General features: G+C 52.3%; 1 protein-coding gene across 2 annotated transcripts; it reads right to left on the minus strand.

Annotated features, from left to right (window-relative positions):
• Positions 1 to 31,809: 31,809 nt before the first annotated feature.
• Positions 31,810 to 99,797, minus strand: RAPGEF3 (Rap guanine nucleotide exchange factor 3). Of its 2 annotated transcripts, none has more exons than XM_050925807.1 (28): positions 99,492 to 99,797; positions 99,123 to 99,329; positions 58,614 to 58,667; positions 58,154 to 58,260; positions 57,290 to 57,411; positions 55,947 to 56,115; positions 55,331 to 55,415; positions 54,541 to 54,601; positions 53,781 to 53,857; positions 52,987 to 53,133; positions 50,739 to 50,854; positions 50,181 to 50,269; positions 49,047 to 49,125; positions 47,646 to 47,796; positions 47,352 to 47,434; positions 46,674 to 46,713; positions 46,325 to 46,406; positions 42,540 to 42,686; positions 39,479 to 39,576; positions 38,878 to 39,003; positions 38,568 to 38,749; positions 38,313 to 38,403; positions 37,528 to 37,578; positions 36,778 to 36,865; positions 35,960 to 36,024; positions 35,216 to 35,270; positions 33,756 to 33,827; positions 31,810 to 32,292 (listed from the first exon to the last, which is right to left on the minus strand). In XM_050925807.1, the coding sequence occupies exons 1-28, from the start codon at positions 99,495 to 99,497 to the stop codon at positions 32,174 to 32,176; spliced, it is 2,769 nt and encodes a 922-aa protein (XP_050781764.1). In that variant the 5' UTR covers positions 99,498 to 99,797; the 3' UTR covers positions 31,810 to 32,173. The 2 variants fall into 2 exon arrangements, with proteins under 2 accessions (XP_050781764.1, XP_050781763.1); XM_050925806.1 differs by having other exon boundaries at positions 53,781 to 53,896.
• Between the last annotated feature and the right edge of the window lie 26,881 nt (positions 99,798 to 126,678).

The raw sequence follows: 126,678 nt of genomic DNA on the forward strand, positions 1-126,678 counted from the left end.
TGCACTAGGAAAGTGAACAATCTGGAACCGACCCAAGCCAGTGCTCCCACCCCAGCCACATTGGATCAGTTCAAGAACCATTGCAGTTTTGTGTCACATCTGCACTAGTTGTTGCATTATCAACACTCCCTGGATACCTATCCCACAATTACTATCTCAGCTCTCAGATGCAGTGCTTTATGGGAGATTTTGAAAGGCCACTGGTGTGTTGTTGGACAGTAGCAGAATGGCTAGTTGAACTCTTTTAGTTTGTCCCTGTTCACACTGGTACTAAAAAAGTCCAGACCAAAGCTGATTAGCCTGAATCTGTCCTTTAGACCTGCTAAAAGTCTCATCTACTTCAGCCAGTTCTTAGGGTGCTTGGAGCACTCTCAGTCAGGAAGCTAGTTCACTAAAAGTAGTGTATCAGAGGGGTAGCCGTGTTAGTCTGGATCTGTAAAAGCAGCAAAGAATCCTGTGGCACCTTATAGACTAACAGACGTTTTGGAGCATGAGCTTTCGTGGGTGAATACCCACTTCTTCAGATGCATGTGGTGGAAATTTCCAGGGGCAGGTATATATATGCTAGCAAGCAAGCTAGAGATAACGAGGTCAGTTCAATCAGGGAGGATGAGGCCCTGTTCTAGCAACTGAGGTGTGAAAACCAAGAGAGGAGAAACTGGTTCTGTAGTTGGCAAGCCATTCACAGTCTTTGTTCAATCCTGAGCTGATGGTGTCAAAACTGCTGAGCTTCAGTTCATCTGCAAATTTGACACCATCAGCTCAGGATTGAACAAAGACTGTGAATGGCTTGCCAACTACAGAACCAGTTTCTCCTCTCTTGGTTTTCACACCTCAACTGCTAGAACAGGACCTCATCCTCCCTGATTGAACTGACCTCGTTATCTCTAGCTTGCTTGCTAGCATATATATACCTGCCCCTGGAAATTTCCACCACATGCATCTGAAGAAGTGGGTATTCACCCACGAAAGCTCATGCTCCAAAACGTCTGTTAGTCTATAAGGTGCCACAGGATTCTTTGCTGCTTTCACTAAAAGTAGGTCATGCTGCCTTAAACAGCCTGGAGGCTGGTCTGTACTACAGCACTCACAGGGTCAAAAACCAGTTTAGCAGCGCCGTTTTTAAAACCAGTTAAAAGTTTCTTCAGCATAGACAGACCCTTAAACTCCAGGCCCTGACATAGAATCATAGAACCATAGAGTTAGAAGGGACCACAAGGGTCATCTTGTCTAACCCCCTGCCAAGATGCAGAATTTAGATCCATCTGCAAATGGTGGGGTTGGGCAGGCTTCATCTTAGACTACAAAGAACTAAAATATTCACTCTTAAGTAGAACTGGTAAAAAAAAAATGATGGAACCGTTTTCCTTTGGAATATGGTGCTTTGACAAAAGCAAAATGTTTCACAGGAACATGTCAATTTCAGCATATTTTCCAACAGAAGAGTTTTGAAACTATGCAAAATGAAAATAGGATGTTTTGTTTTGTTCTGACTTTTTCATTTAATCTTGTCTTTTATAATATATTAAATATATTATTAAAGTTAATATATTATAATAAATTTATGTATATATTTAATATATTCAATATTTTATATCAATGTTCAGACATTCTCAGATAAAAATGTGTAGATAGGATGCTTTGATGTTTCAAAGCAAAAATATTTCAGAATTTCCATTCTGCTAGATATTTCAACTTTTTGTTCCAATGCAGGACAAAAAAGTAAATTTCAAGATGTCAGAATTTCCCATAGGATGGAAAGTGTGTGCTCTGTTCGACTCTTATTACAAATTACAAATACCCTGGCACCTAATGCTGATGCTCCCAGATGAATGGCAGTGTAGCTGTCATAACCAGGCAACTACATATTTGGTTCATTTTAAATTGGTGCCTGTCAACACAGTATCTGAGGGTCAAGTATCTGAGTGTTATTTTTCCTGTTCGAAGGCAATCTCTTTTCCCTGTTAGCAAGAACTAGACTTTAAAAAAAAATTAATATAAAGGTGCATGGGTGTTGGTGTTTACACTAGAAAGTTGTACTGCTTGAGCTTTATTAGTATAGTTAAAGCACTACAAAGCAGACACAGATCAGTTTAAAGGTGCTTTATACCACTAGTATAGCAATTCCAGTACCGGGAGGAGAATAAGCTATATTGGTGTAAAGCATTTTTATAAAAAATAACTGCGTCTGCAATAGAAGTTGTGCCAGGACAACTATTTCAATAAAAATAAATAAATAAACACACTCGTAACCAAAATAGTTATGTAAAAAACTGTATATAGACCAGGCCTTTAAATGTTAGAAAACATCATAGTGAAGGTTGCTTGTACTGTTACCCTGAAAACAGAATTTAGGTACCCCCAGAATAACTCACCTATTGCCCCCTCCTGGGTTTACCAGGGGTTCCCTCCAAACAGTTCACCTGTTAACCAATCAGAGCCAGCTCCAGACAAAAGCGCAGGAAGCAGGTGCTTGGGGTGGCCCATGGAAAGGGGTGGCACATCTGGGTCTTCAGCGACAATTCAGCGGTGGGTCCCTCAGTCCAGGTGCAGCTCCAGGCACCAGTGCAGCAAGTGCATGCCTGGGGTGGCAAGCCGTGGGGAGCGGCCTGCCAGTTGCTGTGAGGGCAGCAGGCAGGCAGCCTTTGGCAGCATTTCTGCAGTTCTATGGGAAGTCTGCCAATTTGCCACCGAATCCGCATAACCAGCGGACCTCCTGCAGAAACGCCGCAGAAGGCTGCCTAACTACTGTGCTTGGGGTAGCAAAAAGCATAGAGCCACCCCTGCCACAGTCCCTCTCGGAGCGAAGGACCCGCCACTGAATTGCTGCCGAACAATGAAGCAGCACAGTAGAGCTGCTGCAGAACTGCCGCCGATCACAGATTTATCTTTTTTTTTCGTCCTTTCGCTTCGCTGCTTCGGGAGGCAAAAAAGCTGGAGCTGGCCCTGTTACCAATCTGTTCTCATTAGGTATGGGTCTCCAGGGTGGCCAAGGAATATCTTGGGCTGGCCAGGGGGGTCTCTGTTTCAAAAACTCTCCAGAACAGCTTGAACTTGTTACCCACAGAGGACGTGGATACGGCCTTCCAATTAGTGATTGACACAAGCAGTGTTCTTTCCAAAACAAAGTACCTTTTATTGGTGCAAACAACAACCCCTGACACATTAATAATCTGAAACACAAATCCCTCACAAGTTAAAGAGCACCCTAAACCATATTGCCTTACAGTTTGAAGAAATGCTAAGTGATGAACCCAGTCTTCCACGGGTCACTGACAGCAGTTATAAGGTGTTCTTTAGGTCTTACATATATAAATTCCTCTTGCAATCAACACAGCACATACATTCATCTTTATTAACCCCCCCACACATATACACCAACACTATACTGTATCTGTATCTGTATCTGTGTAGCTATAACTGGAACTTTCTCTGACTGTGACTATGCTGCACTGTCTCTCCTACGTGCTCTCTCAGAATCTTCGTTCATCTCAGCTGCCCCTTTCAGACCGGCCTCCTCAGCTGTCAGCTATCAACTGACACACTGACTTTTATACCTTTTTCATTTCTATTTTTAGACACATGACATCCTCCTACTTCTTTACCTTCTTTTGCTAACTATCAATTCTGTTTTTAAACTTGCAACGGTTATTTACCTCACGATGTTACTATCTGCTGAGTCGTTGTTTACCACCTTTGCCCCACCAATTCTATGTTTAGTGCTATAAGACCTGCAGCTTCCATCTAATGGTGGAGTGACTCTTGCTTATTCAAAATGGAAGCCAGAAATATAAAATGAAGTCTGGGGACTTCAAAATGGACTTTCAACCTTAGTGCAGTTCCATTGTGCATATGTATTATGATACAGGCTCACATGTGAGGCCTTTGGGTCAATCCCCTTCCCCTCACAGCATCAGTTTCCTCCTCCAGAAAACCTACCCTGCGGAAAGGGAACATAAGCCCCCACAACCCCCTGTGGGTGTTTGGCCCAGAGAGCATAAACCATTTGGGTCATCTGCCCCATCACCAAAACCATTCTGTCTTTTCCTCACAGGGCCTCTTCCTGTGAGTTCATTGTGGCTCTTTCCTGGCCCTTAACAGATTGGACCAAGGCTGAGCTCCCTGGGATCTCAGTCCAGCCTCAGCACAAGCTGTCCTTATATCTCCCAGAAAGTCTGGTTCCTAGTTACATGCTGCCCCTTGTCATGTGAGCCCTACACTCCTTCTCTCTTCTTTGAGAGGTGGCTAAACCTGGCATAGGTGCAGCTAAGCCCCACCTCCGTAAAGGGCCACCTCACTCTGTGACAATCTGAAATTGAGACCTGTTGGTTTAACATACATTGTTTGCAATCAGAAGTGCTCAGGACACAATGGAAGAGGAAATCCTTTTACTGTATTTAAATTATTCCAACTGCAAGTGAATGACAGAAAATATGTCCAGAATTCTTTCAATAGTAGCAGAAAAATGCCTAGATGCATAGATTTTAAGTCCAGAAAGGATGATTATGACCATCTAGTCTGACCTCCTGTATAATACAGGCCATAGAATGCCACCAAGTGGTTCCTCCATCAAGCCCATAACTTCTGAGTGAGGCAGAGCACATCTTTTGGACAGACATCCACAGGCATTAGAGCCAATTTGGATAACAGAAAATCTTTCATGGAATTAAGGGAAATAGAGATAAAGAAAAACCTATAGAGAGGCTGTGACTGACGTTCAAAAAAAAAAAGGCCAGGATAACAAGAGCAAGGGCCCAGGACTGGCTATTAGGAAGACCTGCCATTTTCTATTTCTGGCTTTGATATTGAGTCACTGTGACCACAGATAAGTCACTTCACTGTCTGCCTTAGTTTCCCCAACGAGCAAATGGAGTTCAATGAGATGGATCTTTTATGTCAGTTTTACAGGGTGGGAAAATGAGACAGAGATGTAGGCTCTGTCTACACTACAGACCTGTAGTATGTTTGTAAGCAGATGGCCTCTCTCTCACATTTGGTTCATACTCCAGCTGACATGGTTCCTTAGGATGTGTGTGTCCCTTACTTCTCCCCATGTAAGAGCAGGGCTAGACACCCTTTTCTGGGTGTGCAGGAGGGAACAGGTACTTGGTGCCTCGGGTCTGAACAAGCTCTCAAAAACTACCTGTGATGTTATCTGATTAAAATATGACCAGATACATCATTGTTGCAACCACTGTTATATATTTGTAGCAAATATTGTACAAAGATTGTTGAGTGAGGTATCTATGAAAAAGTTACAATTTGCTGGTTATGATTATACTATCTCTACGTATGTATCATTTTTGTATGTGAAGTTATAAGTATTGGCTCTATACTTGGATTTCAAATGTTTGCTCCTGGTATAACGCCCACAAGGTAATGCCCAGCAGATCTCAGAGGGACTATTCAAATCAAGTGGCTCATCAAGAAACACTTGGTTGACAATGGCCCATGGGAGACGCCCATCTACACTGAGTGGACTGTCATGTAAACGTGCTGTCTGGAGTGTAGGTAATAGCTTCCTGCAATGACTGAGGGAAATTGGGCATGAGAATGTGACTTGCCCATGTGACTCCAAACTCCATCTTTTTGCTGTAATTTTCCACAATAAAAACAAAGGGATGCCCTCCACATGGCAAAAGCTATACAAGGCCCTGGAAACACCTCCATTTGGTCTTCAATTCTGCTTCTTATCTCTGGAGGAACTTTGCTACAAGCTGAAGGTCTAAACAAAGGACTGAATGACCCATCCGAGCTGTGGATGTACTCCAGAGACTCGACTTAAGCCAGCAGTTTATTCCATCACTGCTACAAGCCTGAACCAAGAGCTTTGCCATTACTGTATATAATTAATTCCTTTAACCAATTTTAACTCTCACCTTTCTTTCTTTTTTTAATGAATAAACCTTTAGATTTCAGATACTAAAGGATTGGCACCAGCATGGATTTTGTGTAAGATCTAAGTTATATATTGACCTGGGTGTGTGGATGGTACTTTTGGGATCAGAAGAACCTATTATTTGGTGATACTGGTTGTAAAGAACCACTCAACTCTGAATACAGGATTTTTGGTGGTAAAATAAGAACTGGAGTGTCTGAGGAAACTGCCTTTATGTTTTCTTGTTAGCCAGTGTGGTGAAACAGTTAACTTTTGTGCCTGGTTTGGTATATCTTATAAAAGAATAACCACTAGTTTGGGGATGTATTTGCCTATTTCTCAGTAGTTCATCCTGAATTTGGCATCCTTAGTTGTGACCCACTAAGGCACGGTTACACTAACATTTTATTCAATAAACTGGAAGTAAGTATAAATCATTGCTGATAACATTTGTGGATGGAACACAGTCGGGCAAAGTGATAAATAATGTTGAGGACAGGCAGTGATGCAGAGTGATCTTAGATCACTTGATAAGCTGGACCAATTCAAACACAAGTTTTAACAGAGCCACATGCAAGGTCATTTACCTAGCAACAAAGCATTCAGGCCACACCTATAGAATGGGGGACTGTATCCAGGAAAGCAGTAACTCTGAAAAGATTTAGGGGTCATATTGGGCAAGTCACTCAACATGTGCTCCCACTGAGATGCTGTGGTGAACAGGGCTAAAGCCATCATTAGATGTATGAGCAGAGTCATGAGTAAGGTAGGGAGGAGATACAGTATCGGCAAGACTGAGATTGGAATAATGCAGCCCAGGGATTTCCCTAGACTCCCCTACTCCCCCTGAATTTCCCCAACACTCTCCCCCCACACCCCAGTTACATGCAGTGCTGCCAATTTAGTTGTTAGTTGGAAATTGAAACTGAAACATTAATACACATTTTGAAAGCATATACAGTATATGAGAAAATACTTGTACCTGAGAAAGCATAATGACTTTGGAAAGTATGACCAGATACTAGCCTCCTCATACAGCTGTTATTTATGACAATGTTGGCACATTTGTTTTGGCTGTATTGCCTACCTAATAATTTCAAATTATGATTTGTAAGCAAGGTCTGAATGAGCTCTCCCCTGACAGCTAGTGATGAGCCAGGGGTGGGGGGAAAGGCTTCAGGACCAGACTGTGTTTATGTGAACTCACCTAGGTATCCAGTAGACAGAGCTGTGCTGCCCAAGTGATCAATTTTGGCTGGCGTTGAGTCACAAATCACTTAAGTATTAAATGTAGGGGTCATGAAATGTTGTTCTCCTTATTGTATGAGTAAAGGGCAGCAGAACTGTGCTTACCCTGACTGAATGAGGGGGTCTTCCTCAGTGCTAGGGCTTGCCAGGGCTGAGCCCCGGCACCTCTAGGCTTGGCAGTTCACAGCCCTGGGGCCTCTGGGCTTGTCACATCAGTTATGAAAGTAACAAACTTGCTTGAGCCATAGCACCACTTTCATTACATATTAAGCACTGGTCAGCCGTCACTGAACTTCACTCCCTAAGCAGGAGGTTTGCATGCCATATCCCAGTGAAGAGAGAGAGGGTGGGGCATGGGTGTTTTGCTTGGTGGTGTGGATTCTGCCTAAGTCACAGGCACTATTTGACCTGCCCCTTTCTCCTGTTTAGAGAGAGAGCTGATTAGGTTCCATAGAGAGTCTTTTGGTTTGTTAAATGACCACTGGACTGAAATCACTGATAATCAGGTCTAAGTGCTTAGACCTGCTGTAGAACAGTGTTTCTGTGGAAGGGACAGCCCAGCCTGCACTGACAGCAAGGTTCCCCCACTGAGAGCTGAAATCACTGAGAGCTGGGTGGAAGCTCGAGAGACTGTCTCGTAGAGGTCACAGTGGCAGGTGGCAGCAGAAGGTGACAGTGCAGGGCCATTGGGGATGGAGCAGTAGAGTGAACATTGGCATGACAGAAAACAGCGGCTAGAGCATTGGACTATGTTTTAGTGACTTCACTCCAGAATGCTAGATTTGTGACTGGGAAACTTATATAAATATACGTTTTCTCGTAGGACAAGATTTTTAAAATGCATTATTTGCTAACGTCATTATCTCACATCATCACTATCTAAAGAGGTCATTATCTTGGGGAATTTCTGTACTAAAAGTTTTTATTATTATAATTATTTTTGTGTAAGAACAGCCATATTGGGTCAGACCAATGGTCCATCTGTCCCAGTATCCTGTCTTCCAACAGTGACTATTCCAGGTGCTTCAGAGGGAATGAACAGAACAGGGAATCATCGAGTGATCCATCCCCTGTTGTCCACTCTCAGCTTCTGGTGAACAGAAGCTAGGGACATTCAGAGCATGGGGTTGCATCCCTGCCCATCCTGGCTAATAAATATTGGTGGACCTAACCTCCATGAACTTATCTGGTTCTTTTTTGAATCGTGTTATAATTTTGACCTTCACAACATCCCTGGCAAAAAGTTCCATGGGTAACTGTGCACTGTGTGCAGAAATACTTCCTTTTGTTTGCTTTAAACTTGCTGTCTATTAATTTTATTGAGTGACTCCTGGTTCTTGTGTTAAGTGAAGGAGTAAATAACACTTGCTTATTCATTTTCTCCACATCAGTCAAGATTTTATAAGCCTCTATCATATCCCTTCTTAGTCATCTCTTTTCCAAGGTGAAAAGTCCCAGTCTTTTAAATCACTCCTCATATGGAATCTCTTCCATACTCCTAATCATTTTTGTTGCCCTCCTCTGTATCTTTTCCAATTCCAAAATATCTTTTCTCAGAGGGGGTGACCAGAACTGCACACAGCATTGAAAATATGGGCATATCATGGATTTATATAGTAAAAGTGGAGAAGCTTGGTTTGCCACACTGATCAGCTGAGCCAATACTGACAACCTATATGAAAAGGCTGCAAAACACCATGCCTCTGTACTGCATCAACATGCAGAAAGCCTTATAAGCCAGTCACTGTCAAAGCCAATTTTAGAAGAACTTAATGAGGCTGTTAAGAATACTGGAGACACAACTCAGTTTATGTGACCCAACATGACTGTTGCATCATACTTTCTATTTAAGCAAGTGATACCACACACTACAAACTGGAGGCCAATGTTAAGTGCATTGTCACTTGTTAATCCTGAAGTTGGACACTGGTTTCAAACAAGACTGGCAAATGCTCGCTATCTTTCTGAAAAAATCAACAGAGTCCTGTGGCACCTTATAGACTAACAGATGTGTTGGAGCATAAGCTTTCGTGGGTGAATACCCACTTCATCAGACACATGTGTGCATTTGATGGACCTGCTGACTTTCTCATGAGCGATTCTTGGCTGTTGTCTTAAAATTACTGCAACCATTATTAATGGCTTTGGAAAGTATCCATCAAGATAGGACAGATCTAAGTACTGAGGCTGGTGGACTACTTTTGTTATTAAGTTGAGAGAAGACTATCGCCATTCTCTCTCATAAGTTTTGTCATGGAGTGTGGGGGAGTCCGGGCCCTGCACCCCCCCACTTCCTGTGATTCACCGTGACTCTCAGCCAGCCAGTAAAACAGAAGGTTTATTAGATGACAGGAACACATTCCCAAGCAGGGCTTGTAGGCACAACCAGGACCTCTCAGTCTGGGCCCTCTGGGAGGCAAGGATCTTAGACCCCAGACTTGGGGTTCCCTGCCTCTTCCCAGCCAGCCCAAAACTGAAACTAAAAACCTCTTCAGCAGGCTTTCTTCCTTTGTCCAGCTTCTCCGGCAAAGGTGTTGACTCTCTCCATCCCCCTGCCTGGCTCAGGTTACAGGCTCAGGTCCTGTCCCTCACCTACAGTCATCACCTGCTCTCCCATCCGCCACACAGACAGTCTCTACTGCATCACATCTCTCCCCCTTTCAAGACTGAACTGCGCAGGGTCACTTTGACCAGTGACCTGGGGAAGTTCAGGGCCCCCTCTCCGGGACAACGCGTCAGCTATCATATTGGCACTTCCCCTCACATGGACCACTTCCATGTCGTAGTCCTGCAGGAGCAGGCTCCACCTCAGGAGCTTGGCGTTGGCTCCTTTCATCTGGTGCAGCCAGGTCAGGGCAGAGTGGTCGGTGTACAAGGTGAAGTGTCGCCCAAAGAGATATGGCTCTAGCTTCTTAAGGGCCCACACCATGGCCAGGCATTCCTTCTCGATGGCCGCGTAGTTCTGCTCCCAGGGTAGCAACTTGCTCAGGTACACGATGCGGTGTCTCTTCCCATTTTCATCCTCCTGCATTAGTACTGCCCCCAGTCCCGTGTCTGAGGCGTCGGTGAACACCATAAAGGGCTTGTCAAAGTCTAGGTTTTCCAGATCTGATCCACTGAACAGAGCCTCCTTCAGCGCCCGGAGAGCCTCCTGGCACTCCTTGGTCCAGACCATCTTGTCTGGCATCCCCTTCTTGCACAGATCAGTGATGGGGGTGGCTTCGGCACTAAAGTGGGGCACGAACCTTCAATAATACCCCACCATCCCAATAAAGGCTTGAACCTGCTATTTAGTTTGGGGAACGGGCCAGTCTCTGATCATCTCCACATTGGCTGGTTCTGGCTTTAGGCAGCCACTCCCCACCCGATGGCCCAGGTAAGATACTTCAGCCATCTCCACCTTGCACTTCTCAGCCTTTACGGTTAACCCAGCCTCTCAGAGTCAGTCCAGCACTTGTTTAACCTGGGACAAGTCTGGCTAAAGACACAGATGTTGTCAGTATACGCCACAGTAAAACTCTCCATCCCCCTCAGCAGCTGATCCACCAGGCACTGGAAGGTGGCCGGTGCTCCCTTGAGGCCGAAAGGCAGGGTCAGAAACTCGTAGAGCTGCAGAGGGGTGACAAAGGCTGATTTCAGCCTGGCATCTGCATCCAATGGCACTTGCCAGTAGCCCTTGGTAAGATCCATGGTGGTGGATCTTACCAAGTGCATCCCCGCTTGTCTAGGAGTTTGTCAGGCCTGGGCATGGGGTAGGCATCAGATACGGTGATGGCATTAAGCTTTTGATAGCCCACACAGAACCGGATCGACCCATCCTTTTTGGGGACCAGCACCACAGGCGAGGCCCAAGGGCTGGAAGATGGCTGAATCACCCCCAAAGCCAGCATGTCCCTGACCTCTCTTTCCAGGTCCTGAGCAGTTTTCCCTGTGACTCGGAAAGGGGAGCATCTTACAGGAGGATGTGACCCGGTCTCCACCCAGTGGACAGTCAAATTAGTGCATCCAGGCTGATTGGAAAACAGCTGTGGGTACAGATGCAGCACCCCTCTGATCTCAGCCTGCTGGGTTGGGTTCAGCTGATCAGAGAGGGGAATTGCTTCCAGGGGGGAACCAGGTTTTGTCCCAGAGAATAGATCTACTAAAGGGTCATCTCCCTGCTCCTCCCAATGTCCACACACGGCCAACACCACATTCCCCCTGTCGTAATATGGCTTCATCATATTGACATGATACACTCTGTGGTGGTGTGCCCGGTTCGACAGCTCCACCACATAGTTTACCTCATTTAGCTGCTTGACAACCTTGAAGGGACCTTCCTAGGCAGCCTGGAGTTTGTTTTTCCTCATGGGAATGAGAACCATCACCTGATCCTCACTGGCATAGGAGCAGGCCCGTGCCGTGCGGTCATACCAGGCTTTCTGCTTCCTTTGGGCTCGGATCAGATTCTCCCTGGCCAGGCCCATGAACTCGGCAAGTCTTTCCCAGAAGGTCAGGACATACTCCACCACTGACTCTCCATCAGGAGTGGCCTTCCCCTCCCATTCTTTTCTCATCAGGTCTAGGGCCCCCCTCACCCACCTGCCGTATAACAGTTCGAAAGGCTAAAACCCAGTAGACTCTTGGGGTACTTCCCTATACGCGAACACCAGGTGAGGTAAGTACTTGTCCCAGTCCTGCAGGTGCTGGCTCATAAAGGTTTTCAGCATCATCTTTAGCGTCCCGTTGAACCTCTCCATCAGCCCATTGGACTGGGGGTGGTATGCTGAGGCCCAGATGTGCCGGACCCCACATTTCTCCCACAAGCACCGGAGCAGGCTGACATGAAGTTGGACCCTTGGTCTGTCAAGCCTTCCTTGGGGAACCCTACTTGGCTGAAGATGGTTAGCAGCACATCTGCCACAGTGTCTGCTTCAATGGAAGCTAAGGGCACTGCCTTGGGGTATTGGGTGGCAAAATCCACCACCATCAAAATGTATTTCTTCCCTGACCGGGTTGTCTTACCGAGAGGTCCCACTATGTCCATAGCCACCTTCTGGAAATGTTCTTCTGTGATGGGCAAAGGCCTCAAAGCCACCTTCTGCTTGTCCTGGGCCTTCCCCACCCTCTGGCAGGGGTCACAGGAGCAGCAATAGCGTTGGACCGTAGTAAAGACCCCAGGCCAGTAAAAGTTCTATAGCAGCCTCTGCCTGGTGCGCTGGATTCCCTGGTGCCCTGTGAGGGGGATGTCATGGGCCAGCTACAGTAGCCTGCGGCCAAACTTCTGGGGGACCACCAGCTGCCTTCTGCTTCCACATGACTCCATTTTCCCTGGGGGAGCCCATTCTCAGTACAGGAACCCCTTCTCCCACAGGAACCTCTCCATGCAACCTCTCCTCATGGTCTGTACCGCACTTCAAGGAGAGATCTTTCTGCAACCCAGCCTGAAACTCAGCAGCTGGCGTAGGGATGGGGATTGGCCCCCTCTCGCCTGCAGGCTCTGAAGCCTTAGCCTCCCTGAACCATGTCCCTGGGCACCCCCTCCCTGCCAAGGTAGGGTCCTGCACCTCAGGCAAGGTACTCCCCATGCGGTCAGGGTGTAGTGCCCCTTGCCGGCTCTGGCTATGGGTCATGACCAGGGCACCCTGAGGGTTCCCTGGCCAGTCCTCTAGGTTTCCCTCCCCATTAACACCTCAGTGGGCAAATGATGGTGCACCCCCACTTCCTTGGGGCCCTCCTTGGCCCTCCATTTCAAGCGTACCCTCCCCACAGGCACCTTGAATGGGGTCCCACCCACCCCCATCAGGGTCAAGTAGGTGTTGGGCATCACCCGATCTGAGGCCACCACCTCGGGCCGGGCCATCATCACCTCAGCGCCCATATCCCAGGATCCACTGACCTTCCTCCCATCCACCTCCAGGGGAACAAGGCACTTGCTCTGCAGGGACAGCCTCGCTCCCACCCTGCAAACTGAGAACCAACCCCCCAGAGGAGCTGGCCAGTGGCCCTCCTCTCTCCTGAGCATTTGACAAGCTGCCAGCCCCACTTGGCTGGGAAGCCTGCCCCTCATCCGGCTGGGACTCTACCAAGTTAACCCGGTGTGGGTTTGGTCTGCTCAGTCTGTTCTTGAGTTTGGGGCACTAGGACTGTATGTGGCCTCTCTGGCCACAGTAATAGCAGCCCATGTCCCGTGGGTCTCCTCGAGCCGGTCGGTTGTCCCTGACGCTGGGTGTTCCTCTTGGGAGGGAGTTCTCCATATTCCCCCTTTGGGAGGTCCCAAGATGACTCTCTCCCTGCATTGGAGAAAGCCTGTTCCTTTGGGACTCCTCCCTGCCACCCCCTGACCAGCTTTTCACAAACTCATCAGCCAGCTGCCCTGTATGTCGCGGGTTCTCTGACTTTTGGTCCCTCAACCACAACCTCAGGTCGGGTGGGCACCGCTCAGACAGTTGCTCCAGTACCGGCAGTTTAACCAGGTCCCCCTTTGTCTGGGCCCCATCTGCCCACTTGCTGGTGTAACCCTCCATGCGGATGGCTAGTTGCAAATATGAGACCTCAGGGGTTTTATACTGACCCCGGAACCTTTCCCGGTACATCTCAGGAGTCAGCCCAAACTCTCGCAGCAGGGCCTGCTTGAATAGTTCGTAGTCCCCTTTCTCTGCCCCTCCCAGTTGATGGTACAATGCCACGGCTTTGGGGTCCAGTAAGGGGGTGAGAACCCAGAGCCTGTCTGCCGGAGCTACCTGGTGCAGCTTGCAGGCCGTCTCAAAGGCATCCAGTAAGTTATCCATGTCCTCCGCCTCTGTACACTGGGCCAGGATGCTCTTATCAAAGCTCTGCGCAGTCCTGGGCCCCCCCTCACTCACCACAGCCGGGGGCCCGCTGCGCCTCAGCCTTGCCAGCTCTAGTTCATGCTCCCTCTGTCTCTCTTCACGCTCCCTCTGTCTCTCTTTCTCCTCCCAGTCATGTTGCCTCTGTTTCTCACAATCCTCCATCTCTCTCAGTTTTAGCTCTCTCTCCCATTTTAGCTGCTTCCGCTCCGCGGATGCCGAGCGTCGCCAGGATGATCTCCTTCTGGCCAGCAAGCTTCGCCGGGAAAATCTTCTGCTGCCCGGGGTGTCACTGTGCCCTCGGTATTCGCTGGGCTCCTCCCTGCCCTTACCCTAGGCATAGGAAGGGGGGTCTTGGGAAACCCTCAGCAGCCTGCTGACCACTCCCAGCTGGGACAGACACTGGTGCCTGCGCTGCAACTGCCAGGCTGCTTCCCTCTGAGACAGGGATCAGTTTATTCAAGCAATCTCCCTTCTCCAGCTGGGCAATCAGCTGGTCTTTGGTGAGCATCCCACTGAGCAGCCCCCTCTGCTTGCACAGTTCCACCAGGTCGCCCTTAAGCCGCTTGGCATACATCTTCCTGCTGGCCACTCACAGGCCGGGGTGCTCACTGCTCCCCACGGTTTCCAGGGAGACCCCTAGTGTGCCAGTCCTTGAGGTCACCACATCTCTGCCAGGGTCGAGTGGCAGACTCCTCCGCCCCTGGGACCACTCGCTTCAATCCCCCGGGGGACCCTGTTATTGCAAAAGTCCTTCTCTCTGGTCACACACTCCCAGGGGTTAATCATCCCCTGAAACCATCTCTCTCTGACTCTTCAGCACGCCTGGTCTCCGTCAATCCCCCTTCGTTTTACTGCTCCCCTGTCACTTACTGCAGGAAGCGCTGTCCACAGGGTGCAGTAGGTCCCACCTCTGCCACCAGTTGTCACGGAGTGTGGGGGAGTCCAGGCCCTGCACCCCCCACTTCCTGTGATTCACCGTGACTCTCAGCCAGCCAGTAAAACAGAAGGTTTATTAGACGACAGGAACACATTCCCAAGCAGGGCTTGTAGGTACAACCAGGACCCCTCAGTCAGGTCCCTCTGGGGGGCAAGGACCTTAGACCCCAGACTTGGAGTTCCCTGCCTCTTCCCAGCCAGCCCAAAACCGAAACCATAAACCTCTTCAGCAGGCTTTCTTCCTTTGTCCAGCTTCCCAGGCAAAGGTGTTGACTCTCCCCACCCCCTGCCTGGCTCAGGTTACAGGCTCAGGTCCTGTCCCTCACCTAAAGTCATCCCCGACTCTCCCATCCCCCATGCAGACAGTCCCTACTGCGTCACAATGTTATTATTGAAACCACTTGGGTCATTGAACAATGTCATCCAGGCATCTTGCTACAACAGTAGTAGATCTTTGTCCAGCAATAGAAGCTGCCCTTGGATCAATCCGAGATCTCCATTAAAAAGGTACTGGAAGAAGCAAAGACTTCAGTTCAGATGTTGACTAATGACGGTACTTATATCGACTCCTTAAGTGAAGAGGACAAGAAATGTTTGTTAAGCCAGCTGAAGAAGTACACAGACTTGATTCTTACAAATCTACAATAGAGATTTCTGGATTCTACTCAATCTCTACGTAGCTTTTACAGATGCCTGTCTTATAAAACACTTGCAGTTGAGTGGAGTGAGGCACCATCAGCAACAGGGTTGCTATGTGATCAGGACAGAATAGAGAATTTTGAACACAGAGTGGAATATTATACAATGAATGAATGAAGATTTAATTTCAACTTCTTTATCATCGTTAGTTGTTTGACCCAATCTTTGTGCTACGTTTTCTGGGATGAAAGAAGTAGGAATTCATCTCTTGCTACTCCCAGTCACAATAACTACTGCTGAGCATTCTTTTTCTTCACTGAATAGAAAATTGTGTTCTGAAAGAAGTCGCTTCTGCCTGATCATGAGCATATCACGAAGGACTGGAAGTAATGGACACACACAAAGACACCAAAGAGTGCAAAGTTACAACAAGAAACCAAGAAGAATGTAGATGTAATGCTTCATAGTAGGTTTCAATAACTTTAATTTTTGTGATGGTTTTAAAACATGAGTTAAATCTAATGTAATGGTTGTGAAACATTTTTCAGTTTTTACTATGGTGCCATACAGCTCACCTTTGCCTTCATGGTCTCATTGGCCCTCACCCCCCCAAATATTCCAACACCCCCCCCAATTTCAATTCCTGGGGCAAACACTGTTGCAGCCAGTTTTGATGTCCACATTTTTAAAAGATGTTGAAAAAAATGGAGATAGTGCAGAAAGAGACATAAAATGTTTTGCGCACTGGAGAAAAATTCCTTCTGGTGAGCCACTCAAACAGTTCAGTCTGTTTAACTTATAAAAAAGAAGATTTAGAGGTGACTTGATTGAAGTGTTTAAGTGCCTTCATGAAGAGAAAATATCAGGCATCAATTGTATCTTTAATCTAGTAAAGAAAGGCATAACAAGACCCAGTGGCTGGAAGTTGAAAACAGACAAATTCATATTAGAAATAATGCACAAATATTTAACAGTGAGGATGATTCAACCCTGGAACAAATTACCAAGGGAAGTGATGGATTCTCCGTCTCTTGATGTCTTCTAATGAAGACTACATGTCTTTCTGGACTGTGCTTTGCTCAAAAACTAACTACTCTGCTATATAGGAGGCCTGTGATATGCAACAGGTCAGATTAGATGATCTAATGGTCTTTTCTTGCCTTAAAGTCTACAGGTCTATACAAAACTGAGTGTGGCATGAGAAGCAGCCTTTGATGTTTTACTGTGTAGCCTGCTTGATCCTCAGAACCAACAATGAGTGAGGGGGGTGATTCATAGGGAGCAGCTCAAACATCCAGAGGGGCTGGCCAGGGGCAGGACATTAGCCCTGCAGGGGAGGGGTGGGTGTGGCAATATCACAAGGGCCTTGGCAGGACCTCAACTTACTGGTCAAAGGTGGTGAGGAGATGGTGACCTCACAGAAAAACCCTGATGTCAGTCAGGTAGGACAGGCATGCAGAGTAGGAGCAACCGTAAAAACTCCTTTGGCTTTGCTGCAGCAAGTCTCTTTCTCAAGGTCTTTCCTTGAGGACTGAGAGAGAATTCAGGTTCACATATGAGACCATGAGGAGAAGCCTCTTTGGAGTTTTCTCCGTTTCTATAACTGATTTTGCTGGAACGCAGATGCTTCTGTTCAGAAGGTAAGAGCCTCAGATGCCGGCCGAATTCTAGGCATGGAAAACACTAGGTTTTTTTTCCCCACCTGGGCCTTAGCCCTTTAGAATCACTGGGACTATTGGGGTTTGTCTTTTTTTGTTTCCCTTTTCCTCCTTCACTCCCTCTTTTCTCTTCTTCTCTAGCTTCTTTCCCCCCTTTTCCCTGCTTTCCCCTCTCCACTAGCGAGGAGGGGGTTGCTCTCCAGCCCTCACCGTGGGAGGCCCTCACAAAGAGGTGGGGGTTGGATAGTGCTCTGACAGTGATCCCCACAGGACAGGCCATCCTTTGGGTCATCTGGTGAGAACCCTCGATGCTGATTGGCTGAGCTGGGGACTATTGCCAGGGAGGAAACTCAGGACCTTTTGTTCTCTTTCAAGACTAAGCAAATAAGCCATGATCAAGCATATGTTTGATTAATTTCGCTGCTTCTCTCCATTAGCTGTCTCTAAGCAGTTCATCATTCTCTCTAATGTTCTAATTCTTCTAAAATAATTGCTGAATAATTACTATGAACAGTTGTTGGTCTGTAGCTCATTTGAGAGCACTTCATTCTGATCATTCAATGTATGAAATTCAATATGTGATGGTTATTCTGACACTCAGGACTCTTGTGTCCTATTTCCAACTCTACCACTGACTGTCTGTGTGACCTAAGACAAGTCACTTCACCTTCCTCAGGCCACGTCTACACTTCCGACTAAATCAGCATTGCTGCAATTGATGCAGTGGTGTGCATTTAGTGGGTCTAGTGAAGACAAGCTAAGTCAGTGGCAGAGCACTCTCCCGTTGACATCTGTACTCCACCTCCCCAAGAGGCGAGAGATAAGTCAGCAGGACAGCATATCCCTCTAACACAGCATGGTGTAGTCACTGCTGCAAGTCAACCTAAGTTACATCCACCTCAGTTTCTCCCTCTGTCAATTAGGGATAACAATCCTCTCCTCCCTACCTCATGGCAGGTAGAGGTTGGGGAGCTGAGAAGATCCGTTTGAGAATGTCACTAGAGCAGTGCATAATATGAGGAATTCTATCACGCCAAGTCATATCAGATTTTGACATAATATAATAGCTGAAATAGTCTATTTGTATTTTATTATTTTTAAATCACTAAAAGCAGCAACTACTTAGCACAGACTGAAGCATCTTATTTAATTTTTTTTATCAAAGTTCCTCCACTTTGTGTGCAATGAGGCAATTTAACACTTTGTGACAAACAGAAGATGCTTTCGTTTTGCAAAAAAAAAATTCTGCAAAGAATTTTAATCCAAATCAATACAATTTCAAGAAACAAAGTGGTTTAGTCTTAATGGGATTTTCCGATAGAAAACTGTTTCAATTAAAATTTTCCCACCATCTCAATTCCTGGGTTCCATCCCTGCCTCGGGGGGGTTTGCTATATATTGGTTAGAGCAGGAGTCAAGACTGGTGGTGTCTCTTTCTGGCTCTGCCATTGTCACGCTGTGTGATCTTGAATAGGTCACTTTTCTTCTCTGTACCTCAGTATCCATATCTGTCCAGTGGGAATGGGACACTTCTCTAACTCCTGGCAGTAGTGAGCCTTGGTGAGATAATAGGTGCTAAAGCCCTTTGTGGAGGAGGAAGGATTGTTTCATGGAGTTGAGTGCCAAGGAATTCTAAAATTTGCTAAAATGTCAAAAGAAACCAGAAATTGTTGGGGCCAAATTTTAACCATTATTTTTCTTAAAGCCCATTCATGGATGTGATTTCCGCTATTTTAGTCACCTGGGGTTCTTTGCCAGGGGAAGAGAAGAGGTTCCTGGCTCAGATTTTATGGTCTTAACAAACCAGATGCTATACACTAGTTCTCTTCTGAGAGCCTAGAAAAAGAATTTCTTCACATCCATTAACAAAATAGTACCTCTTTTGAAAAAGGGGAACAAAAAGGACCCAGGGACTTACAGACTAGACAGCCTCACTTCGATACCTGGAAAGATGCTGGAACAAATTATTAAACAGTTTGTCAGCATTTAATATTATAAGTTCTGGTAAGCATGGATTTGTCAAGAACAAATCATTCCAAATCAACTGTTTCCTTCTTTGAGAGGGTTCTGGTCCAGCGGATGCGGGGAAGCAATAAAAGTGATATATCTTGGTGTTAATAAGGCTTTTGATGATGCAGTCCCACATGACCGTCGCATAGGCAAACTAGGAAAATGTGGCCTACATGAAAATACTATAAGGTGGATGCACAAGTGGTTGAAAAACCCATACTCAAAGAGTAATTATCAATATTTGGCTGTCAAACTGAGAGAGTATCTAGTGGGTTTCTGCAAGGGTCAGACCAGGATCTGGTGATATTCAATATAATGGATAATGGAGTGGAGAGTATGCTTATAAAATTTGCAGATCAAATCAAGCACTTTGGAGCACAGTATTAAAATTCAAAATGCCCTTGTTATATTGGAGAATTGGTCTGAAATCAACACGATGGAATTCAATAAAGACACGTGCAAAGTACTACACTTAGGAAGGCAAAGTCAAATGCAGAACTACAATATGGGCACTAACTGTCTAAGTGGCAGCAGTGCTGAAAAAGATCTTGGGTTCTAGTGGATGACAAACTGAATATGAGTCAACAATGGGATGCAGTTGCAAAAAAGGCTAATATAATTCTGGAGTTTATTAACAGAAGTGTTCTATATAAGCCATGGGAGGTAGTTGTCCTGCTCTACTCAGCATTGGGGCAGCCTTAGTTGGAGTACTGTATCCAATCCTGGGTGCCACTCTTTAGGAAAGATGTGGTCAAATTGCAGAGCCCAGTGAAGAGCAACACAAATGATCAAAGGTTTAGAAAACCTAGCCTCTGAGGAAAGTTTAAAAAACAGAATATTTAGTCCTGAGAAAAGAAAACTGAAGGGGCACCTGATAGTCTTCAAATATGTTAGGGGCTTTACAATTGTTCTCCATGTTCACTGATGGAAGGACAAGAAGTAATGGGCTTAATCTGCAGCAAAGGAGAATTAGGTGGGATGTTAAGAAAAACTTCCTAAATGACAGGGCAGTTAAGAACTGGAATAGTCTTTAAGGGAGGCTGTGGAAACCCCAACACTGAAGGTGTTTCAGAACAGGGTGGACTAATACCAGTCAATGATGGTCTAGGTTTACTTGATCCTATTTCAGTGCAGGGAGATGGACTTGATGAGCTCATGAGATCCCTTCCAGCCCAACATCTCTATGATTCTATAAGATAGCTGTGGGTGGAGGGTTGCCTTCCTTTTGAAAGGATACTTTTACTGGTGTTGAGTGTTTGCTTTTTAACCAAACATTTCCCAAGATCACACTCAACAATAGCTTCACCTTCAATTCACAATGAAAAGCTCCTACCAAACATGATACCAGAAACAATTTATAATAAGCTAAATTGAAATATCTCTTTTTAACATTACATCAAACAAACTATAGAATATTGCAGCAACATACAAGACAAGCCATTCAAAAAACACCATTTTGGAGTCTGCCATTGGTCCTAGACAGAATAATTACAGATTGATGGGCAGAAGGAGATGCTGTGCCTGTCACTTATAGGGAGAAAGCAAAGAGTTCCTAGGAGTTTCTTTAACTGGCTGGAACAGTTCATTTACGAAAACAAGCAACTCAGCCCATACATCTATAAACTATTATTCTCCAGGCTCCACATATAGGAAAATAATTATGAGTATTTCTTCAGATTTAGTAAAGGCTCAACCAATCTTGTAATGACCTAGCACCAGAAACAATTATAATAATTGCATGACTAACCACTTCTGCATCTAGAGTGAGGTTTTTGCCCTTCCCCCTTTGAGCTGAGAAGGACAATGGAGGATTGTTGTTTGGGGCAAGAATCCATACTAATTTCCTGCCAAAAGGCAATAACATATCTGGGTTGGGAATCAAGGGATGGAAATTCCTAGTGACCTTCTCCTTCCTTGCATTGTCTCCTGGATTTAGATGCTCAGATGCTAACAGGATTGGAAGTTGTTACAATTTCCTGGTGTCTTGGTGAGGAGGGTCTGAGTCTAGCCTCCTAGGCCCAGAATCCTAGACAATGGAGTGGGAAAAGCCTGTTAGCTCATCTCTCTGCCCAGGATGGGCTGATCCAGGGCCACTCAGAGGATTCAGGGAGCCTGGGGTCTTTGGCGGCAGGGAGCCCCCACTGCCGAATTGCCGCCAAAGACCTGGCACTTTGGTGGCGGATCCCAGGGTGGAAGGACCCCCCACCACGGGTCTTTGGGGGCACTTCAGAGGTGGGTCCTGGAGCAGAAGGATCACCCACTGCCAAATTGCCGCCAAAGACCCAGAGTGGCAGAAGCTCCAGGGGTCCAGGCCCCACGAGAGTTTTCCGGGGCCCCCGGAGCAAGTGAAGGACCCCACACCAGGGACCCCAAGAAACTTTCATGGGGACCCCTGCGGGGCCCAGGGCTTATTGCCCCACTTGCCCCTGCCCCGGGCAGCCCTGGGCTGATTCTCCTTGATCCAAACTTCATGACTGGGCCATATCTATATACTGGGCTGAATTGAAACTCCAGAGCCAAAACATTCCTCGTTCTGGCCAGTGTGTTCTGAGCTTCAGTGGTCCAGTTCTGCTTAGCACTGACAGTGCAGCTTTTCCTGACTGACTCTCCCAGCATTTTACAATAGCAGTTAAGTACTAAATCCCCATTTAACTGCTGGGGACTGAACCATTCAAAGGGGAGGAACTTGCCCAAAGTCACACAGGTCAATAGGAAACCCAGCAATGGAACCCAGGAGACCTGACTCCCAATCCCCTGGTCCAGTCATTACAGCAGAACACACTCCCTGTCAAAGGCCTGGGGACTGGACATGAGGGCCTGGTTGTAACTGCCAGATATGGGAGGGAGTGTTCCTCAGTGGTTAGTGAAGAGGCCTGGAAATGAGGACTGCTGGGTCCTATCCATGGCTCTGATACTCCATGTGACTCTGGTAGCTTCCCCTCCCCAGACCCATTTCCCATTAATAGGGTTGAGTCCCAGTCCCTACAGCCCAGGGGGTTGAGAGGCTTCATGAATGTGTGTAAAGTTCTGGGATGTCAGGGAAGGCATTGTCATCCTCGCACCAGGGCAGTGTTCTGGACCCCTGGCTGCTGGCTGAGTTTCTCTGTCCCTTGGCAATAAGACAGACTCTTGTTTTCACAGCCGGTCGATTGCCCAGTGTTAGAGTCCCATGTGGGACTATTTTTTTAATCCCCCTCCTGCATTGTTTCTTGCATTTTTATAGATCCAACCACAAAAACTTTAGATCCCACAAATCCCACAAGAGAGACAGATTCCCCCCAAACGCCTTTAAAAAAAGGGTCAGTTAATATATTATATATATAAATGGAATCCAGACACAGTTTTTCCTTGGTAAACTGATGAGAGATTTAGTGTTTTCCCACAGATTACCACACTCTGTTTTTTGCCCACCCAATCTTGCGCACAACAAAGTACGTTTTACCTAGTCCCACTATTATGTCAGCAGGTCCTGCACGACCCATGGGATCCCAGTCCCGCTGCAGGGCTCTGCCCTGTATCAAGACCTTGTCTACTGGCTGGGCAGGATAACGCCCCGGGCACGACACACTCCAGCCTGCCTTGGGCTTGGAAAGTGAGGAGGAGGGCGAGGGACAGTTGATGAAAATGAAAATCCACCATCCATTGCTCCATCATCTAGATGAGCAGGGCAGTGGCATTTGGGTTTTCTCTGTGGCTTCCCCTTTCTGTCTGCAAGGCTCTGGGCTGCTGGGCAGCTGGCACAGCACTGCCATCTTTCCTGGGGACCTTTACATCTGTCTGTGACATACCAGGGTACAATCTGGACTAATGAACAGCTGGACCACCTTTGCCCTGCTACCTTGGGTGCCTTACGATGCCTGTCTGAAGGAATTCCCACCTGAACTGCTCACAAACAGCCTCCCAGCATGCTGGTCACACCCAGAGTGTCTGTGTGTAACTGCAACCTGCCGGCCAACCTGGGTTAACTGGCTCTCACCAGCCTCAGGTATACTGCAGGGTGACCTAACACACCCCCAGGCTCAGATTTTTGCCCCCAGAAGTGCGTGACCTGTACTGCCCACCCCTCTCCTGGCCAATAAAAGTTTATATGGAGTCTTATTTCTTAACTAGAAACAATATGCACATAACTTGCCACTGCAAATGGAGTTTCCCAAACACTTCAATTCAAACACATGGGATTAGATAAAACCAGTTAACTAACTACAAAGAGATTTTAAGTGAGCACAGGTAATGAGACATAAAAGTCAGAAACGGTTACAAGAAAAACAAAGATAAAATGATATTTAACTTAATAAATTGTTAAATTCAAAGCAAAGTTTTCTCACAACATGCTTTCAGCAGCTTTACTGACCAAACTTCTTAACTCAGGAACCCCTTCTCCCAGAATCCAATACTTACTTCCTTTGTTGCTTCCTTTGTTGCTATGAATGTGATGGATAGAAAGAGTTGTTGTCAGGTGTTTGTCCCTCCTTTTTATAGTTTCAGTCTCCTTCCTGAAAAACATTTCCAGCTGAGAACCAGGAGAAAAAAATCTATGGGGAAGGATGTTCCCTGCTGCTTTTTCCTCACCTGTTCGAGATTCCTTTGTTTCCCTTCTTACTTGACTTTATCTACTGCTTAAATGCAAATTAAGCAGAACACACATTCCTTTGTTTAGGACAGATCTGTTTGCCATTCTCTGTTTGGAACACGTGTTAATAATACCATACAGTGAAATCTTATAACTTCCCATACAATGTTGCCACTCATATTTTATCAGGAAGATACAGATCACCAAGATGCCTCACATGGCATACTTTGCACAAAGATTATTACAGTAGTGTGCAGGGTGCGACTACAGAGGTACAACCTGTCATACTGTCCTACAATGTGTTTGGCCCATGGTCTCTGTTAAGCTGCTCTGTTCAGGGCCTTAGAATTCCTGCAACTGGAAAAGGCCTGCAGAAGGAAGGGCAATACCCTGTCTAAGACTTGTCACTAATGATGCTGTCTCTGGATAGTCTTCTCCATACAAACGTCTAGTCCCTCCCTGACTTTTCCCAAGCTTTTGGCCTAAGTGATGTCTGGGGCAGGGAGTTCCACAGTCCCATTATTGCACGTTGCATGGAACAGTATTTCCTCTTGTTGGTTTTGAATTCCCCACCTTTTAGTGTAAACAAACAGCCCCTTGTTGTGCTGAGGGACAGAGAGGACAGAAACCCCAGTTCTATGAGGCAGGAGGAGCAGAAGCTCCACTCTCCTAGCTGTAGACCAGTCCTGACCTTCTAGACATTTATCCTGTCCCCTCTTGGTGGTCTCCTTTCTCAGGTACAACCTCAATTCCAGCTCGCTGCAAGGAAAAGCTGGAGTGCACGTGCCCTTTCACGGGGCATGTCTCGCTCCCTCACTACTCTCGCCACATGCTGCCTGGCGCTCTGCATCCAGAGGCCTCAAAGAGAAGCACTGAGCTTGGTGAGGATCACCACCCCCTTCCTAGTCCTCCCTTTCCTGCGGGGAGGGATATCTCAGTGGTCTGAGCATTGGCCTGCTAAACTCAGGGTTGTGAGTTCAATCCTCAAGGGGGCCACTTAGGGATCTGAGGCAAAAATCAGTCCTTGGTCCTGCTGGTGAAGGTAGGGGGCTAGACTCAATGAACTTTCAAGGTCCTTTCCAGTTCTAGGAGATTGGTATACTTCCTATCATTATAGTCAGGTGAAAACTGAGACACAGGAGCAGTGACAATGTCAGTGGCAGAGGGACCATTGTCCCTGGCTGGGGGGCTGGCCCTAGCACCATCCACCATGCTGGGTTGGGGGATGTAGAACAGTGCAGCCAGTTTAAGGGAGATCCTGCTCGCCAGCTCTGAGGCTGCACCTGGGAGAGCTCCCACTCTGCTGTGGGCTAAAGCCTCTGTCTTTCCCTTGGCAGGCTGTGCCATGGACCCCACCTACCAATCCGCTATCCTCGTTGGGATCCAGCTGCTACTGCTGTCTGCTCTGGTACTGCAGGTGCTGGATGAACCTGGCCGAGAGAGCCCCTCATGCCCACAGTGCCTGGCAACCAGGAGTTCAGTATTTATAGGGCTAGAAGTTGTGCCTCTAGCACTGCTCAATGGTGCCTGATGCTTGCTCAAAAGCCTCTGGAAGGGGACACTTGCTGCCAGGGCTGGCCTTAGGGAAAATGGTGACTTGGGCAAACTTGTATTTTGGTGCCCCTGGCCCTCAGGGGCTCCCCAGACTCCCCACCCCCTAACTCCTGCACTATGCTCCCTTCACCCCTAATTCCTACACCCCACTCCTGTGCCCACATGGGGAAATTGCCCTGGATGCATGGAGCAGCTGGCATTGCTGCTTGTCCCTCCCATGAACACTGCTCCTCCATGCCCACCCTAGGGGGCTGTGAGAGGGGGAGCAAGGATTGACATCAGGGCTCCCCACATCCAGGTCACTTTCCCTACCTGGCTGCATAAGGGGTGAGCAGGGCAGGAGAACAGCAACTGATGATGCTTACCTCACAGCACAGCCCATGTGGGGAAAGTGACCTGGATAGATTGAGTGCTTGGTGCTGCTCCTTGCTCCCACCCTCACAGCTCCCTGAGGTGGGCATGGGAGGAACATGGCGGGGGGCAAGCAGTGTCTGTGCATCACCACCACCCCCCCATGTTCCTCCACCAGGGCATCTGGGCACACACACCCCATGCGGTGCTCCCCTGCCAGCTAGGAGCAGCTTCTGACTCTACACTGGCAGCATGCACCTCTGCACTGCCACACAGCATCCCCTTGACCTTGGCACCCCTGGGTGGTTGTCCAGGTAGCCCACCCCTAAGGTTGGCCCTGGTTGCTGCTATTGTATATGGATGGGACGGAGCCAAAGCCCTGCTCCAGGACTCCCTGAACATTGGGGATGTCTATGGGGGGGTGGCATGTTTCCAGCTTCTGCCTGGCCCAACACCTCACTGATACCAGGTTGTAGGTGCTGGCCTGGCCTCTCCTGCTGCTTGGCCACAATGGGAGGGAAAAAAGGGGCTGAATGTTGACGGAAGCGACTGAGTTTGCTTGTATCCTGAACGTGGCTGTGGGGGGAGGAACTGGTGCCCAGCCTGAGCCTGTGAACTTGACATGAGTGGGGGGGCTTCTCCTGGCCTAAGAATGGGTAAAGACATTCCTCTGGTAGCCTAAGTGCAGCTTCTTAAAAAGGTGCCTTTGTATTTACCCCTCAGGCTGAAAACATCCCTGTGCAGGGAGCCTGCTGGCCACTGGAAAGCCTCTCTGCACTCCTTCCTGCCTACAAAGATACTGATCGGGGCTGAACATGTGATGACCCACAGTCCCTATGGGCTGCCAGCAGGGTTTGCACCTGAGACCTTCCATGTCAAAGCACAGGCTGTTTCACTTAAACTAGATGGGAAACTCTGTTTGGTGGTAGCAGTAGTAGGTTGTTATCCTCTGTGGATCAGACACTAGAGGGTGATGTCAGACACACGTCACATCAGGAATCATAACATTCAAAAACCAGTGGGAGAACACTTCAACCTCTCTAACCACTCAGTGACAGACTTGAAGGTGGCAATTTTGCAGCAAAAAAACTTCAAAAACAGACTCCAAAGAGAGACTGCTGAACTCGAATTAATATGCAAATTAGATACAATTAACTCAGGCCTAAACAGAGACTGGGAATGGTTGGGTCATTACACTAATTGAATCTATTTCCCTATGTTAAGTTCTCCTCACACCTTCTATGGATCATCTTAATTATCACTTCAAAGGTTTTTTTTCTCCTGCTGATGATAGCTCATCTCAATTGATTAGACTCTTCCTGTTGGTATGCATACTTCCACCTTTTCATGTTCTCTGTATGTATAAATATCTCCTGTCTGTGTGTTCTATTCTGTGCATCTGAAGAAGTGAGCTGTAGCTCACGAAAGCTCATGCTGAAATAAATTTGTTAGTCTCTAAGGTGCCACACGTACTCCTGTTCTTTTTGCAGATACAGACTAACACGGCTGCTACTCTGAAACCTTTAACAGTCAGGGAGGCTTGTCACTGTGAAGAAGAACGAGGGAAAGGCATGATAACGGATTTCAAAAGGTTGACATAAAAGGTTGTTACAAGGAGGAGAGAGAAGAATTGTTCTTCTTAACCTCTGAGGATAGGACAAGAAGCAATGGGCTTAAATTGCAGCAAGGGAGGTTTAGGTCAGACATTAGGAAAAATTTCCTATCAGGGTGGTTAAGTGCTGGAATAAATTGCCTAGGAAGGCTGTAGAATCTCCATAGTTGGCGATTTTTTAAGAAGACATTAGACAAACAGAGATGGTCTAGATAATGCTTAGTCCTGCCATGAGTGCAGGGGACTAGACTAGATGACCTCTCGAGGTCCCTTCCAGTCCTGTGATTCTATGATTCTATGAGGTGTAGTGTAGGATGTCTCTAGTCAAGGCCCTGCCCCTCTCTAACAGGGCTCTGAGACATCTGTTCTGTAGAGGGGCCTTCCCACTCTCAAAGGGAGGGCCAGGGTTGTAGCCTTCTCTGACCTGTTTGTGAATGACTCTCGGGGTGCACTAGGTCTTATGTCTAGCAGCCCTGCTCTTTGGAGAAACCTGCCCTGGACTCCTGGGAGTGAGGGAGCAGCTCCCTGCCCTAAGCCTTAAGGCTGAGCCTGCCAGACCCCAGCAGCGAGATGGGTCCCCAAGCCAGCTCCTGGGTTGTCTGCTAGCTGCTCGGGGATGGCGCAAGGGCACCTGTCCCTGGTGTTTCGTCCCAATGGAGTGGAATCATGTGTTGTCCATGCCGCATGTGGGACTCCACCCTCGGGGCAAGAGCACTCAAGGCAATCTGGGCCCTAGGTGTACCTCAGCCCTGTTCCCACACAGTGGCCCCACCTCCATGCAGGAGTGATGGTAATGGGCCCCCCTCCTCACAGCAGCCTCCCAGTATTCACCACCAGCTGACAGGGGTGTCTTTCATGGGGAGGTGGTCCCCAAGCCTCAGTCTGACCCTTCTGGGGCTGCATTTCTGCTGGGCCTTGGATAGGCACCACAGCTCACTAGCAGGAACCATGGTGTGTTGTCAGCCCCCAGTGATGGCCCCTCTAGCCCCCAGCTGCCTGGAGAGCTCTGCTGCACGTCACCGTAGGGACCCAGCCCTGCACTTTCAAACAGGGCTTCTGCCCCAGGGGCTGGACACTTGGTGCCTCTGAAAACCGGCCAGCTTTTCTCTGGGTGCTTACGTATGGCTTCTTGAGGCACCTGTGCTTCATGTTTGAAGAATGCCCAGGCCCAGCATTGGGCCAGCTGTCCAGGATGGAGCACCGACTGGGGGTGCCTTGGCTAAGGAACTCCTCAGTGAGCTCCTCTGCCACTGACTCCTGGATGTGCCCAGCCAGGTACACGGCATTCATGGCATCCCCCATGCTCTACATGGTGCATATAGATCCGCCTGCTCCCAGAGCGATCGCAGCAGAGCTGCTGGAGGAGTTACTACAACACTAGGGTCTAGCTCCCATTCTCAGCATGTATCTGACACATCCAGGATGTCTGGAGATGGTGCCCGCCAGGCTGGGGGTATCCAGCTGTGGGCCGCTCCTGTTTCCAGTGGCTGTGTTAACAGGTTGGGTCCAGGGATTACTTCGTTGCTGCTAAACCGGAGTCTCTCTCTGTACCAGACAGAAGTGCTTCAGGAGCCACCAGGGAAAGTCCCTTCAGTTCAAGGCACTGACCAGAGACCAGGCCATGCCTGTGCACAGCCTCAGCTTTGTCCTCTCTGGCCAAGCCAGCGCACGACAGAACCCACCAGCCTACTGCTTCAGTCAGACACCTTGCAAGCTGTCCCACCAGTCTGCACTGGTGAGCTGGCTCTCCCCCGTGCAGGGAGCTGGGGCACTGAGTCAGGGACTGAGCCAATGGCAGGGCAACGTGAGGAGTGGGACGAGAGCTCCACACTGCGCTACAAGGGCAGCTCCGCACTGGAGGAGCCTGACCGCACTCAGTTCCTCCCATATGGCAAGCTCTGTTTCTCCTGGAGGAGCAGTGTGGACATGGATGGTTGGCTGGTTCCTGCAGACTCGCTTACTTTGGAGTCTCCCATCCTTCCAAGCCACTCAAGGGGCCCTGTGCTGGCCATGCAGCCGAGGCGCTGTACGGGGTTGGGAGCATGCTGCCGTCCTGGAGCTCATCCCCCATGACCAACATTTTGACACCACCTTGTAGGCAGCTCCAGTGGCAGATCTGCCCAGTCCCAGTGCGCAGGGTGGGTCGGTCCCTGTGCTGGGCGCTTGCCCTGGGCTGAGCGTGGACACCAGCTATCCCAGTGCCCAGTCCCCGATGCCTCTCCCCTGTGCAACCAGTCTGCTCTGGTTTATCTCCCTGAGAAGTGAGTCCATCTGTGGGGGATCCTGGCCTGAAGAAGAGCAGGAGACCATGTGCCATGAGCCACCCAGGAGGGATTCTGGGCTTGAGGGAATCACACTGCCCCTGGGGAAGAGTCCCAAGAGCACTGGCTCCCCAAAGGTGGCTGCGGCCCCAGGAGATCCCAGAGGCTTAGATGGAGCAGGCTGTGAGTGTGCTCGGGGACAGCTGGCAAGGCCAGCACTGCCAGAGGATGGTCTGGGGAGATAGGGTGCAGCTGGGGCTGCCGAGATGGTCTCCTGTGCCGCGGCAGCGCTGGGGCTGACCCCAGGACACTGTGCAAACATGAGAAGTCTGTGGCAGAAGTTCAAAAAGAGGCCGCTCATTGGGATCAGTTAAGGGAGGTTCACACCTCTGCCTGGAGACTGAGCTCGCGTGTCACTTGCTCTGGGTGGGGAAAGGGGTGCTGGCTTTCACCAGGCTGGAGGGTGGAAGTGTCCGTGAAACACATCATTGTCACAGCTCACCCAGCATGGTGCCCTTCCTGCAGACCAGTGCTGTCTCCGTAGCTATTCGTGGAGTCCTGAATCTTGTGGCAGCAGCTGGCTAGCACAGGCCACCAGGTGGTGCAGCCTGGCTGGTTTTTAATAAATATTTTTAAATGGCCAGCCCCTTGCACCCCCCTTGAACTGTCACCAGCAGGCTTGGGGATCAGGTGCCAACAGCACTGCCTTTAGTGAGTGCCCAGGTCAGAGGGGCTCCTCAGCTGCTCCCAGCCTGCTGCTGCCCTGAGCCCAGCTCTGCTCACCCGTAAGAGCCTCCCGGCAGCTGCTGCCCCATTCTCACTCTGTGGCTGAGCTCAGGTCCTGCTTGCTGCAGGATGCCTGGGCCTTAACTCCACCCTGCTCCCATCACCAGCAGAGCTGAAGGACAAACCTCCTCTCTGGCAATGCCTAAGTCCCAGCCAACTGGCCAGGACCCAGGGGAGGACTAGGTCATGCAGAGACAGGCTCTCCCCGAGCCTTCAGGCTGCTGGCTGATGAGCTAGGCGGCCCAGGGCCTTGCTCCCAGCTGGGAGCCTTGACCTCACACAGCCAGCGAGGACCATGTTATCTGTAGGCAGCCTGCTGCCTATGTACCGGGAGCTGCAGGGCAACAGAGCTGAGTCAGGAGTTATAAGCCAAGAACCATCCCCCCTACAGCAGGTGCACAGGCCACGTCCTGGTGTCTCTGGCCCAGAGCGTGCTTGACTGCAGAGTCCAGCTACCCAGCAGGATGCCATTCCTCCTACATGCTACCCCCAGCACAGGCTGTGTTGGGAGGGAATGGTGTCAGCACATGCCCAGGGACCCCTGGGGGAGAGGGAGGCATTCAACTTATGTCATGGAGAGGCTGGTGCAGTTGAGTTCTTTCCCCTCTTGCTCTCTGGGGCATTGGCTGCTCTGTCCAGACCTCCCAGAGCCTTGGGCTGAGCCTCCTGTCAGGTACTAACTTAAGGAGGTGACTGAACATTTGGCTGAGGCCTTGGCCAGCCCCCTCAGCACTGGGCCCCCAGAACCTTGCACCCCTGTGCCCCACTGAGCCACAGTGCTGAGCTGGAGCGCCACGCCTGGGGCCCGCCCTGGCTGGCAGTGAGCTGTGTGGCCAGAAATCCTGCCTCTTCTCTCTGCAGCAGCTGGGGGGGAGGGAGATTTTTATTCCCTGCTCCTGGAACTCGAACGAAGTTTCAATCCATCTTGGCAGTGGAGCACCAGCCGCCACCCCATGTGGAGCAGTCAGCACAGGCTCTCCAGCTCCTGCTTCCAATGGGCCCTCTTCTGAAGCCACCACTTGCTAGTCACTAGTGGGCACAGTTGAGCAGGGCCTGGTAACCATGCTGCCGGCACATGCCATTTACCCCCGTCTACACTAGCATTTAGAGCCAGGCTAGTCGTTCTCCAGCATGGGCTAAGCTGGGCCAGGGAAGCCTGGGCCTGAAGGTATTCTACCTCCTCCAGTTTAGCCGGGGCTGGAGTGCCCGCTGCCTTGTCTGCAGGAGGACTCTGGTACTCTGGCTGGCACAACTTAACCCGCCCCAGCTTCGCCCAGACAGGTCCAGCAGTGGATGCTGTAGCTAGCGCCCACGCTCTCACGTGCCTGGGGGCTGTCCCCCTCCGCAATGGTGCTGGGGGTGCGGGAGGCTCTTGAGCAGAAAAGCCGCATTCCCTCCTCCCCCCTTGCTGGCAGCTCCATGCTGGAGATGCTGCTGCAGGACCAGGAAGGAAAACATCCCGTGTACAAAAAATACTTCTATTGTCGGCGGTGGGTAAAGCCAGAGCGTCCAGCCTTTCTTCCCTCGGCCCTGCCCCTCCGTGTCTCTCTTCATATCATCATTGGGGCTGGCCCGTTACTGCTCCAGGCTCTAGCCAGCTGGCTCCAAGTCTGAGAGGAATGGTGCGGCCCGAATGGTCCCCGGTCCTGACTGGGCAGGCGGTCTGGCACATGGGCTACAGTGGGGTCCCTCTGCACTGGGGACAGTCGGAATGCATGGCCAGCCCTCTCACAGGAAGTGGAGGGCATGCACAACTGCCCCGTTGCAGCCAGGCAGGGGCAATGTGCTGGTTGGCTGAGGAGCGCTCCCCTTGGAGGTTCTAGCCTGGCCTCTCCTGCTCCATCCCTCGTCCCAAGCATCAGGACTCGAGGTCCCGGGAAAGCCGTGACAGCTCCTTCTGGTTGTCGATCACTTTCAGGTGCTGGAGGTAGGCCCGGGTGGAGGCAGGACTCCGCCCGCCCAGGGACTGCTCAGAGCCTGCAAGGAAACAGCCCCAGATCAGAGCAGGGGATGGGGTGGGACATTCTTGGCTAATGCCCACAGCTCAGCACAGGCAGCTGTTCCCTCACTGCCCCACACCTTGACACTAGCCCTAGGGCTGCAGTGTTAGCCCAGTGCGGAGTAAGGAAAAGTAAGGGCAGGGACAGCTGGCAGTGCAGCTCATGCCTGGCTCTGTTGGGCTGTGCAAAGAGGGGATTCAAAGCCAGGCCTGCAGGCACATTCCCACAAGTGGGAAAGGCAGGTGGCGGTGCAGCCTCTGTACCCTCTAGGCAGGAACGTGCACAGGACTGGGAGCCAGGAGATCCTGTGTTTGATTCCCACCTGACAGACTGGTGCCAGGACAGTCCCAAAGTCCCAGGGTGAGTCAGTGGCAGAAGCAGCACCTGACTACCTGGCCCATGCGTAACCCCTCCGAACCCAGCAGGGAGAGGAGTGAGTGCAGGAGGGGACTGGGAGGCTGAGGCTGAATGACTGCCAGGCTCCAGCGGCTGCTCCTGTCCCTCTTGGGGCTGTGTCAGGTGGGTAAGTGGGGAGCTGGGCTGCAGTCAAGAAGCCAGCAGAATCGCAGTCAAGCAGAATAGGGCCCTACATGCACAGGGACTGAGCCCTCAGAACAGGAAGGGAGGGAGCCTCGGGCTATGCCCCCCGAGCTGCCCTGGAGACATCTGTTCATGCCCACCAGGCAGGACTGGCATCCTCCTTTACTCCATCCCTTTCACCCTGGGATCTGCGAGTGAGCCAGTGTGGAGTGGGGCTGCTCCTGGGCAAGCAGAGAGGGGTCATTCCCTGAGCAGGAGGGCAGGTGCCCTGGGAGCAGGTGCTGAAGGGGAAGCTGCCAGCTGTGAGTGGGATCACTGCTCTCCCTATTCCCAAGGGAGCACCGAGAATGAGTGTGATGGTGCCACGACTCAGCAGAAGGGTGCCATTCCATGGCACAGTGGCAGACACAGCTCCCGCTGGCACAGGGAAGCCGGCCTTTGACTGATGCTGCAGAAGATCCTAGGGTCATTAGTGCAGGGACAACGAGGTCGGGGTGAGGGACTAACGTGAATGGAGAATGAGGGAACCCTGGCTGGAGAGGATGAAAGCAACCAGCCCAGCTCAGGGGCTGGCCAGGTCCCCCATCTATGGCCAGAGGCAGGAGCACCCCGGAATCTCCCCACAACTGCTGTGGGTGGGCTGTGGGTGGGCCTCCGCTTACACTCACTCCCTTGGCCTGACGTGCTCTCATTAGCACAGATGTGAGGTGGGAGCCCCACTGAGGGACAGCCAGTGGACATGGCCTGCCCACACAAGGCCCCTGGTACAGCTGGACCGGATAGTGGAGCTGTATGACAGGCCATGAATGGGGAAGGGGCAGCACCCCCCCACCCCATGCTCCTACTCATCCCTCCCAGCAGGCTGCCATCGCGAGGGGTAAGGAAGGTGGGGCTCCGTACAGGTGGAGATCCGCAGGGCCTGGGGGTCCTCCAGCAGCTGGGGGGCACGACTCCGCAGCGGGGAGATGGGAGCTAGGAGGGGAGAACAGAACAGGATGTTAGGCACTCACAGCACATGCTTCCTGCCCCCATAAGCCCCCTGCTCCCCTAAACCCTCCTCCCCCAACCTTGCCCTAACGCATTTCCTACACATCTGTGACCCAACTGGCAGAGGGCACGGGGCTGCAGAGGGTTACAGAGCTCCCCGGTCTGATCTCTGCAGAGGGTGTCATGGGAGGCCTTACTGAAAGCCAGTGTCACATTGGTCATTGCAATCAGTGCAGAATGTATGTACAGGTCCTACGCCAGGAGCTATGCGTCTGTGCGGCATATTATGCTCTTCAGGTCTGTGAGCTGGGGCTGGGCACCAGAAGATGGTATGTTTCTGCCAGGCAGGAGACGCCTGTCAGGCTGTATGTAAAGTGAGCACTGTACACTTCACAACGAACACCTACTTCCAGTCCAAGCAAAATGATAATCAAGTGCTTGCAAAGTCTCCAGGGGAGAGTCTAGCCCAGAAACACAAGCAGCAGGGAGGGGAGTACCCTGTTTACAAGTGAAGAAAATGGATGGTTGGAACAGTATCTGAGGGCGCAGAGGTCCCCCAGGGGCAAGCTACCAGCATGTGTGTCCTATGAAGGGAGGATCCCTGTTAAACTTTGGGTGAGCAGGAGGCAGGAGAAGGCCGTTTGAGTTATTTTATATGTAACCCTTTGTTTCCATTAATTCCACACCCTTCTCTGATCTCCGTTAAATTAACTCTGACTCGTTTGTACTACAAGCAATCTCAGTGCTGTGAGCTGGCGAGCGATGCCCCCGGGGTGAAAGGGGTAAGTTGGGGGGAAGTTCTGGGAGTGTCCCATGGACTCAGAGGGCCGGGGAGTTGGAGCGTGTCTGTCACTAACCTGCAGGGGGCAGTGGGGCCTGTGTGGGCCGAGGGGGTCATGCCTGTGCTGCCTGTGGCTGGTGGAACCAGGGAGTTGAGCCCAGCAGGCACAGACCTGGCTTCCAACACTAGGGCAGGCAGTGGCAAGGTGCCTAACAGCTCTGGGCACTCCCCTCCTTGTCCCCCAACACCCTCTGCCCTCCTACTCCAATGCCCCCCATCTTCCCTATACGGTGCCTCCCTACCCCCCTCCATGCCTCTGTACCCTCTTCTCTTAAATCCCACTCTACTGGCAGTGCCTACTGGGCTGTTTTGGTAGAACCCCCACCCTGGCTGTACCCCTGCAGGGCAGACCACAGTGCTGGGGGTGGGTGGCAAAGTGCCTGCTCCCACGAGAGCCAGAACTCGACCCACAGGAGGCGCGACCTGCCATGGCCCCCATGCCCCAACTCGCTGCCTGCATGATGCTGGCTGGCAGGTGACCTTCCCCAGGGCTGGGTGCTGGCCCTGCTCACAGGCCCTGGCGCGCACTCACCGTACGTGTGGCTCTGGCAGTGGTGGATGATACGTACGGCCTTGGCCATCATTCGCTGCAGGCAAGGCACAGGGTTACTCACTGGCCAGGCAGTGTGGCCCGGTGCGCACACCGTCTCCCTCCCAGGCCAGGTAAAGCTCTTCCCCCTCCCACGACTTCGGAAGCCAAGTGCCTGTGAGGGATGTGGGGCACAGCTGCCTCGTCTAGCACATGCCCTCTGCCAAGAGCCTGTCCCTCAGCCAGGCAACACCAGCAAAGCGCCATGGGGAACAGGGGCAAAATGTGCACAGCAGCCACAACCCCATAGGCTCAGGGATGGGGCACCATGGCGGGGCATCCCCTCTGCTCGGCTGGGGCAGCATTGCAGGATGGGCAAGTGGGGCCAGCCACACCCTGCTGAGGAGCTGCAGTGGGGCGGAGGAGCCCGTGGGCTGGGAGTGAGTGAAGGAGCTGGTCTCAGCCAGCCCCGTCCAGCCCTTGTGCACAGGCACTCTCAGCACTGTTGTCAGCCGAAGCCCCTCTTCCAGACAGGCCTGTCAGAGCACGAGGCCAGGAGCTAGAACACCTGGGTTCTCACTGTGCCTCAGCTTCCTCCCTGGAAAAACGGGGCTCAAGAGCATGAGCCGCCTGCTGGGGGAGCCCCAAATGCATTAGTGTCTGTGCAGCACTTCACTTCGCCAGACCCCCCCAGCCGCCGGGGAAGCGGGGCCAGCCGGGAGGGGTGACAGGTTCTGCCTGGCTCACCATCTTCTCAAAGTTGATGAGGTTCTCTGCCAGCGTGCGGTTGCCCTCGTGGATGAAGGTCATGTCTGCAAGGGGAAGCCTCAAAGTCAGAGCCCACCTCGTGTGGCTCCTTCCACAGGCACCAGCTAACACCTCAGACCATCAACAGAGATGGGGGTTCTCTGTGGCGGGGAGGCTGCTGCCACTGAACCCGTGCTTGGCCCATCCTTCCAATGCTGCTCCGTCCGGCAGGGCTCCCGTAGGGACTCCCGCACCTTCCACACCCCAGGGTTGGTAATAGAGGTGTGGATTCAGAGCACCCCCAAGGAGCAGCCCGACAACAGCAGCCAAACCCAGTGTCCACTGGAGGCGTGGCCCCATGGCCAAAGAGATCAGGAGCTTGGGGGGCTGGAGCCAATTGCACACGATTGAATTCCTCAGTCCCTCCTCTCTGTGGCGTGGAGCCCCGGTCCCCCTGACCTATGAGATGGAGCCCTGGTCCCCCAACCCCACAGGATGGAGCCCCGGTCCCGCGGGATGGGCTCTGTGTCACTGTGAGGCAGTGCAACACTGTCCCCTTCAGTAGCCATACTGCCCTGCCAAGTGAGGAGTCTCCGGAGCTTCTCCAGGGCGTGTGCCTGGACTCAGTAGCGCCCCACTGCCTGCCCTCTCTGGAATGCTAGTGCCCAGGGGAACTGGCCTCCCTGGGAAGAAGGGGACCCAGTCTCTGCAAAACCACTGTGGGAGGGGGTCACTTCTGGAAACAGAGTTACTGCCCGGCCCTCTCAATTTCAGCTCCTTCGCCCTCCCAGGCTGGAATCCCTGAGCTGTTCCTGTACCTTTGAGAAGGAGGGGCACGAAGGGGATAATAGGCGGGGTCAGTTTGGCGATGGCCAGTCTGTAGACTCTGTGATTCCAGGAGGGGTCCTGAAAGGAGAAAGGGATTTCAGAGCAGGAGCCATTTCCTGGCCCCCAAGCAGTGCCTTCACAAGGCCATGGCTGCAGGCTAGGCCTCCAGCAGGCCAGAGCTCAGCTCCCGCAGCCATAAGCGGCTCGTGACTCTCCAGGCCAGTGCAGCCCCTCTCAGCCTGAGGGAGCCCCTCTGCCGGAGGGTCACCTTGCCACCGCTGGGGTGCAGCACAGCCGCTATTTAGCTGTAGCTCTGGGCTGGAAGGGCAGGGGGCCGCTGCAGCCAATTGACGCTGCGGGGGATTTAAGGAGGCAGAAAGTCCTCACCCAGATGACGCTAGGGCCAGCACCTCAGCTCACACCCAGTGTACCTAGGATGATTCGTGACCAGGGGGCTTAGCACAGCTCCTCCTGCAGTGCTCTGACACCACAGAGCAAGGGCCTGAGATGGGCATGTGGGCTGCATGCAGCATGGAAAGGGGGAGGGGTTCCCCTTCCTGCATCAGCTGCACCACTTCCTGCCCCCAAAGGACCCCTCCCCCAGGCACTGCCCCAGCCCCGCATGGCTTAGCTCCCACAGCTGGGTGGGCTGGGCTATGGGAACCTGCCTGGGGGTATCTCCACCATCTGCAAGAATCACGTGGGGAGGTGAAGGTGCTGGCAAAGGGAGCCAAACTTACCAGCATACGCTCCAGCGCCGCGTGCAGCTTCCTGGTTTTGTGCGGCAGCCTCTGTGTGTGAGACAGAGTAGGTGAGAGCGTCCCCCGAACCCCAGGTGGATCCTCCAGCACCCTGCACCGGGACCCTCTCCTGCTCCTCACACAGGTGCCACGTCTCCTCCCTCATCATAAATCACAACAGCACGCATTCTCAGAGCCTCTGCCATGCTGGGGGCTGCATGGAGACTTGACCCCTCGACTGCCCCTCCACAGCCAGGCCCTGGGCACCCAGAACTGCCTCCATTCCTGTGGGAGTTCCGAGTGTGAAGAAGGCAGGCCCCAGCCCAGAAACTAGACACAAGGATTGTTTCAGCCAGCACTGAGCTGCAGCCACATTTGGGGTGGAACACAGGGCATAGGGAAGGGAGTGAAGAAGGACTCTGTATCTCAATGGGAGGGAGCTGAGCAGGGTGAGCAGCAGTTGGATTTTGGCCAGGACACTCGCATTAACTGAGTCTGGGTCTCTGGTTCGGCCCATCGCCCAGCAAGAAGTGAACTCTGCCTACGCTATTAGGAGCTGAGGGCCATGCTATCATTTCCCACATCCTAGGGCTTGGGTGGACGTCTCAGTCCAACGGCCTGGTGAGCTGGACATGCCAAATGGCCTTTTTCCTGGGACAGGCTCCTCCTCTGCCTGTCAGGGTCCAGCAGGGAGATGCTGATTTACCACTGGAGTTGGTCCCCTGGGGGAAGTTTCCCAGGCTGGATCTGACCTGGAGCAGCAGGGCCTGTGCCTTGGTCTGTACCTCCCAGGTCTTGGCGAGGCGACTCACAGCCGTGTTGCTCAGACCAAACATCACCGCGAAGAAAGAATTCAGGTTCTTCTGCTCCTTGAGGCTGAAATGGAAGATACAGTTACTCAGGGGCTGGGGGCTAGCTCTCGGCCTGGATGACAGAGCTAGCAGAGCAGGACCCAGCACCAGGCTGCCTCCATGGAGTGGGCTGGCTTGGGTGCAGCTGGGACTCCTGGAGGACGAGTTCCCTGCCTGCAAGTCACTCACTGTGCAGCCAGCTTAATGAACTTCCTGAGCAGCTGGGCTCGCTTGCCCGGCTCCACACAGAGGCAGAGCTCAGTGGCGATCCAGTACTGCAGCTCGTTGAAGCGCCGCATGACGCGCTCCAGGTTCGCCGTGGTCGCGCTGGGAAACGTCTGCTGCCCAAAGATGTAATAGATCAGCTCAACCTTCAAAACACAAGGGCCAGAGCTCAGGGCTGGGACTGGACCCGCATCTCCTGAGAGCCAGCCCAGCGCCTGGCCCACAGCCCCTCTGCTCCGACCCCAGGCTTATTGCTCCAGACATTGCCCATTACCTGGTGGACACTGCTGAAGAGGTTCCAGTCGTAATCCGTCAGCTGATTGGCCAAGTCCTTGGAGCTGATGAGGTCCAGGGTCTCTGAGGAGCCAATGGTGGGCCCCAGCTGCTCAGGATGAGGGGTCTGGATAGAGGGGGAGCGAGAATGTCACACGCCCCCATTTCCTTAGCCCTGCGTGCTCTGCACGGCCTGTGGGTGAGCCAGGCAGCTCTGGGCCAGAGCCCTGCTCAGCTCAGCGGGGAGCCGGTAGATCTTTGCTGGCTGTGAATGCCCAGGCAGCCAGGCAGACCAGCCACAGAGGCCAGACCTCAAACCATCTACCCCAGGTCAAGGTGCGGCTTCTGCCGCTGGGCAGTCCCTGGGGGACACGCACTGCTGCCCAGGGCCTGTGTGCTGCAGTGCTGGGCCTGGGGTCTCCACGCCCTGTAACAACCAGTTCCCAGCCCTGAGTGTCTCTGATGACGAGCAGCAGCCCCCAGGTGGTGTGTGTGCTGGACCAGAGCTCGTGGGATGGAGTCTCCAGCCCTGGGCAAAGAGAGGGGCACAAGGCTCGCCTGGCCCCCAGCCTAGAACCCTGCTCCCCCCGCCCAGCCCTCACCAGGGTGTGCAGCTCCTGGACGTTCACAACAAAGAGTCTCTCATTCAGGCCCAGGGATGTGTACACGCCGATGGTGTCCATCTGCAGCCCCACTTTATCTGTCGGAGAGAGAGAGCGAGCCTGTTGGAGAGCAACTCCCGCAGTGGCCACCAGGCGGCGGTGTTTGCACGCACACCAGCCAGCAGGGACCAGCATGTTCCCGGAGGGGGGCAGCCAGCCTCACTGCCCTGGGGCACAGGGGAGACATGGGGCAATCCAAGCCTAGGCAAGACTGGTTCCTCCGGCATCCCCCTTGTCCCCAAGTGAATTCACAGGCCTGTGAGGAGGGCATGCCAACCCCACACACCCGTAGAGCCGGCACTGGGCTGCGGCAGGCGGTGCCACACAATGACAGTGCACCAGGGACCACACTGGCTGCTGCATGGGGCACCCCACTCCCTGCAGCTCGAGAGGGGACAGGCTCGGGGTGTAGGATTGGGAGGTCTCTGGAGGACATGGATCAGCCATGCAGCCTGAGTCTCAGCCCAGCTCTGTCCCCTGAGATGCAGTGTGGTGTCTGGGCCAGGCGGGAGCAGGAGTAGCTCTAGAAAAGCGTCACCCCCTCTGGGTCAGTATGGGCAGGGCGAGCCTCAAGGAAATCCTCGCAGCCTGAGGGGTAGCGGAGAGGGGCAGCTGCAGCATGGGGAGAGGGGCCAGGTGTCGCTGCTGCAGAAAAGGGGTTGGGCAGGTGAACAGGCCTCCAGATGCTTGGCAGACCCAGACACTGCCTAAAGTGAATGCATCCCACTCTCCCAGCCCCATTACTGCCCCCTCTTCACTCCAGCTGCTTCAGGGACACTCTAGCGGAGCAAGGACATGGTGCCCCAGAGCAGATGGGGGGGTGAGGGGTGGATGTACTGCCCCATTGCAGCTGGAGGGGGAGGGGTGAGGACATGCTGCCTGAGTGCAGCGGGTAGGGGAGGCTGAGGGAGGACGTGATTCCCCCGTGCAGCTGGAGGGAGGAGGGGAGGACATGCTACCCCAGTGCAGCTGGCGGTGGAGGGAAGGGGAGGACATGCTGCCCCAGTGCAGCTGGCAGGGGGAAGTACAGGGAGAATGTGCTGGCCCAGTGCAGCTGGTGGGGAAGGTGGGGGGAGGATGTGCTGCACCAGTGCAGCTAGCGGAGAGAGGAGGTAGGATGTGCTGCTCCTGTGCAGCTGGAAGCAGGAGGTGGGGGGAGGATGTGCTGCCCCAGTGCAGCTGGCAGGGGGAGTGGGGAGGATGTGCTGCCCCAGTGCAGCTGGCGGGGGGGGGAAGTGGGAGGGATGATGTGCTGCCCCAGTGCAGCTGGCGGAGGGGAGTGGGGGGGAGGATGTGCTGCCCCAGTGCAGCTGGAGGCAGGACGTGGGGGGAGGACGTGTTTCCCCAGTGCAGCTGGTGCGGGGAGGGGGAATGACATGCTCCCCCAGCGCAGCTGGAGGGGAGAGATAGGGGGAAGATGTGCAGCTGGTGGAGGGAGGGGACAATATCGGGGGAGGACATGATGTCTGAATCATTCCCCTCTATTCAGCACTGGTGAGGCCTCATCTGGAGCACAGTGTCCAGGTTTGGGCCCCACACAAGAAGGATGTGGAAAAACTGGAAAGAGTCCAGCGGAGGGCAACAAAAATGATTAGGGGGCTGGAGCACATGACCTACGAGGAGAGGCTGAGGGAACTGAGATTGTTTAGTCTGCTGAAGAGAAGAATGAGGGGGGATTTGATAGCTGCTTTCAACTATCTGAAGGGGGTTTCCAAAGAGGATGGAGCTCAGTGGTAGCAGATGACAGAACAAGGAGTAATGGTCTAAAGTTGCAGTGGGGAGGTGTAGGTTGGATATTAGGAAAACTTTTTCACTAGGAGGGTGGTGAAGCACTGGAATGGGTTACCTAGGGAGGTGGTGGAATCTCCATCGTTAGGAGGTTTTCAAGGACCAGCTTGACAAAGCCCAGGCTGGGATGATTTAGTTGGGGTTGGTCCTGCTTTGAGCAGGGGGTTGGGCTAGATGACCTCCTGAGGTCCCTTCCAACCCTGATATTCTTTGATTCTATGATGTGCTGCCCAAGTGCAGTTGGTGGGAGGAGGCAGGGGGAGGACATGCTGCCCCAGTGCAGCTGATGGGGGGGACATGGGGAGAGGACATGCTGCCCCACTGCAGCTGGTGGGGGAGGGTGACGATATGCTGCCCCAGTGCAGCTGGCAGAGGAGGTCGGGGGAGGATGTGCTGCCCCAGTGCAGCTGGCAGGGGAGGTCGGAGGAGGATGTGCTGCCCCAGTGCAGCTGGCAGGGGAGGTCGGGGGAGGATGTGCTGCCCCAGTGCCAGTGACAGAGGAGGTCGGGGGAGGACGTGCTGCCCCAGTGCTGGTGACAGGGGAGGTTGGGGGAGGACGTGCTGTCCCAGTGCAGCTGGCAGGGGGAGGAGGAAGAACGTGCTGCCCCAGTGCAGGTGACGGGAGGTTGGGGGAGGACGTGCTGCCCCAGTGCAGCTGGCAGGGGAGGTCGAGGGAGGATGTGCTGCCCCAGTGCAGCTGGCAGGGGAGGTCGGGGGAGGATGTGCTGCCCCAGTGCAGCTGGCAGGGGAGGTCGGGGGAGGATGTGCTGCCCCAGTGCAGCTGGCAGGGGAGGTCGGGGGAGGATGTGCTGCCCCAGTGCAGCTGGCAGGGGAGGTCGGGGGAGGATGTGTAGCCCCAGTGCTGGTGACAGGGGAGGTCGGGGGAGGACGTGCTGCCCCAGTGCAGCTAGCAGTGGGAGGGGGAAGAATGTGCTGCCCCAGTGAAGGTGACGGGAGGTCGGAGGAGGACGTGCTGCTTCAGTGCAGCTGGCAGGGGAGGTCGGGGGAGGACGTGCTGCCCCAGTGCTGGTGACAGGGGAGTTCGGGGGAAGACATGCTGCCCCAGTGCAGCTAGCAGGGGGAGGGGAAGAATGTGCTGCCCCAGTGCAGGTGACGAGAGGTCGGGGGAGGACGTGCTGTCCCAGTGCAGCTGGTGGAGGGAAGGGGGAGAATGCACTTCCCAGCTCCCCCCTGCACCATGCCACTCACTCACCCCCTGCTGAGTTGACCTTGACCAACATGCACTCGCCATGCATGCCCTCCTGGCAGGCGAGGGACTGGAGCACGTCGCGCACGGAGGCGTTCACTGGCAGCACCACGGTGAGGCAGGAATGGTCAGCTCTGTAGATGTCATAGGGCACTGGGGAAGGCAGGGGGAATGTTAGTGAGATCCCCCTGGCCAGGATCCAGCCAGCCAAGGGCACAGGTGACCCAGGATCCTAGGGCAGGGAGCCCCATTTGGGGGCAGGTTTGAGCTGTGAACTCTGTGGGAGACAGACTGGGGCCCCAGGGCACAAGCCCTGCCTCTAGGGTGTGGGGGCCACCGTGTCAGGGAGTCTGCACCCCACACACCTCCCAGGGTGACTGTGTCTAAAGGGAGGTGTGACACTACCCCAAAGCAACACCCCGGCACCCCCATATCTACCATGGTGATATAATTATGATGTGTTTTGTAAAAGGTCTGCCTTGCGAGGTGCTATTTTAAAAGTCTTGATCTGTTAAGCATTAATATCCTGTTGGATTGTCTGTGGTTTCGTTGTATACGAAGTTTTGCTATGTGTGTGTTATTGAAATATGTAGTGAGTTTGGGAACTCCCACAAGCAGCCTTTCAGGTACAACAATGGAGAAGCCAGACAGTGTTGATGGCTCAGTAAAGGGAATCCACTAGAGTTGCCAGTCTGCATTCCAGAGAACAGGAAAAACTTTTGTCCTCCCCGCGACATGTGTCCAGGATTCATGGCAGACAGAGCAGCCTCTGAGGCCTGGGAAATGCCAGGGCACCGCTGGTGCAGCTGCTATTTAAGGGGCCGCCTAACATCAGTGCCTCCTGGAGCCCCCGCAAACCGCTCCAGCCAGAGCCACCCAAAGCCTGCACCCTGACCCCCCTCCCACGCCCCAACTCCTTGCCCCAGCTCAGAGCCCCCTCACACACCCAAACTCCCTCCCAGAGCCTGCACCCTGCATCCCTCCCGCACCTGAACTCCTGCCCAGAGTCCACATCTCCCTCCCACACTCCTGGATCTTCCTCTTGCACCCTGAACCCCTCATCCCCGGCCCCACCCCAGAGCCCGCACCCCCAGCCAGAGCGCCCACACCCCACATCCCAGCCTTCTGCCCAGCCCGGTTTAAGTAAGCGAGGGTGGGGGAGAGTGAGCAACAGAGAAGGGGGGGGCGGGACGGGGGGAAAGGAGGCAGGGCAAGGGTGTCCAGTTTTCTGAAATTGGAAAGTTGGCAACCCTAGAATCCACATTATCATTAGCTGTGTACAATGAAGCCTTCTCAAAGGGGGCAGGTAAACAATGGACACTTTTTGATTCACATCATAGCAAAAGATCTTTCCAGCAAGCTGGAAACCTATAAATGGGGGAAGTGACATCACATCACTTGTCCTCACTCCCCCCACAACGCAACACTTGGAAACAGGTCTGAAGAAAAAGACTGAACGGAGGAGGTGGTTCCAGGCTGAAGGGATTTCTTGCCCGTGCATGGAAGATCTGTGACCTGCTTGTATTTTCTGTCAGGGTGAAACATTGCTTGATTCAAATCCTGTCTAGTTAATAGAACTCAGATTGCGACTTTGTTTTATTTCTCAGGCCAGGTCCACACTACAGCGTTAAATCGATTTAAACAGCATTAAATCGATTTAACGCTGTACCTGTCCACACTACAAGGCACTTAAAATCGATTTTAAGGGGTCTTAAAATCGATTTCTGTACTCCAGCTAAACGAAAGGAGTAACCCTAAAATAGATATTACTATATCGATTTAGGGTTAGTGTGGACGGAAATCGAAGTTATTGGTCCCATTCTTTTACTGAGCTACCCAGAGTGCACCGCTCCGGAAATCGATAGTAGCCTGGGACCATGGACGCACACCACCGAAGTAATGTGCCCTAGTGTGGAAGCGTAAAATCGATTTTATAAAACCTGTTTTATAAAATCGATTTTATTAATTTCGATTTTACTCTGTAGTGTGGACGTGGCCTCAGGTAACTAACTTTGATCTGTACACTCACTACTTATAATCACTTTAAATCTATCTGCAGTTAATAAATCTGTTTTATATTTTTTTACCTAAAACAGTGTGTTGTTTGAAGTGTCAAGTGAAACATGCACAGGAGCAAGGACAGGTGCACATCCTCTCCACACTGAGGGAGGGACAGACTGGGTAATACACTTACACCGGTCAGGCTTCTGAGCAGGGCAAGACGGTACATTCTGGCATTCTAGGCTAGGGAGCGGGCAGAATTTACCAGAGTCTCTCTGTTGTTGGTTCATGGGTGGCCTATGAAAGCATTCATGTAACTCAGCTGGATGTGTCCCTGCTTGTGAATGTCTGTGTGAGTGCAGGACCTGGAGGGGTTTGCAGCTTGTCACATAATCACAGTGTGAGAGGGAGCCCAAGTTGGCAAGACAGAGGTCTCAGTAGTACCCTAATTCTGGTTGCACCCTTGAGAACGCATCACAGAAGCGCAACATCCCACATACCTACAAGGTGACTGTTTCTAAGGGGAGGGGCTACACCTCACACATCTACAGGCGAGATGTTGCCTCTGCGGATGCCTGAGAAGTCACAGGAGTTTACCTGTAGATCTAGGACCCTAGGTGTGTGTGTGCATCTGTGAAGGGGCAGAAACAGTCTGTGTGGGTGGGAGGGGGCAGAAGAAATCCGTGTGTGTATGTTGTGTGTGAGGGGGCAGAAGCAGTCTTGTGTGTGGTATGGTGAGCAGGCGGAAGTAGTCTGTGTGTGTTTTGTGTGTGTGAGAGGGGACAGAAGCAGTCTCTGTGTGTTGTGTGCGTGAGAGAGAAAGAGGGGGCAGAAGCCGTCTGTGTGTGCGGATGTGAGGGGACGGAACCAGTGTGTGTGTGTATCTGTGTGTGGGAGAGGAGTCTTTGTATGTGGTGTGTGTGAGAGGGGGTCAAAGCAGTGTGTGTGTGGGGGGGAGACAGCCTTGTGTGTGAGGGGGCGGAAGCTCTGTGTGTGTGTGTGACTGTGTGTGTGACTGTGTGTGTGTGTGTGACTGTGTGTGTGACTGTGTGTGTGTGTGTGACTGTGTGTGTGACTGTGTGTGTGTGGTGGGGGGATGAAAGCGTGAAAGCAGTGTGTGTGTGTGTGGGGGGAAGACAGCCTTGTGTGTGAGGGGGCGGAAGCTGTGTGTGTGTGTGGTGGGGGGATGAAAGCGTGAAAGCAGTGTGTGTGTGTGTGTAAGGGGTGGAAGCAATGTGTGTGTGAGAGAAGGGGCAGAAGCAGTCTGTGCGTGTAGGGTGAGTGAAAGCAGTGGGGGAGACAGAAGCAATCGTGTGTGTGTGTGTGTGTGTGTGTGTGTGTGTGTGTGTGTGTGTGTGTGTGTGAAGTGGTGGAAGCAGTCTGTGCATGTGTATGTGTGTGTGAGAGAGAGAGAGAGAGAGGGGAGGTGGAAGCAGTCTGTGCGTGTGTGTGTGTGTAAGAGGTGGAAGCAGTGTGTGTGTGTGTGTGTGTGTGTGTGTGTGTGAGAGAGAGAGAGAGAGAGAGAGAAGGGGCAGAAGAGGTCTGCGGGGGGAGTGAAAGCAGTGGGGGAGGCAGAAGAAATCATGTGTGTGTGTGTGTGTGTGTGTGTGTGTGAAGTGGTGGAAGCAGTCTGTGCGTGTGTGTGTGTGAAAGAGAGAGAGAGGGGAGGTGGAAGCAGTCTGTGTGGATGTGAGTGTGCTGCGCATGTGTGTGGGTGAGGGCGCAGAAGCAGTCTCTTTGTGCGGTGTGTGCACACCCATGTGTGTGACGGGCGGACGCAGAGCTGCTACCTTTGTCCTGGGCTCCAATGGCATAGCTGTTATTCAGCGTGGTATCCTCCAGGCTGGCAATCCAGTTCCCTGTACTCCGAACCTGGGATGGGGGAATGAAGAAGCGTCCGCATGGGCTGCTGAATGGCAGACACTGGCATCTGCCATGCTCACAGCCCAAGGGCACAGCACTTCCATGGAGACTCACAGGGCAGCTCAGGTGAGCCAAGCCCACAAAGCCCTACACAATTGCCCTCAGCCTGTGTCAGGGCCACTCCCCTTCAGGGCGTTTCCTTGGCTCCCTGCCCACCCATCATGCCCTTTGGAGAAGGGCGGCAGGTGCCCCGCGACGCTGCTGGGCTGTCGGTACCTTCAGCTGTGGAGATGCGCTTCCGCCACCGTTCTCCAGTCTGCAAAGAGGAGAAACACACAGGGGTGAGAGCCCTAGAGCCAGCCCCTCCCGGGTGTGAATCAGCTCCCTGCAGTCACAGCACCCAGGGGGCACCACGTCACCCGGAGCAGAGCCGGCAGCTGTGAGATCACTTGGGGAGTTCAGCTTGGGGCTCCTCCACCAGAGCACTGAGCCCCAGAGCTTCCTGTGTGTTTAAACCTCTCCTTCTCAGCTGGGAGCCCAGATACCTGGAGGGGGAGAGGGTCCAAATGATACTGACTAGTTTCCTCCTCCACAGAGCGTGTCCTCCTGGCACGTCCCAGAGCCCTTAGCCTCCCAAGTCCATCCTGCCCAGCCACGTGAGTTAGCAGCGGGGCTGGGTAGAAGGCAGACCTCTTGACTTCCCACCACTACTCTAACCCCACACACCTGCACATCCATCCTAGGAGCCAGGAGTCCAGCGCTCCAGTCACAGCCGCACGGGTTACACCACAGCCTCTCCAGCGTGGCCAAGGCCACATCGCTGGGACTTAGGCCCGCGTGAAGCACAGGCATGGCTCCGGTTACGGCAGAGCTGCCGTGAGAGATGTCCATCTAGGCACAGATAGGGCCTCAGGGGGGTTGGATGTAAGGAGGTGGGGCGGGGCGGTGACTCACGTTCTGTTCCTCCGACGATCCTGTGTCGAGTCCCGGAGCAGGTTGCACAGGCGTGGATCCCGGCTCACAAAATCCGAGAGGTGCTGCAGGACAAAGGGTCTGGAATCACGTCCTCATGGGCTGCATCCCCACTGGCAAGGGACGTGCAAGGAACGGTGGCCATGGGTGGCAGGGGACAGAGCTCAGCAGCTCTGAGGTTATTCCCTTGGATGTCAGCCCCCTTGAGCCCGCTGCTTGCCACACTCCCCCACCCATACGCTGCTTAGCTCCTCCCCTGCCACCTCCCCGCAGTACCTGCAGCAGGTTTATGGCACTGTGGTCGGCCTGCAGCAGGGGTCCATAGAGCAGCACCCACTGGCTGACCAGCCTCAAGATCTTCTGCCGCTTGCTGAGGGAGTAGACAGCCTTCTCCTGCTCCGAGCCCTCAGACGGCTCCGCATGGAAAGTGGGGGCCAGTCAAGGAAGCCTCTAGGTCAGTGTATGCTGGGAGCAGTAATGAGGTCAGGCAGCAAGTCTGCAGGGCATGCCCAGGGGCAAGCGGCCCCACTGCAGAGAGGGGCGAGCCCTGCAGTGTGCACCCAGAGAACAGCAGAAGCAATCAGCACCACAGCACAGGCATGTGGGAAGTGTGCACGGCAGAAGGCCATTGGACCCATGGCATGGGCAGCGGGGGGGACCAGGACGCCCACATTGCTGGCTCTAACAGCACTGCCCTTTTGCTGACAGTCACCCCATTCCAGATACACACACACACACACCCCCATGTGTAAGCAGCTCTGTCTAGTCTGTAGCTCGGCTGCTGGGATGCCTTTGCTCTCTGCATACGGCCCCTGTGCAGTGCGCAGCTCGGTGCAGACTGGCCCCAGGCAGCAGGTGCTTTAAGCCAGAGGGATGCAGACTATGGCCATGCTAGAACGCTCAGAGCCAGTGTAAGCTGCTCTATGCAGATGGGAGAGATTTCTCCCATCGACTTCATCACTCCACCCCAACGAGTGGCAGCAGCTACACCCCACCTACGCAGCCTGTCCACACCAGCGCTTAGGTCAGTGTAACTTACATCACTCAAGGGGGTGGTTTATTCACACCCCTTGGCACTGCAGACATAGCCTTAGACTGAGACCAGCAGGGCCACCCAGGATGGGGGAGCAAGTGGGGCAATTTGCCCCATGCCCCGGGCCCCACAGGGCCCTGCGAGCCGCTCCAGGTTTTCGGCAGCGGGTGCCACCTGGTGAGTACAAGCGCCTCAAGTGGTGGGAAAAAAAAAAGAAAAAAAGCCGCTATCAGCGGCACTTAGGCTGCTCTACCGCCACTGCTTCATTCTTTGGTGGCAATCCGGCGGCAGGTCCTTCCCTCCGAGAGGGATCCGCCGCCGAAGACCCGGCCCTGCCCCAGGCCCCCTGAATCCTCTGGGCAGCCCTGGAGACCAGCAAAATGAGCCAGGAGTGAGTGTGGATGGGGTGGCACCACTGGGCCAGTGAGCCCTGAGAATGGGTCTGTCTCTTCAGACAGTGGAGCCCAAGTGCAGAACACACAGGCTGCAGAGCTACAGACCCCCCCACCCCAGTGGTTCTCTGGCGTGCTCCTCACAGATTCTTTCTGTTTCTCTGTCTTTTGTGGTCAGGAGGAAACCCCCATGACCCACCCCCTCCCCGGCTGCCCTGCAAGGTGCTGGTCCTTGCAGCCCTAACAGGATATTGGTGCAGCAGGGCTCTGCAGAGCTGGGTGGTCGGCATGAACACATTGTAGGTCAGCAGGAAATCCCCAACCAAGGTATCTGAAAAACACCAGCCCAGCACGCGTTAAAGGGTCCTCGCCCCAGGCAGGACCCACTGGTTCTGAGCCCAGCAGCAATCCCAGGGCAGGGGGCTCTGAGCCCAGCAGACTCCCACTGTCCCCTCAACCATCCAAGTCCCCTGCCCCCAAACCACCTCAGCCACCTGTACTCCTACCCCCAACCATCTCAGCTCCCTCAAACTATCCCAGCCCCCATGTCCTACAAGCCCCCAGCCATCCCAGCCCCCTGCGCTCCCACCATGCCCCCAGCCATCCCAGCCCTCTGCGTTGCCTTCAGAGCTGGACGGCTAGAGAGCAGCTGCCACTCTCCGGCTGCCCAGCTCTGAAGGCAGCGCCACAGCCGGCAGCAGCACAGAAGTGAGGGTGGCCTGGTATGGTATTGCCACCCTTACTTCTGTGCTGCTGTTGACGGTGGTGCTATCTTCAGAGCTGGGTGCCTAGCCAGCAGCCACGGCTCTCCAGCTGCCCAGTTCTGAAAGCAGCGCAGAAGGAAGGATGGCAATAGCCTTGCAACTCCCTTTTGGGTTGAGACCCCCAGTTTGAGAAATGGTGACTTAAGGGCTTTATATGTTTGTAGTTTTAAATACACAGTCACGCTTTGTCACAACACTGACATTTAAGATTTAAATATCTTGAAACCATTTTTAAAATATTACGATCATGAAATACTACAATCATGAAATATACCAAACTGGACCATAAATTTGGTAAGGCCCTAACTATGGGCGTTGTGTGGAGGATGTAAGACAGTCTCTGCTCTATGAACTGCCTGAGCGCAGCACTTCCCTTTAATGCTGGAGGAGCCTGGCACCATGTCCCAGCTCAGAGAAGCTCTGCATGTGCACGTGTGTCCATGAGCGTGTATCTGTGTACATGTGTATCAATGCACATGTTCGTGCACATGTGTATCTCTGCGCACGGGCATGTCTGTGCCTGTGTATCTGTGTGTGTCTGTGCACACATATCCGTGGGAGCGTGTATCTGGGATGCTTGTCTGGGCACGTGGTGAGCCCAGCCCAGCAAACCCACACATACCCAGGGGATCTGAGAACGTCGCATCCAGCCTCATGGCTTCCAACAAATGCTCCAAGATCTTGTCAGGGGTCCCAGCCATCACCGAGTACCTGGAGGACAGAGCACATCCAGGTATGTCAGATTCCCACAGGGTCATAAGCCTCATCCCCTAGACTTGTGGCTGAGCCATAGCCCACACAGGCTCAGCAGAGCCACCAGGTGGCCAACTACAGAGATGCCTCTACCTGCCCCACACACGCTCCCAATCTGGCAGCTGGGGCCCACAGCTCAGATGTGTCCCAGCATCCTTTGCAACAAGCACCACGGCTCCTTTGAAATGTTGCAGCTGCCTCCCACAATGGATTCTGGGAGGCCAAGGGGAGCGGAAGCAACAGCTCCCCACCCTGATGCATCAGACAGCAGGACCCTATCAGAGGGAGGCGATGGGGTGAGAGTGGGAGCTGCATGGGGCAGCCTGGTGTTGCAGTGAGGTCTCCCTGGGAACAACCCAATCTGTCTCAGTGCCGCCTGGGCCCAGGCCTGGCAAGGTTTTGGCCGCAGGAGTAGAAGCCGCTGTACCTACTGCTCCCCGCAGACGGTGACTGGTTGCTGGAGCTGCTCCCCTGCAGGTTCTTCTCCAGCACTAGCACCACCTTCCCGTGCTCCTTCAGGCGCATGGTATTGGCCTCGACATCCTAGAGAATCCAACGTCAGTGCTGCTGCTGAACTGTCCCAGTGAGATGGGTCAGCAGGGGTGGGGTGGGGCAGTGCAAGAACTGGGGCAGGGGAAGGGTTGGGGCACAGCAAGGACTGGGGTGGGGCAAGGGTAAGGCAGAGTAAGGACAAAGGCGGGGTTGGAGACACTACAAGGACTGGGGCAGGGCAAGGGGCAGGACAATGACTGGGGCGGGCGTAGGGCACTGCAAGGACTGAGGCAGGGGCAGGAGCAGGGCAGAGCAAGGGCCAGAGCAAGGACTGGGGCCGGAATAGGGCACTGCAAGGACTGGGGCAGAGGTAAGGATTGGGACAGGGGCAGGGCTGGGGGCAGAGCAAGGACTGGGGTAAGGCCAGGATGGGGCCAGAGGCAGAGAAAGGGCTAAAGCAGGCCAAGGGACAGGGCAAGGATTGGAGCAGAATGGGGGTGGGGGCAGAAAGTCCACCCCCTTCCTAGGCACCAGGCACCTAGATGCACCAGGTCCCTCCCGTTTCCCCAGTGATTGTTGGTCCCTGCATTGGGATCTGCTCACGCTGGTGGCTGCCCTGCCCTGGGACTTGGCTTTTGCAGACTCGTCTCGAGGCAGGTGTCTCCCAGGGCAGAGTGGGGCGGTGGGCGACAGCAGCACAGTGGCTGGAGAACGAAGTGCCTGGGTACCAGGAAGCCCCAGGCGGAAAGGCACCGAGTCCCGTTCTCTGGTTGTTTCTCAGCTGGCCGGCAGAGGGTCCTGGTGACACCCTCATCATGCCCAGGAGCTCCCTGGATGTGAGTGCTGGGCCAGAGACAGCCCCAGCCAGCGGAAACCAGACCATGAGATAGAGATGCCTGACAGCACAATGTTGATAATAGAGCAGATGCAGGTGGTTTCCAAGGGGCCTGTGGCTGGAAACGGCTCATCCCAGCCCGGAGGAGAATATCAGCGATGATGGACAGAGCCAAGGAAGTGGGGTCACAGGCAATTAGGCAGGCTCCCTGGAGGGCACCATGCATCAGTCCCCATGTGTGACAGAGTGGGAATTTTTCAGAATATTTTGGATGATTGTGTGTGCCTCAGTTTCCCCTACATGTGCATGGTTAACTAAATGGGAGGAAAGATTCGGGTGTGGCTATCTGGGGCCTGGGATGAGAAGGTAATGACCATTCCAATTGCCCAGGACATTTGGTACCTAGCAACTAACGACCATGGACAGCAGACCCCTCCGCAGGAATCCAGCTAGGTGAGACCAGCTGGAGTACAAAGGGCTCGGAGGAGGCCAGGTGACACTATTGGCTTGGGAACACGGACTAAAGGCCTGAGGAGGGGTCAGGCAGTGGTGTTAAGTGTGGGTTGTTGGAGGGGGAGAAGCTCCTGGCCTAGAACTAAAGAGGGGTTGGAGAGGGCTCTGGCTCTGGTCTGACCCAGCTGGACTTTGCTGTAACTTTCTGTTCTCTGTGTTAACTAAGGACTTTCTACACCAGACCGCTACTAAACCCTCCTGCATTCACACTGCTGGCTGAGTCACTCCAGATTAAGAAAGTTGGGGGTGCCTTGCTCCCTTTGGGTGTGAAAGTCTCCCTCCATGCCCAATCCAGCTGCAGGGAGCTCATGGTGTGAGGCTCCAAAGTTCAGACCCAGGAGGTGGTGAAGCCAAGGAGCTCACCCCAGTGAGAGGGTGTGACCCTAATGGGGCTGATACACTGAAGGGTGCCTCCCAGGGACCCGTTCCAGGGCGGTACAAGAGGATCCATGACACCACGGCACCAGGCCCAGGGCACAAGGGCCACACAGCAGGAAACGGACACAGCCTCCTTGCAGCTGGGGCTGCACTGCGGATGTGCCTGCAGCGCGGACTCAGCGGGACAGTACAGAGCTCAGGGGGTCGCCATGTGTCAGCCAGCCCCGCACCTCCCAACAAACCTTCCTGCTACACAGTGTCCCCAGCCCTATCCCCAGCCTGGTACACCATGGACACAGGGCCATGTGGGTCTGGTGATGTGAGATGACCCACAGACCAAAGAGGCAGCAGCAGTCCCGGTGCCCACAGCCTGCTTGGCAGGGGCAGCAGGAAGGGGAACACAGGAGAACTGCCCTCCAGGGGTGGCTGGGCCCCGTGGCTCAGGGTCTGGGCCCACCTTGAGGATGCGGTTGAAGTCTCGCTTGTCCACGCGCAGGAAATGGCAGTTGTCCTCCCGCAGGATGATGGTGGCGGCTCGGGGGGCATCGTTCACCAGCGCCAGCTGTCCGAAGTCATCACCCTCATGCAGGGTGGTCACCAGGCCCTGGGGGTGGCAGCTGGGTGAGAAACCAGAGACCTCCACACCATCACCCGCCGGCTGGGGAGCAGGGGATCCGGGAGGCGCTGGGATATAGGGGGAGCACCATGCTGGCCCAGGGGGCACAGGCCCTTCAGCTCCCACCTCCACTAGTTGCTCTCAAGGGGCGTAGCCGAAAGGTCCTGGTTCCGTCCCAGCAGTGGGGCCCAGCTAAAGTGACCAGATATCCCGATATTAGGGGCTTTGTCTTACACAGGCAACTATACCCTCCCCCGTCCTGATTTTTCACACACACTATCTGGTAACCCTAGGCCCAGTGGGCTGCAGGGGGAGGAGCCTGGAGATCCTGGTTCTGTCCCAGCAGTAGAGCCCAGTGGGCCTGCAGCAGGAGGACTCTGTGGTCCTGGTTCTGTCCCAGCAGTAGAGCCCAGTGGGCCTGCAGCAGGAGGAGACTGGAGATCCTGGTTCTGTCCCAGAAGTGGGGCCCAGTGGGATTGCAGGGGGAGGAACCTGGAGGTCCTGGTTCTGTGCCAGCAGTGAAGCCCAGTGGGATTGTAGGGGCAGGGCAGCATGGAGGTCCTGGTTCCATCCCAGCAGTGGGTCCCAGTGGGATTGTAGGGGCAGGGCAGCGTGGAGGGCGGGGAAGCACATACCTTGCCATGGGTGACCACGTTCACTGAGCCCTTCCAGATAATGTACCACGAGGTGCCTTTGTCTCCTTGGCTGAACACTGCAAAGAAGCCGTGGTTTGTCCAGGGAGCCCAAGTGACTGCAGATGGGGCAGCTCTTGTCAAGGCTCTAGACCGCACATCCCAGCCTCGCAGAGGCTCTGCGTTCCAGGGGAGCTGCCCTGCCCAGCCCAGCCCTGCCCTGGGGGGCACGGAGATCTGGGGAGCCCGGGATGAGTACTCTCAGGGCTGGTGCTTTGGCTGGCTCCGTCCCCTAAGCCGTGAGGACCTGTGGGGCAGCACAGCGGGGTCGGGATGTGCCAAACGCTGAATGCCACCGTTTCCAGCCTTTCCCACGCTGACCGCCCAGGAACTCAGAGAGCGCAGGGCTCAGGTCCTGCACCCCAGCAAACAGCCCCGGGGCTCCTTCCTTCCCTTTCTGCAGGGCCTGGTGGGCACAAGGGTCCCTGGGATCAGAGCCCTGCGGTGGGTGCCAGGGGAGGTCACTGCCCTCTCTGGTGCTGGTCAGTCTGCTGTGCGGTGCCAGGCAATGGCACACCATGGAGCAGTGCCTGGTGCTGCATCTCCAAGGTATAACTTCCTGGTCAGAGGATGCCAGGCAGCAGGCTGGGTACAGTGGTGCCCCAGGAACCAGGCTGGCAGAGTGCAGGACACCCCTCTCTGGGCCCAGGCTGGGAGGAGCATGTGCACAGAGTCACTGGCTGGGGCAGGCTGTGATACTCACACACGGTGCCCGCTTTGGGGTGTGATTCAAACAGTAGCACAGAGGCCAGCTCCCGCTTCACCTGCAATGAGAGACACCCCTTAGCGCTGCCCTGGCACAGGGTGAGGGTCGTGGGATGGAGGGGCGGGCGCTGGATGGCACGAGGCCTGGGCTGAATGAGATGAGCATGTTGGGGCAGGGTGTCAGTGGGAGGGAGGGTGCGCTGCTGGGCCGGACTTGCCTGGCAGAACTTGGCAGGAGCAACAGCAGGGGCCCAGTGGGTCTCAGTGAGATGCCTGGGGAGTTGGGTAGGGGAACTCCATGGGAACAAGGGGGCGAAGAGTGCTGGGGGGTCAGGATGGACAGTCTAGGATACACAGAGGGCAAGAGGTGCTCGTCAGGGGGTGCTCCATGGCTGGAAGGAGGCTGGAGCTGGGTAAAGGCAGTGGGGGTATAGGTGGAGCAGGACTGTAGGTGGGGTGGAAGGCAGCAGGGGTGGTGTGGGAAGGGGAGTGGGGGAAAGGAGAATAGGGGCTGGCAGGCAGAGGGGAGTAGGGACTTATGGGGGGGAGGGCAGAGCAGGGGTTGACCATGGGGAGGGGAATAGGGACTGATGGGGGCAGGAGATGGCGGCTGGCAGGCGGAGGGCAGCAGGGCTGGTGGGGAGAGGGACTGGTGAGTGGGGGGGCAGGGGTTGACCATTGGGTGGGGAATAGGGGCTGGCAGGTGGAGGGCAGCAGGGCTGGTGGGGAGAGGGGCCGATGAGGGGAGGAGCAGGGCTTGGCCAGGGGGAGGGGGAGCCAGCACTCACCGAGTGGGAAAGATGAGCCACAGCTTTGATGTGCAGCAGCTCCTCAAAAATGAGCTCCAGCTCGTCCCCCGTGCGCTGGGCAGGGCTGGGAAGAGAGTGGCGTTATCCTAGCACCGGCCCTGCCTGGGGCACAGAGCCCCATGCCAGGCATGGCCCCACACAGACGGCAGCCCCCTGAGCTGGGCAACCACCCCCCATGAGGGCTGCCCCTCCCCCACAACTCAGGCCTGGCCTCATGCGGGGCAGCTCCCCCAGCCCTGGCATGACCTCACATGAGGGCAGCCGCCTGAGCTGGGCCTGGTCCCATGCAGAGGGCAGCCCTTGGCCGGGCAGCAGGGTGGGTCTCTGCAGTCTGGGGGCGTCTGTGGGTCTACGATCTGGAGTTGAGGGCACTGACCACACACATGGACTCTAGCCTGGCAGGACAATTCCAGGATCCAGAGCCCTTGTTATAATGTGGGGAGAAGGCCCACTCAGCGCCCTTTACACCCCACCTGGGGTCTCAGGCCCACTGAGCCCAGCTGCTCTTGGTGGCAGCCCAGCTGTGGGGGAGGGCGGGTCTCTTGCTGGGCAGCCCAGCCCTCCCCCAGCCATGGGGGACATGTGGCATACTCACGGCTTGCGCAGAGCCATGGTGAGCAGCGCATCAGGGCCCAGCTGGGCCAGAAAGGCCAATGCTTCCAATAGCTCCTCAGTGTCCCAGGCACCAGGCTCCAGAGTCAGCTCCCCCTCAGCGAAGCGGTAAAACTGGGCGTCCTTGTCCTGGAAATGCCACTCCTGCTTCACTGGGGAAAGAGCCACATAGCAGCATCAGCCTGTGCGCGACACCGTGCATGGCACGAGCCTGGCTGGCAAAGTGCCTGGACCAGGTGACGAGCTGCTGTGAGCCCGTGAGAGGGCAGGGCCAGCGTGAGATGGGTAGGAACAGACACCAGGGTTACAGTGGGCACTGTCAGCGTGTGCCGTGGGTTGGGGTGGAGGGTGCACTCAGGCAATTCCCACCTCGCTCTCCGTATCATGGGCAGACACTTGACAGGAGCCTGAATTGGGCCCTAGCCCCTGGCCCCTGGCCCCACAGCACGAAGCCCAGTCACGGAGCTAGAGTTTGGTGATGGTGTAAGTCTGACACATCCATGCAGCCCCTGGCCCATCCCATGGGCTCCTCACACTCCTGGCAACCCCACTCCACAGGTCCTGGCCCAGCAACTCCACGTGGTTTCCAGCCCCACCCCTGCCAGGCCCCATGTGACCTCAGCCTGCCCCACTAGGCTCCTGGCAGTCCCTGGCACATCTCACCCTCCATACCTGGCCCAGCCCACAGCCTGCCCTGCCAGGCCCCATGGGGTTTTCAGCCTGCCCTGCCAGATCCCATGTGGCCCCTCAGCCTGTCCCTGGCCCTGGCAGGCCTTAGCCTACCCTTCCCCTCCAGGACCCATGCATTCCCAAGCAGCTCCTGACATATCCCATCCCACCCCACCCAACTGGGTCCTTCCTGACCCACTGCACCTGGCACAACCACCAGCCTCTCCTCTCTGCCTAACGCCATGTGGCCCAGTCCTGCCCCACCCCACCAGGACCCTGGCAGGTGCTGGTACACCCCTCCCTGTTGCATCCTGGCCCACCACACCCAGACAAACACCACATGGTTCTCAGCCCTACCCCGTGCCTGCAGGCCCCATGAATCCCCCAGCCTACCTCACCACATGGCCCCCAGCCTGCCCCACCAGACCCCACACGGCCCCTGGCCTATCCTACCCTACCCTGCTGAGTCCTGGCCCACCACAACCTGACAAACTCCACATGGCTCCCAGTCCCACCCTGTGCCCTTGTGCCCCACACAGGCCCCGGCACGCCTAGTCCCCAGCCCAGTCCACCCTGTCACACTCCGTATGTTCTCCAGCCTGCTCCTCCCAGCTTGGCCGGAGTCCTGGAAGCACCCAGACCCTTTGTGATTCTCACCATGAGTCAGGACTCCTCCATCCACCAGCACTTGGCAAACCCCAATGGCCTGGCTCCGCGTTTGGATGGACAGCCCTGCACTGAGCAGCCAGTCTACTAGCTCCTTCCCGGAGCAACAATGCCTGCAGGGGAAAAAGGGCGATGGATGGGTGAGACAAGACTAGTGACCTGGGGAATTCAGGGCTGGCATAGTGAGGCAGGAGAAAAGGTGCAAGGAAGGGTTGTGTGGAATATCAGGGCTGTGGGTGGGGATTGAGGGGCACTAGCAGAGCTTGGGGGCAGGGAGAGTGCTGGAGTGGAATAGCAGGGAGGCTGCGAGTGGGGATTGAGCGGCACCAGCAGAGCTGCGAAGGCGGGGACCCAGGGCAGGGATTGCAGGGGCTGGGGTTTAGGATTGAGGGGCACCAGCAGAGCTGAGGAGGGCGGGGAAAACCCAGGGTGGGGATAGCTGAGGCTGTGGGTGGGGATTGAGGGGCACCAGCAGAGTTGTGGAGGGGACCCAGGGCGGGAATTGAAGGGGCTGAGGGTCAGAATAAGGGGCTCCGGCAGAGCTGGGAAGGGAGGGACCCAGGGCAGGTACTGCAGGGGCTGTGGGTCGGAGGGCAGGATTGTGTGGAGGAGGACACTTGCCCTGCATTGTGACTGACATTTAGCGACATTACATTCTCTCAGGTAGGAAGCACCAGGCCTGCAAGGGTCCATGCTTGTCTCTCCCTTTCTGGCTTTGGGGATGGGGCCGTGACGTCCCACCTGTCTGTCCAGGCCTAGCCCCCAGGAGGGTCCATACCCAGGCACACACAAGCTGCCTGGCGAGGCTCCCTCACTGGTAGGTACTGCCATGGCCACAGAGCAGGGCCATCCCACCTGTGGTGCCTGAGGTGATACTTGTGATCGCGGATGAGGCCAGGACAGGAGCTCACGAGGTGGCTGAACAGGAGTCTCCCCGCTCTCCAAACCTTCTCTGCATGTGCCTGGGGGACAAACAAGCATCAGCAGCCAAGAAGCTGGGCACAGGACTGGGCACTTCCTCCCTAGCCCTGTCTGTATGAGCCTTTGGCACTGCTTGCTCCATGTTGGCTCTCCCATGCTAAGCAGGGTCACTCCTGCTCACAATTTGAAAGGGAAACCGGCAAGATAAAACTACCCCCCAGCTCCCTCTCCCATTGCTGCCCACTGAGCTACCCAGCCAGTGTCCAGGGATGCCATGGGATGCCCTGCAAGCAACAGGCAGCAAGGGCCTTTTGAGTTGCTTTCTTTGCTAAGGGCAGCGAACTGCCTCCTGGTGATGGGGGTGGCTTCCTGAAGCAGGGGCTACCCCACTCACCTGCGTAGGGCTCTGCCCACAGTCTGGGGCTGATTTGCTGTCAGGCAGCGGCGTCTGGAAAGCAACAGGACAGAGACGTTCCTCAGTTAGTGGCAAACAGGGGCCCCTCCACACCCACTCCCTCTGTTTGAGGCACGCAGTGGCACAGGGATCCCTGTTGCTAAAGAGGTCACTGTGAAGGGAAGGAATCATGTGGTGACAGCAGAGCCCTCTCAGTCCTACCCTGCAGGGGAAAGGGGCCTTTCCAGGATGACTCCTGGATTACATTGCAAGCCCCCAGCCTGCAGAAGACCCACTCTGTGCTGCAAGCCTTGCAGACGCTAAACAAGGTTACTCCCTAGCAGTTGTTTGCTGTTTAACAGCTGCCATTTCCCACCTCAACAGCAGTTGCCTGTGTGGTGGGTGCAGTGCGCAGTTCCTTCAGTGTAAAATTCTGACTGGAGAGGGATGGACTGGAACGAGAGTGAAGCATGGGCAGCTGGATACCAGGCCCTTTAGAATCAGCCCGTTGTTACTGGTATCAGATTAGTCGGCCAGCCATCATTGCTCCTTTGCTTAATGTGCTGCTACTGGCAATAGTTTTTGTGAGGGTTTCCCCCACTTAAATACAAGTAATCGGTGGTAACAAGCCCATCCTCATCACACTGCCCAGCCAGCACCTACTTGCTGGGGCAGGGCTATGCACCCCATGGGCTGGAGCATTGGATAGTTAGGTGATTTACCTGAAGAAAATCAGGCCTAGAACTCATGACCTCCTGACCCCAAACACAGTGCACCCAGCATAGGAGCTGGCCCTCTACATGATCACAGCTGGGACAGAGCCTCACTCATTAGCCAGCGTGGGATTCTGTCTGTAACCCAAGCCAGGTCCCGGCTCTGCTCTCAGCTCAGGGAGCTGCCTGGGGACCTGTGAGCAGGGCTTAGCCAGAGCCTGTATGTGAGGCCTGGCCGCAGAGGAGCTGGAACAATTTGTATAGTGGGGGTGCTGAGAGCCAGTGAACCAAACTGTAAACCCTGTATAGGATGAAAACCACTTCAAGCCAGGGGCAGCACCTCCAGCATCTCTAGTTCCCACACCTATGGGCCTGGCAATATGAAGAAAGTTCCTTTGGCCATGGTTAGAGTTAGGTGGGTTTGGCACTGTTGCTGGCCAGTCTAGGGGCCCAAGGGACCTCTGGGTCCAAGCCTAGCTTCCGACTGGCTCACAAATGTCTCAGCTGTGCAGGGATCTGGCCAGGCTTATCAGCCTCCCGTACATCTCTAGGAAGAAAAAGAAACAGCAGAAAGATCTGTGATACGTCACAGTGCTCAGAACAACGGCTGGGGCAGTACACTGCCCCCTCGCAGCAGAACTAATCTCTCTTGTGGGCCAGCTGCTCTGTCCCCCTAGTGTTGGCAGCCTCCAAACCCACCAGGAAGGTAAACCAGGTCACAATACACAGTACTGCTGAGGCCAAGGAATCCCAGCTGAGCCTGGCCTGTCCGTCGCGAGCACTGCGGATCAGAGAGCTTCCTCCCATGGCTAAGAATGGAAAGGGCAGGCAATTCTCTGGAGACGAGGCCTCGAGGGAACCCTCAGCATCTCTGTTTTCCAACCCATTGGCCCTGCCCCGGCTCATTCAGCTCTGGAAGGATCTCAGCTGCACAAGAAGCAATTGAAGCAGAGCCCAGCACCAGCCCTCTGATCCTGAGCAAGAGGCATGTGTACCTCGATCCAAGCCCTGCTTTGCTCTCCACTGCCCTGCTGTTCCTCTCCCTGATCCTCTCTCCTCCGATCCCCCACCTCCCACATATATTTATAGTTGCTGGGGTTCAAACTCGAGTGGTGCCTCACCAACATTCGTGGCCTTTCACATACACTTTCCATGAGCATTTGAACATGCAGGCTTCTCTCACGCTAATACGTGCTGAATGCTGATGTCTCAGACAAAAGGGACCATCATGATCATCTAATCTGACCTCCTGCACATCGCAGGCCGCAGAACCTCACCCATTCACTCCTGGAATAGACCCTTAGCCTCTGGCTGAGTTACTGAAGTCCTCAAATCACAAATTAAATACTTAAAGTTAGAGAATCCACCATTTATTCTTGTTTAAACCTGCAAGTGACCCGTGACCCATGCTGCAGAGGAAGGCAAAAAAACCCAGGGTCTCTGCCAATCTCATTCACAGAAAGTACATGGCAAATTGCACATTTGATTTTAAAATTTGCAATTTGTAGAAGGTCAGTAAGTTACATGAGACATCCAATCAGACAGCAGAAACAACAGTATATGACTTGTGCCCCTAGCCAATGGAGCACCCATTTTCAATTGTCTATTTGGTTATGGTATTCCCATTACCTGCCCTATGTCACATGATACAGTTTCTGTTCCCTGACTGGCTGATTATGTAACTACAGTAACCAACACACATTGGGTGTTGCAGACTATGTATTTGTGCAATGTTTATCTGCAGACCTGGAAATCACTGAATAATGTTGAAGGATGAAATCTGTAAGCCATAGCCCCTCTGCCTTGCCTCCAGCACCTGGCCTTGGGTTCAGCTGCTCAGCTTTCCCACAGCAGATCCTTTCCTCACAAATTCTTGTTCAGTGAAAAAAACAATTTTCCATTGAAAAATGTTTCAGTGGTAAATGTCCAAGCAGCCCTGCCTCAAGTCGCATTTGGTTGGGGTGAGGCTAATGGAATTTAGCAGCTGGAAACCAGGAGAGGAGTCGGAACCCATGGTCAACTAGCTCCCTGCCGACTCCCAAGGCTCGACCCACCTTCACTACCAATGGCATGAGACTCATTGTCTGGCCCCTTCTCCTAGCTATACAATAATCCCAGGCAGTCAGCTGGCTCTGCATCCGCCCCAACTCCCTGCCCTGCAGCGTCCCTGCCCGCCGGTCCTTAGCGAATTCCCTGGCTCTTTAATTGTCTTGGCCCAAGATTCAGGAAACATTTGCTGAGTTATGGTGTATTTGTCACTGGAATGGACTAGAAAGTGTTGTTCCTCATTGGTCAAAGCAAGCCAGCCAGAGAGAGAGCAGGACTGGGTTGTAGAGAACAACCCTGCACGAGCAGGGACATTCTTATCTGCTATATTGGTCTTGTGGTGATGCCTAGGAGGCCCAATGAAATCCATGCTCTGCTGTGCTGGGCGCCATACAGACCCTGAGAGACATTGCCCTGTCATCATCCTGTGGTTCTGAGCACTGCTTGGGCGGGAAAGTGTCAGCATTTGAAGGGTTAAATCTTCACTGAAGTGCTGTGGAAGTGCAGCCTCCCTCCAGACCTGTGTTTGCTCACAAGGGTTTGCTGAGGGACTTAGGACATCAACCAGATAAACAGTATCTGGGGAGCTGGACTCTACAGGAACCAACAGGGCAAGCTGGACTGGGCCCCTTGAGGGTAGTAGGATGACCCAGAGGGGCCACGCCCAGCCAGACCGAACCAGAAGGGCAGTGCCCAGCCAGACCCAGGATGGCCCAGAGGGGATGACCCAGTCACACCTAGGCATAGAAGCCCCATGCTGCTGAAGGATAGTGTTCTCCATCTGTTTCCATGTGAATATATGGAGAGGAGGGCAGGGCCACCCAGAGGGGGAGGCAAGTGGGGCAATTTGCGCCGGGCCCCGCAGGGGCCCCCATGAGAGTTTTTCAGGGGCCCTGGTGCAGGGTCCTTCACTCGCTCCCGGGGCCCCGGAAAACTCTCACGGGGCCTGGGCCCCCGGAGCTCCTTCCACTACGAGTCTTCGGCGGTGGGGGGTCCTTCTGCCCCAGGGCGGACCCCCCGCTGCCGAATTACTGCCAAAGTGGGACCAGCCACCAAAGTGCTGGGTCTTCGGCGGTAATTTGGCAGCAGGGGGAGCCCAGCTGTGGATCTTCGGGGCACTTCGGCGGCGGGTCCCGGAGCAGAAGGACCCCCCGCAGCCGAATTACCGCCAAAGCAGGGGCCCCCCACTGCTGAAGACCCCAGGCCCCCTGAATCCTCTGGGTGGCCCTGGAGGAGGGTCCCTTTGCTGGACAGTTTGTCCCCACTCAAGGGGATTGGTAGGAAGCAATTGGCTCAGCATTCCTCTGCTGTGGGGAGGTCTCACAAATCCTCCCAGCCTTGCACAAGGTCACTCGCCAGAGCGTCCGTTTCCTCCAGCCACCGGTGTGTTTACACAGCAAACATCACAAGTGCGCTGGCTGCCAGGGCAGCAAGGAGCATCCAGGACACAGTGTGCTCAGCTCACGGCAATGGAGACCCAATGCAGGGTGTCGCAGTCTGAGCTGGCCTCCTAGTACCTACAGGGAGACAGGCCGGACAGGTACTGTGAATGAAGTGGGACCCAGATCTGCAGAGCCAACCCTGCAGTGAATGTTATCAAAGAGGAACACTAGCTGCACTGACATGGTGTTGGGTGGGTGCCAGTGCTCTGGGCAGAAGGCCAAGGTGCCACAGGGGCTTGGATGCTCCTCTGCACCCTGGAGCAAGCACATCGCACCCTGTGTGGACTTGGAGAGGGTCCATGGCAGCCTCTACCTCCAGAATAGCTGGGCTGAAGAAGGGACGGCAGCACCAGAACCCCAGTCCTGCAAGGCAGACACCACAGTGATGGGCAAGGGATAAAAAACACACAATAGCACAGTAGTCTCTCCCCAGGCCTCCTCTCAGCCCTGGTCCTGTCCAGCCATTCTGAGCAGCATGGGTGAAGGTCCTCAGTTCATGGAGTAAAGTCAAGAGTTTCAACCTAAACCAGATTGCAGACAAGGCCCAGATCCCAGCATGCTGCTCTTACGTGGTCCCAAAGAGGTCTCAGGGCCACAAGGGAATCTCTAGACCCTGGCCTAGCAGGGAGGAACAAACACGTCCCTCTGAGGGCTGCGTCTGTCAGTGCCAGCTGGTGATGGCAGGGCTCGAATCTATGGGACCAGCTCACTCCTTAGTGGCAGGAGACTCTCTGGGACACATTCTGTTTGTGCCAATTTACACCAGCAAAGACTTTGTCACTTTTACTCTGAGCCCTAGAGGGACTGCGGCTCCTCCCTGGCAGAGCCACCAGAGCCTGCATTAACAGCACATGATGCCGGCAGCAACGGGGCAAAGCAAAGGCAGCTGGATTAGCCAACCCCACTGCAGTGCGAGTCTGTGGGAGCGAGCATTCCTGGCCCCTGCATTGGGATTCCAGAACCCAGGTGACAACGGTCAGGGCCTGACTCTTGCCTGTTGGAGACCACGTAGTGTCTTCTCCAGCTGGGCAGAGCAGGTGCAAACCACAGTAGGGCCTGAGCTGACATCTCCCCGCCCAGGAAAAAGAGGCACAAGTGCTGCAGGGCAGGTGAATGGACAGTTCTTTGAAACCACAGATCTCTGCAAACATTAACTCAGCATCCTCCTGTTAATGCCACGGGGTTAGTGCCTGGGGCTGCCTGCACAGATCCCTACATGGTTAGGGGGGAGGGATAGCTCAGTGGTTTGAACATTAGCCTGCTAAACCCACAGTTGTGAGTTCAATCCTTGAGGGGGCCATTTAGGGAACTGGGGTAAAAATCTGTCTGGGGATTGACCCTGCTTTGAGCAGGGGGTTGGACTAGATGACCTCCTGAAGTCCCTTCCAACCCTGATAGTCTATGAGTACACATTTACTATAAGGTTCAACCCAAACCTGGGACTTGCAGCAGATCCATCCTTACAGCACAGCAAGTTCTGGGAGACCCCCTCGCCCAGCTGTGACCCCAGTGCTATGGCTGTATGGAGTCTGCACAGGAACAGGCAGGCTCTATGGCTTCCTTCACTCCCAGGAGCATCAGCAGGGGCCAGGAATGCTCGCTCCCACAGACTCGCACTGCAGTGGGGTTGGCTAATCCAGCTGCCTTTGCTTTGCCCCGTTGCTGCCGGCATCATGTGCTGTTAATGCAGGCTCTGGTGGCTCTGCCAGGGAGGAGCTGCAGTCACTCTAGGGCTCAGAGTAAAAGTGACAAAGTCTTTGCTGGTGTAAATTGTGGTGTACATGCCAGCTCCTTTTCTCCTGCTTATCACAGGGCCTGTTTGTGCAAGGAATTTATTCAGCCCCCACTGTTGTGATATCTGAGCACCTTACAATCTTTAATGCCATGTTTAGGCTGCAAGATAAGAGATCAAAATCCAGGACTTTCATGATAGCATTCTCTAAAATGCTTCCACTTCCGCACGCAGGGCTAGGAACACAGGGTCTCAATGCATGGATGAGATGATGGCATTCAGAGGAGGGATTTAGGTTTAGTAGGAACCTCTTGGGAATGGAGGAGCCTCTATAGAACCAGACTTGTGGCATGGAAAATTCAAAAGGTCATAGAGGAGTACATCCTTCAGGGGAGGATTTATTAAAGGGGATATTCTATAGCCTAGTAAAGAAGAGAGAATAGATATAGTACAGGTAAAAACTGAAGAGAAACAGAAACAAAAAAGACTCCCATCCAATTACATCACACGAGGGCAGACAATTAAATATTGACACATTTTATAAGTACTTGTATACAAATGCTGGAAGTGTAAATATAGTAGAACCTCAGAGTTACGAATTCCTCGGGAACGGAGTTTGTCTGTAACTCTGAAATGTTTGTAACTCTGAACAAAACATTACGGTTGTTCTATCCAAAGTTTACAAATGAACACTGACTTCATACTGCTTTGAAACTTTACTATGCAGAAGAAAAATGCTGCTTTTAACCATCTTAATTTAAAGGAAACAAGCACAGAAACGGCAAAGAATCCTGTGGCACCTTATAGACTAACAGACGTTTTGGAGCATGCTCCAAAACGTCTGTTAGTCTATAAGGTGCCACAGGATTCTTTGCTGCTTTTACAGATCCAGACTAACACGGCTACCCCTCTGATACTAAGCACAGAAACGGTTTCCTTACCTTGTCAAATCTTTTTTTAAAACCTTCCCTTTATTTCCAGCAGTTTACGTTTAACACAGTACCGTATTTCAATTTTAAGTAATTTCTCTTGCTTCTTTTTAGTGTTTGTTATCCATGAAAAGAAAACACAATAGTCCATCGATTCCAATGTTCATTCAAATAGAACTAAAAAAAAATGCTGCAGCAAAATGTATCGGCACTAGTCTTTATAATGACAACAAAAAAAACCCTATTCAAACTTAACTTTCCTGAATAAATACTACAGGATAAAGTACATAGACTTGAAACAATCTTTAATGGCACTCTGCTTGAGGTTGCTAACACGCTTTTTGGCTGCCAAGGTATGTAGCTCTTAGAAGCATCATTAAGTTCATTGCTGTGGCGTCAGGTTGTTATTCAAGCCATTGCAGACAGTAGCAAAACACTCTTCTGCTTGCATGTATGGGATTCACTTAGCGTTCTCTCCCTCCTTCTTGTCACAGTCTGGTTGTGCTGTTTCTCTTACCAATTCAATCATCTCATGGTGGTTGAGAATAGGGTGTTTGTTCTCATGTTAATCTGCGTTTAGCCAATCCTCCTGTTCTTCCATGGTGATATCCAAAAGCTGTCGCTCTTCAGAAAAAATGAATTGATTTATTTCCATCTGATCCTTGTTTTCCAAATTATCTTCCAGTGTTGTCAATACACTGCCAAAGTGTATCCCATGAGCGTGTCAACACTCCAGGACTCAGCACACATGCAGACAGCATGTTTTGTCAGACGTTTACAAAAATCTATAAGATTCAAATTGGATCGATCCCAGTCATACTCACTATAAAAGGTTTTGCTTGTATCAACATTTCATGTTTTCCAGAATGCCTCAGTTCATTGGCTGAATGATGCATGTGATGTTTGGTGGTAAAAACAAATACTAAATGCTTCCATCTTCCGTCAATAGATTTTCAACGACAGGGTGAGATGGAGCATTACTGATCAGCAGTACAGCTTGGATGGGTACAGGATTTGACATAAGGTAGTCTTTCACAAGTGGAACAAAATATTCAAAAAACCAGTCAGAGAAAATACCTTTATCATTCTGCAGGGGTGGTTCTAGGTATTTTGCCACCCCAAGCACGGCAGGCAGGTTGCCTTCGGCAGCTTGCCTTGGGAGATCACTGGTCCCGCAGATTTGGCGGCATGCCTGCGGGAAATCCACCGAAGCCGTGGGACCAGCGGACCCTCCGCAGGCATGCCGTCAAAGGCAGCCTGCCTGCCGCCCTGGTGGCGACCGGCAGAGCACCCCCGGTGGCTTGCCGGCCCAGGCACGTGCTTGGCGTGCTGGTGCCTGGAGCTGCCCCTGTCCATTTGTCACAGGGTCTGCACAGGTTACTGCCCTCTCGTCCCTGTGCTCGGGGTGGTCCAAGAAGGGTCCCAATGCCTCCTTCAGGTGATTCACCCATGTCTTTTTATTTACAGTGCTTAATACAAAGTCCCGATTCACACAACACCAATCCCCACTCAAACCCTTCCCTGGGCCTACCGGCCCCTGAGGCTTTCTGCTGCTGGTAGAGACAGAACTGCAGTCCCTCTGTCTTCCCCCTGACTCACCTTTCCCCCTCCAGTGAGCCTTTCCCTGGGCTTATATCTCCACCCAGCCCCCAGCCCAGCTGACTCCACTCAACTCACCTGATTCCTCTGAACCTGCCCTCCTTAGAGCCTGCAGCTGAGCTCCTTGCTGAGTGTCTGGGCCTCTGCACTTGGCCGTTCTAGCGGGAAGCCAGGGAGGAGCTATCCCTTTGGCAGGACATCTAAGGGGTTTATAACCAAGCCCTGCCACACCATCCAAGCACTGGCTGTAGTAATGGACAGGCAGAGCTGACCTAGCGATGTTTGTAAAGAAGGGAGGTAGAATATTAGGTTTGGAAATCATCTAGTCCAATCCCCTGCCCAACGCATTACCAACACCAACTAAATCATCCCAGCCAAGGCTTTGTCAAGCCAGACCTTCAAAACCTCTAAGAATGGAGATTCCCTCACTTCCCTAGGTAACCCATTCCAGTGCTTCACCACCCTCCTAGTGAAAAAGTGTTTCCTAATATCCAACCTACACCTCCCCCACTGCAACTTGAGACCATTACTTCTTGTTCTGTCATCTGCTACCACTGAGAATATCTTCGGAAACCCCCTTCAGGTAACTGAAGGCTTGAATCAAATCCCCCCTCACTCTTCTCTTCTGCAGACTAAATTCCAGTTCCCTCAGCCTCTCCTCTTAAGTCATGTGCTCCAGCCCCCTAATCATTTTTGTTGCCCTCTGCTGGACTCTCTCCAATTTGTCCACATCCCTTCTATAGTGGGGGGACCAAAACTGAACACAATACTCCAGGTGTGGCCTCACCAGTGCCAAATAGAGGGGAAGAATCACTTCCCTCAATCTGCTGGCAATCCTCCTAGTAATACAGCCCAATATGCCATTGGCCTTCTTGGCAACAGAGACACACTGCTGAGTCATATCCAGCTTCTCATCCACTGTAATCCCCAGGTCCTTTTCTGCAGAACTGCTGCTTAGCTTAGCCAGCCAGGTTTCACACTGTTGTGAATGAATGCCAATGGGAGATGGAAATCCCCGTTTCCGTTAGCAGTAGCCATCAACCTGACCACACCTTTACTGGATTTGAAATTCTTCGCCTGTTTTTCTAAACTGTCTGCTGGAGTCTTGTATGGAAGCAGGAGCCAATATAGGTCTGTCTCATTGCAGCTGAACACTTGGTCCCGGGTAAGTTCATGCTGTTCAATAAATGATTTGAAAGTGGTTTTAAATTCACCAATGGCATTCGAGTCAGCTGTCAGGGACTTTCCTTGCGTCCCGTATTCCATGCCGATTTTTGAACCAACAGAGTCACCCCATGCTTGCTTTAAAATGGTCCTCACTTTTGTCTGGATATATTTCTCAGTGAAGTAACCCTGGCTTTTCTGTAACCATCCCACTGTTTATAGAATTGCCTTCTGATCTCTCTTGTGCAAGCCACAGATGCATTGCCTTATCAAAATCAGCAGCAGTAGCTTCGTGTACAATACACCTGCTGCTCACTGCTCCACTGTCTTTGGCTTCTTTGGAAATTGTTGTATTTTTCCTGGGTTTTTCAAATATCAGTGGTGGTTGATTTCCCAATATCATATTCTCCTGCTATGTTGCTTAGCCAAAAACCATTGTCGAGGTTTTTTAAATATTTCTAGCTTTGTGTCAATTGAAAGTGTGACATGTTTGTGCTTCCTACTGCTTGCCAGGATGGGTTTCTGTCCTCTGCCCTTTTTTGGAATGAGGAAATATGGCGAGTAGAATCCCCACCCCTGGTATTGCAGCGGGATGCCCTTTACCACAGCCTTGAGGAGCAGGGAGTTGGCTTCCTGCTGAAGAATCAACTGGTGAGAGGGATCCTCCAAAGGGGGTCAAGTGGGAGGATGATGAGGTGGGAAGGAAAGAAACTCTATGGAGTACCCGTAATGGACGATCTCCAGTACCCAACTGCCTATGGTGATCTTGGCCCAATTGTGGACAAAGAAGGCAAAGCGACTTCTGAAGATGACGGATGGCAAGGTAGCTGGCATTGAAGGTGGCCTGTGGGTCTCAACCCACCTGTCAAAAGTGACCCTTGGCCTGAGGCTGGAAGAGGGTTGAGGAGGTGGCTGGTGCTGGAAAGTGGGGCCTCTGGGATCTCTGTCATTTCTAGGGGGGTTCCAGTAGCCACTGGTAGTAGGGCTGGTAGGCAGTATACTGCCTCTGGTGCTTCCTCTTGGGTGCTGGGATATAGATTCCTGGGGACCGCAGAGTGGAGTCCTTCAGGGAGTGCAGAGGTTCATCCATTGTGTCATCAAAAAGATTGTCTTCATCGAAAGGGAGGTGACACTTTGGATCTCCCTCGGGAAACCAGAAGACTGAAGCCATGAGTCCTGCTCATCACAAGCCTGGTGGCTATGGAATGAGAAGCAGTGTCAGCTGCATCCACCACGGCCTGAAGGGCCACCTTCACCACCAATTTCCTCTCGTTCACTGAGGCCTGGAACTGGGCATGGTCGTCTGCAGGGAGGTTGTCTGTAAACTCTGCCAGCCTGCTGTACATATTGAAGTCACACTTAGCTAGCAGAGCACGACAGTAGCTATCATAGAATCACAGAATATCAGGGTTGGAAGAGACCTCAGGAGGTCATCTTGTCCAATCCTCTACTCAAAGCAGGACCCACACCAACTAAATCATTCCAGACAGGGCTTTGCCAAGCTGGGCCTTAAAAACCTCTAAGGATGGAGATTCCACCACCTCCCTAGGTAACCCATTCCAGTGCTTCAACATCCTCCTAGTGAAATAGTGTTTCCTAATCTCCAACTTAAACCTCCCCCACTGCAACTTGAGACCATTGCTTCTTGTTCTGTCATCTGCTACCACTGAGAACAGCCTAGCTCCATCCTCTTTGGAACTATGTGGAACTGTAGTTCTGTTGAGGAGGATCTGTAGTGGCATTGACCTGCACTGCCCCTTATACCATCAATTAGGAGCATGAGGAGACATATTGTGCATGGGTGGGTCAATGCACACTGCTTGGAAAAACTTCTAGACTCGGGTGGATGGCATGATAGGTACCTTCACTCAAAGAAAAAGGGGTAGATAATAAAACAGAAAATATCATAATGCCACTCTATAAATTCATGATACACCCACACCTTGAATACAGCATGTAGTTCTGGTCTTCTCATCTCAAGAGAGATCTATTAGAATTGGAAAAGGTATAGAGAAGAGCAACAAAAATTATTAAGGGTATGTAACAGCATCCATATGAGGAGAGATTAAAAAGACAGAGACTGTCCAGTTTGGAAAAGAGATGACCAAGCGGGGATATGATAGAGGTCTATAAAATCATGATTGGTGTGAAGAAAGTGAATAAGGAAGTGTTATTTACCCCTTCACATAAGACGAGAACCAGGAGTCACCCAATGAAATTAACAGCCAGCAAGTTTAAAACTAACATAGGAAATACTTCTTCACATAACACCCAGTCAACCTGTGGAACTCATTGCCAAGGGATGTTGTGAAGGCCAAAAGTATAAATGGGTTCAAAAAAGAATGAGATAGGTTCATGGATGATAGGGCCATCAGTGGCTATTAGCCAAGATGGGCAAGGACACAACCTCATGCTCTGAGTGTCCCTAAATCTCTGACTGTCAGAAGCTGGGAGTGGACAACAGGGAATGGATCCCTCAATAATTGCCTTGTTCTGTTCATTTCCGCTGAAGCATCTGGCACCGGCTGCTGTCAGAGGCAGGCAACTGGGCTAGGTGGACCATAGGCCTGATCCAATGTGACCATTCTTATGTTCTTATCCTGGCATCCTGCGTGTGGCAGGGCAATTGTCCCAGCTTTACAGATGGGAACTGAGGGCCAGACAGAGTAAGTGACTTACCCAAGGTCACATGGGGAATCTATGACAGAGCAGTGACCTGAACCCAGGCTAGTACCCTGACCACTGGACCATTCTTCCATGCAGAGGCCTGTGTGAATAGATGAAGCCTCCTTCCAACCCAGCCTCAGAAAGGCCCAGGCAGGATGTGCACAGAGCGAGTGTTTTCTTTCCAGTGGCACAGACTGGCTGGGCTCCTCCACGGTGCAGCGATTGTGGACACAGGTTGTGTTCTCGTCCATCCTCCCAGTTAAGGGCAAGAGCCCAGGCAGGGACACATGCAGTTTGGAGAAGAATGCAAGGCTGAGCAGATGGTGTTGACAGGAAGGCTTCGTCTTCCTCCCATGGGCTGCTGTTCTGAGAAGGAGGTCTGCTGGGAAGAATCATAGAATCATAGACTTTAAGGTCAGAAGAGACCATTATGATCGTCTAGTCTGACCTCCTGCACAATCAGGCCACAGAATCTCACCCATCCACTCCTGTATCAAACCCTTATCCTATGTCTGAGCTACTGAAGTCCTCAAATTGTGGTTTAAAGACTTAAAGGTGCAGAGAACCCTCCAGCAAATGAGCCGTGCCTCACTCTGCAGAGGAAGGCGAAACCCCCCCAGGGCTTCTGCCCATCTGCACTGGAGGAAAATTCCTTCCCAACCCCAAATATGGCCATCAGTTAAACCCTGAGCATGCGGGCAAGACTCACCAGCCAGCACCCAGGAAAGAATTCTCTGTAGTAACTCAGATCCCACCCCATCTAAGATCCCATCACAGGCCACTGGGCATATTTACTTCTAATAATCAAAGATCACTAATTGCCAAAATTAGGCTATCCCATCATACCGTCCCTTCCATAAACTTATCGAACTTAGTCTTAAAGCCAGATCTGTCTTTTGTCCCCACTGCAAAGAAGGGCAAGAGGGGAAGGGGAAGGGGAAGGGGAAGAGCATCTTCACGCACCAATTCACCAACCCAGTGAGGAGGGCTTTGAACTAGGTTCAAAGGGGACAGGTGACAAAAGCCCACAGGTTAGCATTAAAAAAGGCAACCTTAACAAAGGGCTACGTGGTGGGGCTCTGTGCATTTCTGTCACGTCAGAACTGAAAACCTGCTACTGCTATGACCACAGGCAATACAACCTGTACTGGTCAATGTCAAGTACTGGGCAGAGGTTAATTATCCTGGAAACATCAGGAAGTGCCAGTGGCTTTGGGCCGATGAGCGCCTGATGAGGGTAGTGGAACCCTTGATGGAGGAAATGCCATCAAAAGGCAGATGGGCAAATTCACTCACTGTTTTTGCCAACGACATCCACACGTGACAGATTGGTTATCAGCCACAGCTGAAGATCCCAATCTAGGAGCAGAGCCCTGAAAGGCAGGCAAGTGGAAGATCTCGTCTGCACTGGCAACTCCTGCAATGTAACTGGTTCTAAATGTATCGATTCCCATCCTTCCTTTGATCCAAAACAGTGAAGAAGTCGAGAGGGCGATGCTGACACCTGAGCAAAGCAGCATCTCCATATCAACTGCCCAAGTTATTGTAGTCACATCACATGGAGAGGACACTCCATCCTTGCTGGCAACATGGACACAACACAGAAGGTGGCAGTTACGGGTTATAAGCTCTCACTTGATTGGCATAGAGGATGGCACCACAGGGCACCTTCGACGGTGGGCTGAATCACTGTGTTCCATTGGTCAGCCACTGCCCACCACAAAGCCGGGCAGCCCCGGATAGTTAGGTGCTGACCCGCCACCATCTGTCTGCCTCATGAGGTGCATGGGGCTAGACCAAAAGTTGAAAGGGAGACGGAAACTTTGCATCTGGCAAAAATAAGAAACCAAGAACTTTCTGGCTTAGAAGCTGGAATGACAGACGATGACAACCTACAATACACAAGCAGCATATGGAAGTCAGCTTTGCTAGACCGTGAGCTATACAAACTCAATGATGACATTGCAGCAGTCTAGGAAACAAGACTTGCAGATGATGGTTCTGTCCAAGAGGCCAATTACACCTTTTTTTGGCAAGGTAAAAGCAGCAAAGAAAATCATCTGCACGGTGTCAGTTTTGCTGTGAGAAAGAAATGGATAAAGCTCCTAGAAACACCTGTTGGGAAGTAAGAGGGTATCATCTCACTTAAACTTCAGACAACCATCGGCTCTATAAACATCATTAGTGCTTATGCACCAACACTCAAATCTAGCCCCAAGAAGGAGGATACATTTTACGTTTGCCTCAAGTCATGAAAAGAATATCATCAACTGAGCAACTTTTCCTCCTCGGTGACTTCAATGCAAGAGCTGGTGCAGATAACTCATGGCCAGATTGCCAAGGACATTTTGGCATTGGCAAGATGAATGAGAATGGCCAACAACTTCTTGAATTCTGTGCCCAAAACCAAACGTGCTTTACCAATTCATATTTTACAGGAAAAGATTGTCATAAAGTGTTATGGCGACATCCACGATCAGGCCACTGGCACCAATTAGACATTGTTATCAACAGGAGGAAAGGTCTACACTTAGTGCAGAACAGTTCCACAGTGCCAATTGTGACACTAACCACTCCTTGATTATTAGCAAAGTGAAGATTACAGCCAAGAAGCTACATAGAGCAAAACCTAGACGCAAGCCCAAAATCAACACTATTAACACCAAAAAATAGAGGAAATGCCAGGAGTTTGTGAAGGCTTTTGAACTTAGCATGCAAAGTCACTACCAGAGAAGGCAGAGGAATTCTGGGGAGATTTTAAGAATAACTAGTTTGAAGAAAATGAAGCAGAACTGTTACCTCTCATCAACATTAAGAACACACCCTATCAGGAATACAACTAGAAGCCAACACAGAGCACCAAAGTGAGACTTCAACATGCAAAAAACAAAGTACAGAGAACAAACATAGGCTGTGCAAATCATTACTGGACCAAGCTCTGTGAAGAGATACAGACAGCCTCGGACACAGGAAACCTCAAAGTCATACATGATTGCCTGAAGAAAGCTCTAGGCCCCACTGTCAACAAGGTTGTCCCTCTCAAATTGCACAGCAGTGAAATCATTACAGATAAAAGCAAGCAGTTGTCTCATTGGGTTGAATACTATCCAGAGCTATACACACAAGAAAGAAACATCACCAATGACTCACTGGCCAAATAACAACCCTACAGGTCATGCCAGAGCTAGATTCGGAGCCCACTGCAGACGAGCTAAGCAAAGCCATTGATTTGCTATCAAATGGCAAGGCTCCCGGAAAAGACAGCATTCCAATGGAAATCCTCAAGAGTGGGGGAAAAAAAAAAAAGGTAAAAAACGTGCTAATCAGGGAATTTCTATTCACTGATGATGCTGCCCTCATAACCCATGATGACGATCTACTACAAGAACTCATGGACTGCCTTTCAAGTGCCTGTCAGGCATTTGCTCTCACCATCAGCATTAAGAAAATGGTTTTATTAGGACTGAGGGTTCCACAAGATTCTCCAATCACCTTAAATGCAAACCAGATAGAAGTAGTCCAAAAGTTCAGTTATTTTGGTCCTACAGTGACCACCAACCTCTCCCTGGATGAAGAACTAGATGTTTGCATTGGAAAGCCGTCACTATCTTTAGCAGACTAACTAAATGAGCATGGAACAACTCAAAGCTTACCACAAAGACCAAGATGCTAGTTGTCACGGAGTCCCCGGGCAATGCTCTGGAACTGCTCCCCACAAAGCCAGGCAGGACTTTGGGAAGCCTCCTCTCCCTTGGAGCAGACTTGTTCAGGGCAAGAAGCTCACACGTCTTCACCTCCTGGGTCTCTTCTTGGAGCATTCAGCATCCTCCACCCCTCTGTGCGCTTCCCACAGCGAGTCCGCCCCAACGGGGTCCTGGGGAAGCCATAGGGTCCTGCACCCCCCACTTCACAGTCAGACGTGACTCTCAGCCAGCCAGTAACACAGAGGTTTATTCGATGACAGGAACAGGGTCTAAAACAGAGCTTGTAGATACAGCGAACCGGACCCCTCAGCCGGGTCCATTCTGGGGGGTAGTGAGCCAGACCCCCACATCTGCACTTCACACCTCGTCCCCAGCCAGCTCCAGACTAACCACCCCCTCCTACTCCTCCTCCTCTGCTCAGTTCCTTTCCCGGACCAGGAGGTCATCTGATCCCTTTGTCTCCAACACCTTCAGTTGGCACCTTTGCAGAGGAGAGGCCCAGGCCATCAGTTGCTAGGAGACAGAGTGCCAGGCATTTAGGTGCAGTGGCCCTTTGCTCTGCCAGATACTTAAGAACTGCCATGGGGACACTGAGGCACCAACACAGTATTTAGAGAAAACATGAAGAACATTCCTAGTTCATCACACTAGTGTACCAAGCTTGCACCCTCAGCATTCTCATGCTCCATCAGTGTGCCACCTAAGAGGCTCACTCTTCTTCCAGGGTAAGCCATGCAGTTTCACTGCCTCCATAGGCTGGACCTCTGTGCTCTCAGCACCCCTGCTTCACACCATGAGCTCTGTTCAGCAAGTTCTCCTGAGACAGACCCCTGGAGACGTGTACAATCATAGGGAGCAGTGCACCTCCTTCATCAGCATTTGCAGTGACACTCAGCCAGCGTTGTAAAGAAGAAGAGTTTATTAGTCAACTGGAGCACAGCATAGGAATCGTCGGTTAGCACAGAGAAAAGAAAGATACACCATAGTCCATCCCGGTCAGCACAGAGCCCAAAGCCCTGTCCCTTTTACCTCTTTTTATCCCATATGAGGTATGCTCAGATGCGCTCAGCAGCCAACCCTTAACCACTCCTTGGTATCTCTTCGGTCCTTAGCTTTCCAGCTGGGCTAACACTGCTTGGCTTGCTGCAGAAAGGTGGGCCACCACGGTGGTTGGTTGCTAGGTATCAAAGTCCCAGTGACTGGATTTGCCATTGTCTTCTCCAAAGCTCTATTGATATGGCGCCTAAGGTCCAGACAGCTAGAAGCCATTCACACCAGAGTCTCTGACCGGCTGCAGAGAGCAAACAACCCTTTCTACCCTCTAGGATAACCCTGCAGCAGGGAAAACTGAGGCGCATATAGGATTCATAAAAATATTACCGTAATCATCCCCACTTCATCAGTGCCACACTGTAGAAAAGAGATGGAGCAACGCAGAGCAACAGAGATGATCAAAGGTTTAGAAAACCTGACCTCTGAGGAAAGGTTAAATACCTAGGTCTGTTTAGTCTTGAGAAAAGAAGACTGAGGAGGGGCCTGATAACAGTCATCAAATCTGTTAAGGGATGTTATAAAGAGGACAATGATCAGTTGTTCTCGACGTGCACTGGCAAGAAAGAACAGGCTCAGATGGTAGGGAACAATGTTAGGAAAAGCTTCCTGACTGTAAGGGGAGTTAAGCTCTGAACTAGGCTCCCAAGGGAGGTCGTGGAATCCCCATCACTGGAGGTTTTTAAGGACAGTTGGACAAACATCTGTTCGGGATGGTCGAGGTTTACTTGGTCCTGCCTCAGCACAGGGGCTGGACTTGGCCTCTCAAGATCCCTTCCTGCGCCACATTTCTAGGACTTTATTGATTCTGTGGGTGCTGGACCCTGGGGAGGGGCTACCGTTGGCAGGGGCACTGATTTGTGAGCTGCTCAGTATAAGGTGATGCATGGGCCTTGCTCCTAGTGACAGGTATGAAGGGCTAATCACACACCAGCAGGGAGCCAAGGGCCCCAGGAATGCTGCTGGAAGTTAGGCACTCCCCTGGCAGGGGAGCAGGCAGAGAACTCCAGTGCAGACAGGCGAGGCCCCACTAGCTTTGAGGAGGGTCAGAAAATGGCATCTGGACGATCTGAGCAGCAAGCAAGTTCAGCACTGACGCGGACTGGGCAAAGCGCACTGAAGAGCTAGGTGCCTGCATGCCAGCGTAGGGACAGTCCCTGCCTGCGACTGTTCAGGGGGCGGGACCTGTCCTGGGGCTAGGAGGAGTCAGTCTGTAGTGAGAGGGAGAGGCCCGTCCTGGGGATGGGGGGAGTCAGACTGTAGTGAGGGGGAGAGGCCCGTCCTGGGGATGGGGGGAGTCAGACTATAGTGAGGGGGAGAGGCCCGTCCTGGGGCTAGGAGGAGTCAGTCTGTAGTGAGAGGGAGAGGCCCGTCCTGGGGATGGGGGGAGTCAGACTGTAGTGAGGGGGAGAGGCCCGTCCTGGGGATGGGGGGAGTCAGACTATAGTGAGGGGGAGAGGCCCGTCCTGGGGCTAGGAGGAGTCAGTCTGTAGTGAGAGGGAGAGGCCCGTCCTGGGGATGGGGGGGAGTCAGACTGTAGTGAGGGGGAGGGAGGCCCTTTTGACCATTTGTTGTCAGCTCTGCAGGTGACCAGCTCACAGCTGTGCCAGAGCCCTGTGTACTATTTGAGCATCTCCTCTCTAGTGTTTGAAGATGGGACTGCTTGGACTCAATGGAGAACCCTTGTTTCTGTTCAGTGGTTACCAGTGCTGTGATCACTGATGAGCTGGACTAAGGCTTAGACCTGGGATGCGAACACTGCTGCAGTGAAAAACAATGAAGAGGCAGCAGTATAGGGCTGGTTCCCCACTATCCAGTGAAATCACTAAGAGCTGGCCTAAATGGGGAACCTCAAAATGCAGCATTGCAGAAGTGGCAGTGAGCATCAAGCAGTGGCAGAGACAATAGTGGCAGAGGTAGCAGTGAGTGGCCAGTGGTGGAAGTGGGACAGCTGCAGAGTCGGCAGCAGCAGTGGAGGACAAAGACAACCAGTTGTGAGTGGGGAGCAGCTGAGGGAAAAGGGAGTGGCATGTTAAAGGGCCATTTGTTTGGACTCTCACATCATAAGGTGGGAAACTGAGGCAAAGGACACCCCCCAACATACTCCACAGTGAGCATTTGCTTACGGTTATGTGCTTTTGAATGTGGCTGTGATGATTTGCCAAATTAATGTTGGGTTCCCTTTCCTGTTTTAATACAAGATTTCTTTTGTTATACCCAGACTTGTGAGTGGGGAAGTATTGCCTCTTAGGCCTTGTCTACACAACACAGTTTTATCGACAAAAGGCAGCTTTTGCTGACAAAGCAGGGGAGGTGTAAGCACGACAAAGCTACTTTTGGCAACAAAACAGCAGAGTTTTTGCTAACAAAATAAAACCACCTCGACAAGAGGCATAGAACTTATTGCAGCAAAGTTAGAGTGACAACACGTCAGCGTAGATGCTGCCATTCATTATGTCTACATAACTGGCCTCGCCCAGTATCCCACAATTCCCGCCGTGACAGTTCTGCTCACTGCTGGAAGCTTTGACATTGCTCAGTGTGGAGAGATCACAGAGCTGCTGAAGATGCTGCTCCTGGCAGCTGAGGAGGCTGTGGGAGAACTTGGAGGGAATCAAAGAAACGGGAATGTGGAATCCTGCTTTTCCCAGCACTAGGAATACAGCAGCAGGCACAGAGAATGGGCTGCTGCTGTGGGGCAGGGGGGAGACCACTGTGCTGTGCACAGCTGGGGGCTGATGTAGCGAGGAGCCGGGCCCACGTTCCAGACTAATGTTTGGGCTTATATTCTCCGATCCACTCCAGGCCCTGTGCTTTGAGGGGAGGCGGAGTCCACAGCAGCCTGGGGGAATAGCGGGGGGCTGGCACTAGGAACAGCAAGCAACCCAGCCTCAGTCTGCCCTGGTCTACCCCCACCTTTTCCTGCCCCTGCCCCACCTCCCATTACACCCTTTTCCCCCACGTCCCTGCCCTGCTTCTTTTCGGCTTCTGCCCCCTACCTGAAGTGAGGCTGGGAGCTGGCGGGGTGGTGCGGAGTGGGGTGGCCTGGGGCTAGGTTGCTCACTGCTGCCAGAGCCCCTGCTAACCTCCCACACCATCATGGACCCTGTGTCTCCCTGAAGCGCAGAGGCCCCCAAAGCATGGTCCCGAGGTGGTTGCCCTGGTCTCTCTTATGGATGGGACAGCTCTGCGGACCTGTACAGGACACCACCAAAAATTGTATAAACCTGGTGCCCATTCGCACGTGCACACATGGTCCTTGTCACATACTCTCCCACTCTTTCAACCTCCCTCCCCAACATATGTTTCAGTTGAAAAGCAGCTGGCACCAATCTAGTAGGATGCCCATGGAACAATGGGATTGAGAAACCTACTTAAGAACAGCCATACTGGGTCGGACCAAAGGTCCATCTAGCCCAGTGTCTTCTAAACGTGACCAGTGCCAGGTGCCCCAGGGAGAATGACCAGAACAGATAATCATCCCCCTGTCACCCATTCTCAGCTTCTGGCAAACAGAGGCTAGGGACACCATCCCTGCCCATACTGGCTAATAACCATTAATGGATCTGTCCTCCATGAACTTTTTTGAATCCTGTTATGGTCTTGGCCTTCACAATATTCTCTAGCAAGGAGTTCCACAGGCTGACTGTGCATCGTGTGAAGAAAAATACTTCCTTTCGTTTGTCTTAAACCTGCTGCCTATTAATTTCATTTGGTGACCCCTAGTTCTCGTGTTATGAGATGGAGGAAATAGCACTTCTTTATTCCCTTTCTCCACACCAGTCATGATTTTATAAATTTCTAACATATCCCCCCTTAATCATCTCTTTTCCAAGCTGAAAAGTCCCAGTCTTATTAACCTCTCCTCATACGGAAGCTGTTCCATACCCCTAATCATTTTTGTTGCCCTTATCTGAACCTTTTCCAATTCCAATATATCTTTTTTTTTAGATGAGGCAACCACATCTTCATGCAGTATTCAAGATGAGGGCATATCATAGATGTATATACAGGCAACATATTTTCTGTCTTATTATCTATCCCTTTCTTAATGATTCTCAACATTCTGTTTGCTTTTTTGCCACTGCATATTGAGTGGATTTTTCCAGAGAACTAGCCACAATGACTCCAAGATCTTTCTTGAATGGTAATAGCTAATGTAGACCCCATCATTTTATATATATAGTTGGGATGTTTTCCAGTGTTTTCCAACTTTGCATTTATCAACACTGAATTTCATCTGACATTTTGTTGCCCAGTCACCAACTTCTGTAGTGCTTTGCAGTCTGGTTGGGATTTCACTATCTTGAGTATAGAATTATAGAATATCAGGATTGGAAGGGACCTCAGGAGGTCATCTAGTCCAATCCCCTGATCAGAGTAGTTTTGTATCATCTGCAAATTTTGCCAACTCACTGTTTACGCCTTTTTCCAGATCGTTTATGAATATATTGAATAGCACGGTCCCAGTACAGACCCCTGGTGGACACCACTATATCTCTCCATTCTGAAAACTGACCATTTATTCTACCCTTTGTTTCCTACTTTTTAACCAATTACCAGCCCATTAGAGGACCTTCCCTCTTATCCCATGACAGCTTACAGCCCTTGGTGAGGGACCTTGACAAAGGCTTTCTGAAAAGCTAAATACGCTATATCCACTGGATTCCCCCCTGTCCACATGCTTGTTGACCCTCCTCAAAGAATTCTAGTAGATTGGTGAGCCATGATTTCCCTTTACATAAACCATGTTGACTCTTCCCCAACAAATTATATTCATCTATGTGTCTGACAGTTTTGTTCTCTACTATAGTTTCAACCAGTTTGCCCAGTACTGAAGTCAGGTTTACCGGCCTGTAATTGCCAGGATCACATTAGTTATCCTCCAGTCATTTGGTACAGAGCTGATTTAAATGATAGGTTACAAACTTCAATTAGTAGTTGTGCAATTTCACATTTGAGTTCCTTCAGAACTCTTGGGAGAATACCATCTGGTCCTGGTGACTTAATCCTGTTTAGTTTATCAATTTGTTCCAAAACCTCCTCTAATGACAACTTAATCTGGGACACTTCCTCAGATTTGTCACCTAAAAAGAATGGCTCAGGTTTGGGAATCTCCCTCACATCCTCAGCCATGAAGACCAATGCAAAGAATTAATTTAGTTTCACCACTACGGCCTTATTGTCCTGGAGTGCTCCTTTGGGATCTCGATCATGCAGTGGCCCCACTGGTTGTTTAGCAGGTTTCCTGCTTCTGATGTACTTAAAAAAATTATTACTTTTTGAGTCTTTGGCTAGCTGTTCTTCACATTCTTTTTTGGCCTTCCTAATTATATTTTTACACTTCACTTGCCAGAGTTTGTGCTCCTTTCTATTTTCCTCACTAAGATTTAACTTCCACTTTTTAAAGGATGCGTTTTTGTCTCTCATTGCATCATGTGATGCTGTACCTGCCCCATGAGGCATTGTAAACCTTTCCCAAAGCACCCTGCAGCCAGTTGCACAACGAGATCGCTATCCATAGTGCACTGATCTCTGTATCAATGCAAGATCTGCTAGTGGGGGTGCACTCTGCCGACACAAGGAGCATAGTGTGGAGATGCAACAGCAGTTTAATTAAAGCAGCATAACTTTTGTTGACAAAAGTCTGTAGTGTAGCCTTGGCCTTAGAGATGCCCGCAGGTGGGGTTTAATTTTCTCAGATTTCTGGGTGGAGGCTCAAACCGGTTCTGTTCTGTATCGTTAGGCGGAACTTCTAGATATTGAACCCAACCCTTGTAGTTGCCAGGTTGTAGTTGCCAACACCACCTGACAGAAGGGTTACGTTCCAAGCTGACAAATAATCAAAGACCTTACACAATGTGCACAGTGCAAAGCAACATAAAGCTGCAGTACTGAAGTAACTGCATTTCTGCACAAATGTGCAGAGTCTGAGGTTGGAAAGGACTGTAGTGACCAGCCCCTGTGAGCTGTCATTCCCTCCCTCCCCCGTCCATCTCAGAGAATATAACTCTGGCATAGGTGCCAACTCTGTGGGTGCTCTGCACCCACTGGCAGCCAAACTCCCCTCATCCCCTGCCCTGGCCCTGCCTCCTCCCTTGAGCGCACCACGTCCCTGCTCCTCTGCCTACCTCCCAGCGCGTCCCGCCACCCTGCCGCCTAACAGCTGTTTGGCGGCACTTTGGACTTTCCAGGAGGGAGGGGGAGGAGCGGGGATGTGGTGTGCTCGGGGTGGGGGAGGGTGGAGAAGAGGCAGGGCAGGCACTTGAGGTAAGGGGGTGGAATGGGGGCAGGGCGAGGGCGGTGCAGAGGCAGGAAAGGGTTGGGGCCGAGGGGGGGTGTCAAGCAACCATCGGGCAAAGGGGAAGTCAGCGCCTATGAACCCAGGGGTCCCTGCTCTCAGCCCACCACTTCTGGTGGAAGTAACATGGACTGAGCAGATGACATTTTCTAGCCTGGTGAGCTCGGGATAGCTCAATGCTAGGAGCCCCCACATATGTCTACATTGCACATGGGAGTGAGCTTCCCAGCCTGGGTAGACAGCCACACGCTAGCTCTGTTTGAGCTAGTGCACTAGAAACAGCAGTGTGGACATTGCGGTACGAGTTAGCCGTCTGAGCCAAGCCTGCCTGACCCCTGGGTCCGTATGCGAGTGGCTAACCTGTGCCAGCACCTATGCCACACCATCCACACTGCTGTTTTCAGTGTGGTAGCTCAGGCAGAGCTAGCATGTGTCTGTTACCGAGGCTCAGGGCTCACGCGCAGCTGCAGTAGAGACAGACCCTCCGTGTTTGAACAAACCAGGCATAACACAGCAGCCCAGCCCTGGCTACACGATGCATCCAAATGACCCTCAGGTTATAACGGGCCCAAAGGACAGCACCGCGCACACCCTGCCTCCCACATAACCAGCATGAGGAGCAAACTGGAAAGAGCAGAGAAAGGAGAGTCAACCCCAAATTCCCATGGCAACCCTGCAACAACTTCAGACACTGGCTTCAATCTTTGCACAATTGGCTCTTGGTCTCTGCTGGGTCACATCACCCACTGAACCAGTGACAAGGATTTATCTGCTCTTCTCTCACCAGAGGGGTGGAGGAAGAGATTCCTGCACTATAACCAGCCTGAGCAGTTGCTTCAGTTTGCCCGATTCTCATCTCGTAAAGACAAACAGCCGGCATGATCCCCAGCTGGTGTAAGGCCTCCTAGCTCCACTGTCCTGACTAGACTTTACTTATTTACATCAGCTGAGGAGAGTCTGGCCCAATGGAAAACCAGCATAAGAAAGAAATGACTTAGTCAGCTCATGAGCTCAGCACCATGGACCTGGTACATCACCAGGGAACTAGAGCTGAAGGACTTTGAATGCCTGCTCTAGCCCGTGGATTTCTGCACAAACAGAATAGGACTCGGAGGTTCCTCACACCTCCAGTCTAAATGGAGAGCTTGGGATTCTGCTAATGCTAAAGGAATGTTCCACCTTTTCTTGGTGGTAACTTCCAAAAGGAGAGTGAAACTGACCTGGCACTCTGAACGTTGAGACTAAGCAGCATTTCAACCACTAGGGCTGGACCTCAGGCCATGAAGTGAAATATCCCTGGCACTCATTATGTCTCAGCTACCAGATTCTGACATGGGCAGCAAGTCATGCATATCATCAATAATTCTGCCCCTTGGTGCTTTTCATTCTGGCCTGTAGCACAGTCCTCGTGCTGCTCACACATCCCAGCCAATCAGTTCAATAGAGCTTTGTCGGCATTTTACTGATTCCCGGGTGGCCGGTAGTTTTAACTTGTAACTCAAAGATGAAGCTTCTCCACTTGCCTTCATGGCAGCTTTATACGAGTCCCAGGTGGGGTTTCTCCTTCTCTTTGTTGTGTCTCAAGAGTCCCAGCTGGCCTGAATTTCTCCTGCCTGGTGCAGCCATTCACTCCTGTGCAAAGTGAGTATGAAATGCAGGTGCTGGTGAAAGTGAGAGGATAGTTGTGTTCCGGGGGTGGTTTACACCTGCTATACACAGGTGTAAGTGACAGGGCAGGGGATAATTAGATCCATAGGTGCACAAATCATAGAGCTCACCACTCCTGCTCTCCCCAGTCCTGGGACGACTGGGAACCAGACCAGTCCCCATGCATAACTGAGAAAAGCCCTTAGGTTGATGGAGCCAAAATCTGAACCAGGGACCAGCACAGTGTATTGGCCCCCTGGCCATGCTCTCTCCAGTGCCAGCATGGAGCCTGGCAGTGAAGGGATCTCTATGCAGCACTGTGTCATTGAAAGATCCCCTTAGCACTGAGTGATCCTCTTGGATCCAGATTCACTCAACCTCACCGGCCAGAATCTGTGCTGCCACTGCACCACAGTGCAGGATCTGGCCCATTGGTCCTGCAGCCTGTAGAGTGGTGTTGGGAAGAAGGACTCAGCTCCAAGGAACTCAGCTCTGTCTCTGGTATCCTTCTGTCTGGCTGCAAACAATGCTACCGGACATTTACTCTCCTCATTGTGAAGTTCTCAAATACTCCAGTTCTGTGGGGCTGAAGGGTGCCCTTCAGAAGCAGTAGTGAAAGTGATAATGTGATCTCCTACTTCTCTGATTTACCAGATCTGGGCAAGCCCCTTGGCAGTGCAGCTATGATGCAGATGTTTTCACTGTCCTGTCCCTAAGCAGGGCTTGCCGTCAGACTCCACACATGGTCATCTCCACAAGGCATCGGAGCTCCTGGGAGAAGGAGGAAATGATGTGAGTGCAAAGCCAGTTATCCCGTGGGGCCTTGAGTCGCTCCCAAGTTGCATAGATGATTTGAAAGCTACATTCTTCCTCAAAAAGGAAATGACAAGAGGACTTGTGGCCAAGAGATCTCCTCATGTGACAACACTATGTCCCTCTTCAGCTCCGACTGGTACAAATACTCTCTCTCTCGTCCTCCTGGTTTCCAAGAGTGCTGACCACGGCAGTGTGGTCAGAAGATATGTCAGCTGGTGAAGGAAGCACTGAGTGAGTTCAACTGCTGGAAAGCATTTTCCCATCCTTTGGCTCACGTCCAGAGATGTCCCTCTTCAGAGAGATAGCCCAAAGTGCTGGCACTGTACAGAATGGGCAGTAGTAGGGACAGGATGCCGCCGATCCATGAACCCCCTGTGCTTGCTAGTGAAAGTGTTCCCCATTCAGCTCGATCTGTGCATCCTTTATGCCTGGTGATGGCACAGCCCACTTCTTTCCAGAAAAGTTCACATTTCCTGGAGGTGTGGTTTAAGACTCACTGCCAGCTGTATGTCAGTTACTGAAAGTGGGAGAGTCCCTCTTGACCAGCAGCATCTAGAACTACACCCACTCCTGTCTCAGGAAGCTGCAGGGACCCTGCAGATTCCCCAAGACACTAACCAACAGCCACAGTCCTTGCCTGGTAGTAAGCACTGCCTGTGCTCAGTAAGCCAGCTCCAGGGACAACACTTTGTTTGGCATCAGTGTTTTATTTGACTTTTAAATAACTATTTTATAATGTTTTTCTGGCCATTACAGATGAAGTGCAGCAGGTTCATAGGTGAGCTACGGTGATGACGTGTATGAGGGGATTGTTGGCCCCTTACTAAAACTTAGTGGGGCAGGGTTGGTTGGCCATCACAAGTCCATGGGTCCAGATCTAATGCATCTGAGGGTGCTGAGGGAGTTGGTTGATGTGATTGCACAGCCATCGGCCGTTATCTCTGAAAACTCATGATGATTGGGGTAAGTCCTGGACGATTGGAAAAAGGCAAATATAGTGACCATCTTTAAAAAAGACAAGGAGAATCTGGGGAACTACAGACCGGTCAGCCTCACCTCAATCCCTGGAAAAATCATGGAGAAGTTCCTCAAGGAATCCATTTGAAGCACTTGGAGGAGAGGAAAGTGATCAGAAACAGTCAACATGGATTCACCAAGGGCAAGTAATGCCTGACCAACCTGATTGCCTTCTATGATGAGATAACTGGCTCTGTGGATATGGGGAAAGCGATGGATGTGATATATCTTTGATTTTAGCAAAGCTTTTGATAGGATCTCCCACGGTATTCTTGCCAGCAAGTTTAAAAAGTATGGATTGGATGAATGGACTATAAGGTGGATAGAAAGCTGGCTAGATAGTTGGGCTCAGACGGGTAGTGATCAACAGCTCAATATCTAGTTGGCAGCCGGTATCGAGCAGTGTCCCTCAGGAGTTGGTCCTGGGGCTGGTTTTGTTCAACATCTTCATTAATTATCTGGATGATGGGATGGAGTGCATCCTCAGCAACTTCGAGGATGACAGTAAGATGAGGGGAGAGATAGATACACAGGAGGATAGGGATAGGGTCCAGAGTGACCTAGACAAATTGGAGGACTGGGGCAAAAGAAATCTGATGAGGTTCAACAAGTACAAGTGCAGAGTCCTGCACTTAGGGTGGAAGAATCCTATGCACTGCTACAGGCTGGGGACCAACTGGCTAAGCAGCAGTTCTGCAGAAAAGGACTTGGGGATTATAGTGGACGAGAAGCTAGTTATGAGTTAACAGTGTGTCCCTTGTTGCCAAGACGGCTAATGGCATATTTTACTGCATTAGTAGGAGCATTGCCAGCAGATTGAGGGAAGTGATTCTTCCCCTCTATTTGGCACTGGTGAGGCCACACCTGGAGTATAGCATCCAGTTTTGGTCCCCCCACTACAGAAGGGATGTGGACAAATTGGAGAGAGTCCAGCGAGGGGTAACAATAATGATTAGGGGGCTAGGGCACATGAGAGACTGAGGAAACTGGGGTTATTTAGTCTGCAGAAGAGAAGAGTGAGGGAGGATTTGATAGCAGCCTTCAGCTACCTGAAGAGGGTTTCCAAAGAGGATGGAGTGTGGCTGTTCTCACTGGTGGCAGATGACAGAACAAGAAACAATGATCTCAAGTTGCAGTGGGGGAGGTCTAGGTTAGCTATTAGGAAAAAACTATTTCACTAGGATGGTGGTGAACAGGGCCGGCTCCAGCTTTTTTGCCACCCCACTCAGTGAAGCGAAAAAAGAAAGAAAAAAAAAAAAAAGGATGGTCGGCAGCAGCTCAGTAGCGCTGCTTCATTCTTCTGCAGCAATTCGATGGCAGGTCTTTTGCTCCCAGGGACTGAGGGAGCTGCTGCTAAATTGCTGCCAAAGACCCAGTCATGCTACCCCTTTCCATTGGCTGCCCCAAGCACCTGCTTCCTTCGCTGGTGCCTGGAGCTGGCCCTGGTGGTGAAGCACCGGAATGGGTTACCTAGGGAGATGGTGGAATCTCAAGCCTCAGAGGTTTTTAAAGCCCAGCTTGACATAGCCCTGCCGGGGATGATTTAGTTGGGGTTGGTCCTTCTTTGAGCAGGTGTTTGGACTAGAACCTCCTGAAGTCCCTTCCAACCCTGATATTCTATAATCTTCCAGTACCAAAAGGAAGGCGAAGGGTCAATGGGAATCCAGGACCCTGAGACTGACAATCCCCAGGGCAATGGGGAGAGATCAACGGTCCAGGTCAGCCTGACTGACAGGGCGGGCAGGCTATTGAGGCAGTCAGGAGGCTGCCCGCTGTGTGAACTGGAATTGCCTGGACCAGAGCAGTGCTGAGCTAAGGAGAGAGCGGAAGCCTGAGCTGAGCTGGGGAGCAGAGTTGCGCCGGCCAGACAAGCAGCCCAGAGAGCTGAGCTGGAGGCAGAGTACAGCTGGGGCTGGAGCAGTCTGGAACCGGGTGCAGTGAGCAGCTGGGGAGAGCAAGGGGGAACCTTGGGCAGTGGGCCCCAGTGCAGGGAAATGCCCCCAGCCAAAAGGCCTTGCAGGCCAGACTTGGGGGGTGGGGGAGGGCAGGGATAGTAACCCCAATTGTGGGGGGCCACACTGGGAAGAAGGTCCTACCACCTAGAGCCTGAAGGTGTGTGGCCACCACCAGAGTGAGTGATCGACCTGCGGCACCCCTGCAGTGCAGCAAGGCCTGGGCAGGAAACCTGGGACATTCTAGAGATGTGCCCGTGCAGAGTTGCCAACCCTCCCGGTTTCACCGGGAGTCTCCTGGAATCAGGCCCTCTCTCCTACTGAAGCCAAACTGGGAGATTTTAGGCACTAAAAGTCTGCTGGCACAGTGGGACTAAGGCAGGCTCCCTGCCTGCCCTGGCCCCGCACTGCTCCTGGAAGCAGCCGACACGTCTCTGTGGCCCCTCAACGTTGTTATTTTTACATAATCTCATAACTGTAAAGCCAATCTCATGATTTTGGTGAGCCTGGCTCATGATTTTGAACATCTGGGGTTGGCAATACTTGGAAAGTGACTTTAAAGAGTCAGTTTCCCTCCTGTTTAAAGTGAATGTCTGGTCTATTATTTGTATGGGGTAGCACCCCTAGAGCCCCAGGCAGGTGCAATATAAACTCATGGGGCCTTGCCCTAGTAGGATGTTTCCAAAAGTTAAATGATCTATTCCAAGCTTTGTGAACTGCTAAAAAAGTGACAGAAAGTCATCTAGATTTTTCTACAATTATTTCAACTATTGTAATCAAGAGTTAGTAACAAGGTAAGAGTATACGTTACAATTTGAAATCTAACCAGTGTCCCTTAAGTGACTTGACACAAGCTGTCAGAATATGTTAGTATTAGAGCTGAGTGGGTCTAATATTTATTTAATTCTCTTTCCTTATATAGGAATTAGATACAGCGCTCCTCTCAGCTTATTTCTAAGTTATTATCTGCAAAAACAACTGGAGTTTTCAGGTGCCTACATAGTCCCTGGAATCATGGTTAAAGTTGCCCCTCCCTTCCAAATCTGAAATGGTGCCTCTGCAACTGCACTGAAATAACCAGCCAAGCTGGGGTGGGATTCCACTGCAGGAGCGGGCTCTGCACCCACAGCCCCACCAAGCGCATTCTCTGACCATCCCCACTGCAAATCACTGCAATCAGCATCAGTGCCAGCTTCATCCCTCACTATTTGCTGAAGCACAGAGGCTTCCAGCTGCAACTACACTTCCTGATGCCGCAGGCCCATCTGTGGCATGACAGCATTGGTTCTGCTGACTCAGCCCAAGCAGCATCGTGTGCCAGTAACTTTATGAGCAGAGCAGGTGTGGCCTGGAACATCCTGATGACTCAAATTGTTATCTGTGATCATCCAACGTGCCTCCCATCTGCCAGAGGCATTGCAGGTGGTGGCTGCAATACAGGCCTAGCTTCTGTGCAGTTTGCACCATGTTGCAGTCCCCCAGCCATGCCCAGGCTCCAGATCCTTGTTGGAACATAGGGTGGAGGGGACTACTGAGGGGAACTCAGGCTCTCACCGTCCCCCTGGGGCAAGGCCATCTTCACACTTGTGACCTTCTCCCACAGTCATGCTCAGCACCCACCAGCCAGAGCTGTTTGGCAGGGCCACCCATCAGCTGGAGGCACTTGCGGAAGGGCAGAGAGCAGCAATCAACGGGCAGACGGCCTTGGCGGGGGGACAGAACAGGTGTGAAAAGAGGTGATGCAAGGGTGGGGCCTTGGGGGAGGAGGTGGAGTGGCATGGGGCCTCAAGGCAGAGTGTGGGGTGGTGCACTCACTGGGAAAAATAAAAGTCAGTGCCTGTGCCCACAGCAGCCTTCCCATGCCAGAGCTGTCCAGGCCTGCAGGGGCAGTAAACAGGGCCCTGGAAAGGGAGAAGTGACGTACTCCTGCCCCAGAGCAGAGTGGGTGACCATACATCTCATTTTGGCAGGGACAGTCCCTTTTTTAGGCCCTGTCACAGCCATCCTGACTTTTTTGACAAAACTGGGCATTTGTCCCATTTGTTCTTGCCAACTGATCATCCCTAGCGGGACGTGGAGGAACATGTGGGGGGAGGGTGCTGGAGGCTAGGGACTGGCTCTATGTGTGGGCGGGCAGCAGGGAGGCTCAGACCACTGGTCCCATGTGGTGAGCCTCACATCCGCCTGGGGGAGTGGTGGCCTCAGGCCAGCCCAGGGTTGTCCCATTTTCCCTTTGGGAAAATATGGTCACCCTAAGCCAGGGGTGGCCAACCTGAGCCTGAGAAGGATCCAGAATTTACCAATGTACATTGCCAAAGAGCCACAGTAATACACCAGCAGCTCCCCTGCCCTGCTCCCAGCCCACCAGCAGCCCCACCAATCAGCTGTTTCATGGCATGCAGGTAGCTCTGCAGGGGAGAAGCAAGGGCACTGCAGGCTGAGGGGAGGGGGTGGGAAGGGGTGGAGTGGGGGCAGGGTCTGGGGCAGAGCCAGGGGTTGAGCAGTGAGCACCCCCTGGCACATTGGAATGTTGGCACTTGTAGCTCCAGCCCCCAAGTCGGAGCCGCATATTAACTTCTGAAGAGCGGCAGGTTGGCCACCCCGCCCTAAACAGATGGGAGCTGGGAGTGCTTGGAACTGTGCTGGCCCTACGCGGGGCTGAGCTGTGGGGCACAGTCTGGCCCCAAGCCGGGGGGGGGGAACAGTTATTCACACCAGGCAAAGAAGGCAGTGCTCAGCCATGTGCACTTTGGGTTCGGGTTCACTTCAAGAACTCCTCTGAACCCGGCTCAGAGGTGAGGCCATTGTGTAGCTCCTCAGGGGCCCTGATGCACTCATTCACCAATGTCTCTAGTTGCTAATGCAAAGGTCCCCAAACTGATAGTGCCACCCAACCCAGCTCTGCCCTGCCCCCAGCTCTGCTCCAGCTCCACCCTGCCCCCAGCCACAGCTCCCAGCCCTGTGCCAGACCCTGTCCCCAGCCTCAGCGCGATTCCGGCCCCAATCACAGTCCAGCTGTGGCTCTGCTCCTGCCCTCAGCCTTGGCCCCTGGATGTGACTCCAGCCCTATACATAGATTCAGACCCATCCCCATTCCCAGCTGCAGCCCCAGTCCAGGCCCCCTTACCCCAGCCATGCCCCCCCACCCTACAGCCACAGCCCCATTCCTGGTCCTGGCTGTAGGGGGCTGCAGACAGGGGGTGGGGTAGGCACGACCCTCAAATTTTGGGGACTGCTGTACTAGCTTTTCCTTGCTGAACATCGGTGTGTCCTGTAAAAATACCACCTTTCATCTACCGCCAGCTGGGGCCACGTGTGCTGAGTAAACCAGGGCCTGAAGCAGAGCTGAAGGGACCTGTCAGACCTGTTTTCTATGTGTTGTATTAGACAAGCCTGGAGTGAGCTTCTAACATTAACCCAGAGAGAGCAAGAGGGACCCCCAGCCTGCGGGGGGGGAGGTTGGGTTCCCACTGGCTATGCACTGGCCTCCTCATTAATTTCTTGGTGCTCACCCACCTTGTCTCTCATGCTAATGACAGGGGCAGTTCCAGCAGCTGAGCCACACACAGCACAGGCATGGGGTCTGTGGGCAGGCACTGGGCTAAGCAGAATCTGGAGCTCACTTCAAAATTGTATTGTAAGTTCAAACTTCACTTAGAAACATCATTTAGGGCAGTGATTCTCAACCTATTTACCACTGTGGGCCACATATGTGGTCCACAATGCGTTATGTGGGCCGCGTCCAATACTATTTCTGTGGCTCTGAGGATGTCATATGGGCTGCAGCTCTGTGCTGATTGGGCCACAAGAGGCCTGTGGACTGCAGGTTGAGAACCACTCATTTAGAGGAAGGAGAAAACAGCTTCATGGCCCTTTCCCATCTCCAGGGTCTGCAATGAACTCCAGGGTGGGTGAGCAGCTCCTGGCCCATCTAGTCCTTTGCAAGGACAGTGCTGGAGGGACTAAGAGGCCCCATCCCCTGTCTGGTCCCCTACCACCCATGGCCACTTCACCACATCCCCTCCAGTTCCTTTGTCGGAGGGAAGAATCGCTCTGACCTTCTCCAGACCCAACCTCCATGGAGAGCAACACACATCAACCCTCACCCCACCTGTTAGATCCCGGTGCTCAACCCCGGGATGGGGACCTGAAATTGGGTCACCAGAATGTTTCAAGGAATCACATGACAGCTCCGGTGGCTCCTGTCCCACATGGCTGGCTGGGCTCACCTCCCTGCTCCAGACACTGCAATCTCTGGGCTCCCAGCACCACTCAGGTTTGGCCAGCCGTGATGATGACGGGAGCCCGGGTAGGCCAAATGTGGGTGAGTGGCACTGCCACCCCATGAGCTAGGTCACAACTCCGCTCACACACACTGGGTCCAGTCAGGAGGGCGGGGCCAAACCTAAGCCGTGCTGCAGCCCCAGAGATCACAATGCCTGGAGCCGAGAGCCAAGCCCAGCTGGCCCCACAGCACAGTAGCTGCAGGAGCCACCACTGTGGGATGAGTCCCAGGCAGGACCCAACCCCCCAACGGGGGCAGGATCTCACTGAAACCATCCCAGGGCCTCCACCCCCAGACTATTTACTGGGTCATGACAGACCATCAACACTGACAAATGGGTCCTGAGCCCCAGAAGGTTGAGAACCATTGTGTTAGACTGTGATGGGGTTGCCGAAAGGACAGGGGCAAGGGAGAGAGAGATAGAGTAAGCAGCAGGCAGATGTGGGGGAGGGGGTTTACAGGACCCTCCAATTAATGATGTCAAAAGGCAAGTATAATTACCCAAAGAACCTTTCCTTTCTTCTTGCCCTCCCCCACCTGGCCCATGGCTGGGGCCCACAAATGCTGCATCAATGAATGCAGCAAAAACTGTGCCCACCCCTCCAGTGAGCCATGGGGAACCCGCAAATAGGAGCCTTGCTGTTTCAGCTCAGTGGGGAAGGGGGAGAAGGTTTGTGGAGAGTGAAAAACTGAGTTTTTAAAAAATGTTTTACAATGTCTGGGGGACCCCAGCTCTACCTCTCACCCCCCACCTGGCCTGGGCAAGGCACATGGGAATATGGCCCCAAACACCCCCATGCTCAGCAGCTCCCCAAACCCTCCAGCTCTCCCAAGCCTCTGAGTCGACCTCTGGGTACCAAGACTGTCACTCCCTGTGCAAACATTCCAGAACCTCGTGACGGGTTTATGGAGCAGGAAACACACATGTAATTATGAAGCAAATGTTTACAAATAAGAGGCAGGCCTGTGGCCAGGCAGGAGTAACCCAGGTGGCAGCTAGAGCAATAAGGAGCAGTAGCTAAGCTCCTGGGGTCGGCTCTCGACAAACACAGAGCAATGTCCTGCCTTGCACTAGTCTGTTCATCAGAAGGCCACTAGTGCTTCAGAAATAGCCCCTCCTGTGAGACTGGAAAGCATTATCCTCATGTTAGAGATGGGGAAACTGAGGCACAGAGAGGCCACATGTCTTCCCCAAAGGCACGTAGCCATGGAACCCAGGAGTCCTGGCTGCCAGACCCTGATCTAATCACTCCCTCGTTCCCAAACCAGCTGAAACCATTTTAAAGAGAAGAGCGACTAACACACTTTCCAGCATGGGTTTTCACATAAGTCAGCACTAGCACTTAAACCAGAGAAACTTTTCAAGATTCAGAAATGTGTTCACCAGCCCAGTGCCCGGCAGCCACCTGGAATCCAGTGAGGAACAAGGAAAGGAACTGGGCGCTTTAATTCACAGAAGTGTTTGGGATCCAGGATTTTCTCATTATTTAACCAGCTCTAGAACTGTCCCTCGTTCACTCTTGTAACATTCCCAGCGAGTGGTTTCCCTGGACACTCAAAGGGACCTTTGTGTCCAAAGCAGGTTTGTGCTGCGCTCCTTTTGCTGTCATAGCACTTTCTAAACACTCCTACTCAGTGCCTGGGTGCTCCAATGCCACCTGCCCAGCCAGCCCTGCCTCACCACCGCCCAGCCGGCCCTGCCACCACCCGCCCAGCCGGCCCTGCCCCGCCACCACCCAGCCGGTCCTGCCACCACCCGAGCCCAGGGCCGGTGCAACCATTTAGGTGACCTAGGCAATCACCTAGGGCACTGGCATTTGGGGGGGGGGGGCGCCATTTTCTTCAGCAGCAACCGCAGTGGCCGGATCTTCAGCTGCCCCAATCGCTGCCAGCATTTAGGCGGAGGGAGCTGGGGCAGGAGAGCACGGGGAGGGCTGCCTGCAGCAAGTAAGGGGGGGGGCGGCACGCAGAGGAACTCCCGCCCCAGCTCACCCCTGCCCCGCCTCCTCCCCGAGCACGCCGTGGCCGCTTCACTTCTCCCGCCTCCCAGGCTTGCGGTGCCAATCAGCTTAGGTGCCACAAGCCTGGAAGGCGGGAGAAGTGAAGCAGCGACGGCATGCTTGGGGTGCTCGTGTGCGGAGCAGGGGTGAGCTGGGGCAGGGGGGATGTCTCAGGGTGGAGGGTGGGGGTGGGGAGCTGCCACAAGGGGGGCACCTCAGGGTGGAGGGTGGGAAGGGCGCCTCAGGGTGGGGGCGTGGTGGGGGGGAGGGCGCAAGGTGGAAGTTTCACCTAGGGCACGAAACATCCTTGCACCGGTCCTGCCCGTGCCCCAGCTTTCTGGGGCACTGCTGCTCTGCTTGCCGCACTCCCTCTCTGACTCGCTGAGCATCCCCACCTGGCCCCTGCACAATTTGTCCCAGCATCTCAGCTGCTGTCTCCAGGCAGTTTCCTAAGGAGTTGTCGTTTTCCATCTTCCTGCTGCCTGGCTGTAAGGGCCTCGAGATCCTGTCTGTCTCCAGAAATCCGGCAGCTCTGGGCACCTGGCCAAGCCCTGGGACCACGGCTCTGCTCTTGCGCTGGCCTTTGTTTAGGATCCCAGGGACAACAACAAAGCTATTTCAGTCCTTAAGGCTCTTGTGAAGGCCCTCGCCCTTCCGCAGCCTCAAACAGGATGGCAAGAAACCAGCATCAGGCCCACCCATGCAGGGTGCCTTCCTCTGCAGCCCTGGGCCATAGGGTCCTCCCCAGAACCTTCAACCAGGGCTCCACACCACTTCGGGAGCTGTATACAATCCCAGAGTTCAGGGACTCCAGGCCATGACAAAATACATGTGGGGAATCTCAGACCTCCAGAGCCTGACAGGATGCTCTGAAATGACTTCCCCTCCCCACCCCTCACAATGACATGCATTGAAGCCCTAGCACAGAAAAGCACACAGGCTGCAAAGCTCAAAGCTGCAAAAGCTGGCTGAGAGCGAGGGCAAGACTGTGGTGTTTACCCAGAGCCGCACGGGCAGCTCCAAAGGGATGGGTCTCCCAGAGCAACAGAGAACACAGGGGAAACTGCCTGCTCCCATGCCAGGCCCAGCCAGCTCCTCAGGCTGCATGGCTGCCTTCTCCCCCTGCCACCTCCGCATTTGCAGCAATGTGTGCCCTGGGGTGCTGTAGGCTTTAGCCCTTGTGCGGGGAAAGGCCAGGCACAGTTTTGTCCTAAATGAAGGGCAGACCCGACCCTTCGCTTAGGCTGGGCAACTTGCTGGAGGTTTAAGGAAACAAGACTCTGACACCATCCCTTTGGGGTGACATCCCTGCAGCCCTGAATGTGCAGCCCAGACCCGAGGGGTTGAGATCAGTGTCAGGACAAGGACCTTACAGTGATTTCCCACTGACACTAGAAATTCCCAAGTCACATCCATTTTGCCAGAATCAACCTAGTTTGAAGTTTATTTTTCATTTCTTTGCGTGTGCAATTGGGGGGGGGGGGAATATACCTTTTTAATTTGTCATTTTCATTTTTTCCCCCTTATTTTCTTTTAGGAACACAGGACGGCATCATCAAGTCCAGTCCCTTGCTAGCACAGGTAACCCCGCCAGATCAGCCTCTTCATAAACTTATCAAGCACCATCTCCCCCACACGCACTCCCTTTTACCATTCTGCCCCCACCCAGGCATTTTCAGGGGTGGACAGTGAATGATTTTAAGAACATAAAAACAGCCATACTGAGTCAGATCTATGTTCCATCTTGCCCAATATCCTGTGTTCCCACAGTGGCCAGTGCCAGATGCTTCAGAGGGAATGAACAGAACAGGGCAATTATCAAGGGATCAATCCCCTGTTGTCCACTCCCAGTTTCTAGCAGTCAGAGATTGAGGGACACCCAGAGCATGGGATTGTGTCCCTGAATATCTGGGCTAATAGCCACTGATGGACCTGTCCCCCCTGAACTTATCTCACTCTTTTTAAACCCACTTATACTTCCTTCACAACCTCCCCTGGCAACGAGTTCCCCAGGTTCAGTGTGTGTTGTGTGAAGAAGGACTTTCGTTTGTTTTAAACCTGTTGCCTATTAATTTCATTGGATGACCCCTAGTTCTCATGTTATGTGAAGGGGTAAATAACACTTCCTTATTTACTTTCTCTATACCAACCATCTTATAGACCTCTATCATATCCCCCCCTTAGTCGTGTCTTTTCCAAAGTGAATAGTCCCAGACTTTTTACTGTCTCCTCAGATGGAAACTGTTCCATATCCCTGATCATGTTTGCTGTGCTTCTCTGTACCCATTCCATGTTAATATCCCTTTTTTGAGATGGGACAACCAGAACTACACACAGTATTCAAGGTGTGAGTGTACCATTAATTTATACAGAGGCAATATGATATTTACTGTCTTATTATCTATCCCTTTCCCAGGGCCGGCTCTACAGTTCTCGCCACTCCAAGCAGCGCCGAATTGCCGCCGGACGGCTGGGGCAGTCCATGTGCCCTTAGGGAGGCAGGCGTGTTTCCACGGCAGCGGCAATTCGGCGGCAGCTTCTATGTTTAGCTGAAGCCGCTGGAGACAGCTAAACATAGAAGCTGCCGCTGAATTGCTGCCGCCACCATGGAAACGCGCCTGCCGCCCTAAGGGCACATGGACTGCCCCCACTGTCTGGAGGGGCAATTCGGCACGCTGCTTGGGGCGGTGAAAACACACGGACTACTGCCCCCTGCAGATTGCCACCCCAAGTACCAGCTTGGAATGCTGGTGCCTGGAGCCGATCCTGGTCCTTTCCTAATGGTTCCTAACATTCTGTTCGCTTTTTTGACTGCCGCTGCACACTGAGCAGATGTTTTCAGAGAACTATCCACAATTACTCCAAAATCTCTTTCTTGAGTGGGAACAGCTAATTTAGACACATCATTTTGCATATATTTTCTAAAAGATCTGGGGGATGGGGAAGAAAAGGAAACAAGAAACAAAAATATTTTAAAATTGCTTTTTAAAAAAAAAAAATCACAAAAAGGACAATTTTCCACAAACAAGAATTCTATTTGAAAAAATAGCCATTTTTCAATGAAAAACTTGTGGTTTGAAAAAGGTCACCAGCTCTTACTTAGACACCACTGGGGGAGGAACCTTAAGCAAAGAAATCCAGACATGGATACACTTGAGAGACGGGCCAGTTAACAGTGCACTTGTTCTGAGCATCCCTGATATCTACAGCCTTCCAGGCCACCATGAATGCAGCCCCTAACTCCCCATAGTCACTGTGCTCAGGCTAGCACCTGACATGCCAGGTGACGACACACTGCCCCGGCTGACTCATTGTTAGAGCTGTGGGATCCAGCTCTCGTGTACCCCAGGAATGCCACCTGCACAGGGGTTCTCCCTGTCAGAGTACAGCCCTGGTCCCAGCCACTGACATGGAGGGACCTGCCAGGAATGAGGAGGGTGGGGAAAGGGTGAACTTCACTATAGCTATTCTCTGCTCTCCAGGACACAAAGAGGATAATAGGAGGCACAGCATAAATTAGAGCAATTTTAATTTAAGGGGGAAGAAGCAGAAACTCAAGGGAAATCCTGTCCATGAAACATTTTTGTGGCAGAGACAGTGTGGGTTATTTGCTGGTGCAGAGACTGGCGTAGAGGTGTTTCCTGTTCACATGCTCAGGGCTTAAATCTAATCTGAGACATGGTCAAGTAGATTGTTTAAACACTCAGTACAGCCACTGTGCACTGAAGCACAATAGCACAGGTCTGATTTCATGCCTCAGTGAGAGCTGAATCTGGAGAACAAGCTGGGGCAATCGCCTGGGAAATGCTTTCGCTAACAGCCGAGGCCATGTCTACTGAGGTGTCCCTTGCCCTGCCCCAAATCACCCTACGCAAAAGAAGCAGCAGGGAGTGAGTACCAGGCTGCCCTCCCAGCCCAGCCCAGGGCCTAGGCCACTTGGGGACTCGCTCATGGAGATCAGACTGTCTTTGGAAATGTCAATGCAGTTCTGTGCTGAAAAGTGACACCTCAGGACTCCTTGCTTAGATGTACACGGGAAGGCTGTTTTCTCTGACTGCCGACCCTGCAGCCCCATCCTGGGACCAGACAGTCATGCCAGGGATCTTCCCTTGGCTCTGCCAACATCGGGAATTAAGGTTCTGCAGGCCAAGTTCGGCCCTCAGAGACTCCCGTGCATCCCCCTCCTCCCCATACTGCTGGCTTGGCACATCGCAGACCTGGTTATGGTGCTGGACAGACCTCCACGCACACCTCCACGGAGTCGGGGCTCTGCGGGACTACTAGTCCCCCTGAATCTGACAGACATGAGGAGCAGCTTCAGTGGGAACACTTTGCTGAGAAGGGGCCGTTTACATGGGAAAGCACCAAACCTGGCTGAGGGATCCCATGCATGGTTGACCTTTCATACATGATCACTCTGCAGGCTCCCTCCCTGAGGTTTTATTCCCTTTGCTCCCAGCACACGTTGTCTCCTGCTGGCTTCCCATCAGCCTTGTGCCACCCCCAGCCCACATGATCTGCCCTCCGGCACCAGTCCTGAGACCCCAACACACTATGAAGGATGAAGCAGAAGTGCAATGGAAACCGCCACAAATTACTGTTGACTCCAGATTTGGAGGCCCCCTCTGTGCGCTGAGTTTGCTGGGTCTTAGTTGGGTTCCTAGCTGGTTGTCACTAATAAAAACTGATACTAACCAGCCCCCTCGCTGGCTGTCTCAGCAGAGGGACTAAGCCCTGACTGGGCCATGGAGACTAACTCCCTTCTGGATTGGGGCCAGTTCCCCATTGCCTGGCCCTGGAGAAGTCAGGTGCAGCCATGCAAAGCAAGTGCCATGTGGATGTAAAATACAAATTAGAATGTGCGCGGGCAGCGTAAACGGCTTCCCAAACTGCAGGACAACACAGAATCACACCCCAGGGAAGGATTCATGGGTGGAGCCAGTCTACCCAACTGCAGCCCTTGTGTCTGTTCTGGGGAGGAGTGGGGGAAAGGTGGGTGCAGAGGTGGCATTCCTGCACCTTTCCCATTTAACTCTGCCCCATCAGGCTGGCCTAGGAATCCCAGGAGAATATCACAGTCAAACACATCTCAGAGGATCCTGGCTGCTTACACCCAAGAAACCACAATTGCCCACAGAATCCTTGGGAACTGCTTTCCACTGTTTGACACCAAGCACTTGCCAATGTCCAGGTCAATTTGCTCCGCTACTCAGTTACGGAGTAAGTTATTGCTACAGCAGTGGCCCAAGGGATGAAACAAAGCCTTGCTCCAACCTGACTAACCTTCATTCCTCAGTGCCAGCTCCCTGCACCCAGCACCTGTCACAAGAAGCCATCCCCTCCCTGCCCTTCCCCACTAGCAGAGCCCTGCTAGCACCTCGGCACGGACATCTGCAGCTCTCACAAACACCAAGCAAGGCAACACGAAGCAGCTTCAGTAGTTACCCATCGGATGCCCTGTATCCTGGGCAGGCTGCCCGCCTCGTCCTCCAGCTGGATCTGGTAGCTGTAGCTCCGGAACAAGTGCATCTTCTTCAAGAGCAGGTAGAGCAGATGCCCTTCAGCAGCGGGGGCTCCAAGCCCACCTGGAGGCGCTGGCAAGTCCTCGAGGAGAGGTCCGACATGCCACCTGCCCTGCCTGCCCCAGGCCACCTGCGTGCAGAGAGAAACCCTTGGCATTCAGCCGGGGCCCGGGGGAGGCTCCGGCCAAACCCTCCAGGCTTTCCGCTTTCTCCGCCCTCCACCTCCCCAGCATGAATCGCAGCCAGCAGCAAACTCGCTGCGTGTCCCGTCCCCTCTCGGCGCGTCACCCACCTGCATGTCCCGCGGCTGAGCCTGGCGCGGGGTCCGGCTCCAGCAGGTGTCCCGCCGGCTGCCCCAGCCCGTAGGGCGCTGCCAGGAACAGCTGGACTCCCGCCTTTTGGGTCGGGGTGCTTAGGACACCGGAGATGCCCTGGGCAAAGCCATGGCTCCTGGGCACCAGTGGGGAGCCTGGATCCTGCTCCCTGAGCCCTGCCTCCGGCTGGAGACACGCTCCGTGCCGGGCTGCTGCGCCTCCCTTCCGCGGGGAACTGGGAGCGAGCGCAGGAGACGCTCCACCGCTTGGCACAGGACCCGAAACTCCTCAGCTGGAAAAGCCTCTAGCCCGGGCTGCGAGCGCCACGCCCCCGGAGCGGCGCGCACCAAGCTCGTGTAAACCCTCCCGCGCGGCGCGGCGCGCCTAGGGACTGGGTGCTGGGGACAGGCTGAGCGGGCCGGGGGCGGGAGGCTCGGCCTTGGCCCCATCTGCAGGCCAGGGATTCCCCTTCCGCGCCAGGGGTGGGGAGTGGGGCTGCCCCCTGGCTCGTCCAGGGGAGCGGGGAGGACGCCGCGCCCCTCTTTCTCCTGGGCTCGGGGTTGGAGCCTCGCCCTAAATTTAGCGCAGGTGAAATTCCGACCCGCACTTAAAAGCAGCCGGGGCTGTACGTGCCCTGCAGGATACACAATGACCCCAGAGCCATTCCCATTGTTTCCTCTCCATTTTTTGACCAGGAAAAATTTTTAAAAGCCTTTTCAGCCAAAGTGAACCTTCATCCGGGTCAGGACGTTCCTGTGTTCCGGTAAATCAACAAACCCCTGAAATTAATAACAACACTTTTCAAAGCCCAGAAACTTTGTTGCCATTTTTCCATTAATTTTTTTCTGGAAATTTAAAAACAAAATGTCCAGCGTCCCATGAAAGGAAAAGTGGCCGCTGGGCTAGTGCCTGAGCGCTCCCCGGGCTGACAGGGACAAGTCACTATTGTAGTGCAGCCATGGCTGTGAATTAAACACATGGACTCACCAGAGTGCTCTCATCCCTGGCTGGCTGGCTGCCCTTTATCCAGGTGGGCCTGTACCAATGACAACAAATGGGAGTGCGGAGCTAACCATTCACATGATAAAATAGCCAAGCCACATTAAGACCCAGATTCTCAGCTGTGGGAACAAAGGCTCCGGTTTGTGTCTCTAATCCTGGAGGGAGCTAGTTCAGTGAGATTCTTCCATCGTGTCCCATTGCTCCTGGTAACAACCCCGGTGTGCCCTTTAAGCCCAAGGCTAGGAGTATAGCAGCCAGCAGCCCTGCCTCCTTGCCACGCAGGAACCCCATCTATGGTGCTGAGCCGGCCCCCATCACTGCAGTATCTAGAACCCTGCGCTGAGATGCTATTCTCTGGTTCTTGGTCTCTTAACAACCAGACACAGATGCTTGGTCTCCCTGACCGGAACAGACAGATGCTGGCTTTGGCCTCCTGCCAAGGGAGTGCAAGGCACGTGCCAAGGACCTACTTCTGATCTCACTCACACCCGTTTTACATCAGAATCACTCAGTGACATCAGTGCCGCCAGTCCCGCCGGACACCAGTGGGTGTGGGAGGAGGCTGGGCCCTGAGAGTGCAGCAGAACTAATCCCTGAGCTGAGGGAAGGGCCAGCACGTGGGGCAATGGGCTGGCGCTGTTGCCTCGTCAATCTCTGGCTGTGTGATGAGGCTGGACTTTTGGACTGTCTCTACTCCTCCCCTGGGCAGACACTAGCTCATACAGCCCCAAACACACAGTCTGGGTGAGAGCTGCCATAGTTCAATTCTTCCTGTTCCTGCTGCTGTGCCCTTCTGTTTTCCTGCCATGTGATTTATGGTCATTTTGCACGTCTGCGGCACATTACTCTGCTTTGCTGCTTACAGCCCTTCCCTGCCTAGTTTACACGAGACGTTGGGCTCAGGGGAGTTGGGTTCAATTCCCAGTTCTGCCACAGACTCCCTGTGTGCCCTGGACCAGTCCCTGCATGGCTCTGACCTTCCTGCTTCCACCCTCGGTCTTATCTAGTGAGAGTGTGAGTGTGCTCTTTGGGACAGCGACTGCCTCTCGCTGTCTGTGCTGCACCTGACACCAGGGGGTCCCCATCTTGCTTGAAGACGCTAAGTACTGCTACGATACAAAGTAACAACCACCACTATCAATGCTGTCAATTACGCCTCTGCATAACCTTGCCCAGAGATGCTGCACCTTCTTACACCAGGCCTGGAGTCTGCCCTTGAGTGCTGTCAGTGTGTCTGGAACATCTGAGTCAAAAGTCCAAGGCTTCTGTGTAATTTTCTTCACTGTGCATCCCTTTAAGGAGCAAATCCATACAGATTCCTGGCACCCTTCAGGTCCTGAAGGCTTCTTGGATCTCAGATCACTTCATATCCAAGCATATCTATCACTCACCCACCACTCCCTTGCAGCAACTTCTGGGCACAATTTGGCCGCTACTCTGGATGGGTCATGACAGAGCCAAGGGGTGGGTGAGACTGCAGTGGAGCTGGAATCTGAACACTGACTCGGGCGCCTGCTGGAGGCAGCTGACAATTTGTTTCATAGTTAAGTGTGAACCTTGTTGGCATTTAGGCTCTGAGGTGAAAGCAAAGCATCTCACACAGCTCGCGATGCTGTTATTTCTGGCTGAAGTCCCAGGAGGGACACAGGGGATGTGGGTTAAACTGAAGCCCCTGCAGCAAAAGGGGGAGAGTGGAGGACAGTGTAGGAATTGGCACAGAAGTCCCAATTTCTCGGTGCTGCAGTTGTATCTTGGCTCGTGGACCCTTGGGATGCGCACACGTGTGCACACACACACACATGCACTGGGTATCCCCCAGAGATCCAGCTGATCCCCCAGCAGTGTGCGTGGGTGGTGGCAGTCCCCCTCCCATCTGTGGACTGTAACTCATGTTTTCCCCCAATGTTATATTTGGCATTAAACACCATTATTAACCACACAAAATGTTCTTCTTTCCCTGAGATCTCTGGCCCCTGAAATTCGCCAACTCTGAAAACCTCCTCTCCACAACCTCTCTGCTCCCACCCCAGGCCAAGAGCAGCATGAGCACTGGTTTAGCTCTGATCAGGAGGCGCAAGCGATAGTGAAGGTGGGAAATTCCCCCAGTATGGATTCTCATCTTAGCAACAGAGGTAAGGGCAGGATTTGGGGAGGGCCTTGGGCTGAGACAGGAATGGGGGAGGGGAGTCCAAAGTGGCACCAACTCTGCAAATCTGGATGATGGGAAGGATGTTCTGGTGGACAAGGTGCTGGGCTAGGCAAGTCACTGCATCTCTCTGAGCCTCAGTGTCCAGCTGCATCATGGGCATGATACTTCCCTGCTTCACAGGGTCTGGTAAGCACAAATCCCTTAGTGCCTGTGCAGCACATGAATTCTGCAGCCATGTGGCCAGAGGGGCCCTGCGACAGGGAGTTGCTGCAGGGCTGGTCCCTGCACTCAAAAAGCCTGATTCACCTGGTGTAAATCAGGAGTGATTTTGTTGACATCAAGGGTCCTAATTGTCCCAGAGTAAATTGAGAATAACTTCATTCATAATAGCCCACCCTAATTGATTAGTCTTGTTATAGTTGGTATGGCAACACCCATTTTTTCATGTTCTCTGCATACATATATCTTCCTACTGTATTTCCCACTCTATGCATCCGATGAACTGGGTTTTAGCCCACGAAAGCTTATGCCCAAATACATTTGTTAGTCTCTAAGGTGCCACAAGTTTTTAGTCAAACTACTGTTACCCCTGTAAAACTGGAAAGAAGAATCAGACCCGGCAACACTCACATTAAATAGAAAATGATACTACGGCAGTCCTGACAGCACAAAAACCAATGCAACAATGAGCACGGTTTACATAGGGCTTCCATAAAAACAGTGCTGTAACTGCTGCGTGTGCCCCTGCTGACTCAGAAGCTGCACTGAGGGTTATTCTCAGCACTGCATGCTCCAGCTGTCTCTGGAGGTTCACTGCTTTTGTGACACCTGTCACAAAGGCTGGGCACAAAAAGATGTTTTTCTCTCTCTTCCCTGGGCACAGAGAGGGAATTCTTTGTAGGGAGGGTGGGGTGTTTTGCAGGTTTTAAGAACATCAGCGCTGGGGGCATCTGGTTTGTGGCTCTGCCAGTTGAGCGCCCCCAGGAATCCAGTTCTGTGGGGAGGCAGGCAGGGAGAGGGGGCCTGTTTGCCAAGTGGGGAAACCAAACCGGCAAAGAACAGAGCCTACATCCCTGACCTAGCTGGGGTGAGGATAGGCCCTCCACCTGCAAGTGGACAGCTCAGCCACCACAAACTGCAGCACCACGGGGGCCTTGGAGAAGGACTGCCGCTGGGACTGAGCCCTGTGGGCAGGACTGCACTAGAGGGAATCCTTCTACGGACTGAAGGGGAGGTGGCTGCAGCACCAGCATGCCTGGGATGCAGCAGGACACTAGGCTTTTCCCCTGCAGGTCATCATCATCGGGAGGTGGCTCTGAAAAGGTGTGCTTTCTGCCCCAGTGACTCAACACAGTATGGGATGGCCCCTGGCATTGCCATCCTTGAGAGCCCTTCAGATGCCAGGTGCAGAAAGCAAGACTCTAAATCCAGCCTGTTTAATATGGGCTTCCCTGCCCCAGCCCCGGCAATTTGGCAAACCTTTGCCCTCTCTGCTTCGGCCCAATCCCAGTAACAATGGGCCTGAGTCCCCCTACCTGGCACCTGCTGTGTTATTGACACCAGTGAAGTGCAAGCCATAGGTGAATCCAGCGTGCACATGGACAGGTGTGAGGGAAGAATTCTGATTGGGTTGTGTTTTGCACCCACTGTAAACTGGTGTAAATTAGACATGAGGTGCAGGGCTGGGAAGGGCCAACATTGCCTCACAGCTCTTTTGTGCCACGAAGGTTGGTGACTCGGGTGCGTAGGCCAGGCCTCAGGGAATACCTCAAGCCTTCCAAGCTAGGCCCTCTATGCCACGCAAAGCACTGGCTCTGCCTACGTCCACAGCTGCCTCAGGTGCAGGGTATGTTCTGTGGGCGGGCGTGGAGCAGGGGCGTGGCCAGGATTTTCTTACAGGCTGGTAACTCTGTGCCCTGAAATGGTCCATAGGGCCTGCATAGGGTGACCAGATGTCCCGATTTTATAGCCCAGTCCCGATATTTGGGGCTTTGTCTTATATAGGTGCCTATTACCCTCCACCCCCATCCCGATTTTTCACACTTGCTGTCTGGTCATCCTAGGCCTGCACCAGGAGTCACGTTGGTTCCCTAGGAGCCCATGAGTAAGGGAAGCACAAACCTCCTTCCCTTCTCCCTGTGCTGGCATTGGCATCTTTCCTGGATGGATCCAACCGAGTGTAAATCACTGTCATGCCAGTGGTGCTGTGAGTGCCCCAGCAGGAGATCTCTCCACTAGGCATCAAGCAAACGCATGTCCTAGCAGAGTCTTGGTTTTCTTCACCACCCGCCTTCTCTCTGTTTAAATCTCTGCAGAATCCTTCCCCACCCCAGCACCGCCAGCATTACCCTGCAGCAGCTGGGAGGGATTCGTAATGCCTGACTCAGCCATTAGTACAGAAATACACTAAAGCATTCATTAACTGATTATTGTTTATTCAGTTCCTATTATCTGTGGTGTCAGGTGTGCGACAGCCCCAAACATTGCACTGAACTAGCTGCACCGTCCGGCCCCAGCCAGCCCCCCCTGCCCCTAATGCAGCCCTCATCCATTGTACAGGAAACCTTTAACGCTGTTCTCCCGGCTCTGCCTCCGCCTCAAAGGCGCAGGCACGCTGAGGGAAGGTTCTGCAGCAACCAGCAGCACCCGTATTTGTTGCAACATGAAAGACATGGCGAGGGGGCCTCCTCCCGTGGTGTGTTTGCCACGTCAGAAAGCCCTGCCTCCAGCCTGCACCATGGCCGGACCTTAGAAAATAGCCACACAGCACTGTCTCCAGCAGAGCCCCTTCACTGAGTGAGCCCCCCCAGGGGAACAGGGGGAACCCTGCCCACCTATGCTGATGCCTCACTGTTCAGTAGGAGCTGCCACCTGCGCAATGTTAGTGACTCATGTTTGCAGGGCCTATCATTAGCCTGCCCTGAAGGAGGATGCTGCACAGATAGTGCTGGGGATGACCCCTCTGGAAAACTCCCCATCCCTGAAAGTAAATACCCCTTGGCTATATAATGCATGTGGATGTGCCAAGTTCACACATAAAGGGCTCTCCTACCTTAGCCAGGCACCTGGCTAGTGTTGATATGTGCCTAAGATCACTGAAATGCACAGATCCACACCCATGCATTTGACAGCAATTGCAAACACATACTGAAAGAGGAAAAAGTAGAAAGGAGCTAACCTATTGTGAGGTAACTCAGAAAAACACTTGCCCTTGGGAGATCTATCCTGAAGGCTGAGGTCAACTGCAACATGCTAAGGAAGCCCTGACACTGAGGCCTGGCTGCACTGGGGATTACAAAGGCATCCCATCCCCTTGGACAGCTCTCTCTCCCCAAGCTAGCAAACATGAGAGCAGGACTGGCCGCTGGCTGCTGGTGCTTTTACCTTGACATCATCTGGATCTGCTCTGAGCAGGGATACAAAATACCTGAATCCTCTGCCATTGCCTGCACCAGTGGGGAATCACCACTCCTGAATTCTCTGATGTCAACACAGCCAAAGAGAAGAACCTAATTTACCAAGCCCCACTCCGCCCTACCTCATGCATTCCTGGGCATTTCTCCGAGAACAGAGCAGGCCTGAGTCCTACTTAGCTTGTAAACATTTCCAAGGTCGTGGCCTGGGCTGGTGCAGCTGTGCTGGTGAAGAGGTAGCCCGTGAAACATGCATAAAACAGCATGGCCATGTCCTTTTGACAGCTAGGCTATTCCAAATGTCTGGGCAGCCAGGACAGAATTCTCCTCAGACCCACAGTCAGCGCCAGATATGCCAGAGCTCAGAGTGCTGAGACCGAGTGCATTGGGTGCTGGGCTCTTTGGAACATCTGCCCATAAACAGTCTAGCCGGAGCTGCTGGGGGCTGCATACTTCTGATCTCCATGGACCTGAACTGGTTTGAAAATCCAGCCCTTGGCCTCCCTAACAGTTCAGTGCCAGGTGTGAGGTGGCACAATACGCAGCATTACCAAGATCATAACATCTGCAAGCCTACCTTAGTTGTTGGGTGGGGCAGCCTGTGATGGTGTCAGGGCCCAGACACTGCACTGAGGCCACTGCAGCTCACCTTATGCTCAGGTTGTTGCTAATTCAGGTTTCATACGCTCAGTTCTAAAAAGGCTTAGAATATGAATAGCTGCACAAGCTGGTTACTTCTAGGCACCCCATTAAGCAGAGCTCCTGCTCTGCCATAAAATGCATATATAATGGCTCTGCTTTATCTAAATCTTTATCTCCATATTTAACTTGCTCATTTTATCTGCACCTGACTAATAATTAATCTCCTGAAACAGCCGGGCCTGGCCCCAGACTAATCTGCCTTTTGTCTGAAGTACATATCGGAATTTCTCTCCCTCTTCTGGGACCTGCTGCTTGGGAACTCTCCATCCTGCAGGGCTGTGAACTGAGGGAAATGAGTTGGTGCTGCACCCCTTCAACCCCCCCCCCCCCCGAAAATGAAAAGCTTTACTGCTCCGTGGAATTGTTCCAATGCCTCTGGATTGCCAAAGTGTGACGGTCTGGCAATGGTTCTGGGACAAAATGGTTTTCATTGAAAAATGGCCACGTTTTTAAAAAAGAAACTTTTCCATGAGGGATTGTTGATATTTTACATGAAATATGTCACACTTCTGAGATTCCCCAATATTATCCAAATTATTATCCAAATGCTTTCTGAACTCTACACAATTCAAAAAGTGCCTGAAAAATGTTGACTAAACAGAAAATAGTTCTGATTTGAACCTTTGGTAACAACTTCCAAATTCCCATTTTTTTTGTTTTTTTGTGAAAATAGGTTTGCATTTTCTGATCTGTTCTGGACTGAGCTACTTCTCTGTCCCTTCTTCACTCCCCACCAGCCCATGCTATCTCACCCCTCAGCCTTCCCTTGGCTCACAGTAATTTGTGCAGCACGCCAAGGGTTCCAGAGTCTGCCACGGCAGAGTCATTCACAGCACATTGGAGGGGCACAAATGAGCAGTTTCAGGGCTTCTTCAAACTGAACCCGGCTGCATCAGTCCCCAAGGGCTTTTCTGGCGACAGTGCCAGACAGCACTGGCACTCCTGCCACATCCCTCTCCCTGACTAGACCCCCAACTCATCTGCGGTGCTGGTGGCTAGGAGCAGAGCTCTGCAGTACCAGGGCTTGTGCGACCCGAGCAATGCAAAGGGCAGCCTCAGGGCTGAGGTAAGAAGAGTGTATTAGCACAAGGCATGAGAAGCCTTACACAGGCTGTTTCCAGAGGCTATAACCCTGCTGGTTGCTGGTCTTTATTTCTTGCAAGCATTAGTGGGGAAACATTGCAGGCTGGATTCTCAGCTGGTGTGAATCCGCACCACTGCATTCATTCAGCATAAATGAGAGAGAGAGCTGGAGGCAACTCACATTGGAGTGGGGAGCTCATCAGTTTGGGAACTCACTGCCCCCAGCTTCACTTGAGTACTTGATTTCTTACCTTCAAGCTCATCTTCCCCTTGGGTGAGGCTGCTGAAGAGCGTGTGGACGGGGCAGTGCCTGTGGTCAGTCCTTACAGTGTGACCTGAGAGGGATGGAACTGGTGCCCACACATTGGATGGCACCTAGAGGGGTGTTTGGAAAATGCAAATAACTAAGGCAGCAAAGCAGTCAATACTGAAACCAGCCAAGCTATTGCAGGGGAGCCAGGCAGTGATTTCCCTACACCACCCCCAGGGGGGTGTACATCTCCCCTGAATTTCCCCAACACCCCCCACCCCCAGTTTTGTGAGCTAGTTACATACCAATTTAGTGACTGTTTGGAAATCTGAAATTAAACTGAAACATTAATACACACTTTAAAAGCTTATAGAGTGTATGAAAAAATATGTGTATCTTAAAAAGTATAATAGATTTGAAAAGTATGAACATAGACTAGCTTCCTTTCTTCCTTATACAGCTGTTGTTTTTTATGATGTCAGTGCATTCATTTCGGTGATGTTGACCAACCTAATAATTTCAAATGATGATTTGTAAGCAAAGTCTAAATGAGCTCTCCCTGACAGCTAGTGATGAGCTGGGGCTGCGGGGAAAGGCTTCAGGGCCAGATTATATTTACATTCACACCTAATCTACCTAGGTATCCAGCAAACAGCTGTGTTGTCCAAGTGATAGATTTTGGCTGGGGTTGGGTTACAAACCACTTGAATGTGGGGGAAAGGGGGGATGAACTGTTGTTCTTATTGTATGAGTAAAGGGCAGTAGAACTGTACTTAGTCTGTGATGATCTGAAGGCATCAAGAGAGAGGGTGGGGACCTGTCCCTCTCCACTGTTTAAAGACAGAGCTGATTAGGCTCCATAGAGAGTCTTTTGTTCTGTTAAGTGACCACTGCAGCTGAAATCACTGACAATCAGATCTAAGTGCTTAGTCCTGTTGTGGGGACAGTGTTCCTGTGGGTACAGTGTTTTTGTGTAAGAGACGGCCCAGACTGCACGAGCAGTGAGCGAGGTTCCCCCACTGAGAGCTCAGCTGAAATCACTGAGAGCTGGTGGAACCTCAAGAGACCAATTTGCAGAGGTCACAGTGGCAGGTGGCAGCAGAAGGTGACTGCGCAGGGCCATTGGCAACAGAGCGGTGGAGTGAACGGTGGCACAATGAACAGCCGTGACCAGAGTGAACAGAGAGCAGCTGGAGCAACAAGCAAGGTGCCTTCTCGTCCCCCACCTGGAAGGTGTACTCACGTGAAAGCACCTCTGAACTCTCAGTCTCCACTGACCAAGGACAACACCGGTGAGTGGAGTGCGGTGGAGGGAAAAGTGAGGGGCACGTTAAATAAACATTTGTTTGTTGGACTATATTTTAGTCACTTTGCTCCAGATTGCTAGATTTGTGACTGGGAATGGAAACTTTTATAAATATGTTTCCTATTAGGCCAAGATTTTTAAAATGCATTGTTTGCCAAAGTTGTTATCTTACATTGTTGCTATCTTGGGAGGTCATGTTGTTTCTGTTCTAAACATTTTTATTATTATAATTAATTTTTACATAAGAATGGTCATACTGGGTCAGACCAATGGTCCATATAGCCCAGTATCCTGTCTTACAATAGTGGTCAATGCCAGGTGCTTCAGAGGGAATGAACAGAACAGGTAATCATCAAGTGACCATCCCGTTGCCCATTCCCAGCTTTTGGCAAACAGGCTAGGGACACTCAGAGCATGGTGTTGTATCCCTCCCCATCCTGGCTAATAGCCACTGATGGACCTATTCTCCAGGAATTTATCTAGTTCTTTTTTTAATCCTGTTATACGTTTGGTCTTCACACCATCCCCTGGCAAAGAGTTCCCTGGGTTGACTTCATATTGTGTGAAGAAGTACTTCCTTTTGTTTTTTTAAAACCTGCTGCCTATTAATTTCATTGGGTGACTGCTAGTTCTTCTGTTATGTGAAGGATTAAATAAAATTTCCTTATTCACTTTCTTCACACCAGTCAAGGTTTTGTAGACTTCTATCATATCCCCATTAGTCATCTCTTTTCTAAGCTGAAAATTCCCAGTCATTTTAATCTCTCCTCCTGTTTCACACCCCTGATCATTTTAGTTGCCCGTTTCTGTACCTTTTGCATTTCCAGTATGTCTTTTTTAGGATGGGTGACCAGATCTGCACACACTATTCAAGGTGTGGGCGTACCATGGATTTATATAGAGGCAATGTGATATTTTCTGTCTTGTTACCTATCCCTTTCTTAATGATTCCCAACATTCTGTTTGCTTTTGTGACTGCTGCTGCACATTGAGTGGATGTTTTCAGAGAACTATCCACAATGACTCCAAGATCTCTTTCTTGAGTGGTGACAGCTAATTCAGATGCCATCATTTTGTATGTACAGTTGAGATTGCTTTCCAATGTGCATTACTTTGCATTTATCAACATTGAATTTCATTTGCCATTTTGTTGCCCAGTCACCTAGTTTTGTGAGATCCCTTTGTAGCTCTTCGCAGTCTGCCTGGGACTTAACTATCTTGAGTAGTTTTGTATCATCTGCAAATTTTCCCACCTCACTGTTTACCCATTTTTCCAGATGAATATGTTAAACAGTACTGGTCCCAGTACTGACCCCTCAGGGATACCACTATTTATCTCTCTCCATTCTGAAAACTGAAGATTTATTCCTACCCTTTGTTTCCCATCTTTTAACCAGTTACTGATCCATGAGAGGACTGCCCTCTTATTCCATGATGACTTACTTTTCAAAAGTCAATTTAAATTAAATACTTTTTTTTAAATGTATATGTTTTTAGAAATCTAGACCTGTTATGTGATTTGGTGTAACTTGCATTATTCTTATGTTAAATTTGCATAATCCTAACAAAACATTTACTTTATTCATATCTCTTTTATTTATCTCATTGGTCCTGACACCCCCCCTGCAAATTCGAACACCTCCCCTAATTTCAATTCCTGGGGAAACCACTGGAGGCAGGACTGTCTGGGCATGTGGCAGATCATAGCTACCCCAGCTGCTAATCTCTGAAGAAGCCCTGGGATCAGCACCGAAGGGTAAGTAATCAGGCTAGGCCTGCATGGCTGAAAGTCGCACACTCTCATTGCTCATCGTGAGCAACAAGCACTCTGATCTGAGGCTCTCATCTAAACATACCTTGTGTTTCCTTTGGGGAGGTTATGCTGCTGGGCAGGCACCTCCACAGCCACTGCTGGCAGCGGTAGGGAGGGGGGATGGAACAGCAGTGGGCTGGGGGCTGGCTGGGCAGTAACAGAGAGACGGCCAAAACAGAAAGGGAGTACGTGGGTTCAAGAAAGCAGCTCCCAAGGTAGGGATGGGGAATGCGTGACTTGCTCTTCCTGGATGTGTGAGACACTAGCAGGACTAGCAGCTCCTCCCTCTGTTCCCAACCATGTCTGGACTCTCCTGACCCCCTTGCATGACTGCCCATGAGGTCACACTCAATCCATTCACAGTAGGCGCCAGTTACAAAGCAGCAGTCAGCAATGAGCTGGCTCACGCCATGGGGAACACCAGTTGTTACACTCCAGCATGAGGATTTCATGGGCACAGGTTCCTGGCCCCATCATGCTCAGCGCTGCACTGATGCACAGCTCAAAATCTAGGATCATGGCAGCCGATGAACATCTCCAACCTGAGCAGGGAGCATCTGAGCCTCCTGCCGACCAGCCTCGTCACCTTATACATAGGCAGGGCACCCAAGGGATGGGTAGTGGGCATGGCCAAGGAGATATGGTCCAGTGAACCTCTTCACCCTAAGGACAAGGCTGGAAGCTGCTAGCCTGGCTCCTAGGCCCAGGAAGGAGTACCCCAGACCCAGAGTCTGCTCAGGCCCTGCCTGCAAGGCAGTTTTATTCTTCAAATACAAACTCACCAAGCAACACAAAGTGCAGACGCAGGGGCCTCTACCCTCATATCCCTCCCCCTGCTTCAGGGGTCAGTCACAGGTGAGGCAGGTCTAACATCCCTCAAAGGGCAGCTACCCAGTGACAAAGGCACTCAGCTAGGTGCTCTCTGGGGCTTCGCTAACCATTCACCAGTATCTCAGTAATAGAGGCTGTAGGTTCCCTGTGGGTTCCCTGCATCCAGCCGCCTTGTGCACAGCTCTGTGCTGGGCAGGATCCTCCTTCGGGGCTGATGACTGATCAGTTCACTCCTATTAACAGCACAGAGTGGGGATAAGGAAATGTTCTTCAGAGACGAGGGGCCTCCTCCTCCTTGTGGGATCCTGCTCCAGCGAGTGACTCACACCAGCCCACTCGGATGTTGCATCTGGCTGATCATGGCTTTCACAGCCATAAACCAGCAAACATCCTGACTGCATGGAAGGAGCACCTCCATCTCACTGGGGCACAGAAAAGTCTTCTGGGCCCTTCTGGGCCAGGGCAGCTGGGTCCAGGCCTGTCTGGCTCTAACCAGCCCTCCCACAAGCTGTTGAGCAGCCCTTGGAAGAGGGAGAAATTCCTCCTCAGCTTTGAAAGGATCATGGGGCGATAGCCCCAGCACCCACTGACATGTCAAGGCAAACTCATCATCAGCACCAACCACAGAGGCCTCTGGGAAGAGACTTTGATCCACAGGGGCAGCTGATCTCTAGGAGAGGAAACAATCACAGAGGAGCACGTGGGGTGGCTGGGTCAGTGAATAGGCAGAGATGCTGTATAAACACCACCCCATCCCCCTCCCCACCAGCCAGCCCATAGCTGTAACCTGTGCTCTTCCCTGCCATCTCCTCATCCCAGCTGGGGATGTCTTCTGGGTCGCAGACTGCCCTTGTCTCGGAGCCTGACAGAGCGTGGTGATGGTGCACTGACCAGCAGGTGGTAACACAGATTTGCAATGGGGAAGCAGGGACCCGCTCCTGGGGACCAGAGCTCCTGGAAAACTTAGGGGATTGTGGATACCAGCGTTGCTGGCTCAGAGCTGCTGACCTGAGTCCAGACACAGTTGCAGCCACTGCCCGAGTTGAGATTCGAAGATAAGGGATCAATTTTCTCCCAGAGAAAAGTTTGAAATTCTTGCCCCCAACCTGAGAATCTCGCCCAGAATAGGGCTTCTCATGCGGCTCCAGTCCGGCCCTAAAGCTGCTGGCCTCTTCCTCCCACAGGAGCGGGAGGAGGAAGCCTGTGTCCAGCAGGAGCTTTTGTTGGACTGCATAACGAGCTCCCCAGATGGCCAGGTAGACACAATGCCCTGGCACACGCCCCTGGAACACAGGCGTTGCCGTAGCAAATCAGAGCAATGTCCCTCTAGTCCAGCTCCTATCTTGGACACCAGCCAGGACTGACTGCTTCAGAGGAAGCTGAAGGAAACCCTCTAGCAGGCAATTCTGGAATAACCTGTCCATGGCTCCCTAACCCCCTTCACAGTGACTGGATCGTGCCATGAGGATTTATAGCCCTTGTACCCTTTCTACCCTCTCCAGTGTAACAGGGATACAAACATCTGTTCTTCTTTTAACCCTGTTGAGCTCGTATCCGCAATGACATCTGGTGATAGTGAGTCCCACAGGCTAATTGTGTGACATGAAAAGTACAGTATTTCCTTTGATCAGTTTTAAAGTTGTTCCCCTCTGATGTCACGGGATGATGCAAAGGCACATGTGTGTGTGGGGTGGTGGTGCAGGGCAGCTGGGGGAAAGCTGGTGTGAGGGTTTGATGATACTGAGGACACAGCCCTGAGCAAGGGGTGCTGCAGGGAAAGCCAGTACTGGGATAATCCCCAGCCTGCCAGCACTTCTCTGGGATTGTCCCAGGAACCCCGTGAAAGGGCCTGTCTCAGTCTGAGTCTTGTATGCCTCATTAATGAGATAGACCAGGGGAAAGCTGCAGGGGTGCCCCAGCCTGCACCTTTTCCCCATCTGACTGCCACTCCTCTTCCATCACTGACATTGTTCCTAGGGCTGGCTCAGTCTAGGGTCTAGCCCTCCCATCTGCCACCAGAACAGTGCCACAGGGGGTGGGGTTTTCACACGGGTGACCTCCTTTGTCCCTGACAGGTGCTAAGGTGAGTGGGAGCCATCCTCGGGCTGAGCCCTGCCTGGATCACCCTCCTGGTGACAAATCAGCCTCAGCCTCCTCTGGCCCAGCCATGCCCAGAGCTTTCCGCACCAGAGGAGTGAGATGGGAGATAGCTGGGCTCTGACGCAGGGCAGGCCATTCAGCACCCACCGGGGGGTCCGATAAAGAGGCCATTCCTTCCCTGCAGAGGATGATATGTTCCCTGGTGACTGCACCTGTGGCCTGTGCCTGATCCCATCTGTCCTGGTCCAGCCCAGCGCCCTGGGCTGCCTGGTCCTCGGGAAGGGGAGCTGCTGGCTCCACAGGGGTGGGATGCTGAACATTGCCCATGAGTCACTTTAGCACAAGGGCACAAACCAAGCTTGGAGAGTTTCTTGTCTGTGACTTACAGAATGTGTCCATGTGGCCCAAAGCCTGGCCGTCATGGTCACCCCTGCAGTGCCCCTTGCCCAGCACATGCCCTCCCACACCACCCCTCCCCCGGCAACCCTCACTACCCCAGCACATGTACCCCCCACTGCCCCTCTCCCAGGACAGGTACCCTCACTGCCCCTCCCCAGCACATGCCCCCCCCCCCGCCCTTCCCCCACAACCCCCCCCCGCTGCCTCTTGCCCAGCACATACACCCTCCATGCTGCCTGTCTCCTAGCACACATACCCCGCATTGCCCCTCCCCTAGCGCAGAAACCCCACACTCCTCCTCCAGTGCATGCTCTGCCCCTCCCCCAGACTGTCATACAGACTGGGGAGGGGGGCATGAGCCCCAGGGCACATTCTCAGGCCTGTGCAAGGCCATGTAAGTCTCAACAGCAGCCTGAGGCAGCGAGGTCTGAACCACCAGGGCCCTGTCTTCCCCTGCCAGGTTCTCTTCCCTCCAAGCCAAAGTGATGCTGCCAATTCACCTCACTGCAGCTGCACCAGAATAGTGGGACCAGGAGTGGCCTTTCTTATAGGGTATGTGTACACTGGAATTAGACACCCACGGCTGGCCCATGCCAGCTGACACGAGCTAAGGGGCTGTTTAATTGCAGTGCAGATGTTCAGGCTCAGGCTGGTGCCCAGGGTCTAGGACCATGCAAGGTGGGAGGTTTCAGAGCTTGGGTTAAATATGTATCATCATTAAGATATCTTAAGATAAAAGATATTACCTCACCTACCTGGTCTCTCTAAGGGCACGTCTACACTACAAAGTTAAGTTGATTTAAGTTAATTGGATGTACAACCCGTGCAGTAATTAAAGTGCTGTATCACATCCACACTACACCCCCTCTCTCTGTTGCACGACATTACTAGGAGCTTCCACTGACTTAGCTCTGTGTGGTCTTGTGGGGCTCTGACAGCTGCAACTCTGCCACCGGGAGCTGACAGGCTGAGCTGTGAGCCCTGTGTGAGGCTGACAGCTCGGGCTGTCAGCCCCAGAGCTGGGGGGGGGGGCTCCAGCTGTGAGCCCTGAGCAAGGGCGACAGCGAACAGGCAATGTAAGTAGCACAACGCCTACACGGACACTGTGTCAGCCTGAGCACTATGCCTCTCATGGAGGTGGAGTTATTAGGTCAGGGTAGTGGATGACTTTCATCGGTAGGAGCTACATTTTAGTGTTGATGCTTACGGAGTTTGGTCGACGTACTAATGCTGTAGTGTAAACCAGACCTAATATCCTGGGACTGACCATGGCTGCAACACCACTGCATAATTGCAGTGTACATGTACCCATAGAGTTGCTTGCTACGGCTAGCAGAGATCATTGGGGTCCCCTGGTGGGAACATTGCAGAATTGCCTGCACCCAGCAGCATTTTCCAAAGCTGAGAGTCAGGTTTGTTTCCAAGTTTTTGGTCCAATACATTGGCACCAGCACAAATGATCAGGAGAAAGTTCACCTGAGAGTTATCCATCTGCAGCCCTTCTCCTACATAGCCCAGGCAAGGCCTCTGGGCTCCAGCTGCCATCAGTTCCCTTCCAACTCCTCAGAATCTAGCCCCCAGAACGTCTGGTGCTGTCATGTGCACTCCTGGGTGGCATCCTGCTGCTCCCTGGCTCTAAGACCCCTGAAGTTTCATTGTTCCTGGAATAGCACATCCCCTCTGTCCCAGGAGCTTCCATGCACCCAAATAAGCCCTGCATAAGGACAGCAGGTGACTCTTTCTGGGGGTGTGAGGAGTGATGGGGTGATCCTCTGGTTACTGGGAAGAACTGGGAAATGGGGGCAGCATAAGGAATTGAGGGGGGGACTGTGGCTGCTCCAGAGCAGCACATGCCTGCAGATCTCAAGCCCTTCAAGCACGGGCCCCCTGGGGGAAAACCAGTGGCTGGAAGTTGAAGCCAGACAAAGTCAGACTGGAAATAAGGCACACGTTTTTAACCGTGAGGACGATTAACCTTTGGACCAAGTTACCAAGGGTCGTGCTGGCTTCTCCATCACTGGCACCTTTTTAATCTAGTGGCTTTTTACAATACGAGCTTTTGCTCAAGCAGGAATTAACTCAGGTAAGTCGTATGGCCTGAGGACTACATGGCCCCCTCTGGCCTTGGGATCTATGAAGAAGTGTCTCTGTCTCTTACTCTATTTGTATTTAGGAGGAAATGTGCACGTCCATGAGAGGAGTCTAACTCAAGACTCCACAATGCCATGTGGGGCCCGTTCTCAGCTCAGGCAGTGCCAGCTGAGTGCCCCCCCAAAAGAAGCAGACAATAATGCAGCATCCAGCTCTGTGGGGAGGCAGGCAGGGAGAGGGGGCCTGTTTGCCAAGTGGGGAAACCAAACCAGGGGAAGAAATGTCACTTCCAGCTTTCACAAGGCTCTGACAAAGAGGCAAAGGGGATAAAGTCACCCAAACCAGCTCCCAAGCGCAGCCCCAGGCTCAGCTGAGCCATTCCACCAGCAGGGGTGTTGGAAGAGGGTCCGGACTCCAGGTGAGCAGGACACACTGACACTCACAGTAGAGAGCTGCAGCATTCAGAGCCCAGCCCCACAGTCCTGCTGTGAACAGAGCCTACATCCCTGACCTAGCTGGGATGAGGATAGGCCCTCCACCTGCAAGCCAGGAACCCACCCTGTTCTTCACACTAGAAACTCCAACACACAGAATGGCCGGCACTGAACGGTATGTATCACCTCGGTGTTCCTCTCCAGAGAAACAAGGAGCTCTGCAGGGATGGGACACCAGCAGCTTGCCACAGGATTGCAGTTGCTGACCAGAGGGGGGTTCCCAGGACAGCTAAGTACTTTTCAAGCTGCCACAGAGAGAAACACTGGGTATATCTGCACTGCAATTAGAAACCCGCAGCTGGCCCATGCCAGCTGATTTGGGCTAAGGGGTGGGGGTGACACTTGGGCTGCAGCAGGGATGTTTAATTGCAGTGTAGAGGTTTGGGCTCGGGCTGCAGCCCAAGCTCTGGGACCCTCCCACCTCACAGGATCCTACAGCTCTGGCTCCAACATCTAAGCTGGATGAATAACTGGCTGGAAAACCGTTCCCAGAGAGTAGTTATCAGTGGTTCACGGTCAAGCTGGAAGAGCATATCAAATGGTGTCCTCCGGGGATCAATTCTGGGTCTGGTTCTCTTCAATATCTTCTTCAATGATTTAGATAAAGGCATAGAGAGGACACATAAAGTCTGCAGACAATATGAAGCTGGGAGGGGTTGCAAGTGCTTTGGAGGATAGGATTAAAATTCAAAATGATCTGGACAAACTAGAGAAATGGTCTGAAGTAAATAGGATGAAATTCAAAAAGGGCAAATACAAAGTGCTCCACTTAGGAAGGAACCATCAGTTGCACACATACAAACTGGGAAATGACTGCCTAGGAAGGAGAACTATGGAAAGGGATCTGGGTGTCATAGTGGATCACAAGCTATTAGCAGAATGTTGTAAGCAAGACATGAGAAGTCATTCTTCCGCTCTACCAAGTGCTGATTAGGGCTCAGCTGGAGTATTGTGTCCAGTTCTGGGCACCGCATTTCAGGAAAGATGTGGAGAAATTGGAGAAAGTCCAGAGAAGAGCAACATGGAACATGACCTGTGAGGGAAGACTGAAAAAATTGGGTTTCTTTAGTCTGGAAAAGAGAAGACTAAGAGGGGACATGATCACAGTTTTCAAGCACATAAAAAGGTCGTTACAAGGAAGAGGGAGGAAAAAATGTTCTTCTTAACCTCTGAGGATAGGACAAGAAGCAATGGGCTTAAATTACAGCAAGGGCAGTTTAGGTTGGACATTAGGAAAAATTTCCTAACTGTCAGGGTGGTTAAGCACTGGAATAAATTGCCTAGGGAGGTTGTAGAATCTCCATCACTGAAGAGTTTTAAGAGCAGGTTAGACAAACACCTGTCAGGGATGGTCTAGATAATATAGTTCTGTCATGAATGTAGGGGACTGGATTAGACGACTTCTCAAGGTCCCCTTGTGACTAAGTGGGGCTGTTCTTAATGTTTCCTCTGAATATTGTGTGGGTGCCTCAGTTTCTGGCCAACAATCTGTCTCTGTGGCACCTAATGGCCTGGGCCCTTCCCCCCTGCAAGGGGATGCTAAAGGTGTGGGAGAACAAAGAGCTCAGGTGATCTCCTGGCCTGCGGAAAGAGACAAAGGCCAGAAAGGAGGGGCTGGAGGAGGTTTCAGTTTGGAGCTGGCTGGGGATGGGAAGTGACGGCAGACAGGGTTGTCTGCCTCGCTGCGCCCCAGAATGGACCCAGCTGAGGGGTCCAGTTTTCTGTACCTACAAGCTCTGTTTTAGACCATGTTCCTGTCATCTGTTTTACTGGCTGGCTAAGAGACACGTCTGACTGCAAAGCAAAGTGTGCGGGGTGGGGGGTGCAGGACCCTCTGGCTTCCCCAGGACTCCGCCTGGGCGGACTCGCTGTGGGAAGCGCACGGAGGGGCAGAGGATGCTGAATGCTCCAAGGAGAGACCCAGAAGGTGAAGACGTGGGAGCTTCTTGCCCTGAAGACAGTCTGCTCCAAGGGAGAGGAGGCGCCCCAAAGTCCTGACTGGCTTTGTGGGGAGCAGTTCCAGAACATCGCCCAGGGACTCCGTGACACCCCTCCAGTCCTATAATCTACATCACAATTAAACAGCCCCTTTAATTGCAGTGTAGACATAACCACTGAGCCTGAATCCCATCTCACTTGCACCAATCTTACACCAGGGTGACTCCACAGGTGGCGGGGGAGTTACTTCTGGTTGATGCTGGGGTGGGAGAGAGAAGAACCTCTTGCCCTTTCTGAGATTCCAGATTAATTGCTGTCAGCAGGACTGTTCCACCTAGCCAGTTCACACTGCAGTCCCAAACTCTCTTGCCTTTGCAGGGGAGTGCACATGAGCTGAACCCTGACTTCACACAGGTTTTGGGTGCTGCCCTTTGCCAGCACCTGAGACCTAAGCAAACTCTGGGTTTGTTTCATGCTGGGAGCACTGAAGAGGCAATTTGGCAGGAAGTGAGTGCTCCTCTGAGCCCACAAGAGAGAAGCCAGACCATCCGTTCTGGAGCGTTTGTCCAGCCCCTCCCCTGCGTTTCACCCTCTGAACGGCAAGATCTCTGAATCCAGTTTTAAAGCCCTCTAGCTTTCTCTTGGGCCCTTTCATAAATCAAGTCCAGGATAAAATAACCTCCCAGGAACACAGCAGGCTGGCCCCAGCTTTCTGTGGGAAACACAGCAAACACGCATTGTCAGCACTGAATAAAGCCTGTGACATGTCAGAGTGAATTCTCTTTATAGCTCCGGACCTGGCCTTTCCCACAACCAGGAGCTGGTACTAGCCCTAGCTAGCAGCTCCCAGGGGACCCATTCCACTTGCAAATGGATTGATGCCATCAGGGCTAAGTCTTGTGCCATAATAGTGTTTCGTGTACTGTGGAGAGTGCTGCCCGTTGTGTGGCTGTCAAGGTTTGCCCTGACTAGCGGTAGGAAGGGTTAGTACCAAACTCAAACTGCCCTGTTCTGAAGGTCTAGTAGAGACAAGACAGCAGAGACTTTAACGTGGGTTACCTGAGTGAGCTGGAGCGAGACGTGGGAGTCTAGCCTTCAGCTTGTCCAGATAGCATGAGTTGAAAGTCTCTGTCTTGCCCTCCCTTGTTTAAGGAGGTGTTAGAAGGCATTAGCTGCTACCTCATTCTGACATCCCCCTGCATACCCTAGGCCAGACGAATCTCTGACGTGTGGCCTACTCATTTTTTATGAATCCGTCCTTCTTTAGAGGGACAATTACAGAGCTGGTGGAGGAGCCGTTAGTGGCAGGACAGAGTCCCACAGCAGAAAGAATGGGGCCATGCACAAACTGAACCAGCCATGCTGGCTGTGCTCACATGAGCCCCCATTTCAGTCTGGTCTGTTCAGGAAACTGCTAGTCCCCCCCACCGCCTCGAGCATTCAGACCAGGGCACTTTGGCTTCTGGGTCACACATGCCATCTAACTAAAATGGAAACACCATATGACAACAAGTGACCAATCATGAGCTCCCCAGTGACTACTAAAAACAATGAGCAAATGAAAAAAAACAGTCTGTGAAACAACCACTAGGCTGGAATTTTCATATAAAGTTTTCAGCAAAAAAATGGCAAAAAACCAAAAAATCTCGTAAATGCCACCAGAAGCAGTAACATGAGCCCATGCTGTACTGAGACACTGTGGGCCCCTAGAGCTGTCCATGTGGGTACTTCATGTTTCACCACTGCCAAGGCAGCTGAGGCCATCTTCCTTTTCTAGGCAAACCCAAGTTAGTGCTTTCACTGCAAGAATAACTATGCTATCCAGATCTGAATAGATGATCTGATGGTCCCTTTTGGCCTTACACTGTGTAAGTCCCTCCCAGATATTGGTGACTGGACCCTCATAACTTTCTTATGAGACTGGAAGGCATGATCCCCATTTTACAAATGGGGAAACTGAGGGACCTGGTGGCATCTAAGGCAGAACCAGAAATTTAACCTAGATTTCCAGAGTCTCGTTCCAGAGTCCAAGATCATCCTCCTTGTCTTATTATCCCACCCTTGTCCTTTCTCTATCCATCACTCTTGCCTATTTATGGTCCTTGCTAGTTGTGTCAGGTCAGACAGATTAGTTCTTGTGATGAAGAGTTGCTAAGTCTTCAACTTGTTTTTGTGATGCACCTGGTACATTTTTAGATGTTTGAAAGATTATCAATAAGCCATCAATCTAAGGGACTTCTCAGGCCCCCATCACTACAGTGGCTGGGCACTTCTCAATATTTAATGCATTTGTCCTCCCACTTCCTGTAAGGCAGGACATCCCATTGCACAGATGGGGGGCAGAGGCCCAGGTCACGGAGGGAGTCTGTGCTGGAGCCAGGAACAGAACCCTGCTCTCCCAAGTCAGCCCATCCTTCCTCTCAAATCATCCATAATTGCTGAATAATGAAAAGTGTATCCACAAAGCCTGCTGAAAATCACCAAGGCTTTGTGACTCCTGGTTGAGTGCAGTGCCGGACAGGGAGAGTGTGCCCTGCTGGAGAGAGTAAGTGGGACCAGGCAGACAGGGAGATCCTCCCGACTTTGAGTTTGTTCAGGGAAATTCCACTGTTGATCTCAATAGCCTGCCTTGCTTTTCACATCCCCTGTTTTTCACAGCAACTGCTCCAAAGGCAGGATTGCATTCCCCAGAGCTCTTTGACCAGGATGAGGGCAGCGAGATAGTCAGGATTCCCTGGCACAGACCCCCCCCACTAGCTGCAGAGTGTTCAGGGCAGAGGGATGGTTCCCAGGTGTCGTGTGTGTCCCTCTGCAGTGTGTGCGCCTAGTACTGAGGGGAGCCACTGGTGCATCAGCTCCTGTCTTGACCCCCGAGTCAAGCTTAGAACTCTGGCAATTTCTATTCACAGTTTGCAACCCCCCAAGCGAACTCAACATACCTGCTGGTTGTTCCCAAGAGCTATGGGGGCCCTGTGGGCCTGGCCAGGACCCCTGAAAATGCTGGCAGTCTCCCCTTCTCTTGCTCTGTCTCTCTCTCTTTCTGCAGGTTCTCTGAAGCAGGAAAACCTGCAACTCTTGCTTTGATGTGGCCCCTCTCGCAGGCAGAGCACTCACAGGCTGTCCCTGCTTTGAGGGTGAGAGAGAGACATGGGGGGAGGGGGCAGGAGAGGAGGAGAGCCGCTTTGTGTTTCTTATCGCATCTCTGTTAGCTAAGAAAAGCAACAGCCTCCACTTTGACCAATGAATGGCTGCACACTGTTCAGGCTGGGTCCTCTCCTCTCGCCCCAGACAGCCCCTCTGCCTGGACTGCGCTTGTGGACCAGAAGAAACAGGATTCTCCTGGGGTTCTTTATGGAGGCCTCTGGAAACCGTCCAGAGCCTGGGTCCTCACTGGCACTCACACACTCCTCTGCAATGGAAGGGGCCTAGAAGCCACCTTGCTCGAGCAATGGAGGTGCTTGGGACCTAAAACCTTCTTTGGATTCTTCAGACATGGTCCTTCATGCCCCAAATGAAGAAACTAACCTGCCAGGAGTAGCTCCAAAAGGGCACCCAGGCCAACTGCTCAGCCACAGCCCCTCATTTTAAGTGTTGCTGCTGCAGTGACTGAAAGGGCTCTGTGTCAGCAAACCCTGAAGTCTCTCTGGCCCTGTACTAATCAAAAACAATCTCTGAACCAGTTATTGGGGGGAAGCCATGTGCTGGTGGAATGGGGCCAACCCCAGCTTCTTTATAGCCTTTTCAAGGAGGGGAGTTGGAGGTGGGTAAGTTACTCAGGGAGCAGTTGCTTCCCAGCATTTCGCAGAGAACGATAGCCCTCAGTGGCTGCTAGTCCCTCTTCACAGGAAAAGAGCAGTAATAATAATAGCACTCTTGTACCCCTCATCACCATTTCTGTGCATCTCCACTAGCGCTGTTGTTTGCTAGCTGCGAGCCTGGGAAAGTCAATTGTCACAGTGGACATTCACAGCAAGGTACTAGTCCTAAAGAAATCCAGGGAAGGGCAATGAAGATGATACAAGGGTAAGAGCTGCCTTTCCCAAACTTTTGGAAGCTGATCTCCCTTCAACTGGAAAATGAAACAATGAAGCCCCCATCTGGCCTGCCGTGAATTGTTAAAGTGTTGAATAAATGAGCGCTCCTTCAGAGCAAAGTGTGCAAATCTCACCCTCGCTCTTCTTTCTCACATGCTTTGAAGAGTCATGAAATAATTAACTATGTTAAAATTTAAATATCATCTTTAGCATCTTGAGTTAGTTCCCCATTGAAATGAATGGGACAAGTCCCACTTCAAAGTATTATTTCAGGCTTTCTGCAAACTCAGGCAGCCATCACTGCATCCTTTAAGACTTGGATCATGTTCTCAAGGTCTCTCTGTGACCAGAACAGCTAGAGTGTGATTTTAAAAATGAGAATGGACCCTCTGGAGCGTAACTGAGGGGCCTGTCCAATGCCCAGTTAGTCCTTTGCACCCCCTAAGGGCAGCACCCTGTGATGATTTGGGAAATCTCTCTGTACAGCATACGAATGCTGGTTGATATTATGAAGTTGTTACTATAACAGTTGCTGTATCAACTCTCTCTCTCTATGTGAATGTAGAATCAACTCCAGGGCTTGTAAGCACATACCCACCGGACTAGGGACAATGCAGAGAATTAACACTAACCACACAATGGGTGTGCTAAGGAGGTTGGCTGAAACCAGGAGAAATAATTTTATCCTACCGCTCAGTAGGGGCTGGCATTTGGGGAGTGGAAAATTACCAACAGCAGGACAGAGAAAGCAAGGTGTTGATGCTAGCCTTAAATACCACAGAAGTGGGATGGGTCAGATGAAGACTCAGAGCCACACAGTAAGTTTTAGGCAGGAGAGGGGAAGAGACAGAGGTGGATTAAGCTTTTGTGGGGCCCTGGGCCAGAGCAAGTGGGGGGCCACCTCCACCCCTCCCTGCACTCCTGCCAGGAAAATGGAGTTAGGGTCCGGGGGCTTGCCCTGCCCCCCACCAGGCACTCCTGCCAGGGAGCGGGGTCAGGGCACGGGGTTTTCCCCTCTTCCTGATAGAAGCACTGGGCAGGTGGAGAGGGGCAAGCCCCCGTGCCCCAACCCCACTCCACAGCAGGAATGCTGAGCAGGTGGAGTGGGTTGGGGAGTGGGAGCACCCATTTTTCCAGGCCCCCCAATTGATCGGGGGGTCTGGTCACAGGCCCCGTTGTCCCAGTGGCTAATCCACTGACAGACGTGTTCTTTTTTAACAGGAGGCCTAGTTTAGCTGTGAGACCAACCAAGGTCAAAGCCAGCAATCTGGAGAGAGAGGAGAGGCTCCATAATTGGGAAGATAAGCCATGAGCTGCAGCAGAAGGGCCCTGGATGCCCCAGAGGACCCTGGCTCTAGCCCAAAGAATGCTCTGGAACAGTGAGGAAACTTAACCGGGGAAACACATGTAGGGTTTGTTATTTTTGTCAAGGTCTGTATATTTCTTGTGTGATTAAGTAAAGAGCAATGTTGTTAGTTATGTGCAAAGTGTCTGTGCATTTTATGTGCTATGTCTATCACACATCCTTGAAGAGTTAGTTTGTGGATGCAAAACATCCTCATGTCTGGAGTTCTAGGAGAGCGTGTGTTTAAGCTATGGGGAATCTGAAAGGTCAGCATTAGTCCCGAGTACTCGGAAGTTGAACCGTAGGGTCTAAGTTCTCAAGAGGGTGGTAGGTAGAGGGTCTACACCCCAAGAGTGTGCCTAAGGACCCCAAGTGCCTGGACCCCAAGTGCATGCACTCTTCAGATTCTGGATGCTTAAAGCACATGGGATCTACAGGTTGGTGCCCACACAGAAGTCTGCTGGGTGCTCAAGGGAGAGCATTGGATTAGCTCTGTGAGCACTCCACGTCCTGGAAATGCTGTATTAGAGGTAGAGTGACCAGATAGCAAGCGTCAATAATCACGGCAGGGGATGGGGGGGGGGTAATAGAAACCTATATAAGAAAAAGCCCCAAATATCAGGACTATCCCTATAAAATCAGAACATCTGGTCACCCTAATTAGAGGGTCAGGCATGTGGGCAGAGACGAAGAGAAAGCTCCAGAGGGTGAGAAAGTGAAGATAATACTTAGTCGTGCCATGAGTGCAGGGGACCGGACTAGATGATCTCTCAAGGTCCCTTCCAGTCCTACGATTCTAAGTCTATTAGAAAACTCAACAGCATTGGCTTTGCTCTAGGGGCAGCAAAACACTCAGGGCCTGGTCCCGCTCTCAGTTACACTGATGTGAAGCAGGATAAGTTCAGTGATGTGACAGGAGCTAGACAGAGTGAGTGGGACCAGAATCAGAGAGAGGACTTGTCTATATGTCGCACAACAGCAATCTATTGCTCGGAAAAACCCGTGGGTAGGACTGAGCGTGACAAGGAGCTAACTGTGAATACCTGCTGACGGGCCCTATTTCCTAACACCTCTGGGCTTCTCTTTGAAGCCTCCACACTCTCCATGGCAAGACATCTCGTCTCTTAGCAGAGTGTGGTGAGGACCTGCATGTACCTCTGCTGTGGCTGGGTGTGCACAGGAGGTGCTACTGCGAGCGCAGCTCAGAAGCCAATGTGGAGCATCTGAGTAACAGGCATCGTGTGTAACCAAAAAGCCACAAGAGTGAGATTTGAACTAGTTCCCTTGCTCTGCTCAGGCCTCCTTTTGTAGTAACTTGTCCCCACAATCATGAACTCTGGAACAACAGTGAGGTGTCATTTCGGCCTATGTGGGACCAGACTAGTTTTCCAGTTACAGCTGCTCGACATTTTTCAAATGGACATTTTTTTCCACTGAGAAATGGCCTTTTTCCAAATACATTTTCATAAAACTTTAATTTTTTAATTTTTTTGGCCCAGATCAGAAACCATGCAGCCTTTTTCTTGATTTTTGACTGTTCCTTTTTTTTTGTTTTCTTTTGGCTTTTTCCTCTCCAAAGTAGCTGAAATCCTATTTTCCTTTCCTATCATTTCTGAAAATTGAAAACTTTTGAAAACCAGATAAACGTTTAAAATAGTTCACAGAAATTGATAAAACCAAATATTGATTCATTTTCAGCATTGTGAAACAAAACCGAGGAAGTGGGATTTTTGTTTGTTTGTTTGTTTTGTTTTTAACCATTTTTAGGTATAATATGGCTTTGCCAGATAGTTTGTATGGGGCAGAGTTAAAAAAGCATGCACTAAGCCACAGGCTACAGAGGCAATTGCCCAGCTAATGCTGTTATGTCATATTTTTTAGCTTTTGAACCATGAGTTGCTGGGCTGAATTCTCTGGCCTAGTTATGCAGGAGGCTGGACTGGATGGTCAGATTTTAAGGCCCTTCTGGCCTTAAAATCTATGAATATTGGATGTCAAGCATCATTATTGGATCCACAATGAAAATCCTGGGACAGAAATCAACAACCCCCAAATTCCTCCACCTTGCACTATGGAAAAGTCCATAGGTCTTCATCCCTGGGGAAATAGGTCCTGAAAATCTGGAACATGGGGGCCAGAGAAAGACTTTAGGAACCTGATGAACATCCCCCACATTCAGACTGAGTCAAATTCCACATTTTTACTATGTCCTAAT

This window comes from Gopherus flavomarginatus, chromosome 16 (assembly GCF_025201925.1).
Source record: "Gopherus flavomarginatus isolate rGopFla2 chromosome 16, rGopFla2.mat.asm, whole genome shotgun sequence".
Lineage (NCBI taxonomy): Eukaryota > Metazoa > Chordata > Testudines > Testudinidae > Gopherus > Gopherus flavomarginatus.

Excerpts from the sequence above, each read along its gene's own strand:
- RAPGEF3 (XM_050925806.1), bottom strand. Across the intron at positions 46,407-46,673 it reads GCGCATCTCCACAGCTGAAG|GTTCGGAGTACAGGGAACTG; the intron begins GTACCGACAGCC and ends CCCCCATCCCAG. Across the intron at positions 36,866-37,527 it reads CGGCGCTGGAGCGTATGCTG|GACCCCTCCTGGAATCACAG; the intron begins GTAAGTTTGGCT and ends TTCTCCTTTCAG.